The following is a 144,179-nucleotide window of genomic DNA, read 5'->3' on the forward strand; positions in this document are numbered from 1 at the left end:
ACAATGTATCATCACCACTATCCTTCTATCCTTCACCAAGTGCAAGGTGATTGCCAAGTGGTGAAGAGAGAGCTTGAGATTCAAAACCATGGATAGTCTCTCGACTATTTATCTATGACATCAGAAATTGGAATATCAAAGAATTAATATTATTAATTTTCAATATAATTTCATAAAACTCACAAATGTTGACAATCAGATCTGTTACAACATAATATTACATTGCATTAACAAATTGTACAAAGACAATCATAGAATCTAAGCTATTTACAATTACACAGATCTCAGACATCTTCAAAGATCGAAACAAAGCGCCAGGTGAATCCTTTCCCATAATGCACTTTATCAAGGTTAGAGGTCACGTTCGGCCATGTTGGATTGATGCGTGCCGCTGGTGGAGAACGTGTGTAAGATTTGGGATCAAAATTCGTCTGTAAGTCAATTGTTAAATGATAAATTATTACTTTCTTGAATGAGAACATACACTTTTCGATTAAAGTGACGCACAGACTTATAGTGAAATGTACGCTCCTGTATTCGCAAACGATGCGAACAGAAACATACTGGAGCCGATATCATTCATCGGCTTCCTATCCAGTACCAGTCCCATGCATATTGTAATTCAAGTTATTGTGTTATTGTATGACATTTTGCATAAATGTTACTGAATTCCTCCCACTCTGGACGTTATGTTATACTTTTCAATGGGCGTATCAGGTCAAGGTACGGTCGTTCAAATGTATCCATGCACCGGATTGTGTTATCACATGCCACTGTGACCCACAGTGTCAGAGAGCTGAATTACTTCAGGCATGTGTAACAAGGTCACAAATCTAATAGTACTATAGTAATAGTAATACCGGAGTAATGTTATCGTTACACTTGCAGATGATTCTTGCAATTGTACTTTTATCTCAGTCTTATCACCAGACTACATTCAGATGAAAACAAACATGCAGTGATCATTTGTATATCTTTTACCCACTACTTTCAAACTTCGAATCAAAGTAGTGTTCTTACTAGCTGCAATAATTGTAGCATTTGATGTGATTTTGAGGGTTTTTTCATTCCGAAGTTTAACCCGAATCAAACGCTACAATTCCTCTAACGCAAGCGCAAATAGACGAGACCTCATTGAAAACGTGAGCGAGGTGTCAGTGTACCGCCCGTTTCAAAATGCTGCATGCCTTGCTATATTTGCCGATTTTTCACGGAATTGGGGTACCTCTGAACACTTCTTGGGTCTTGAAGGCTCCGTAATTAATGTTGGCGTTAGGAAATGACCGATATTTTGCCAGGTAAGGCCTAATTTAGCAGAAAAATCCGCCCAACTTTGCGATTCAAATCTGAATCGGTTCTGTCTATTTGCGTTTGTGTAAGAGGAATTGTAGCATTTGATTTGGGTTAAACTTCGGAACGAAAAAAGGCACAAAAACAGACGAAAAAAACCCTCAAAATCACATCAAACGCTACAATTATTGCAGCTATGTTCTTACCAAACCACAATACTACTACTAGATGTGGGACAATATTGACCCGGTATGTAAATATTATATGTGGAACGACCATTCAGAGCTTTGAAGGTGGTATGCAACGTAAAAGAGTGTGAAATTGATCTTAGTGGGCAGGTTTATTTTATTTTTGTATTTTGAGCCCTGATTAATTGTCTTATTTCCTTTCTTTGTTACAGAGAATGTTGTCGTCTAAGTGTTTTTTAGTGTTGTTAGTGTGTGTCTGGAGCGTACACAGTTTAGAAAACCAACATGGAGCTGAAATTGAAGACAATGAATTTGCTGAATTTGAAGATTTAGGGGACGAAGATGAGGATGATGTTACTATAACAACAGAGGGTGATGATGATGAAGAAGAAGAAGAAGAGGATGATGAGATACTAGATGAAGCAGAGTTTGAAGAAACTGTTGAAGATGATGTCACTGTTGAAGTAAGACCTCTTCAGTCATGATTTTCTTTAGCCTGTTAAAACTAAAATGGTCATTAATATCTGAAATGATTTGTAACCCCTATCAGAATAAAATTATAGGTGTGACATTTAGCAGTGAAGGCCACAGCTTTTCGAATCATATGAATTTGCGAGATTTCATACCCTGTTGGGAAACTATGATAACAGGGGAAGTCTGGTAAAACTGACACCATTCCTCGCACATTATGCAGTGATTTTGTGTTTGAACCCCAGTGAAGTTAGTGGGGATCTTTGGTAGATTTTACCTCTTTATCACCCTAACAAAAACACTGGTGAGGAATCCTGGTGAAACGATTGGATAGCTCAGCTATATTTTACCTACATGTACATGTACACCACCTCTAACAAAGCCACTGTCAAAGCATATTTTTCACAAGTCTACATTTCCTGACACATGTAGAACAGTGGACGTATATCGCATTATTTATTCCATTGGCGAGAATTCTAATTGTTTGTCATTGTCTGGTACGTCAGGATGAAGAAGACGAATTTGATCATTTTGAAGATGAGGAAGAATTTGAAGGTTTTGATTTCAAAGATATAAAGACTAGCAAAGGCAAATCAGAAGTACCGGACCTAAAAATTGCCAAGGTACGTCTGGTTGCACAGTCATCTCAGCTCTATCTGTACCACAGGTTAAACTTTGTCATGGAAATGATACAGATTTTATGCAAAATGTAGCAATTACAGATATAGTAAAATAACATATTTTTATAAAAAGTATGCCCTCTAGTGGTGCTTTGAAGGAGGGTCAAGTTTTAATGGTGGTTGCACCAGAGGAATCTGTAAATCATTTTGGCCATTTGTATTATTTTGATAAACAGTTTCACGCCAACACAAAATTACACACTTTCAGTATATTTGAGGTGACATTTGACAGATTTTCCATAATTCAAAGAAGTCAAAAGAAATATATTTTAAAAGTTGTGTTTTTTCTGTAATTCTGCATATTAACACTGAATCCATGAGGTATGGCCCTCACTGGACTTCTTGGGAGACAAGTGTTTATATGCTTAAAGAACTATCCAGTATAAATAAAGATTGTTATTATTATTATTAGATACAACACTGGTAGTTGAGCCTTCGGTTTGACTAAGCTAGACGAAAACTAAAACTATTGTTGCAACATGTTGATACAAGAGTGATAAGCTATTGAATGGATGTTGGTTTAATTATAGTCTCAGTATAAGGAGGCATCACAGAGTTTTATTGACAGAGTTCCATGAACTTGCAGCGTACTCTTTTGGGACTTCCATTGTTTATACTATGTTGATCACAGGGTGATTAGAATTGCACAACAGATGAATCGATAATACCAACTTGTGTAATCTACCACATTGAAGAAGCTGAACAATAGATTTAGTTTGCACCTATCTTAGTAAACCGAAGGCTGAATTACTAGAGTAATATTCCCTTATACATATTACAGTTGTATTTTAGTACAGTGTCACTCTTCACTTTTTTTCATAAAGTTATAGTTTAACAATATTTGTGTTGATTCTGATGTTCCATTCAAATCCCTTTGTGTGATAATTTGATTTGCAGGTTCCAGTTCACTTCAGTACTAATTGGGATAGTTACTACTTAGAACTCCTTATGATTGGTGGTCTAGTGGCCTACTGTTTAAATTTCTTGGCTGGCAAGTCAAAAAACCATAAACTAGCAACTGCCTGGTAAGTGAATAAATTGTTCACTCGTAAACTTTTCTGGCTGGCAAATTTTTGGTAAATCATAAACTAGCAATTGCTTTGTAAGTGAATAGGTAAATTTACTAATTAAATTTCCCGGTTGGCAAGTTTTGAGAAAAAAACACACCATAAATTAGTGACTGCCTGGTAAGCTTGATTTTATAAATTGACATGATGAACCTTATATTTTTTATTAATTTAAACTGAGAATAGAATTGAGTTTTCTTGAACAAAATAACAGCAGAAGTTTTAGACTGGTGCAGACTCTAAAGTTGGCAAAGTGTTGAATGTAGACAGGTTAACAATTACTAATTTTCATTTTGTTGACAGGTTACAAGCAAACAAAGAATTATTAGACAACAATTTCTCCATTGTTGGAGACGATGGCCAAGCTAAGGAAGCACAGTCTGGTATTCTTATGAAAGAAAGTGAAAATTTATATGCTCTGTGGTGTTCAGGGAGACAGTGCTGTGAAGGCATGCTTGTAGAATTGAAGGTAGGACAGTGTGAGAAGTGTGTGTTGGAAGTGTGTAAGTGTGTGTGTGTGTGTGTGTGTGCGTGTACATGTGTGTACAAGTGTGTGTGTATGTATGTATGCCTGTCACAGTCTCAGACTCTGTGTGTGTACATTTATGTCACTGTGTGCCACTGTATGTGGTATGTGTGACAGTGTGTATCCCCAAGTGTGTGTATGTGTGTAAGTAAGCAAGAGAATGTAGTGTCTAGTAAGTGTCCATTTCTTTAGAAAAAAATTGCAAAATATTAACCATTGCACCTGTCATACCTACTTATCAAATTCACTGAATATTCTCCTTGCATCTACTTTTTTAAGTAATATATTAGTGCAATCATTGGCCAGTTAGTATTCATTATGTACTACAATCCTTAAGTTGTATGTGTCATATATTTCATGATAATCACTTGAGAATATTCATAGCCCTCCGATGATGTACCAAATACCATCTGAACGTCCGATAAAGCACCATCAATGAATTTAACCTCTTTCCCAAATGTTTTTCCTATATGATCGTAATCGTAATCTTCATATTCAAATTCTTTCTTTCTTACAGTTTTTAAAGAGGCAAGACTTAGTCAGCATCATCAGTTCATATATGAGACCAACTTCTGATCAAGTCGTAAGTCAAGATATTTTGTTCTAAAATAATAATAATAATAATTAGATAATATCCCCCAATATTTTCCTTGTTCAGACAAGGATACGAGTCAATAGACGAGTCTCTCGATGAGTAGTGAGTGAATGAAGATTGGGAAATACAACCAATTTCAAACCATGCAGAAAACGTTAAGAAACTGGACTCTCTTCACTTTTAGATAGCAAGATTGAATGAGTACAGTTTCTTGCTACATTTTGTCTAAGTGAAATGAACTACACATGCCACAATACAGACATCAAATGAACACCACAAAGGACATTTTACGCGCCCTTCATAAGGTGTTTGGTACCAAGAAAAGTATTGGCACCCAAATGTCTGCATGGAGTTGCAATACATTTAAATGGTTTATTTCATTTAGACGAAATGTAGCAAAAAATATGATCTTACTATTGAAGTGTGGCATACATGTATGCTATTTCTTGTTGGGTTTCTGCGTGGTTGTATCAAACTAAAGCTGCATAGTTTTTTGAAATTCACTGTAGTTAGGTATACCTTGAGTATAATTTGAGAAAGAATATTGGTGATTTGAAAAATTTTGACTCAATAACACTAGTCCTGGTTACATGGGTGACTTGATTCACAGTAAACCAGCAATTCATTGACTTCACTCAAACAACAAGTCTACTTTATGTGGCCCTTTGTAATACAAAGTCATGTATGCATGCATTCTTGGAAGCAGCCATGCTCTTATGGAACAATATACCACTTGAAATACGTTCATCACCCACTGTTGATAAATTCAATGACATCAAGACACATCTGTTTGCAAGAGTTGTCTAACTTTTTACATTGATCTACTATTGTTCCTGTTCAGCACCATATATTGTATTGAATTTTGGCGCTAGACAAATTCTGTGATTGATTGATGGATTGAATGATATTTTGAATCAGTCTCCATCAGGAACTGCAAAATAATATAATTAAAACTTCAAACAGTCTCCTCATCCATTTCAATATTAAGAGTACATGTATACTGTGGAAATCCCAAATTCATATAATAATAATAATAATAATGTTGGTTGGGACACAATGGTGGTTCAAATCTTGCCCAAGGACTTCATCCATTCAGAAAAAATTGGCAAGGGCGAGGCCCGAAGCCAGCCACTCTAACCATTTGACCATCATGGCATCAATAACTGGGGTGAAAAAATAAGGAACAAACATAAACAAAATGTATTTTATAATATGTTTTGCCAAATTATGACAACACCACATGGATTGAAACTAAAGTTGTGGTGAGAATTTGGACAAAAAAACTGAAAGGAAACTCCTGTGAAAATGTCTCTATTAAACACATCACTGTCAATTATTCAATTATCTTCAACTACCTCATTGAAAGGTGATAGAAGTGCCTTGTGTTCTGTACACATATTTACATATTTGCATATTTACATACTTATATATTTACATACTTATATATTTACATATTTGCATATTTACATTCTTACATATTTGCATATTTTGTATATTTTTGTGATAGAGAATAGTTGTCAACATGAATTTGGATGACATGGACTCTTTTATATTTGCTGTGGCAAACAAGAAAACTGCTCTCAAATTACAGAAAGAAATGCAAGACTTGGTAAGTTTGTAGTCTAGATCATTTGTACTGGTGGATTTCAACTCACTTCCCCTCCACAGCCATGTAGACTTATGTATGTAATCTAATTTATGAAAACTGTTAGTGTAAGTGTTAGTATAATTTTACTCAAAATATGCCAGTATGAAGGATTTTGACTAATTGAACCCATAGTTTGAATGTTATCTATCAGTCAACAGTTTCTTTATCATTATTCTCTGTACCTGAAATAAAAAGAACATGGACTGACTCTCTGTCTACTGCATCTGTGAATAGAGGAGGTACAGCATTTTATCAGGAAGTAAATACATATGATTGTATGAACCAGTTTTAACATAATTATGTACAATGGTATAATTAATGTGATCTCACCATGCTGTCATACCCTACATTGAAGTGCATTGCCTTGTACCTTTCTATTTTTGGAATATAATTTGTTTGTTTATCTATGATTTCTGTTTTATTATTTTCAGAGTTTATACTGTCCTGATAAACGTGGTGGAGAAAAATACAATTTACCATCCTCCTTGGCAGTTGTTAGTGAAATGGGTGAGGTAGTCAATGCTATGTTAGACAGTAAGGTATGTTGAACATTAAGTTTGCATTATGACATGAACACACCCACACCCACATGCAGAGAGAGACAGAGAGACAGAGAGACAGACAGACACACACACACACACACACACACACACACACACACACACACACATACATACATACATACATACATACATACATACATACATTGTACATATATACATACAAAAACAGTACTCGCATAAACACCATACTAGCATACATGATAGGTTAAGAGCATGCATAGTCACAATACATTACACTTTATGGGAGTATAAAACTCCCAGTCAAACAACACACTTGTAAATACATATGCAGCAGTATAATTATGTACACAAACATATGCACGTACTCTAAAACACGTGCACACATACACACCTGTCCTAAGCCCTTCAAATATTTACTCACAAGATGAATTATTGATGTGTTACCAGCCTACAAGGATGGAACCAGTTCCTTCACAACTGCACAGCATATGAACATGTGTCATTCCATTCCATACAGATATCCATTTTCTGCAATGTGTGTGTGGGTGTCATTGCCACTGTGTGTATTGTGTTTGTGTCACCCTATGTACGTATGTGTCACTGAATGTTTGCGTATGTCTTTGTATCACTCAAGTGTGTATTGTGTTTGTTTGTGTGTGTGTGTGTGTGTGTGTGTGTGTGTGTGAATCAGAGTGTTTTTGTGTATGTGTGTGTATCACTCTGTGTGTACTGTGTCACTCACTGTCAATGTATGTATTGTGTTTGTGTGTGTGTGTCTGAGTGCATGTTTTGACTTTGCGTTACGTGACTTGCCTGACTTAATAAACTACTGAAACAATTTGGTATGTCTTGTTGACTGATCACTTATCGCAAGCGTCTTTATTAGTCATTAACAATGTTTTAATCTCTGAATATTCTCCTTGATTATATAAACATACATGATTACATACATACATAAACTCACAAATATATTTTCTGTTTGTAAAATCAGTGAACAAATGAACAATATAAAGTCTGGCAAAACCACAAAATCTGTCAAAAGTTTCTGTTTAAAGAAATTCAACTCAAAGTTAAACACATCAGTGAAAAGTTTCAAAAGTACAATGTGAAAGTGATGACTTTTATTTTTAAATTTATAACTTTTTCAAAGAATGATTTACATTGATATGTTAATACTAGAATGTATATGAGCACTTTGCTTACAACTTCATTTCCCCCTCTCGTTTAAAAAGTATTAAAAAAAACACTTTCATAATTTCAAATATTTGCAACTCTGTTAACTCTGTTCTCTGATCTCAATGCAACTTTTAATTTCTCCCAGAAAAGTCTCTGACCAACTTCATTTTCAGTCCATTTGATATATTTCTGGGTTAGTAATATCTTTCGTAAAACTCTTGGCATGTCTTTATCTGGAATTTCATGTAACAACACAAGGAGGAGAAGATTTCTCTTCTGTCGAAATAAATGATCTTGAGCCATTCTCATCTCAAAATAACACCACTCACTTTGTGCAAAGCCAGGTGACACTATCAACATAGTTTTGTGACTAGTCTCTATACTTTCAAGAATGTTGTCAAAAATATCAATACCTGGCATAAAATCACGTTCATGTAAACAGAGTTTGAAATTGGGTGGATCAATATTTTCCAAATGAGGAACTAACTGCTGCATGATCCAATCTCTGTTATTTTCATTGTAACAAACAAATGCATCATATCTGATATTCAATGGCTGCTCCTCATCATTAACTTGAAGTTGATAACCACCACGATTTAGTTTGATGAGGAAACAACCATAGCGTATATACCAACGAAAATAAACACAAAGTCCAATACAAATTGCTGAAAAGGCAAAAATACAAGTAATGGGTACTGCAATCATAAATGCTAGATTACATTTCCATCCAAAGGTCAAAGTTATCACAGACTTTCCGTTCATATTGTACGGCTCTACACATTTGATAATGGATGGTTTCACATAGACTTTTCTGTCAGTTTTCATCCATTCTACAAAATCCTTCATTTTGCATTCTGAGCAGTCTAAACGATTATTCTCAAATCTAAAAGTTGTCAAATTATGTAGATTTTTCAGTGCATGTACATTAATTTGACTGATTTGTGTGTTCACAAGGGTCAATATTTCTAAATGAGATAATGTTGGCAGCAAATCCACCATGAATTTACTTGTTAGGTCTTGTGCACCAATTAAAGACAGTTCTTTCAGATTTGGAAATAATTCTATAAACCTAAAAGTATCCACTGGGTTTGTAAAATGCACATTCTTGAGTGCTAATGATTCCAAGGAAGGGAGTGAAGTGCTGTTAATGAGTGTATCAAAATTGTTCTCAACTGTTAGAGTTTGCAAACTTGACATATTGTGGAAAAGGCCTATGAAGTATTCACATTTTTCTATGCAATTTATATATAAATGTTTCAGTGACGGAATGTGAAAATTTGCTCGACTGTGAGAGAACGTTGTTGTCAATGTTTTGAGATTTGGAAGGTTTTTCAAGTCAATTTTCTGAAGACGACGCAGAGATTTGTCTTCATTGTGTTCAACATTCAGTGATTCTAGAGAAATTAGTGGAGAAAATTTCTCATAAGTTAGCTGCGCTAGAGCATTATAGGACAGATCTAATATTTTCAATTTTATCAATACTGAGAAGGCCTCGGGGTGAATGTAGGTAATACTGTTGTGAGACATATGTAACTCTATGAGAGAAGTCATTTGGGCCAAAGAATTGGAAAGAATCTCACCTTTTAACCCATTGTTATCCAGATACAGGAATTGTAAAGTTTTGAGATTCTGTAAATTTTCCAACAATTCTTGCATTGTGTAAGATCCTTGAAAGGTATTCTCCTGTATCTGTAATGTTGTCAGCGATGTCAAATCATTAAAAACGCCATATGGAATGTTATAGAAGTCATTCTTTTGTAATCTCAAAGTTTTCAAATTGGGTAATCCTTTGAACATTCTTCTTGTAAAATTAACTTGTGGATTTCCTGTTAATTCCAAAGTTATCAAATATGGCAGCCATTGGAAAACTCCAGCAGACAAGTTGGTTCCTCCCACATATGTATGATTTATAAATAGCGCTTCTAATTTTGTTGTTCTCAAACCTTTGAAAGTGCTACTTGTGATCCTTAATGCTGTTCTTCCATTCCCCAAATGCAGAGATTTGATGTCAGAATGTTCGAGATCGTAGAGTAACTTCTCCAGACATTCACCATTGATTGGATTATCAGTCAAGTCCAACTTTGTAGCTCTAACTGCATTAAATGTACCATTAACGGAACAGTTCAAATTATTGTCTGATAAACTCAGCTGCTTCAGTTGGACATCCCCAAATGTTATACTCTGTATATTGGAATCATTGATGTTACTGTTATTAAGAGAAACTACCTCTAGTTTTGGAAAGTCTCCCAAATCAACGTCTCCACAGTCACTGTTAAAACCAACACCTGAAAATTTAATAATTTCTAGATTTGTCAAAGGTTTCAATGACTGACATGGAAAACAGACAAAGTCGTTAAAACGCAAATCCAATTTTCGTAGTTTCTTCAGGTCTTTAAATGCATCATCTGCCACTTCAGTTATTGAATTTCCATCCAGATATAACTCTTGCAAATGTCCAAGCCCATGCAAAGATGAAGATGACAGCATTTGAATTTCTGTAAAACCTAGATCAAGTGTTATCAAATTTCTCAGGGGAGCGAAGACGTTAGCCATACTGCCTAACAATCTGTTTCCAAACAGGTCCAATATTTCTAGTTTAGAGACATCCCTGAAAGCATATGCTTCGATATAGGAAATCAGATTTGATGACATACGTAGTACTTTCAAGTGATGAAGTCCTTTCAGAGAGTTAGAATTGAGAGTTTCTATTTCATTGTTGGCGAGATCTAGATACTGCAGTTTCCCAACAGCTGCCAAACTGCCTGGTGGTATAGATGTGATCTCATTATCATTTAGATCAAGATGTTTTGCAAATGTTGGTAAATTCCCAGGAACTCTATCCAATTCTCTCCAACTGCAGTCAACATACGACTGATTGTACACCTTACATATTGCATCTGAGATGACCACAGGAATATCAACAATCAGAAGTAAGATTCCCAGCTGGAGAACTGTATAGTATGTCATCCACATCTTGTCAAGTTGGTTGTTTAGCATCAAATGACAACATCAGCTGTGTAAGAAGAAATCTCTCAGATCTTGTATTCTAACTCAGTTGATGTATTTCACAGTTGTAACTTGGTGATTGTGAACTGAACTGAACTGTATGTTCATCCAGCAACTTCATGTGTTGCAACTAGATGATAGTGAACTGAACTAAACTGTATATGTTAATCCAGCAACTCCTCATATGAAATGATGACATCATATGATTTAGTGTTGCTATAAAAGGCTTAGGAAACACTTTTATATCGCATAGAGGTGTATTCTGTTTGACCGTCATTTCCTGTGCTTCCTGCAGTATGGGAATACATGTAAGTTACCTGGAACTGTTGGTAACTTGTCATTCATGTTGAAATGTGAAGAATGTATGCCAAGTGTATAGATCTAATAAACAAACAGTTCTTTGTGTAGCTTATCATGTGACTTGTTGTAGCAATTAAAAGGCTCAGGAAACACTTTTATGCAGACCTTTTGGCATAGAGGTCAACTCTGTTTGACCTTCATTTCCTGTGCTTCCTGCAGTATGGGAATACATGTGTTTTAAGTTACCTGGAACTGTTGGTGACTTGTATGATTTACTTTTTCATTTCATTCATGTTGAGATATGGAGAATGTATGCCATATATGGAGAATGCATGCCAAATCTGGAGAATGTATGCCAAATATGGAGAATGTATGCCAAATATGGAGAATGTATGCCAAATATGGAGAATGTATCATTTTATGCCAGATATTGAGAATGTATGCCAAGTGTATAGATATAATGAACAAGCAGTTCATAGTTAATCATTTTATTTGGTAATTTTTGAGTTTGACATGAATCGGTTGATCGAAAGCTTATTTTACACTGAAAACGGACCAAGATTAGGTATTTGGGTGGCACCATGTATGAAAGTGAAAGATGACATCATTGAAATCCTTATTAGTAATTATCAATGGTATCAGTTGTGTATTACTGTGGTCTGACTCTTGGGTCATGTGGGTCTCAATCAGTTTTGTGTACATTGCTAATACAAATTGAACTTATGAGTTTCATCATTTGAATGAAGACAAGATTAAATTTAGATAATCAACATCTAAACAAGTTCATAGCAGTATTGTGAAATAAATACAGTGGACATAAACAACTTTTATTACTCTTAAGTTGTGATTTCTACTATTTTATACTAACAGACACATGCACAAATGAGTTCTTGCTTAATGGTGTGGGTTTGAAAAACTTAGCTTAAATATGATTTGTATTGATACAACTGAGAAAATTTGTGTGTGTGTGTGTGTGTGTGTTTATGTTTCAAATAATGTATTACAATACGGTGTCAAATATTTAGTGAACTGCTTGCCTAGTTTTATAAGGCCAATTATATTATATCATGCTACTATGCGCCATTCTGATTGGATAATAACTGTGGTAAAATCCCATTTTACCACGGCTGGCAGTGGTAAAATGGGCCCCTAAACTAGCATATGAATAGTACATACAAGCTGAATGTGTTCGTTCTTATACCAATAAGTTAACACTTCCCCAGAGTAAAGGTGTGTCAGGTATCCTGTACAATAGTTTGGGTTACAGTAGTCCAAATAATTCCACTGATGACCTTGCGATCGAAAGCAACAATCGATCAGTGGCTTCAACATCACTGATAAGGTACAAGTTCACCCCATGCAACGAGCCGTCTCAGCGTCCTACTCTCGTTACGCGTTGAATCGAGCAAAACCGATTTAACTTTTAACCATCAGTTAAGGTGCGTCAGGATTATTTCGAAACTGTACATTTTCAGGTTCGGTCAATGTTCAATTTGTTACCTATTAAATTAAAGTAGACTGTGTAACGTCGCGTCTCTGATTTACTGTCTCGCGCTTTCTCCGATTCAACGCCGAGACATCTATTTTTAGCAGTGTACAAGATTGTATTGTTCTTATGTAAATATCCAAACAAAATTGTTACTTTCTTTGACCCCTTGCCCCGTTTTCTTCGTTGCTAGTTTTCAACGCGTTTTCGTTATGCATTATATGATGTAAATAATGTAATTTATCAATGCAATGCAATGCATTGCAATGCAGTGTATGGTTGTGTTCATGCTGTGTGTGTGGGGGCTACATGAACGTATCCACTCATTAAAATATGCTCGTTCCCGACGATCTATTACCGACGATCTTTTTCTGTACGTGCGAATTCGCCTTTTCGGGCATATAAATAACCACAGAATCACATTTAGAAGAAATAGACACACATTTTGATATAATATAATAGCAATAACTCCCGCCGAAGGCGGGTATACACTCGAATTTGGTACAATTCGCTCCATATAGCACTCGCCATTCGGCTCGTGCTATATGTCGCGAATTGTACCAAAATCTCGTGTATACCCGCCTTCGGCGGGGGTTATTGCTTAATTATACCATGCACAAGCCAAATTATTGTCTTTGAACAGAAAATATGGATTATATACCCTGGTCGTTCTACATCACTGGTAGTGTGGTGCTCAAAATATGAGTCAAAACGTTCCAAATCACATTATTTATCCTGATTTTCATGAATTATGCTTGAGGAGGTAATAATTATATTATTCCCCAATGTTTTTCTTCATTCAGTTGGAAAATACTCAATTCATGTCCCAAGTGTGTGTAACTACTCGTCTAACGACTCGTAGTGACAAGGCCACTTAGATCACTCATATTTTCCTTGGCTGAACAAAGGAAAATATCGAGGAATAATATATAATTATCTTACTATCCATATTACTAAAATTAACATTATAGAAATGATATAATAGTCTACCGATACAGGTATATGTCACTGTTGACACGTGTTGGCTGAATTGGGTCCAAAAATTTTGTTCATTTCATATATAATTAATGATAAATAATGAAGAAAAAGAAAACTTCTATCACTTTCATGACTGAGCATATTAAGGGTTTTTGTTAAAAAGTAACAAGACAGACATATATGTATGATGTGCAGCACAGAAATAGTGTACAAGTGTCTTGTACTATGTAACAAACAAGTAAGTACATGTACAAGTGTCTAGTACTTTATTCGGTTTAATACAAATAATGTACAAGTGCCAAGTATTATGTTCAATGTAAAAAAAATATGTTGAAACAGAAACAATGTTCAAGGGTACAGCACACATTTTAATGCAACAGATGAAAGTGTTCAAGTGTCTAGTACAATGTTCAATGCAACAGATATAGTGTTCAAGTTTCTTGTACATCATTCTATGTAAGTGTGTTCATTGACAAGTGTCCAGTTCTATGTCACACAAATATGTTCAAATGTCTAGTACTATGTTCTCTGTAAGACAGAAGTGATGTACAAGTGCCAGTTACATTCAATGTAATATAAATATCATCGGTATCTAGTGCTATGTAACACACATATGTGTCTAATACTATGTTCTATGTCACACAAATGTTGTTCAAGTGTCTAGTACTATGCTGTGTAAGTCATTATCTGATAGCCATGATCTTCATCATATAACAATACTTGGTAAAACGTGGCACACAGCACTTAACTATATCAAATGTACATGAATCTGAATATTAATGTTTTTCTGTATAAACTTCATAAATCATAGATTTATTGAAAATTAAAATAATGTAGCTTTATGTCAAGTGGTCCGAAGTATTGCTAAATTTGTCTCAAATTGACCCACCACCCATGCTACGCCATTTCATAACAATAACAAACTTTAAAGAATTCATCTCTGAATATTGTCCTTGATTATACTGGTAGCTGGTAAATGATGTATAACACAAACACAGAAAGTAAATGTTCATCCTAACTTGTAACAATGAACAGGCAAAAAATAAACAAAGGTAGGCAAAAAACCATAAAATCTACCAAACCTTTGTTACAATGATGTGTACAACTCAAAGTTTAACACATCAGAGAAAGTAAATGGCCATACTAAAAATCAATTATATAGATTAGTATTAAAATCAACTACTGTTTTCAATATTTTGAGATGAAACTGATTTGACATTTTGCCGACAAATATTGTTGTCCGGGGGGGGGGGGGGGGGGGGGGGGGGGGGGGCGACTGTTACAATGGCTCCGTCAATCCGTAATACATCATTTCTCAGACATGATGCAATATTCGATTTCTTTCAAACATAGCACAAAGGTGAAATATCACATGGAACATATGCCTGTTACTTTGTTTTGTGATATGTGCAAATATGACCAAATTGCAGCCATATTTGTAGCTGAAAATCAATATTTACTGCATAACTCAAAAACTGTAATACATGTACATAGAGACTCCACTCAAGTGTCTACCCCATATTGTCATATGCAAGCTATCTTTTGAGACCTTGAACTTCAGGTCAATTATCATATTCAAGCCAATTCCTGCTTTCACAGACATATTGTAGTAGTTAGATATTGCTAATTCCTTTTAAATCATGTTTACAAGTAATTATTGAAGAAAGGAACTATACACAAGTTTTATTTTTGGTGCTGATATCACTTTCACTGAACGACATCCATATTTGTAGTAACTAAAAACTAATTATATTGCAGACTAAATTCATGTGTCTACCCCATATTGCCATGTTTAAATTTTCTTTTGAGAGTCATTGACCTTTGGCCTTGACCAGGATTTGAGGGGTCAAGTGTCTTCTATGAAGACTTGCTATTTGTATAATTATTTCTTTTGAAAATCCGAATCAGCTATAGACAGTAATTAACATTGCTAATATTGGTTTCACTTATGTATGGATTGTATTAACAACTGCTTAAAGTCTCAATTGTGATAAAAGTGTGAAAAAAGCACTTTCATAATATCAGATATTTGAAACTCTGTTAACTCTGTTCTCAGATCTTAATTCAACTTTCAGTTTCTCCCTGAAAAGTCTCTGACCAACTTCGTTTTCAGTCCATTTGATATATTTCTGGGTCAGTAACATCTTTCGTAAAACTCGTGGCATGTCATTATCTGGAATTTCACGCAACAAGACAAGGAGGAGAAGATTTCTCTTCTGTCGAAATAAATGATCTTGAGCCATTCTCATCTCAAAATAACACCACTCACTTTGTGCAAAGCCAGGTGACAGAATCAACATAGTTTTGTGACTAGTCTCTATACTTTCAAGAATGTTGTCAAAAATATCAATACCTGGCATAAAATCACGTTCATGTAAACAGAGTTTGAAATTTGGTGGGTCAATATTTTCCAAATGAGGAACTAATTGCTGCATGATCCAATCTCTGTCATTTTCATTGTAACAAACAAATGCATCATATCTGATATTCAATGGCTGCTCCTCATCATTAACTTGGAGTTGATAACCACCACGCTTTAATTTGATGAGGAAACAACCATAGCGTATATACCAACGAAAACGAACACAAAGTCCAATACAAATTGCTGAGAAGGCAAAAATACAAGTAACAGGTACTGAAATCATAAATGCTAGATTACATTCCCATCCAAAGGTCAAAGTTAACACAGACTTTCCATTCATGTTGTATGGATCTACACATCTGAGATCAGATAGTTGAACTTTAACTTTTCTGTCAGTTTTCATCCATTCTACGAAATCCTTCAGTTTACATTCTGAGCAGTCTAAATGATTTTGTCGCATTGTCAAAAGTGTCAAATGTTGAAATGTTATCAGAGCGTCTTTCTTAATTTCACTGATTTTTGTGTTCACAAGACTGAGTGCCGTCAAATGTTTAAATTTTGGCAGCAGGTCCACCATGAATTTATTAGTCAGGTCTTGTACATCAGTCAGAGACAGTTCTTTTACATTTGGGTATAGATTTATGAACTCAAAAATATGAGATGGATTTTCAAAACATACATTCTTAAGTGTTAATGATATCAGAGAAGGAAATGTATTGTTTGGAATGAGTGAAAGACATGTGTTCTCAATACTTAGAGCTTTCAGACTTGACATATCAAGAAAATATTCAAAATTGTCACAAAAAGCCGCCTCTCGTAAACCAGTTATGAACAAACGTTTGAGTGACTGTGTTTTGAAGTGATACCAAGCATAGGCAACAGTCATCCTTAGTGTCTCCAGATTTTTAAGTTTCTCCAAATAACTTAGTGGATATGCAATGTTCACACCACTGTTTTTAACATTAAGTGACTCCAGTGAAATCAGTTCAGAAAATAAAGTATAATTCAGGCTGTCTAGAATGTTATTAGACAAATCTAATGTTTTCAGTGTACTCAATGAAGAGAATGCTCTTGAGTGAATGTAAGTTATCCTGTTATAGGACATACTCAATTCTATCAGAGAAGTCATGTGTATAAAAGCATCAGAAGGAATTTCACCTTTTAAGTTATTGTTATCCAGATGCAAGTATTGTAAAGTGGTGAGATCTTGTAGATTTTTCAGCAATTCTTCCATTGTGTAGTATCTTCTAAAGGTATTCATAAGTATGTTCAATGTTGTCAGAGATGTCAAATCTTTGAAAACTCCACTTGGAATGTGACCGAAGTCATTGTTTTGTAGTCTCAAAGTCTTTAAATTTTGTAAGCCATTGAATATTGTCGGTAGAAGTAGGAACTGATGATTTTGAACTATTTCTAATGTTTTCAAGTGTGGCAGCCATTGGAATACTCCAGCAGACAAGTTGATTCCTCCAACATACATATTTTGTATCAACAGTTCTTCTAACTTGGACATTCTCAAACCTTTGAAAGTAGTACTTGTAATCCTTAATGCTGAAGTTCTTCTGTTTCTGTTCCCTAATGTCAGAGATTTGATGTCAGAATGTTCGAGATCATACAGTAACTTCTCCAGACATTCACCATTGATTGGATTATCAGTCAGGTCCAGCTTTGTAGCTCTGACTGCATTAAATGTACCATTAATTGGACAGTTCAAATCATTGTATGATAAACTCAGCTGCTGCAGTTGGACATCCTCAAATGTCATACTCTGTATATTTGAGTCAGTTATGTTACTATGTGCAAGAGAAAGCATGCTTAGTTTTGTAAACTCTCCAAAATCAATATCCTCACATTTACTGTCAAATGTGAAGTTCACATATGAAAAATCAATTATTTCAATATATCTCAAAGGTTTGAGGGCTTTAACTGGAAAACAGACAAAGTAGTTTGAACTCAAATCTAATATTCTCAGTTTCTTCAGGTCTTTAAACGTATCATCTGCTAATTCACTTATTGAATTTCCGATTAGATATAGTTCTTGCAGATTTACAAGTCCGCTAAAGGATGAAGGTGACAACATTTCAATTCTAGTATCACTCATGTCTAGAGTTATCAAGTTTTCAAGAGAACTAAACACATGATCTGGAATGCCTTGTAAAAGATTCCGAGACATGTCCAGTTTTTCTAGTTGAAAGATATCACTGAAAGCATCTGCTTCGATATAAGAAATTGCATTGTTTGACATACCCAGTACTTTCAGTTGATGAAGTCCTTGTAGAGACTTCGATTGTAGAGTTTCTATTTCATTGAGTTCAAGTACAAGATGTAGCATTTGTGTTAGACTTGCTAAATTTCCTGGTGGCAAAGATGTGATCTTGTTATTATTCAAATAAAGAGTTGTTGCAGATGTTGGTAAATTCTCAGGGATTCTATCCAGTTCTCTCCCACTACAGTCAACATATGACTGGTCGTATACCTTACATATTGCATCTGAGATGACCACAGGAATATCAACAATCAGAAGTAAGATTCCCAGCTGGAGAACTGTAGAGTATGTCATCCACATCTTGTCAAGTTGGTTGTTTGAAATCTAATGGTAATGCAAGTTATATGAGAAGATATCTCTCACTTGTGTCGTACAAATGTAGTCTTTGCGTGGCTACTAGGAGAATACCCCAACCTACTGTTCAAAATGAAAAATCTAGACCACAAACTCTGCTTATAAAGTGATGGCATACAGTGTACTTCCTCACTGTCAGACTTTAAGTGACCATAAATATGGGAAAGTGTCGTTAAAGTGTACCTAAAGTGTCAGAATTGTACTAAGGATGTTTAAAACTTGAGGATAAAGTGTTATTTTGGATTGGTTTGACTTGCACCTTTTCTAAAATAGAGAAGTGAATTTTGCGTAGATGTCGTTCAGTGGAGCCTTGACATGTCGTTCAGTGGAGCCCTGGCAGTTGGCACTTCAAACAAATGAGTTGGAAATTAATCATAAAAGAGCACAAGTTAAAAAGAATGTACGTATTTCAGCAAATGTAGAAGTGAAGTGCCAAGTGACAATATTCAGGATTCCACAAAATGTCGCCTGCCAAAGATAAGAAAATTCACTTCTCATTTTTCAAAAAAATTTCACTTCTCAAATATAGAAAGTATGTGTGACACAATTCCAAACAACATGTGCCAGATACTAGACAGGTTACATATGATAGAATGTACACTTGGTGACCGAAAGTGTAGATTTGTTGATAAGTCATGTGAATCTGAGTCAGTTCTTGAGTGTATAGTAATCACACCTACAGTTTTGTTATTTCCATATAGTTGCCAATATTACTTTCAGATCCCCCCATTTTACAGTTAACTGAAATAGCAAACTGGTTTAACTGAAATACAGCCAAATTTGTGACAGTGTATACATGTACTTGCTATAACTCTTAATAATTCATATTCTTTCCATTCATCTGCCCTGATCCAGAGAACCAGATACACTGTCATAACTAACTGAGGTCTCCATAAACTGTAATTTGAGTAGGTATCATCAGGGGAGTCAAGACATCAGATGATCCAAGAAAGGGCACCAGCTGTCAGGAAAATCACTATATTAAAACCACACACCATACATAAACACTACACCCACACATGCACCTGTTCATAGGAAACGATTAACCCAAATCTACCAGTTTTATTTGAGTCCAAAATGACTTTAAAATGTAAAAAGAAAGTCATATTATGAGGACATTACATACTACATGTATACTGAAGTGGTTTAAGTACAGAATGTTTTATAATATATCCAGAAGTATGGCTGATTTCTACATAACAGGTAAATGGTGTACAAAGTACAAGTGTCTAGTACTAGGTTCATCCGGAAATAATGTCCAAGTGTCTAGTACCATGTTCTATTGAAAGTATTGTACAAGTATGTAATACTAAATGTATGTTCAATGTAACACATATAATGTACCTAGTGCCTAGTACTTTGAAATACAAGTGAAGTGCACATTTCTAGTACCGTTGTCCATGTTGTATAGAAATCATGTACAGATATCTATTATGGTGCTATTTTCAGTGGGTAACTCTAGTAATCATGACCTTGATCATGAAGCAATACTTGATATAAAAATTGTTTGGATTGGTACGCTAAAAGTATATGAAATGTCCAAGAATCTAAAAAATATTTTTCTCTCTAAGTTGAAAAAAGCTTAATGAATATGAAGTGGTCTGAAGTATTGGTAGATTGCTTTTGCAAATTGATTCATTTATATCTATGGCAACCATCTTAACAAAGATTACTTGGCTCTCAATTATACATAAATTAATGTATAATACATATACACACCAGCTCAGACCACAAAATGTCTGAGACACAAGTAAATACTGAACACGGTGAATAACTTGAAGCAAGGCAAAACCACAAAATCTGTATTAAAAAAAAAATTATGTCTAGAATGAAATACATCAAAAACCATCTAATACAATTCAGGGTTAATACTTGTAATCAATAACATAAAAATTTACAGCAATTGTTTTTGAAGACCTGACGTTAAATTGATGTAACATATTTTGCTGAAATGTGTTTGTTTTCCATTATTTATACATGTTATATATGATCATTACCTAATACTAGAATTTGTATGCAATCAGCTGACAACTGAATAGGTCCCATTCCTGATATAAACAGTAGAAGAGCACATTCAAAATGAATAAGCCTCAAATATTTGCAACTCTGTTAACTCTGTTCTCTGATCTCAATGCAACTTTCAGTTTCTCCCAGAAAAGTCTCTGACCAACTTCGTTTTCAGTCCATTTGATATATTTCTGGGTCAGTAACATCTTTCGTAAAACTCGTGGCATGTCATTATCTGGAATTTCACGCAACAAGACAAGGAGGAGAAGATTTCTCTTCTGTCGAAATAAATGATCTTGAGCCATTCTCATCTCAAAATAACACCACTCACTTTGTGCAAAGCCAGGTGACAGAATCAACATAGTTTTGTGACTAGTCTCTATACTTTCAAGAATGTTGTCAAAAATATCAATACCTGGCATAAAATCACGTTCATGTAAACAGAGTTTGAAATTTGGTGGGTCAATATTTTCCAAATGAGGAACTAACTGCTGCATGATCCAATCTCTGTCATTTTCATTGTAACAAACAAATGCATCATATCTGATATTCAATGGCTGCTCCTCATCATTGACTTGGAGTTGATAACCACCTCGCTTTAGTTTGATGAGGAAACAACCATAACGTATATACCAACGAAAACGAACACAAAGTCCAATACAAATTGCTGAAAAGGCAAAAATACAAGTAACAGGTACTGAAATCATAAATGCTAGATTACATTTCCATCCAAAGGTCAAAGTTAACACAGACTTTCCATTCATGTTGTATGGATCTACACATCTGAGATCAGAGAGTTGAACTTTAACTTTTCTGTCAGTTTTCATCCATTCTACAAAATCCTTCAGTTTGCATTCTGAGCAGTCTAAATGATTTTGTCGCATTGTCAAAAGTGTCAAATGTCGAAATGTTATCAGAGCGTCTTTCTTAATTTCACTGATTTTTGTGTTCACAAGACTGAGTGCCGTCAAATGTTTAAATTTTGGCAGCAGGTCCACCATGAATTTATTAGTCAGGTCTTGTACATCAGTCAGAGACAGTTCTTTTACATTTGGGTATAGATTTATGAACTCAAAAATATGAGATGGATTTTCAAAACATACATTCTTAAGTGTTAATGATATCAGAGAAGGAAATGTATTGTTTGGAATGAGTGAAAGACATGTGTTCTCAATACTTAGAGCTTTCAGACTTGACATATCAAGAAAATATTCAAAATTGTCACAAAAAGCCGCCTCTCGTAAACCAGTTATGAACAAACTTTTGAGTGATGGTGTTTTGAAGTGATACCAAGCATAGGCAACAGTCATCCTAAGTGTCTCGAGATTTTTAAGTTTCTCCAAATAACTTAGTGGATATGCAATGTTCACACCACTGTTTTTAACATTAAGTGACTCCAATGAAATCAGTTCAGAAAATAAAGTATAATTCAGGCTGTCTAGAATGTTATTAGACAAATCTAATGTTTTCAGTGTACTCAGGGAAGAGAATGCTCTTGAGTGAATGTAAGTTATCCTGTTATAGGACATACTCAATTCTATCAGAGAAGTCATGTGTATAAAAGCATCAGAAGGAATTTCACCTTTTAAGTTATTGTTATCCAGATGCAAGTATTGTAAAGTGGTGAGATCTTGTAGATTTTTCACCAATTCTTCCATTGTGTAGTATCTTCTAAAGGTATTTCTAAGTATGTTCAATGTTGTCAGAGATGTCAAATCTTTGAAAACTCCACTTGGAATGTGACCGAAGTCATTGTTTTGTAGTCTCAAAGTCTTTAAATTTTGTAAGCCATTGAATATTGTCGGTAGAAGTAGGAACTGATGATTTTGAACTATTTCTAATGTTTTCAAGTGTGGCAGCCATTGGAATACTCCAGCAGACAAGTTGATTCCTCCAACATACATATTTTGTATCAACAGTTCTTCTAACTTGGACATTCTCAAACCTTTGAAAGTAGTACTTGTAATCCTTAATGCTGAAGTTCTTCTGTTTCTGTTCCCTAATGTCAGAGATTTGATGTCAGAATGTTCGAGATCATACAGTAACTTCTCCAGACATTCACCGTTGATTGGATTATCAGTCAAGTCCAGCTTTGTAGCTCTGACTGCATTAAATGTACAATTACTTGGACAGTTCAAATCATTGTATGATAAACTCAGCTGCTGAAGTGAGACATCCCCAAATGTCATTGCATGCATAACTGAGTCATTTATGTTACTATGTGCAAGAGAAAGCATGTTTAGTTTTGTAAACTCTCCAAAATCAATATCCTCACATTTACTGTCAAATGTGAAGTTCACATATGAAAAATCAATTATTTCAATATATCTCAAAGGTTTGAGGGCTTTAACTGGGAAACAGACAAAGTAGTTTGAACTCAAATCTAATATTCTCAGTTTCTTCAGGTCTTTAAACATATCATCTGCTAATTCACTTATTGAATTTCCGATTAGATATAGTTCTTGCAGATTTACAAGTCCGCTAAAGGATGAAGGTGACAACATTTCAATTCTAGTATCACTCATGTCTAGAGTTATCAAGTTTTCAAGAGAACTAAACACATGATCTGGAATGCCTTGTAAAAGATTCCGAGACATGTCCAGTTTTTCTAGTTGAAAGATATCACTGAAAGCATCTGCTTCGATATAAGAAATTGCATTGTTTGACATACCCAGTACTTTCAGTTGATGAAGTCCTTGTAGAGACTTAGAATGTAGAGTTTCTATTTCATTGAGTTCAAGTACAAGATGTAGCATTTGTTTTAGACTTGCTAAACTTCCTGGTGGCAAAGATGGGATCTTGTTATTATTCAAATAAAGAGTTGTTGCAAATGTTGGTAAATTCTCAGGGATTCTGTCCAGTTCTCTCCCACTACAGTCAACATATGACTGGTCGTATACCTTACATATTGCATCTGAGATGACCACAGGAATATCAACAATCAGAAGTAAGGTTCCCAGCTGGAGAACTGTAGAGTATGTCATCCACATCTTGTCAAGTTGGTTGTTTGAAATCTAATGGTAATGCAAGGTATATAAGAAGATATCAGATAATCTCTCAGACCGTGTACTCACTTGTGTTATACAAACGTAGTCTTTGCCTGGCTACTAGGAGAATACCACAACCTACTGTTCAAAATGAAAAATCTAGACCACAAACTCTGCTTATAAAGTGATGGCATACAGTGTACTTCCTCACTGTCAGACTTTAAGTGACCATAAATATGGGAAAGTGACGTTAAAGTGTACCTAAAGTGTCAGAATTGTACTAAGGATGTTTAAAACTTGAGGATAAAGTGTTATTTTTTATTGGTTTGACTTGCACCTTTTCTAAAATAGAGAAGTGAATTTTGCGTAGATGTCGTTCAGTGGAGCCCTGACAGTTGGCACTTCAAACAAATGAGTTGGAAATTAATCATAAAAGAGCACAAGTTAAAAAGAATGTACGTATTTCAGCAAATGTAGAAGTGAAGTGCCAAGTGACAATATTCAGGATTCCACAAAATGTCGCCTGCCAAAGATAAGAAAATTCACTTCTCATTTTTCAAAAAAATTTCACTTCTCAAATATAGAAAGTATGTGTGACACAATTCCAAACAACATGTGCCAGATACTAGACAGGTTACATATGATAGAATGTACACTTGGTGACCGAAAGTGTAGATTTGTTGATAAGTCATGTGAATCTGAGTCAGTTCTTGAGTGTATTGTAATCACACCTACAGTTTTGTTATTTCCATATAGTTGCCAATATTACTTTCAGATCCCCCCATTTTACAGATAACTGAAATAGCAAACTGGTTTAACTGAAATACAGCCAACTTTCTGACTGTATATACTTGCTAGAACTCTTAATTAATATTCTTTCCATTCATCTGCCCTGATCCAGAGAACCAGATACACTGTCATAACTCACTGAGGTCTCCATAAACTGTAATTTGAGTTGGTATCACCAGGGGAGTTAAGACATCAGATGATCCAAGAAAGGGGCACCAACTGTCAGGAAATCACTATATTAAAACCACACACCATACATAAACACTACACCAACACATGCACCTGTTCATAGGAAACGATTCAACCCAAATCTACCACTGTTTTATTTGAGTCCAAAATGACTTTAAAATGTAAAAAGAAAGTCATATTACGAGGACATTACATACTACATGTATACTGAAGTGGTTTAAGTACAGAATGTTTTATAATATATCTAGAAGTACGGCTGATTTCTACATAACAGATAAATGGTGTACACAGTACAAGTGTCTAGTACTAGGTTCATCCGGAAATAATGTCCAAGTGTCTAGTACCATGTTCTATTAAAAGTATTGTACAAGTATGTAATACTAAATGTATGTAACACAAATAATGTACCTAGTGCCTAGTACTTTGAAATACAAGTGAAGTGCACATTTCTAGTACTGTTGTCCATGTAGTATAGAAATAATAATGTACTTATATCTATTATGGTGCTATTTTCAGTGGGTAACTCTAGTAATCATGACCTTGATCATGAAGCAATACTTGCTATAAAAATAGTTTGGATTGGTTCGCTAAAAGTATATGAAATGTACAAGAATCTAACAAATATTTTTTCTCCCAAAGTTGAAAAAAGCTTAATGAATATGAAGTGGTCTGCAGTATTGGTAGATTGCTTTTGCAAATTGATTCATTTATATCTATGGCAACCATCTTAACAAAGATTACTTGGCTCTCAATTATACATAAATTAATGTATAATACATATACACACCAGCTCAGACCACAAAATGTCTGAGACACAAGTAAATACTGAACACGGTGAATAACTTGAAGCAAGGCAAAACCACAAAATCTGTAAAAAAAAAAATTATGTCTAGAATGAAATACATCAAAAACCATCTCAAAATATTAATACAATACAGGGTTAATACTTGTAATCAATAATATTAAAATTTACAGCAATCGTTTTCGAAGACCTGACGTTAAATTTATGTAACGTTTTTTGCTGAATGTGTTTGTTTTCCACTATTTATACATGTTATATATGATTATTACCTAATACTAGAATTTGTAGACAACTGAATAGGTCCCATTCCTGATATAAACAGAAGAAGAGCAAATTCAAAATGAATAAGCCTCAAATATTTGCTACTCTGTTAACTCTGTTCTCTGATCTCAGTGCAACTTTCAGTTTCTCCCAAAAAAGTCTCTGACCAACTTCATTTTCAGTCCATTTGATATATTTCTGGGTCAGTAACATCTTTCGTAAAACTCTCGGCATGTCATTATCAGGAATTTCATGTAACAACACAAGGAGAAGAAGATTTCTCTTCTGTTGAAATAAATGATCTTGAGCCATTCTCATCTCAAAATAACACCACTCACTTTGTGCAAAGCCAGGTGACAGTATCAACATAGTTTTGTGACTAGTCTCAATACTTTCAAGAATGTTGTCAAAAATATCAATACCTGGCATAAAATTACGTTCATGTAAACAGAGTTTGAAATTGGGTGGGTCAATATTTTCCAAATGAGGAATTAATTGCTGCATGATCCATTCTCTGTCATTTTCATTGTAACAAACAAATGCATCATATCTGATATTCAATGGTTGCCCCTCATCATTGACTTGGAGTTGATAACCACCACGCTTTAGTTTGATGAGGAAACAACAATAGCGTATATACCAACGAAAATAAACACAAAGTCCAATACAAATTGCTGAGAAGGCTAAAATACAAGTAACAGGTACTGAAATCATAAATGCTAGATTACATTTCCATCCAAAGGTCAAAGTTGAAATAGACTTTCCGTTCATATTGTACGGCTCTACACATTTGATAATGGATGGTTTCACATAGACTTTTCTGTCCGTTTTCATCCATTCTACAAAATCCTTCATCTTGCATTTTGAGCAGTCTAAACGATTATTCTCAAATATAAAAGCCGTCAAATTATGTAGATTTCTCAGTGCATGTGTATTAATTTGACTGATTTGTGTGCCCACAGTTATCAGTATTTCAAAATGAATAAATTTTGGCAGCATTTCAACCATGAATTTATTTGTTAGGTCATGTACACCTGACAGAGACAGTTCTTTGAGATTTGGGAATAAATATATGAACTCAAAAATATCAGTTGGTTTTTCAAAATGTACATTCTGAAGTGTTAAAAATACCAGAGAAGGAAGCGTATTGTTTGGAATTACTGCAAGACATATGTTCTCAATACGTAGAGTTTCCAAACTTGACATATTCTGTAATAAAGTTACAAAATTGTCACAAGAAGCAGCTTCTCTTAAACTATTTAAGGAGAACTGTTTAAGTGATGTAATTTCTAAATGAAATTTCCAGGTATATGTGACAGTCATCCATAGTGTCTTAAGGTTTGTAAGTTTATCCAGATAACTTCGCGGATATGCAATGTTCTCACCACTGTTTTTAACATTTAGTGACTCCAATGAAATCATTTCAGAGAATAATCCGTAATCCAGGATATCAAGAGTGTTATGAGACAAATCTAATATTTTTAGTTTAGTCAAGGAAGAGAAAGCATCAGAATGAATGGAAGTTATCTTGTTATAGGACATATCCAACTCTATCAGAGAAGTCATGTTTATAAAAGCATCAGAAGGAATGTAACCTTTAAAGTTATTGTTATCTAGATACAGGTATTGTAAAGTGGTAAGATTCTGTACATTTGCAAACAATTCTTCAATTCTGTATGGTTCATTGAAGGTATTCCACTGTATTTGCAATGTTGTCACAGATGTCAAATCATTGAAAACTCCACTTGGAATGTCATAAAAGTAATTGTCTTGTAATTTCAAATTTTTCAAGTTTTGTAAGCCATTGAATATTTGTATAGGAAATTGAAATTGAGAATTTCCTACTAATGCCAAAGTTTTCAAATATGGCATCCATTGGAAAACTCCAGCAGACAAGTTGGTGTCTTCAACATCATGCATGTTTTGTATCAACAGTTCTTGTAACTTTGATGTTTTTAGACCTTTAAACGTAGTAGTTGTGATCCCTAATGCTGTTATTTCATGTCCCACACTCAGAATTTTGATGTCAGAATGTTCAAGATCATACAGTAACTTCTCCAGACACTCACCGTTGATTGGATTATCCGTCAAGTCCAGCTCTGAAGCTCTAACTGCATTAAATGTACCATTAATTGGACATTTCAAATTATTGTCTGATAAACTCAGCTGCTTCAGTTGGACATCCCCAAATGTTATACTCTGTATATTGGAATCATTGATGTTACTGTTATTAAGAGATACTACCTCTAGTTTTGGAAAGTCTCCCAAATCAATGTCCCCACAATCACTGTTAAATTCCATGCCTGGAAAATGAATGATTTCAATATTTGTCAAAGGTTTCAGAAATTGCCTTGAAAGACAGACAAAGCTGTTCCAACCACCAAAATCCAAAATTCGTAGTTTCTTCAGGTCTTTAAATGTGTCATCAGCTAGTTGAGTTATTGAATTTCCATCCAGATATAACTCTTGCAAATTTACAAGTCCTTGAAATGGAGAAGTGTATAACATTTCAGTTCTAGTAAAACTTGGAACAAGTGTGACTTGGTTTCTCATAGATGTTAACAAGTTATCTGTAATGTTTGACAGTTTGTTTCCAGAGAGGTCTAATATTTCTAGTTGAGAGACATCCTTGAAAGCAAATGCTTCAATGTAGAAAATAAGGTTTGATGATAAATCCATTATTTTCAGGTGATGAAGTCCTTGTAGAGAGTTTGAGTTTAGAGTTTCTATTTGATTTAGTGAGAGCGCAAGATACTGCAGCTGTTGTAAACTTGCTAAACTGCCTGGTGGTAAGGACTTGATGTTGTTATCAGATAAGTCAAGATTTGTAGCAAATGTTGGTAAATTCCCAGGAATTCTGTCCAATTCTCTCTGACTGCAGTCCACGTAAGACTGGTTGTACACCTTGCATGGTACATCTGAGATGACCACACGAATATCAGCAATCAGGAGTAAGATTCCCGTCTGGAGAACTGTATAGTATGTCATAAACATCTTGTCAAAATGTTTTTTTTTTCAATGTAAGAAGAAATATCTCAGATCAGGTACTCACGTATGTCACAAAGTGTGTATTAAGCAACTTGGAGAATATCACAGCAGCCTGATCAGAGTGAAAATTTTATCTCTATATGTATGGTGATGGCACGTCTACTTATTGGCTGTCATGTGAATGATGTATTATTGAGATACATGTTGATCTTTTAATCAAATATTAACTTTTTGTCATTTGTGGTAGGGGTGTGTGTATGGTACTGTATGTAAACCTAAAAAGATTATGAATGAAAAAATGAACTTGAAATGGTGAATTTTAGACAATGTGTGTGTGTGTGTGTGTGTGTGTGTGTGTGTGTGTGTTTACTTGTAGAATGAGGCACACCAAAAGTGCAAGCATACATGTATAAATATTAAAAAGTTGTTAAAACTTGTCTAACAATATGCACTGAAATATCATGATGAATATTAGGCCTTGTAGTTCTATACTCAGACACTTTTTAGGATGTCAAAGTAAATGATGTCATTGTTGAAACCATCCTGTCCAGGTAGTTGGTATCAGTTCTACATTGCTTCCTTTGCAAGTCGTAGGACTCTGCATCAGTTTTGAGTGTAATGCAAACAGGTTGTCAAAGTTGGTTATTGGTATCAGTTCGACATTGCTTCCTTTGCTAGTCATAGGACTCTGTGTCAGTTTTGAGCGTAATGCAAACAGGTTGTCAAAGTTGGTTTCTGATCCCCTGTATTTCATTGATATGCAACAGTTTATTGAAATTATATCCAAATATGGGCTTCTTATATTATGTCAAGAATAACAAATATAGAATATTTATTGGCATATGACAAACAGAATGAAGTGAAGTCAGCTTAGCATGTGTGTATGTGTGTAAGAACCTGTCTGTTTTAAGCTATGCGCATGAGTGCTTGTGTGTGTGTCTCTGTGTGTCTGTGTCTCTGTGTGTAAGAACTTGTCTGTTTTAAGATATGCGCAAGAGTGTGCTTGTGTGTGTGTCTGTGTGTGTCTGTGTGTAAAAACCTGTCTGTTTTAAGCTATGCGCAAGAGTGTGCTTGTGTGTGTGTCTGTGTGTAAGAACCTGTCTGTTTTAAGCTATGCGCAAGAGTGTGCTTGTGTGTGTGTGTGTGTAAGAACCTGTGTGTTTTAAGATATGCGCAAGAGTGTACTTGTGTCTGTGTCTGTGTGTAAGAACCTCTGTTTTAAGGTGCAAGAGAATGTGCATGTGTGTGTGTTCATACATTTTGTATTACTAGTATGTGTGTGAAAACCTGTCTGTTTTAAGCTATGCATACTGTGGGTGCATGTACACATCTCTGTTTGTGTAAACTACTACAACTCAGACTTTAGGATTTATCAGTTCAAAAGTGGTAGCTTTGAACTGATATGTTCTAACAGACAGTCATGGAACAGAAAGTTAATAAATAAACACACATGATACAGTAATGAGTTACTCAAGTCAAACTGTGACTCACTGAAAGAAGTAATATCTGTGTCTAGAACTGAGTACGACTGTGTTCTTGTAGTTCACTTCCCTATTCAGTGATGAAATAGGGTGTGACCTAAATAGCAACATTGTATGATTATGTCCATTTGACTTAAACCTGCACTGGCTGCAACTGGGACATTTTTTGACATCTCAATTTTGTATACACTTAGCCTACCTGTAGACTTGAAGTACTATCGCTACTACACTATTCCGCTATCCCAACTGTAACCTACCTGTAGACTTGAAGTACTATCACTACTACACTATTCCGCTATCCCAACTGTAACCTACCTGTAGACTTGAAGTACTATCACTACTACACTATTCCGCTATCCCAACTGTAACCTACCTGTAGACTTGAAGGACTGTCACTACTACAGTATTCTGTTATCCTAACTATATAGCCTACCTCTGTAAACTTGCAAGACTATCGTTATCAGAACCACACAATTTATTTTTTATGCCTAACTGACATTTTTTATTTTTTTTTAAATTTTCGTCCTCCTTCAAAGTCTTTTCTGACTCCTATTTTGAGCTGGTATTAAGCTATGACTACACATAATGTGTGCAAAACATTAGGCTAAGCGTAAATCTGAATAGAATTTGATGTATGTGGGTAGACGGGTCACATTTATAAATGTTGATTGTGTGATTTAAATGTCTAATTATGTATTCGACCAATCACAGTCTATGGTGAAATGCCATTCAAAACCTCCTGGAAGTAGGAGTCAGAGTAGACTTGGAAGGACAGCAAAAATTCCAAAAATTAAAATGTCACTTAGGATAGCAGAATAGTGTAGTACTAGTAGCGATAATCCTTCAAGTCTACAGGTAGGCTACAGTTAGGATAGCAGAATAGTGTAGTACTAGTAGCGATAATCCTTCAAGTCTACAGGTAGGCTACAGTTAGGATAGCAGAATAGTGTAGTACTAGTAGCGATAATCCTTCAAGTCTACAGGTAGGCTACAGTTAGGATAGCAGAATAGTGTAGTACTAGTAGCGATAATCCTTCAAGTCTACAGGTAGGCTACAGTTAGGATAGCAGAATAGTGTAGTACTAGTAGCGATAATCCTTCAAGTCTACAGGTAGGCTACAGTTAGGATAGCAGAATAGTGTAGTACTAGTAGCGATAATCCTTCAAGTCTACAGGTAGGCTACAGTTAGGATAGCAGAATAGTGTAGTACTAGTAGCGATAATCCTTCAAGTCTACAGGTAGGCTACAGTTAGGATAGCAGAATAGTGTAGTACTAGTAGCGATAATCCTTCAAGTCTACAGGTAGGCTACAGTTAGGATAGCAGAATAGTGTAGTACTAGTAGCGATAATCCTTCAAGTCTACAGGTAGGCTACAGTTAGGATAGCAGAATAGTGTAGTACTAGTAGCGATAATCCTTCAAGTCTACAGGTAGGCTACAGTTAGGATAGCAGAATAGTGTAGTACTAGTAGCGATAATCCTTCAAGTCTACAGGTAGGCTACAGTTAGGATAGCAGAATAGTGTAGTACTAGTAGCGATAATCCTTCAAGTCTACAGGTAGGCTACAGTTAGGATAGCAGAATAGTGTAGTACTAGTAGCGATAATCCTTCAAGTCTACAGGTAGGCTACAGTTAGGATAGCAGAATAGTGTAGTACTAGTAGCGATAATCCTTCAAGTCTACAGGTAGGCTACAGTTAGGATAGCAGAATAGTGTAGTACTAGTAGCGATAATCCTTCAAGTCTACAGGTAGGCTACAGTTAGGATAGCAGAATAGTGTAGTACTAGTAGCGATAATCCTTCAAGTCTACAGGTAGGCTACAGTTAGGATAGCAGAATAGTGTAGTACTAGTAGCGATAATCCTTCAAGTCTACAGGTAGGCTACAGTTAGGATAGCAGAATAGTGTAGTACTAGTAGCGATAATCCTTCAAGTCTACAGGTAGGCTACAGTTAGGATAGCAGAATAGTGTAGTACTAGTAGCGATAATCCTTCAAGTCTACAGGTAGGCTACAGTTAGGATAGCAGAATAGTGTAGTACTAGTAGCGATAATCCTTCAAGTCTACAGGTAGGCTACAGTTAGGATAGCAGAATAGTGTAGTACTAGTAGCGATAATCCTTCAAGTCTACAGGTAGGCTACAGTTAGGATAGCAGAATAGTGTAGTACTAGTAGCGATAATCCTTCAAGTCTACAGGTAGGCTACAGTTAGGATAGCAGAATAGTGTAGTACTAGTAGCGATAATCCTTCAAGTCTACAGGTAGGCTACAGTTAGGATAGCAGAATAGTGTAGTACTAGTAGCGATAATCCTTCAAGTCTACAGGTAGGCTACAGTTAGGATAGCAGAATAGTGTAGTACTAGTAGCGATAGTCCTTCAAGTCTACAGGTAGGCTACAGTTAGGATAGCAGAATAGTGTAGTACTAGTAGCGATAATCCTTCAAGTCTACAGGTAGGCTACAGTTAGGATAGCAGAATAGTGTAGTACTAGTAGCGATAGTCCTTCAAGTCTACAGGTAGGCTACAGTTAGGATAGCAGAATAGTGTAGTACTAGTAGTGATAGTCCTTCAAGTCTACAGGTAGGCTACAGTTAGGATAGCAGAATAGTGTACATATAGTAGTGATAATCCTTCAAGTCTACAGGTAGGCTACAGTTAGGATAGCAGAATAGTGTAGTACTAGTAGTGATAGTCCTTCAAGTCTACAGGTAGGCTACAGTTAGGATAGCAGAATAGTGTAGTACTAGTAGTGATAATCCTTCAAGTCTACAGGTAGGCTACAGTTAGGATAGCAGAATAGTGTAGTAGTATTAGTCCTTCAAGTCTACAGGTAGGCTACAGTTAGGATAGCAGAATAGTGTACATATAGTAGCACAGACAAGTAAGAAGATGATACTTGTCTGTGGTAGTAGTGACAGTCCTTCAAGTCTACAGATAGGCTACAGTTAGGATAGCAGAATGTAAGAAAACGTAAAGAATTTGTGTATCTTTGTACAAATCTCAAAATTAGTGTCTCCATCGACCAAAAAACATCAAATTTGCTTGTAGAAAACGTTATCATTCACACTACATGCTGTGAAAGCATGTGCAAAGATAGATGCTACTGATAGTGCACAACCTAGCTTATGTTTCTATATTGAGTAATTGAATGACCACTACTATATGATGTATACATATTGAGGCAAATCAAATCTATCATGGTGTCAAATGCAACACCAGGCTTCACTCAACATTTCAACCTCACTACACAACCTACGGATAATCAAGTACTATTTACAATGTTTTTTTTATAAGTACTTTCAGAGCAATAATGCAATATACATACACTGATGAATTTTCATTTGAAGTAATTCAGCAATTTTTAGAAAATCTATCCTTTTTTACTTGATGAAAAGAAATTGTCTCAAATGCAGCCAGTGCAGTTTTAGAAATAATTATATGATCAAGGTACATATTCTTTATTTCCTGATCATTTACAAATGATTTTAACCTCTGTTTTACAGATTTTGAATTGTTTGAATAGCTACACGGATATGTTTGATTATTTACATTTCTCGGATCAATATTCTGGTGTTAAAATCAACACAGAGTAAGTATTGAATGTTTCCATATCTGGTGTGTATTCTATGTATGTGCTAATGGATTGGTTCAGAACTAGAAAAGTAAAATTCATTAGTTTATAAAAAAAATAAAGGGGAGTGCTCATCCTTCAGTTTTAGAATATAAATGATGTCAAATATCACAATAGTCTTGTAACAAGAGCTTGGATCTGCACTCGGAAGATCACCAAACAAAAATTGAGGATGACTGTACCACTGATGGCACACCTTTAGTTTTTAAAGTTAGCAGAATTGCCCAAGGGTCTAACAGCTACATTAAATATACCGGACTGGTAGATGTGTGTTAGTTGTGCACAATTCTCTCGCCGAGATTTCTGTTGATATAAATTTATGCATTTACTATCACTGATGTACACATTGTGATTTGAACTTACAGTGAAGGTCAACCCAACAAAATGCCACCCACCCAGAAAGTACTCATTTTTGGATTCAATGGTGAGTATGGTGTGAGTTTTTGTAATAAAAAAACGCCACTGCAATTGCAAATTGGATCATTTCTATGTTTGTTGCAATGTGTGTGTGTGTGTGTGTGTGTGTGTGTGTGTGTGTGTGTGTGTGTGTGTGTGTGTGTGTGTGTGTGCACGCGCGCACATGCACGCACAGGGTTAGTTTTGCTGGTGAACATTATATTCTCTTGAAAATGATACAGAGAAACCTAAATGTCATAAATTGTAGTCCCAGTTTAGTGTTATTTTTATACTTATGAATATCAAGTTGGTAAGCCCCTTTGTATGATTTTATAATTTGGAACACTCCAAATGGCATTTTCAAACTTATCACTCTTTTTTGCCGGACAAAATCACTGAACAATATAATACATTGCCAATAATGGATGCTGTATGCATTTTAATTGACTTAATAGTAGAACAGTGAATATTGTAACATCGTACAACATTTACACCCAATCTTCCATTGCTTGAATGTAAAACTACACATTTTGAGGTGTGTGTGAAATGGAGTTGGTTTTTACTTTTTCCCCCCACCTTATGGGGACTGCTAGAAGGTTTGGAAGGAAGGGGGTGCTACATTAGGTTCTTTGTTTGTTTGTCTGTCTGTCGGTCGGTCCAGCTATCGGTCCATGCACAGCCATATCTCCTACATGCAATGACTGATGCGTCTTCTACGTAGATTTGCTACCCTCTGTGTCTACCCATTTCAATTCCTAATTATTATAATTTTATGTTTTTCTTCCATTTGTAACACAGTTCCAGGTAAAGGTAACCCTTCAGTACGTGACATGCAGCAATTGGAACCCATGATGAAACTAGTAATGCATTGTATTGACAAAGTTAAACGCTTCAGACTATCCAAGGAGGTCAGTTACTTGTAGCAAAGTTGATTATTTTGTAATTTTCATTATCTAGAATTAAACTTTCAGTGAAGTTTTGATTAACTTTTTCAGTGAAAGTGAAAGTGTGTATGCCTGTTCACATGTGAAAAACAAGCAATTTTACCTTTGCCTGACTATGTTGAGTAACCAAAAATGTTCATCATCTTGGTAGATCAAATTATTTACAAAGTTTATAACGCACATTCTAGCAGCTCAAAGTTTTTAGCACTGAGCTTTTAAGCTGTCTTGGTCAACAATCGTCATCAGAATAACAAATTCCATAGTTACAGCTGACCACTAGGTGGCGGTATGATTAGCCAATTGTAGATGTTAGATAGTTTGATACCTCATCTCTGTTGATCTTGGGATTGTAGCTTCTGATGTTTATAACCTCTCGTATCTTCCTTGGGAAATCATGTTTGGATGTATCAATAATGGAAACAGAGTCCCAGTCGATGTTATGATTGTAGCTATGAGTGTTCATGAGTAATTAAGAAATTGGTGAACAAAGCAATTAGTATAATTACTCAATAGCAGTTCATTCTCAGTAATCTGCCTACCACAAGAGGGCACGGTAAATTTTAATCAATATAACAGTACAGATTCAACAGTATCTGGTATGAGTTTACTAAATGAGTCTGTGAACAATATTTGTCTAGGATCATTTTTACATATAGTTGGTTTGTTTACTTATCAACGATTTGTACTGTTATTGGAATTTGTCTTTTCAGGGCAAAACGAAAGCCGAGAGAGTACGTGCTAAAGTCGCCGAGACTTTCCTAAAAGCTTCACATAGTCAGCGTCAAGAAGCAGCGCAGGCACGCCGTGAAGAGAAACGACGAGCGGAAAAAGAAAGAATGATGAACGAAGATGACCCAGATAAACAAAGGAAGTGGGAGGTAAGACAGTGTGATATTATTATTATTATTGTATGTTTGTTATTCAGTTCTCATACCTTGGAGATAAGTTGTCATTTTTAGTTCTGAAGACAAGTTTACATAAGGTGTGTAATGAAATGTACTTCTTATAATTGAATTGATGCGGTGTTACATTTATATCATTTGTTTTTTCTCACTATTGCGCCAGTAGAGCAGACTTCTATAATTTAACTCACCAGTGTTAACTTAAACTTTACTAACTTTACCATCATATTTGCTGATTCCTGATCTTTGACCCCTGTTTGACATCTGACGTTAAGGGCGCTGTCTGAACACTTAATTTTCATACATGGCTTGGCAGTGACCCAGGTTGCAATCATAAATTTTCTGTTACTTTTCCTTTTCTTAATCACTTTATGATTGTTGTGTCTTTACAATTTCTTTATGTATTTGCATTTTGATGACCCAATTTTGTTCAACAGGAACGTGAACATCGTCGTGAAATGAAGAGAAAAGCTCCCAAAGTGAAACAGATGAAGGTAAGATTGAATATCGAATAGTGGCACACACACACAGTCTCTCATTGTTAGTGAAGCCATGAGCACATACCTTTCATTCTTACGTTTAATTTTGTAGACAGAATCTTTTCAAAAACAAAGCTTGTTAAAACAAAAGCACTAGACCCTTACCCACATGAGGGCGCTAACACAGCTTCGTAAAGTAATCGCATCTCTGTTCATCTTATCCAGACAATCTGTCCTTAGTTTCTGCAATTTTCACAGAACAGTAACAGAATTCAAAATGAAGTCAACTGTGCAATCAATTTGTTTATTTCCATACTGTAAACATACTTATTTTGGATTTTTAAAACTTTTCATAAAAGGACAACTTCTCATACTTTGGTTCCACTTATTTCAGCAGCAGAAAGACTTTGACTACAGTGTATTACATCACTTTTATAACTTAAGTTCATGTATTAATTAACACCCAATCCAATAAATCCTCCTTTATTACCTATGGTAATACTCACATTGACCAATGAAAGTCACTGCATTTTCATCCATGTCCTCCTTCGTCACAAACATTGTTTCAGTTAAAACTATATTAAGTTAAACAGCTGTGTATTTAAGTTAAAACAAGTCTATTAGAGTCAAAGCAAATACACTTACATATCATATATGTATCAAAATATTTATGAAAGGAATCCTAGACTTTATGTCTTGTCATTATTAGTCCATTCATATAGTCAACATATTTAACTTTTCAATCTTTTTTTTCGTCTATGTACAGTTGAAGTGAGATGCACAGAGTAGAGTTCCTATGCAGTAAGAAGCAGTACCGGTCAACAAATTTGATATTGCTTTCTTTGAATAATTAAATTAAACCAACAAATCACACACAGGTAGTCTCTCCTATGGTATTTTGAATGGTCAGATGTTGTATTTTTAGTGGGTGTCATGATTGAAATAAGAGAATGTAAGGGTCAGTGGTAATTGTTAGTGTTGGTGGTAGGTAGGGTATAGTGAGGGATGCACCATATAGTGATGACTTCTGAATCTTTCTGTAACTGTTGTACTACAAAGTCAAATAAACTGCCAAACTTACAGGAATCATACTTTAGTCATACATTGTGTACATTTCCTACTGAGGTCCAGTAAACACTAAATTGTGGACTCCAGTAATCACAGTGAAATGAACAATATTGTGTTCACTGGAACACTGTCATCACAGTGAAATGTACACAATCAGTACACAATATTGTGTTCACTGGAACCCTGTACTGACAGTGAAATGTACACAGTACAGTGTTCTCTGGATCACAGTGAAATGTACACAATATTGTGTTCACTGGAACCCTGTAATCAAAGTGAAATGTAGACAATCAGTACACAATATTGTGTTCGATGGAACCCTGTAATCACAGTGAAATGTACACAGTACAGTGTTCTCTGGACCCCAGTACAAACGTTGCTTCTTGAAAACTCTGTAGCAATACAGATACAGATTCAATAACCAGTGTTCTCCCTCGACAAATAATTTGTAATTTCTTAGCACGCTTGATAAAATGAAATCATACTTCAAATCGTCCTTTGAACTTTGCACTGGTGGGAAACATACCTGCTCTTGTTTATCACACACCTTTGAATGACGCATACATCTTTCTGCATGGTTTCCAATTTTCTCCAAACCATTTGTGTTGATATCAAATGCAAACTTTATGGGGAACTGATCTCCGTTTCAGCTTTCTTCATTTTTGGGCATTGTTATCCCAAAGGTATCCTTTTTGAAGTACTGTAGCTCAAAATGGTCACTAATAGACATGCGAAAGTGTGTTGACGACTGTTTTGTTCAGCCTCATGGCAGAAAGCCATTTACTAAGTAAAGATTTGTTCTGACGAGGTAAATGATGGAAACTTACTTCCTCTGGCCCTTTAAAAGCTTGATGCTTCCTGTTGGTGCGATTAGCTCAGTCAAACACCATACAAAATCCCATCGTTTATGCCTCCTGACGTTAGAGAAGACACAGAGAAGATGGATTTAACATGCGAAGTGCCTGGATGTAGGGAAACTTCCTGCCCACCAAACTTTCCAACTTCAGGTTGTAACAGCCAAGATGTCGCCAACCAAAATCAAGGAATGTAAAACCAGCATTGTATTCATACATACACATACAAAATTGAATGAAAAGGTGTATGGTATGTTTGTTCTAACAACACTAGTAACTCGTATATAAAATATTGTTTATAAATTCAGCATTCCTGTACAGCTACAAATCATCCCGTGTTTAGCAACATGGTGCATCCCTCCTGGCTGTAGAATTTGTTTTCTCTGTGAATGGTATGGCACTGTGCAATGTGGCTGTTATTCAAACATCATGAAATACCCACAGTGCAATGTGGCTGTTATTCAAACATCATGAAATACCCACACTTCTATACGGCTTGACCATCCTATCATCAACTCACTGCAGCTATATGGGGATGGGGCATCAGATATGAGGAGATGGGGTGGTGGTATCAGCTAGATATGAGAGTATTGCTTATATGATGGGTTGGGGGTGTGTGACATGGGGTGGCGGGGTTAATGATATTTCATGATGTAAAGTTGCATATAGATGGGGATGCCAGCTACAAGAAGGGTTACAGGTGTTTGAGTTTCAGCTGTATATGGTAATAGGGGTGTTTGTAAAACCATACAATTCACAGAGGAAATATTTATTTGAAGTTATTACAAGTATTAAGCAGGGCAGTAAGATTGTATTGAAACCTTGTCATATTTGGCTAAAAACCTATTTGTAGGTTTTTGTACTATAACTTTCCAAATAAATTAATTTTTAATAAATTCCAAGTCCGAAATGAAAAATAACTTTGTAGGCATTTTGCAGAAAAATTACTAATAGTAAATACAATTATAATGTTCAAACTCTGTACATAAATTGTCTTTTCATGTCAGCTGTCATTGCACTATTTCAGCATGTATGTAGATTTCTTTCCACCTTCATTTATAGACCTGTTCACTTCTGACCAGCAGTTTAAAACCTCCACTCAAATTTGTCAAAACACAAAATGTCACATTTTAGCAAAATGCTTCCAGCCCAGTAAGTTGCCTAAATCATCAACCTGCAAGCTGTCTATAGTTAGCATCTTGAATATTTAAGTTATGAATTGTAATTACCGACCAGTAGTGTGCAGATTAGGGAGAACTCTGATGATGCAATTTTATGTATTTCAGGATTACAAATTACTTTACTGTGCTGTCAATATGTCAAGGAAAATTCTCGTCCTTGTGTCATTTATGTCTGTGTTTTCTTACATCAAATGTAGCATTTCAGAATGTGACTGTATTTATAATGTACCTTAAAGCCCTGGTAGTTGTAACTTGAATGATGTTTTTCATCTTCTCATTGTTTTGTACTTCTTTATGGTTTTTGTGTACTCACTGAGACAAGTATGATCACCAAGTGGTCCAACATTTAACAAATTTGTAACAACAAAAGTAAACATGTCTATACTTTTTCATGACTCTTTACATATGGACATCAAGTCAGTGTACACCAGACTATTAAAGATTAGCAACGCGATGATTCGATTGAACTGTTTCTAGAAACCATTTTTTTTTGTATTTTTCAATCACCAATAGTGAAAAGAAAAATAGCAAAAACTTGCAGCTACCAAGATTTTAACTTTTTTAAAAATTGTTGTCATCATTTATTGCTACCATACCCATGTGTCTTCAGATTACAGCTGTTAATTCATTTTTTTCCTGTTCTTATGTCATGCAGATTTTTTTCCAGAAATGTAATAAAAGGACTTCTTACCCTTCAGTTAGTGTGTCTGTACTTTTTTGATTAGTCCCCTGAACAGGGGAACGTTACAATCAGTTCCATGCATGTGTACCTCCTGTCTGTCCATTTTCAATCAAATCTAGCACAAAGGTAATAAAAGGACTTCTTACCATTCAGTTACTGTGTGTACTATTTTGACTAGTCCCCTGCATGGGGGAACAGTACAATAAGTTCCATGCATTTGTACCCCCGTCTGTCTGTAAGACATCATTTCTCAGACCTGCAGTATTCCATTTTCAATCAAACCTAACACAAAGGTGACATATTATAAAGGACATATGCACCTCACTTTTCTTTGCCTTGTTTACAAATTTGACCAAAGTGCAACCATATTTGTGGTCATTAATATTCCCTGCTAACTCAAAAACAGCAAAACCTATAGATGTGAACTGTTCTGATTTAAATAAGCCTGTGTCCCCAACAAAGATGGACCTTCCTTTTATAGCATGTCTCTAGAGGCCAAATTTGATGTGTAATTCTACACCCTGTACAAAAACTAAAGCGAATAGTTGTGGAATCTATATAGAGCAAAGCTGCATTGATTTTCATTATCTTGGTATGCATGTTTCAGAGAGACTGAAAACTGAGAAGAGCAAGTGAGTGGGGAGTGTGAGGCCATGTCATGCTATGAAAGTTGTATACGACTGTCTTGACTAGATTTGCAATGTATCTAGTTCTTTACAGCCAGCTATAAAGATAGATACATCAATTGTAATGAAACATGAAATCTAAACAGTGATTGCTTACACACACAGGTTCATGAACACAAAAGCAGTAGTTCAGTTCATTTCACACGTTTCAGACGTTTTTCAAACAAGACAACTACAATTCACTTTTCATGTCATGTGCTTTTAATGCCTGATTACATTCATTGTGTTAATGTGGCCACCACAGATTGTTAAACTCTCAAATAGTGATGCTGTAACATTTCAATGTTCACTTGACGTTGGCTTTGCAGGTTGTTTGTTGATACACACACAAGTAATTATTTCTAGATGCACTTAAAGTTTAAGGAAATTGGAATTTACACGAACATCAACACTATTTTTGTCTAAGTTGAAAAAAAAAACATAATTAAAAATAAAGAAGTTAATGTCAACTGATCGTCTGCTTCAAACGTTTGATGGTTTTGGTCAGACTGCCTTCGACTGGCGGTGACGAGTTGTTTGTACTTACATTGTACATCGTCATCCAAAACCAAGTATAGTCCCCAGAAATGAGTAAAGTGGTACTGGCGGCGTAGCAGCAGAGGGAAGTTAAAATATATACAGTTCTAAAAAAACAAAGGATTCTGCGTTAACTCGCGCAGTGTTATTGACTGAACCTTTTGAATGTGTCCGAGTCTATACTCTCCGTGCTATGGTTAGGCAGATGTTCCATTACCTGATGGTGTCTGGAAAGAAAGACTTCTGTTGACACGCTAGTCTAGAATGAGGTACCATGTAGCTGTGACTGTTTGCTCCCCTGGATTTTATAATAATAATTTATTTATAAAGCGTCAGTATCCACACACAAAAAAATGTGATCAAAGACGCTGTAAGCAATTCATACAATACAAATATCACTTAAAAAGCAGTTTTAAAAAGTAAAGTTTTAACTTTTAATTTTGACCTTGTTGGTTGGAGTAGCTGACTTGATACTTCGATGACATTGTTGACTGTGCGATACATCATCGTGACCTTGGCTTGAGCACGACATTTCGTATCGGAATATTTTCCCTTGATTATACACATATGTAAATGATGTATTTATAGTAAAAACAGTGGACAACACGAATAAAAATAAGTTTTGCTAGAATAAAAATAAGTTTTGCTAGAATGAAATACATCAAAAACACTTTATATTGAACGATAATATAATACAATGTAAGTACTTGTAATCAATCAATCAATCAATCAATCAATCAATCAATTAATCGATCATTTATAAATTAACTTAAGATTATTTACAATTGCTATTCAATTTCTTGAAGTGAAAATGATTTGACATTTTTGTTGCATATCGTTCTTCATTATATCATTATTTTGTTATTATTATTATTATGTTAAAATCATAATCATTTCTTCACAACAGAAAACATTGTTAATACTTGAATTCAAATGAAAATTTTGCTGACAACTTAATTTGTCCCACGTTATAAAAAGTAATATTTGCTTTGTAAATTTCAAATATTTGCAACTCTGTTAACTCTGTTGTCAGATCTCAAAGCAACTTTTAATTTCTCCCAGAAAAGTCTCTGACCGACCCGATTTTCAGTCCATTTGATATATTTCTGGGTTAGTAACATCTTTCGTAAAACTCTCGGCATGTCATTATCAGGAATTTCACGTAACAACACAAGGAGGAGAAGATTTCTCTTCTCTCGAAATAAATGATCTTGAGCCATTCTCATCTCAAAATAACACCACTCACTTTGTGCAAAGCCAGGTGACAGAATCAACATAGTTTTGTGACTAGTCTCTATACTTTCAAGAATGTTGTCAAAAATATCAATACCCGGCATAAAATCACGTTCATGTAAACAGAGATTGAAATTGGGTGGGTCAATATTTTCCAAATGAGGAACTAATTGCTGCATGATCCAATCTCTGTCATTTTCATTGTAACAAACAAATGCATCATATCTGATATTCAATGGCAGTTCCTCATCATTAACTTGAAGTTGATAACCACCACGCTTAAGTTTGATGAGGAAACAACCATAGCGTATATACCAACGAAAATGTACACAAAGTCCAATACAAATTGCTGAAAAGGCAAAAATACAAGTAACAGGTACTGCAATCATAAATGATAGGTTACATTTCCATCCAAAGGTCAAAGTTAACACATTCTTTCCATTCAAATTACTTGCATCTACACATTTGATATAGGATGGTTGAACTTTAACCTTTCTGTCCGTTTTCATCCATCCTACAAAGTCCTTCATTTTACACTCTGAGCAATCAAAATTATTGTTGTCAACAATTAAAGTCGTCAAATTGCGTAATGATTTGATAACGTTTGTATTTACTCCAGTGATATCAGTGTCCACAATAGTCAGATTTTCTAAATGTGAAAATGTTGGCAGCAAGTCATCCATGAATTTAACCGCCAGATCTTGTACAGCCGTGAAAGACAGCTCTTTTGCATTTGGGAATAATTTCAAGAAGTCAAAAAGATCAGATGGATTTGTAAAATAGACATCCTTAAGAGTTACTGATACTAAAGAAGGGAGGAGTGGCTTGCCTTGAATTGGGAAAAGACATTTGTTCTCAATACTTAGAGTTTGTAATCTTGAGATGTTAGGAAAAACTATTTCAAAATCTATACAAGTGTCTCTCAATAGACTGTCAATAGACAAGTGTTGAAGTGATGGAACATTAAAAGCTCGTCCCACAACATTGGCAGTCATTATTAATGTCGTCAGATTTTGAAGTCTTTTCAAGTTAACTCCTAGAGGACCCATTACATAAATATTATCAAAGTTTTTGATATTCAGCACTTCCAAAGAAATTAATTCAGAGAATATTTCATAATCAAGTTTTATAAGATCATTGTGTGACAAATTTAATATTTTCAGTTTTCTCAGTGAAAAGAAAGCCTCAGAATGAATCGAAGTTATCCTGTTTTGAGACATATCCATCTCTATTAGAGAGGTCATGTTTATAAAAGCATTAGATGGAACCTTGCCTATTAACCCATTGTGATAAAGGGACAAGTATTGTAAAGTGGTGAGATTTTGTAAGTTGTTCAACAGTTTTTCCATTCGATATGATTGCTTGAATGTATTCAGGCGTATTCGCAATGTTGTCAGAGATGTCAAATCACTGAACACTCCATGTGATACATCATCAAACTGGTTTCCGTATAACATCAAGGTTTCTAAATTTTGTAAGCCATTTAACATTCCCATTGGAAGTTTGAATTCATCATTTCCTCTTAATTTCAAAGTTTTCAAGTATGGCATCCATTGGAAAACCCCAGCAGACAAGTCTGTTTCTTCAACGGAGATATTTTCTATCAACATTTCTTCTACCTGTGATGTTCTCAAACCTTTAAAAATGGTAGGTGTTATCTTCAATTCCGGTATTACTTGTCCCAGTCTCAGAGTTTTGACACCAGAATGTTCAAGATCATACATTAACTTCTCCATACATTCACTGTTGATGTAATTACCAATCAGGTCTAATGTTACAGCTCTGACACCACCAAATGTACCATTAATTGGGCATTTCAATTCGTTTACTGATAAACTCAGCTCTTGCAGTGGGAAGTCCCTAAACATAATATTCTTTACAAAGTCATATGAATCACTTATTCTATTTCCAGCAAGAGAAAGTATTTTGAGTTTCGGAAAATCACTCAATTCAATTTTGCCACAATAACTGTTAAAGTATGCTTGCTTTAAAGATATTATTTCAATATTTCTCAAAGGTTTCAGGGGTTGACTTGGAAAACATACCAGTTTACTGACATCCATATTTAATTTTTGTAGTTTGTTCAGATCTTGAAATGTGTCGTCTGCTACTTCAGCTATCCTGTTCGCGTAAAGACGTAAATCTTGCAAGTTCTCAAGTCCTTGGAGGGATGAGGATGACAGCATCACAATTTTATTGAGACTTAAATCCAATATCAGTAATTTCTTCAGGGGAGTGAACAAGTGGTCCGTAATGCTCGTGAGATTGTTTATGTGCATGTCCAGTATTTCTAGTTGAGTGACATCCTTGAAAGTGTAGTCCTCAATTAAGGAAATACTATTATGGGTGAGATTCAGTACTTTAAGTTGATGAAGACCTCGCAGAGAGTCAGACTGTAGAGTTTGTATCTCGTTCAGGTAAAGATTAAGTCGATGTAATTTTGTAAGACTTGTCAAACTGCCTGGTGATACAGAGGTGATTTTGTTCATAGCAATGTCAAGATCTGTTGCAAAGGATGGTAAATTCCCAGGGATTCTATCCAATTTTCTCTGACTGCAGTCCACGTAAGACTGGTTGTACACCTTGCATGGTACATCTGAGATGACCACGCGAATATCAGCAATCAGGAGTAAGATTCCCAGCTGGAGAACGGTATAGTATGTCATAAACATCTTGTCAAAATGTTTTTTTTTCAATGTAAGAAGAAATATCTCAGATCAGGTAGTCACGGTGTCTAGTCAGCAACTAGGAGAACATGACACCAACCTGACGCTATATATGTATATATGGTGATTGCAGATTTATTAACGTAAGTGTTGTAATAATCTTTTGATCATGCATCGTTTGATCACACACTTCCTGTTTGTTCTTGTCGGTTGGTGTGATGTATGGTAATGTATGTAAATCTTAAATTAAATATTCATTAGCTTCAAACGGTGAACGTTACACGATATGTATATGTGTATGTGAATATGTATGGACACCTATAACTAGTCTAGAGGCTAAGTGTGGCTTCAAATCTCACGATCTCTCTTCATTCACCCCGTCTAGTTCAGTAAAGAAATCATAAACCAAAATTTGCTCATTTAAATAAGTAAATATCCAATTGTTAGAATAATGTAAACAATGTATAAGTGGAATCCTGAGCTGACAAATACACCACATTTCAACCCTCATTTGGAAGTTGAAATTTTATCTCATTATCTCAACACCTGTTTGAGCTACTGTGAGAAGTGATTTGAAGCCATTGATAGCCTCTGGACTAATGAAGTGTATGGATATACCAAAACAGAAAAGTTAGAGGAGCCCTTCTTGTAACAGATTTGCAAATAAAGAAGAACCCCAAAGCAGCAGTTGGAAGCAAAATGTATGAAGCTATTTATGCAAATAAAGTACTCAAATGTAGAAGTCGGAGACTAAATATATGACACCAAATATGTAGATAAAGCAGAAACTAAATTTATGATATATATGCAACTGAAGTTTCAATAGAAAGAATTCAGGAATTAAATTTAATCGTTTGTAAGTCATGTAAGTCGGAGTCGGCAATTGAATGTATCGCAAATACACGTAATATTAAGTTTCATTGATACTGTCAAAGTTACTTTCAGATCCCGATTTTATAGAGAAGCCAAAATAGGCAGCTAATTTAACAAAAATACAGTCAACTTTGTGATTGTGTACTTTCTAGAACGCTTATTAATTATGATCATTGCATTCACCTGTCCCGATCCAGAGAACCAGATGCTCTGTGATAACTGAGGTCTTGGTAAACTCTAGTTTCACTAGGTATCACAGTGGAGTCAAGACTTCAGAATATCAAATTTAAGAAAACGTAATTCCCTCGAGTTCTCACGAAGTCACAATCTATGCAACTATAAACCATCTATAAATACTACAACAATACATACACGTGTTTATATGTTCCTTGTATCTGTTTCATCGAACATAAATGCGACATAAAGACTGAATGACGCAATGTACTGTACAAACTGTACAGGAGTATACTTAGTAGGCATAAAGCAATTGATAAATACTGACATAAACCTCGTGTGGCGGACACTTGTGACTTTGACAAACTTTTATAACTTTTTAATTACCAATCTGAGTAAAGTCTGAAGTAGGAAAACGGTTTGATTCCATTTATCTTTTTTATTTATTTCCTTCCTATATTATTGTCCATTATATTTTATTTTATTGTTCTGGGTGTAATCATCTCTATGAAATAAAATACAACTGACAGCATAAGGGGAAAATAAAGATTTAGATCAAGGAACCAAGCAGTATTCCTGTTTTAGTTCCGTATTAGACTGTAAGACATACGACTTGTTTGTTCAGTTTGAATTGTTTGCTCAGCTTGACAGGTCGTAAGTAGTTACATGCTAGCATGCTAGGCATTCTCGCAAACCAGAGTTATTATTTCTTCCACTACATTTCGAACCTGTGGGAGGCTCGTTAAGAACGTTGCCGTAAAACAGGCTGTGGTTTGCGACGATGCGTGCTAGGCAGAACTTAAATCAATTTGGGTATACACCAGGCAGTCGAGGGAGAATAATATATACTGCTTCAAAGTTTTGAAATTTGAATTTCCTGACACTTTTCTTACATACCAGCAGACGAGAACATGATTGCGTGAAACCAGCAACACTGTTTACATAAGTGACGTCATAAAGTCCCCCTTTCCTCTCGATTTATGTAATCATGAAAAAATTAAGCGATTAATTCTGATTACTCTTTTCCCGTTGTTCTTCCAGGTAGGTGGAGGCATATTGTACTGTCCGTAACCTCAAATTAAAAATTATTTAAAATCAATTGTTGAATTGTATATTGTCAGTAATATGCATATTTAAATATATATAATATATCTAAAGAATATAGATATTTTTAACACAATGTAATTGCTAAAACTTTAATAATAAGACCTTAAAATTTGACTATAATATACATTTTTGTACTTTGAAAAAGCCCTTAGGGCCGATATTAAAGACCTTAAAATTACATGTATGCAGGGACAGAACACGTTTTTGCTAATTTGGTGCGGAGTATATATTTGCATAAACTAATCTAGTATTGGTTTTACTGGTGATACATGCCCTAAACCTTATTGAATATATGTCTTACGGTATGCCTTCCACATGACAAAGGTTGGGTTGACCTCTGAGCTAAACATATGACATGTCATGATATGAATGAAGAGCATTTCAAAAGTTAAATATTTATCCAAAGACATCGTCATAAACCACATCCTTTTTTACGGCACCGTCAGCGCAAAACAATATGCTCTGGTTTGCAAGAATGATCCAAAGGTGGATTGATTCAAAAAGGAATGTCTGAGATGTGTATTGGTAGAGACGCAGACGGTGATAAAAGTAAGTTCTTCAAATGAATGTTTGCACATATACTTGTACCATTGGAGTCAAGCTCTATGAATAAAATGACGTATGAGGGGAAAAATGCACATAATTCTACATACAGTATTATATCAACCTATATAAATGTAAGAGTTCTGACAGTGATTACTGACTCTTTGTCATGGCTGAGTGGGAAGTCAACGTCGTAAACCACACACCTCTTTACGGCACCGTCCAGAACGTACCCGCAAGAGGCATATTTTGTTGCTTCAGCAGAAATATTTGCTGAGATGAATTGTGACATTGTGAGAAGTGCGTACAGCATAAATATAAGGAACACTTGTACTTAGATATAAGAAAAAAGACTAAAAATACACACAAATTCCAATACTCTGAAACCATGAGATGTTAAAATATTTGAAAAAATTATTTTATTGTTGAAACCATCATACCCGCGTTTGCGTTGTGGGTTTTCAGTTAATGTTCGATATCATATCACTACTTCAATCTGATTAAAATCCGATGTAGATGTCGGCTAATCGTGCATTGCTATCTTACCATCGTTATTTAGCTTGAATTGACCTTCGTAGTACATGTTTACATTTATTAGCCTGATCGCCTCCTCTACGATCAGGCTAAAAAATGTAAACATGTACTACGAAGGTCAATTCAAGCTAAATAACGATGGTAAGATAGCAATGCACGATTAGCCGACATCTACATCGGATTTTAATCAGACTGATCACTACTTGTAAGTCATGAGACTTGATTAGTTTTGCATACAATGCAAACTGAGTATCAAGACTAGTTTCAGATCCACCATAATTCACTGATATGCTCATGTGGTCAAACAAAATGCAATGGGTTTGTTTATACACGCAATGATTTTGTGTGTGGAGAGAGATAATAATGTAGACATCACATATTTATTTGAGTCCGAAATATGTTGAAAGTAAACAAGGCAGACATACGACAAGTGCCCCCTCATACATCAATAAAGTGCTTTGAATACATTATTTGATACAGATAAAAGTATGGCTGAATAGAATATAATACAGAAATAATATAGAAGTGTTGAATACTACGTTCTATGTTCGATCATTATATTGGCCCTTTTTGTGTAGCGTCTATGATTCAATACTAACAAGAATGACGTATATTAAGTGCATGTTCTATCTCAGACCATTCTGGTTCACTGGAGTATATGAAACGTTCAACAATCTCAAAAATATTTTTAATTTAAGTTGCAAAAAGCCACAATTTAATATAATGTAGCTAAATGTAAATTGGTCCCAAGTATTTTTAGATTCATTATTTCCTATATATTGAGTCATCATCCATGGCAATTATCTGAATAAAGATTTCATCTCTGAATATTTACCATTGATAATAAATGATATATAACTCATATAACACACATAAAGACTAACTTGTAAAAATCAGCACACGTACATGAGAACAACATGAAGTCTGGTAAAGCCGAGAACATCTGTCAATACGGTTCTGTTAAAATGAAATACATTTACAAGATTTAGAAATGTCTTTACAATACACTGTTTATACTTCAATTTGCCTTTGTAATATTAAACATTATGCAGTTCAGATTTTCAACTGTCTTTCAATTTCTCAACGTGAAAACTTCAAATTTAATTAACATTTTTGCTGAAATACGTTTGTTCTCCGTCATTACATTTGTACGTATGATCTATCACATTAAAATCAGAATCAAGTGTAGTTAATAATAATATACATTGATAACACTAGAATATATATGGAAATCTGCTGACAACTTAATTGGTCACATCCCTGCTTGAAAGTGTGAAAACGCACTTTTAAAATCTCAAATATTTGCAACTCTGTTAACTCTGTTCTCTGATCTCAATGCAAGTTTCAGTTTCTCCCAGAAAAGTCTCTGACCAACTTCATTTTCAGTCCATTTAATATATTTCTGGGTTAGCAACATCTTTCGTAAAACTCGTGGCATGACATTATCAGGAATTTCATGTAACGACGCAAGGAGGAGGAGATTTCTCTTCTGTCGAAATAAATGATCTTGAGCCATACTCATCTCAAAATAACACCACTCACTTTCTGCAAAGCCAGGTGACAGTATCAACATAGTTTTGTGACTAGTCTCTATACTTTCAAGAATGTTGTCAAAAATATCAATACCTGGCATGAAATCACGTTCATAAAGACAGAGTTTGAAATTAGGTGGATCAATATTTTCCAAATGAGGAACTAATTGCTGCATGATCCAATCTCTGTCATTTTCATTGTAACAAACAAATGCATCATATCTGATATTCAATGGCTGTTCCTCATCATTGACCTGGAGTTGATAACCACCTCGCTTTAGTTTGATGAGGAAACAACCATAGCGTATATACCAACGAAAATGAACACAAAGTCCAATACAAATTGCTGAAAAGGCAAAAATACAAGTAACAGGTACTGAAATCATAAATGCTAGATTACATTTCCATCCAAAGGTCAAAGTTGAAATAGACTTTCCATTCATGTTGTATGGATCTGCACATTTTATATCAGGTGGTTGAACTTTAACTTTTCTGTCAGTTTTCATCCATTCCACAAAATCTTTCATCTTGCATTTTGAGCAGTCTAAATGATTATTCTTAAATGTAAAAGTTGTCAAATTATGCAACTTTTTCAGAGCTTGTGTGTTGATTTCACTGATTTTTGTGTTCACAAGACTGAGTGCCGTTAAATGTTTGAAATTTGGCAGCAGGTCCACCATGAATTTATTAGTCAGGTCTTGTGCATCAGTCAGAGACAGTTCTTTTACATTTGGGAATAACTTGATGAACTTAAAAATATCAGATGGGTTTTCAAAGTAGACTTCCTGAAGTGTTAAAGCCTCCAAAGAAGGCACTGGTCTCTCTTGAATGAGTTCAAAACATTTGTTCTTAATGGTTACAGTTTTCAAATTTGACGCATTGACAGAAGAATTGTCGAAAATTGCACAATATTGGTTCTCTCCAAAAGCATCGAAGAATAAGTGTTGAAGTGATGTGATATTGACACCTATGAGATGGATAGAATATCTAAAATTAGGATAATCTTTCATTCTGTCAAAGTTTTCATCTCCAGTATCCAACTGTGGAAATAAAATTGAGTCCTTATCAATGGTTTTGATGTTAAGAGATTCCAAAGAAATCAGTTTAGAAGATATTGCCTTGAATGCCACCACCCTTAGTAGTACATTATATGACAGATCTAATTTATATAACCTCCACTCAAATTTTCAAAACATAAAATGTCACATTTTAGCAAAACACTTCCAGCCCAGTAAGTTGCGTAAATCATCAACCTGCAAGGTGTCTATAGTTAGCATCTTGAATATTTAAGTTATGAATTGTAATTACCGACCAGTAGTGTGCAGATTACTGATTAGGGAGAACTGTGATGATGCAATGTTATGTATTTGAGGATGATCAAATTACTTTACTGTGCTGTCAGTATGTCAAGGAAGATTCTCGTCCTTGCGTCACTTATGTCTGTGTTTTCTTACATCAAATGTAGCATTTCAGAATGTGACTGTATTTATAATGTCCCTTAAAGACCTGGTAGTTGTAACTTGAATAATGTTTTTCATCATCTCATTGTTTTGTACTTCTTTATGTTTTAATGTACTCGCTTAGACATGTATGATCACCAAGTGGTCCAACATTTAACAAATTTATAACAACAAAAGTAAACATGTCTATACTTATTCATGACTCTTTACATATGGACATCAAGTCAGTGTACACCAGACTATTAAAGATTAGCAACGCGATGATTCGATTGAACTGTTTCTAGAAACCGTTCTTTTTTGTATTTTTCAATCAGCAATAGTGAAAAGAAAAATAGCAAAAACTTGCAGCTACCAAGATTTTAACTTTTTAAAAAATTGTTGTCATCATTTATTGCTACCATACCCATGTGTCTTCAGATTACAGCTGTTAATTCATTTTTTTCCTGTTCTATGTCATGCAGATTTTTTTCAGAAATGTAATAAAAGGACTTCTTACCCTTCAGTTAGTGTGTCAGTACTTTTTTATTAGTCCCCTGAATAGGGGAACATTACAGTCAGTTCCATGCATGTGTACCCCCTGTCTGTCCATAAGACATCATTCCTCAGACATGCAATATTCCATTTGCAATCAAACCTTGCAGAAAGGTAATAAAAGGACTTCTTACCATTCAGTTACTGTGTGTACTATTTTGACTAGTCCCCTGCATGGGGGAACATTACAATAAGTTCCATGCATTTGTACCCCCGTCTGTCTGTAAGACATCATTTCTCAGACCTGCAGTATTCCATTTTCAATCAAACCTAACACAAAGGTGACAAATTATAAAGGACATATGCACCTCACTTTTCTTTGCCTTGTTTACAAATTTGACCAAAGTGCAACCATATTTGTGGTCATTAATATTCCCTGCTAACTAAAAAACAGCAAAACCTATAGATGTGAACTGTTCTGATTTAAATAAGCCTGTGTCCCCAACAAAGATGGACCTTCCTTTTATAGCATGTCTCTAGCGGCCAAATTTGATGTGTAATTCTACACCCTGTACAAAAACTAAAGCGAATAGTTGTGGAATCTATATAGAGCAAAGCTGCATTGATTTTCATTATCTTGGTATGTATGTTTCAGAGAGACTGAAAACTGAGAAGAGCAAGTGAGTGGGGAGTGTGAGGCCATGTCATGCTATGAAAGTTGTATACGACTGTCTTGACTAGATTTGCAATGCATCTAGTTCTTTACAGCCAGCTATAAAGATAGATACATCAATTGTAATGAAACATGAAATCTAAACAGTGATTGCTTACACACACAGGTTCATGAACACAAAAGCAGTAGTTCAGTTCATTTCACACGTTTCAGACGTTTTTCAAACAAGACAACTACAATTCACTTTTCATGTCATGTGCTTTTAATGCCTGATTACATTCATTCTAATACACTTTAAACTCTGAGATATATATATTTGCATCTCATGAATAATTCATAGAAATAATAACAGAAATAATACATAGAATTTACAACTCATGAGGACGTCGACGGTCATCTCAAGTTCATCAAATGCATATTATCAGTGTAGGGACATACCAAGTTCTAAAAGTACCATGTTTTAATTTTGTTTCATCCACTAATTAAGTGACACATTCCGGCGAGGGTAACATCACAATTTACTGCCTGGCCTAGAGTTGCGGCCACTCTACCAAAATATTGATGATGCCCAAGCCGAAGGCGAAGGCATCATCAGAATTTTGGTAAAGGGTGCCAGCCCGAGGGCCGGCAATAAATTGTGACATTACCTGAGTGCATGTGTTATTAATTTTATTACACCATCCACCCAATGATAATTTATTTAAACATTTTAAAGAGGTTTGTACTTTTTAAAGATGTTTGTACTTCAGCTTTGTCCAATTCTGAAAACAACATAGAACATCCTCTTATCTCATCTCTTTTTTTCCCCCAATCATTACTTCTGTCAAAGAAAAATGTTAATGTGGCCACCACAGATCGTTAAACTCTCAAATAGTGATGCTGTAGCATTTCAATGTTCACTTGACGTTGGCTTTGCAGGTTGTTTGTTGATACACACACAAGTAATTATTTCTAGATGCACTTAAAGTTTAAGGAAATTGGAATTTACTCGAACATCAACACTATTTTTGTCTAAGTTGAAAAAAACATAATTAAAAATAAAGAAGTTAATGTCAACTGATCGTCTGCTTCAAACGTTTGATGGTTTTGGTCAGACTGCCTTCGACTGGCGGTGACGAGTTGTTTGTACTTACATTGTACATCGTCATCCAAAACCAAGTATAGTCCCCAGAAATGAGTAAAGTGGTACTGGCGGCGTAGCAGCAGAGGGAAGTTAAAATATATACAGTTCTAAAAAAACAAAGGATTCTGCGTTAACTCGCGCAGTGTTATTGACTGAACCTTTTGAATGTGTCCGAGTCTATACTCTCCGTGCTATGGTTAGGCAGATGTTCCATTACCTGATGGTGTCTGGAAAGAAAGACTTCTGTTGACACGCTAGTCTAGAATGAGGTACCATGTAGCTGTGACTGTTTGCTCCCCTGGATTTTATAATAATAATTTATTTATAAAGCGTCAGTATCCACAAAAAGAAAAATGTGATCAAAGACGCTTTAAGCAATTCATACAATACAAATATCACTTAAAAAGCAGTTTTAAAAAGTAAAGTTTTAACTTTTAATTTTGACCTTGTTGGTTGGAGTAGCTGACTTGATACTTCGATGACATTGTTGACTGTGCGATACATCATCGTGACCTTGGCTTGAGCACGACATTTCGTATCGGAATATTTTCCCTTGATTATACACATATGTAAATGATGTATTTAAATTAAAAACAGTGGACAACACGAATAAAAATAAGTTTTGCTAGAATGAAAATAGCTAAATCAAAAACACTTTATATTGAACGATAATATAATACAATGTAAGTACTTGTAATCAATCAATCAATCAATCAATCAATCAATTAATCGATCATTTATAAATTAACTTAAGATTTACAACTGCTATTCAATTTCTTGAAGTGAAAATGATTTGACATTTTTGTTGCATATCGTTCTTCATTATGTCATTATTTTGTTATTATTATTATTATGTTAAAATCATAATCATTTCTTCACAACAGAAAACATTGTTAATACTTGAATTCAAATGAAAATTTTGCTGACAACTTAATTTGCCCCACGTTATAAAAAGTAATATTTGCTTTGTAAATTTCAAATATTTGCCACTCTATTAACCCTGTTGTCAGATCTTAATGCAACTTTCAGTTTCTCCCAGAAAAGTCTCTGACCGACCCGATTTTCAGTCCATTTGATATATTTCTGGGTTAGTAACATCTTTCGTAAAATTCTCGTCATGTCATTATCAGGAATTTCACGTAACAACACAAGGAGGAGAAGATTTCTCTTCTGTCGAAATAAATGATCTTGAGCCTTTCTCATCTCAAAATAACACCACTCACTTTGTGCAAAGCCAGGTGACAGAATCAACATAGTTTTGTGACTAGTCTCTATACTTTCAAGAATGTTGTCAAAAATATCAATCCCTGGCATAAAATTACGTTCATGTAAACAGAGATTGAAATTGGGTGGGTCAATATTTTCCAAATGAGGAACTAATTGCTGCATGATCCAATCTCTGTCATTTTCATTGTAACAAACAAATGCATCATATCTGATATTCAATGGCAGTTCCTCATCATTAACTTGAAGTTGATAACCACCACGCTTAAGTTTGATGAGGAAACAACCATAGCGTATATACCAACGAAAATGAACACAAAGTCCAATACAAATTGCTGAAAAGGCAAAAATACAAGTAACAGGTACTGCAATCATAAATGATAGGTTACATTTCCATCCAAAGGTCAAAGTTAACACATTCTTTCCATTCAAATTACTTGCATCTACACATTTGATATAGGATGGTTGAACTTTAACCTTTCTGTCCGTTTTCATCCATCCTACAAAGTCCTTCATTTTACACTCTGAGCAATCAAAATTATTGTTCTCAACGATTAAAGTCGTCAAATTGCGTAATGATTTGATAACGTTTGTATTTACTCCAGTTATATCGGTGTCCACAATAGTCAGATTTTCTAAATGTGAAAATGTTGGCAGCAGGTCATCCATGAATTTAACCGCCAGATCTTGTACAGCCGTGAAAGACAGCTCTTTTGCATTTGGGAATAATTTCAAGAAGTCAAAAAGATCAGATGGATTTGTAAAATAGACATCCTTAAGAGTTACTGATACTAAAGAAGGGAGGAGTGGCTTGCCTTGAATTGGGAAAAGACATTTGTTCTCAATACTTAGAGTTTGTAATCTTGAGATGTTAGGAAAAACTATTTCAAAATCTATACAAGTGTCTCTCAATAGACTGTCAATAGACAAGTGTTGAAGTGATGGAACATTAAAAGCTCGTCCCACAACATTGGCAGTCATTATTAATGTCGTCAGATTTTGAAGTCTTTTCAAGTTAACTCCTAGAGGACCCATTACATAAATATTATCAAAGTTTTTGATATTCAGCACTTCCAAAGAAATTAATTCAGAGAATATTTCATAATCAAGTTTTATAAGATCATTGTGTGACAAATTTAATATTTTCAGTTTTCTCAGTGAAAAGAAAGCCTCAGAATGAATCGAAGTTATCCTGTTTTGAGACATATCCATCTCTATTAGAGAGGTCATGTTTATAAAAGCATTAGATGGAACCTTACCTATTAACCCATTGTGATAAAGGGACAAGTATTGTAAAGTGGTGAGATTTTGTAAGTTGTTCAACAGTTTTTCCATTCGATATGATTGCTTGAATGTATTCAGGCGTATTCGCAATGTTGTCAGAGATGTCAAATCACTGAACACTCCATGTGATACATCATCAAACTGGTTTCCGTATAACATCAAGGTTTCTAAAGTTTGTAAGCCATTTAGCATTCCCATTGGAAGTTTGAATTCATAATTTCCTCTTAATTTCAAAGTTTTCAAGTATGGCATCCATTGGAAAACCCCAGCAGACAAGTCTGTTTCTTCAACGGAGATATTTTCTATCAACATTTCTTCTACCTGTGATGTTCTCAAACCTTTAAAAATGGTAGGTGTTATCTTCAATTCCGGTATTACTTGTCCCAGTCTCAGAGTTTTGACACCAGAATGTTCAAGATCATACATTAACTTTTCCATACATTCACTGTTGATGTAATTACCAATCAGGTCTAATGTTACAGCTCTGACACCACCAAATGTACCATTAATTGGGCATTTCAATTCGTTTACTGATAAACTCAGCTCTTGCAGTGGGAAGTCCCTAAACATAATATTCTTTACAAAGTCATATGAATCACTTATTCTATTTCCAGCAAGAGAAAGTATTTTGAGTTTCGGAAAATCACTCAATTCAATTTTGCCACAATAACTGTTAAAGTATGCTTGCTTTAAAGAGATCATTTCAATATTTCTCAAAGGTTTCAGGGGTTGACTTGGAAAACATACCAGTTTACTGACATCCATATTTAATTTTTGTAGTTTGTTCAGATCTTCAAATGTGTCGTCTGCTACTTCAGCTATCCTGTTCGCGTTAAGACGTAAATCTTGCAAGTTCTCAAGTCCTTGGAGGGATGAGGATGACAGCATCACAATTTTATTGAGACTTAGATCCAATATCAGTAATTTCTTCAGGGGAGTGAACAAGTGATCCGTAATGCTCGTGAGATTGTTTATGCGCATGTCCAGTATTTCTAGTTGAGTGACATCCTTGAAAGTGTAGTCCTGAATTAAGGAAATACTATTATGGGTGAGATTCAGTACTTTAAGTTGATGAAGACCTCGCAGAGAGTCAGACTGTAGAGTTTGTATCTCGTTCAGGTAAAGATTAAGTCGATGTAATTTTGTAAGACTTGTCAAACTGCCTGGTGATACAGAGGTGATTTTGTTCATAGCAATGTCAAGATCTGTTGCAAAGGATGGTAAATTCCCAGGGATTCTATCCAATTTTCTCTGACTGCAGTCCACGTAAGACTGGTTGTACACCTTGCATGGTACATCTGAGATGACCACATGAATATCAGCAATCAGGAGTAAGATTCCCAGCTGGAGAACTGTATAGTATGTCATAAACATCTTGTCAAAATGTTTTTTTTTCAATGTAAGAAGAACTATCTCAGATCAGGTACTCACAGTGTCTAGTCAGCAACTAGGAGAACATGACACCAACCTGACGCTATATATGTATATATGGTGATTGCAGATTTATTAACGTAAGTGTTGTAATAATCTTTTAATCATGCATCGTTTGATCACACACTTCCTGTTTGTTCTTGTCGGTTGGTGTGATGTATGGTAATGTATGTAAATCTTAAATTAAATATTCATTAGCTTCAAACGGTGAACGTTACACGATATGTATATGTGTATGTGAATATGTATGATCTATGGACACATATAACTAGTCTAGAGGCTATGTGTGGCTTCAAATCTCAAGATCTCTCTTCATTCACCCCGTCTAGTTCATTAAAGAAATGATAAACCAAAAGTTGCTCATTTAAATAAGTAAATATCCAATTGTTAGAATAGTGTAAACAATGTATAAGTGGAATCCTGAGCTGACAAATACACCACATTTCAACCCTCATTTGGAAATTGAAATTTTATCTCATTATCTCAAAACCTGTTTGAGCTACTGTGAGAAGTGATTCGAAGCCATTGATAGCCTCTGGACTAATGAAGTGTATGGATATACCAAAACAGAAAAGATAGAGGAGCCCTTCTTGTAACAGATTTGCAAATAAAGAAGAACCCCAAAGCAGCAGTTGGAAGCAAAATGTATGAAGCTATGTATGCAAATAAAGTATACTCAAATGTAGAAGTCGGAGACTAAATATATGACACCAAATATGTAGATAAAGCAGAAACAAAATTTATGATATATATGCAACTGAAGTTTCAATAGAAAGAATTCAGGAATTAAATTTAATCGTTTGTAAGTCATGTAAGTCGGAGTCGGAAATTGAATGTATCGCAAATACGCGTAATATTAAGTTTCATTGATACTATCAAAGTTACTTTCAGATCCCGATTTTATAGAGAAGCCAAAATAGGCAGCTAATTTAACAAAAATACAGTCAACTTTGTGATTGTGTACTTTCTAGAACGCTTATTAATTATGATCATTGCATTCACCTGTCCCGATCCAGAGAACCAGATGCTCTGTGATAACTGAGGTCTTGGTAAACTCTAGTTTCACTAGGTATCACAGTGGAGTCGAGACTTCAGAATATCAAATTTAAGAAAACGTAATTCCCTCGAGTTCTCAGGAAGTCACAATCTATGCAACCATAAACCATCTATAAATACTACAACAATACATATACGTGTTTATATGTTCCTTGCATTTGTTTAATCGAACATAAATGCGACATAAAGACTGAATGACGCAATGTACTGTACAAACTGTACAGGAGTATACTTAGTAGGCATAAAGCAATTGATAAATACTGACATAAACCTCGTGTGGCGGACACTTGTGACTTTGACAAACTTTTATAACTTTTTAATTACCAATCTGAGTAAAGTCTGAAGTAGGAAAACGGTTTGATTCCATTTATCTTTTTTATTTATTTCCTTCCTATATTATTGTCCAATATATTTTATTTTATTGTTCTGGGTGTAATCATCTCTATGAAATAAAATACAACTGACAGCATAAGGGGAAAATAAAGATTTAGATCAAGGAACCAAGCAGTATTCCTGTTTTAGTTCCGTATTAGACTGTAAGACATACGACTTGTTTGTTCAGTTTGAATTGTTTGCTCAGCTTGACAGGTCGTAAGTAGTTACATGCTAGCATGCTAGGCATTCTCGCAAACCAGAGTTATTATTTCTACCACTACATTTCGAACCTGTGGGAGGCTCGTTAAGAACGTTGCCGTAAAACAGGCTGTGGTTTGCGACGATGCGTGCTAGGCAGAACTTAAATCAATTTGGGTACACACCAGGCAGTCGAGGGAGAATAATATATACTGCTTCAAAGTTTTGAAATTTGAATTTCCTGACACTTTTCTCACATACCAGCAGACGAGAACATGATTGCGTGAAACCAGCAACACTGTTTACATAAGTGACATCATAAAGTCCCCCTTTCCTCTCGATTTATGTAATCATGAAAAAATTAAGCGATTAATTCTGATTACTCTTTTCCCGTTGTTCTTCCAGGTAGGTGGAGGCATATTGTACTGTCCGTAACCTCAAATTAAAAATTATTTAAAATCAATTGTTGAATTGTATATTGTCGGTAATATGCATATTTAAATATATATAATATATCTAAAGAATATAGATATTTTTAACACAATGTAATTGCTAAAACTTTAATAATAAGACCTTAAAATTTGACTATAATATACATTTTTGTACTTTGAAAAAGCCCTTAGGGCCGATATTAAAGACCTTAAAATTACATGTATGCAGGGACAGAACACGTTTTTGCTAATTTGGTGCGGAGTATATATTTGCATAAACTAATCTAGTATTGGTTTTACTGGTGATACATGCCCTAAACCTTATTGAATATATGTCTTACGGTATGCCTTCCACATGACAAAGGTTGGGTTGACCTCTGAGCTAAACATATGACATGTCATGGTATGAATGAAGAGCATTTCAAAAGTTAAATATTTATCCAAAGACATCGTCATAAACCACATCCTTTTTACGGCACCGTCAGCGCAAAACAATATGCTCTGGTTTGCAAGAATGATCCAAAGGTGGATTGATTCAAAAAGGAATGTCTGAGATGTGTATTGTAGAGACGCAGACGGTGATAAAAGTAAGTTCTTCAAATGAATGTTTGCACATATACTTGTACCATTGGAGTTGGGGTCAAGCTCTATGAATAAAATGACGTATGAGGGAAAAAAATGCACATAATTCTACATACAGTATTATATCAACCTATATAAATGTAAGAGTTCTGGCAGTGATTACTGACCCTTTGTCATGGCTGAGTGGGAAGTCAACGTCGTAAACCACACACCTCTTTACGGCACCGTCCAGAACGTACCCGCAAGCAAGAGGCATATTTTGTTGCTTCAGCAGAAATATTTGCTGAGATGAATTGTGACATTGTGAGAAGTGCGTACAGCATAAATATAAGGAACACTTGTACTTAGATATAAGAAAAAAAGACTAAAAATACACACAAATTCCAATACTCTGAAACCATGGGATGTTAAAATATTTGAAAAAATTATTTTATTGTTGAAACCATCATACCCGCGTTTGCGTTGTGGGTTTTCAGTTAATGTTCGATATCATATCACTACTTCAATCTGATTAAAATCCGATGTAGATGTCCGCTAATCGTGCATTGCTATCTTACCATCGTTATTTAGCTTGAATTGACCTTCGTAGTACATGTCTACGATCAGGCTAAAAAATGTAAACATGTACTACGAAGGTCAATTCAAGCTAAATAACGATGGTAAGATAGCAATGCACGATTAGCCGACATCTACGTCGGATTTTAATCAGATTGATCACTACTTGTAAGTCATGAGACTTGATTAGTTTTGCATACAATGCAAACTGAGTATCAAGACTAGTTTCAGATCCACTATAATTCACTGATATGCTCATGTGGTCAAACAAAATGCAATGGGTTTGTTTATACACGCAATGATTTTGTGTGTGGAGAGAGATAATAATGTAGACATCACATATTTATTTGAGTCCGAAATATGTTGAAAGTAAACAAGGCAGACATACGACAAGTGCCCCCTCATACATCAATAAAGTGCTTTGAATACATTATTTGATACAGATAAAAGTATGGCTGAATAGAATATAATACAGAAATAATATAGAAGTGTTGAATACTACGTTCTATGTTCGATCATTATATTGGCCCCTTTTGTGTAGCGTCTATGATTCAATACTAACAAGAATGACGAATATTACGTGCATAGTACTATGTTCTATCTCAGACCACCAAACGTGTCTGAGTTTCTGTGGATAACGTTTTCATAATCATGACCTTGATCATGTAACAACACTTATTTGATCAACCTATATTCTGGTTCACTGGAGTATATGAAACGTTCAACAATCTCAAAAATATTTTTAATTTAAGTTGCAAAAAGCCACAATTTAATATAATGTAGCTAAATGTAAATTGGTCCCAAGTATTTTTAGATTCATTATTTCATATTGAGTCATCATCCATGGCAATTATCTGAATAAAGATTTCATCTCTGAATATTTACCACTGATAATATATGATATATAACTCATATAACACGCATAAAGACTAACTTGTAAAAAACAGCACACGTACATGAGAACAACATGAAGTCTGGTAAAGCCAAGAACATCTGTCAATATGGTTCTGTTAAAATGAAATACATTTACAAGATTTAGAAATGTCTTTACAATACACTGTTTATACTTCAATTTGCCTTTGTAATATTAAACATCATGCAGTTCAGATTTTCAACTGTCTTTCAATTTCTCAACGTGAAAACTTCAAATTTAATTAACATTTTTGCTGAAATACGTTTGTTCTCCGTCATTATATTTGTACGTATGATCTATCACATTAAAATCAGAATCAAGTGTAGTTAATAATAATATACATTGATAACACTAGAATATATATGGAAATCTGCTGACAACTTAATTGGTCACATCCCTGCTCGAAAGTGTGAAAACGCACTGTTAAAATCTCAAATATTTGCAACTCTGTTAACTCTGTTCTCTGATCTCAATGCAACTTTCAATTTCTCCCAGAAAAGTCTCTGACCAACTTCATTTTCAGTCCATTTAATATATTTCTGGGTTAGCAACATCTTTCGTAAAATTCGTGGCATGACATTATCAGGAATTTCATGTAACAACGCAAGGAGGAGAAGATTTCTCTTCTGTCGAAATAAATGATCTTGAGCCATTCTCATCTCAAAATAACACCACTCACTTTGTGCAAAGCCAGGTGACAGTATCAACATAGTTTTGTGACTTGTCTCTATACTTTCAAGAATGTTGTCAAAGATATCAATACCTGGCATGAAATCACGTTCATGAAGACAGAGTTTGAAATTAGGTGGATCAATATTTTCCAAATGAGGAAGTAATTGCTGCATGACCCAATCTCTGTCATTTTCATTGTAACAAACAAATGCATCATATCTGATATTCAATGGCTGCTCCTCATCATTGACTTGGAGTTGATAACCACCTCGCTTTAGTTTGATGAGGAAACAACCATAGCGTATATACCAACGAAAATGAACACAAAGTCCAATACAAATTGCTGAAAAGGCAAAACTACAATTAACAGGTACTGAAATCATAAATGCTAGATTACATTTCCATCCAAAGGTCAAAGTTGAAATAGACTTTCCATTCATGTTGTATGGATCTGCACATTTTATATCAGATGGTTGAACTTTAACTTTTCTGTCAGTTTTCATCCATTCCACAAAATCTTTCATCTTGCATTTTGAGCAGTCTAAATGATTATTCTTAAATGTAAAAGTTGTCAAATTATGCTACTTTTTCAGAGCTTGTGTGTTGATTTCACTGATTTTTGTGTTCACAAGACTGAGTGCCGTTAAATGTTTGAAATTTGGCAGCAGGTCCACCATGAATTTATTAGTCAGGTCTTGTACATCAGTCAGAGACAGTTCTTTTACATTTGGGAATAACTTGATGAACTTAAAAATATCAGATGGGTTTTCAAAGTAGACTTCCTGATGTGTTAAAGCCTCCAAAGAAGGTACTGGTCTCTCTTGAATGAGTTCAAAACATTTGTTCTTAATGGTTAGAGTTTTCAAATTTGACACATTGACAGAAGAATTGTCGAAAATTGCACAATATTGGTTCTCTCCAAAAGCATCGAAGAATAAGTGTTGAAGTGATGTGATATTGACACCTATGAGATGGATAGAATATCTAAAATTAGGATAATCTTTCATTCTGTCAAAGTTTTCATCTCCAGTATCCAACTGTGGAAATAGTCCTTATCAATGGTTTTGATGTTAAGAGATTGCAAAGAAATCAGTTTAGAAGATATTGCCTTGAATGCCACCACCCTTAGTAGTACATTATATGACAGATCTAATTTATATAACCTCCACTCAAATTTTCAAAACATAAAATGGCACATTTTAGCAAAACACTTCCAGCCCAGTAAGTTGCGTAAATCATCAACCTGCAAGGTGTCTATAGTTAGCATCTTGAATATTTAAGTTTTGAATTGTAATTACCGACCAGTAGTGTGCAGATTACTGATTAGGGAGAACTGTGATGATGCAATTTCATGTATTTGAGGATGATCAAATTACTTTACTGTGCTGTCAGTATGTCAAGGAAGATTCTCGTCCTTGTGTCACTTATGTCTGTGTTTTCTTACATCAAATGTAACATTTCAGAATGTGACTGTATTTATAGTGTCCCTTAAAGCCCTGGTAGTTGTAACTTGAATGTTTTTCATCTTCTCATTGTTTTGTACTTCTTTATGTTTTTTTGTACTCGCTTAGACATGTATGATCACCAAGTGGTCCAACATTTAACAAATTTATAACAACAAAAGTAAACATGTCTATACTTTTTCATGACTCTTTACATATGGACATCAAGTCAGTGTACACCAGACTATTAAAGATTAGCAACGAGATGATTCGATTGAACTGTTTCTAGAAACCGTGCTTTTTTGTATTTTTCAATCAGCAATAGTGAAAAGAAAAATAGCAAAAACTTGCAGCTACCAAGATTTTAACTTTTTAAAAAATTGTTGTCATCATTTATTGCTACCATACCCATGTGTCTTCAGATTACAGCTGTTCATTCATTTTTTCCTGTTCTATGTCATGCAGATTTTTTTCAGAAATGTAATAAAAGGACTTCTTACCCTTCAGTTAGTGTGTCTGTACTTTTTTGATTAGTCCCCTGAACAGGGGAACGTTACAATCAGTTCCATGCATGTGTACCCCCTGTCTGTCCATAAGACATCATTTCTCAGACATGCAATATTCCATTTGCAATCAAACCTAGCACAAAGGTAATAAAAGGACTTCTTACCATTCAGTTACTGTGTGTACTGTTTTGACTAGTCCCCTGCATGGGGGAACATTACAATAAGTTCCATGCATTTGTACCCCCGTCTGTCTGTAAGACATCATTTCTCGGACCTGCAGTATTCCATTTTCAATCAAACCTAACACAAAGGTGACAAATTATAAAGGACATATGCACCTCACTTTTCTTTGCCTTGTTTACAAATTTGACCAAAGTGCAACCATATTTGTGGTCATTAATATTCCCTGCTAACTCAAAAACAGCAAAACCTAGAGATGTGAACTGTTCTGATTTAAATAAGCCTGTGTCCCCAACAAAGATGGACCTTCCTTTTATAGCATGTCTCTAGAGGCCAAATTTGATGTGTAATTCTACACCCTGTACAAAAACTAAAGCGAATAGTTGTGGAATCTATATAAAGCAAAGCTGCGTTGATTTTCATTATCTTGGTATGCATGTTTCAGAGAGACTGAAAACTGAGAAGAGCAAGTGAGTGGGGAGTGTGAGGCCATGTCATGCTATGAAAGTTGTATACGACTGTCTTGACTAGATTTGCAATGTATCTAGTTCTTTACAGCCAGCTATAAAGATAGATACATCAATTGTAATGAAACATGAAATCTAAACAGTGATTGCTTACACACACACAGGTTCATGAACACAAAAGCAGTAGTTCAGTTCATTTCACACGTTTCAGACAAGACAACTACGATTCACTTTTCATGTCATGTGCTTTTAATGCCTGATTACATTCATTCTAATACACTTTAAACTCTGAGATATATATTTGCATCTCATGAATAATTCATAGAAATAATAACAGAAATAATACATAGAATTACAACTCATGAGGACGTCGACGGTCATCTCGAGTTCATCAAATGCATATTATCAGTGTAGGGACATACCAAGTTCTAAAAGTACCATGTTTGAATTTTGTTTCATCCACTAATTAAGTGACACATTCCGGCGAGGGTAACATCACAATTTACTGCCTGGCCTAGAGTTGCGGCCACTCTACCAAAATATTGATGATGCCCAAGCCGAAGGCGAAGGCATCATCAAAATTTTGGTAAAGGGTGCCAGCCCGAGGGCCGGCAATAAATTGTGACATTACCTGAGTGCATGTGTTATTAATTTTATTACACCATCCACCCAATGATAATTTATTTAAACATTTTAAAGAGGTTTGTACTTTTTAAAGATGTTTGTACTTCAGCTTTGTCCAATTCTGAAAACAACATAGAACATCCTCTTATCTCATCTCTTATTTTTTTCCCCAATCATTACTTCTGTCAAAGAAAAATGTTAATGTGGCCACCACAGACCGTTAAACTCTCAAATAGTGATGCTGTAACATTTCAATGTTCACTTGACGTTGGCTTTGCAGGTTGTTTGTTGATACACACACAAGTAATTATTTTTAGATGCACTTAAAGTTTAAGGAAATTGGAATTTACACGAAAATCAACACTATTTTTGTCTAAGTTGAAAAAAAAATATAATTCAAAATCAAGAAGTTAATGTCAACTGGTCGTCTGCTTCAAACGTTCGATGGTTTTGGTCAGACTGCCTTCGACTGGCTGTGGCGAGTTGTTTGTACTTACATTGTACATCGTCATCCAAAACCAAGTATAGTCCCCAGAAATGAGTAAGGTCGTACTGGCGGCGTAGCAGCAGAGGGAAGTTAAAATATATACAGTTCTAAGAAACAAAGTATTCTGCATTAACTCACGCAGTGCTATTGACTGAACCTTTTGAATGTGTCCGAGTCTATACTCTCCGTGCTATGGTTAGACAGATGTTCCATTACCTGATGGTGTCTGGAAAGAAAGACTTCTGTTGACACGCTAGTCTAGAATGAGGTACCATGTAGCTGTGACTGTTTGCTCCCCTGGATTTTGACCTTGTTGGTTGGAGTAGCTGACTTGATACTTTGATGACATTGTTGATTGTGCGATACATCATCGTGACCTTGGCTTGAGCACGACATTTCATATCGGAATATTTTCCCTTGATTATACATATATGTAAATGATGTATTTATAGTAAAAACAGTGGACAACACGAATAAAAATAAGTTTTGCTAGAATGAAAATAGCTACATCAAAAACACTTTATATTCAACGATAATATAATACAATGTAAGTACTTGTAATCAATCAATTAATCGATCATTTATAAATTAACTTAAGATTTACAACTGCTATTCAATTTCTTGAAGTGAAGATGATTTGACATTTTTGTTGCATATCGCCCTTCATTATATCATAATTATTTTGTTGTTATTATTATGTTAAAATCATAATCATTTCTTCACAACAGAAAACATTGTTAATACTTGAATTCAAATGAAAATTTAATTTGTCCCACGTTATAAAAAGTAATATTTGCTTTGTAAATTTCAAATATTTGCAACTCTATTAACCCTGTTGTCAGATCTTAATTCAACTTTCAGTTTCTCCCAGAAAAGTCTCTGACCAACTTCATTTTCTGTCCATTTGATATATTTCTGGGTCAGTAACATCTTTCGTAAAATTCTCGTCATGTCATTATCAGGAATTTCATGTAACAACACAAGGAGGAGAAGATTTCTCTTCTGTCGAAATAAATGATCTTGAGCTATTCTCATCTCAAAATAACACCACTCACTTTGTGCAAAGCCAGGTGACAGAATCAACATAGTTTTGTGACTAGTCTTTATACTTTCAATAATGTTGTCAAAAATATCACTACCCGGCATAAAATCACGTTCATGCAAACAGAGTTTGAAATTGGGTGGGTCAATATTTTCCAAATGAGGAACTAATTGCTGCATGATCCAATCTCTGTCATTTTCATTGTAACAAACAAATGCATCATATCTGATATTCAATGGCAGTTCCTCATCATTAACTTGAAGTTGATAACCACCACGCTTAAGTTTGATGAGGAAACAACCATAGCGTATATACCAACGAAAATGAACACAAAGTCCAATACAAATTGCTGAAAAGGCAAAAATACAAGTAACAGGTACTGCAATCATAAATGATAGGTTACATTTCCATCCAAAGGTCAAAGTTAACACATTCTTTCCATTCAAATTACTTGCATCTACACATTTGATATAGGATGTGTAGACGCCAGATTTGCTATTATAGTATTTGTTTGGTCAAAGTCAACAAACCTCAGATTATTGAGTCATATGAATTGATTTACAAGTTCAGCCCATGAGGGCATTGTTCCAAATTCCACACATTCCATGTTTGGTGCACGTGTGTTTGAACTTAAACTTCATTCGAAGGCTAGAGAGCAGTGTGACAACACAATAGTTTTACGGCTACGTTAGGCTTCGTTAGGCTCCGTGAGGCTCCGCTGGATCTATATATAAGGCTTCGTGAGGCTTCGTGAAGCTCCGCTAGACCAGTTATAACAAAAGGCTTTGTGACATCATTACCTAGAAGACTGTGAATAACTCGTTGGACTATTACTTAAGACACTATGGAAACAGGTATTACATTCAGTGAACGACCTATATATTGACTGTGAATTGACATCGGACTAATCTGGACTTACCAATAATTATAGGACATTAGAATAGTTTCTAGAAGTTGTTATATTTGATTTCATCGATTAAACTTACGGATTTCTCATTTGATACCGTATTTGGATTGTGGACATTGTGGCTTTGAAATCGGTGTGGCAACAGACGGATGATTCTAGTGTATATGGTGAGTAACCTGCTGTAGGATATTGGAACTAAACGGGCTTGTAGAACTATAAACACGTGACTCTCTAGATATAAGGCGTTGCAGAGAACATTAGGCATTATAAGGCTGCGACATCTACAGTAAAACTATTGTGGAATACTATAGTGAGAACTATAGTAAAACTATTGTGGACTATTATTGTGAAAATAATAGTAGAACTATTGAAAACTGTTTGGGAAAGTCTACATGTGGAAGGGCTATAGTGAGGACTATAGTGAAGTATATTGTTGGACAAAGTTGTGTTTGTAAAGGCTGTGTTACAAAAGACACTTCTCCAGGAGAGACAAGTTAACGTGCCGAAGGACTTAGGAAAGGCTTACACACCATAGTAAAAGTACTACAAGTGTAAGAAGGAATTCTCAGGACGTCAGCGAGTTTCTATTCCAGAAAGGCTTTGTTACACAGAATTGGACAGAACTTTGGCGGGAAAACTCACCAACGTGGCATCAATTTCCTGTACATGTGGACTTGGCAAATAGACTCAAAGGTAAACAAACATTGGAATTCTGAAGGTCAGTACTGGACTTGTGTGTGTTACATAACATCCGTACTGGAAAAGAGGCACTCCCTTTGTAATCTTATAACACAAGGGGTGAAAGGTCACACATAAATAACTTATTTATTTGTGAAAATTGAAGGACAGTAAACTACTGTATATCATCATGGACGGTGAAGAAACAGAACAGTATGCTGAGCTTGGTGCTGTAGGGGGAGAAATTGAAGATTCCAAAAGGCCACACAAACCAACGCCGGCATTCTTGGAGGAAGAAAGGAAAAGATTAAAAGGTCAAAGGTCAGGTGCCTGTGGACAGGTAACTGGAAGAACAAATGAAATTCAGGTTCTGCTGAAGAATGCAGAAAGTGTAGAGGCAGTCAGTGAAAAATTGGCTGAATGGGAACAGGCGTATGTTAACTTACAGGAGGCAGATAAGGCATATCACAGTAAGCTGGATGTAGATGAACAGAAAATGGACTATGCAAAATGGGTAGTTCCTAAGTTTCAGGAATTCGACGAATTTAGAAGTAAGGTTAGTCATTGGTTGCAAAGCAAGGCAAAGGAAAGTGCTACACCAGATACCGCGCGTGCAGAAGATCAACATGTTATAGAAGATCAAGGTAACGCTGCTACAAAGGCACAACAGCAGTTTCAACAAGAACAAGTTAAGGAGCCAGAGCTGGTTGTGAACTCACTCCCAGTTATGAAATCAGAACAAGTTGTGAGCAAAGAACAAGTTAAGGAGCCAGAGCAGGTTGTGAACTCACTCCCAGTTGTGAAATCAGAACAAGTTGTGAGGCGAAAGACAGTTGTGAAATCAGAGCCTGTTGAGACAGTTGTGAAATCAAGTAGAAGTGTTAAAACAGAAGTTGATGTGGAACCAGATGATAGCATTTCAAATATAGGAAGAAAGGGGCACACGAAATCAAGAAAGCATGGTTCTGGCGGTAGTGGAACATCAAGTCGACTTAGTGAACGAAGTAATACATCTTTAGCTAGTGCTGTGGCCAAGAGGGCTGCACTGAAAGCCAGGGTTGCAGCACTGAAGGAAAGACAAGCTTTGGAAGAATGTGAAGCCAAGCTGCGCAGGCAACAAGAAGAAATTCAAAGGAAAAAGGATATGTTAGCAGTCAATGCTGAGATTGCTGAAGAAGAAGCTAAAATTAAGGCATATGAACAATATGAAGATGAAGAACAGGACATAGAACAATCTGATATATGTTCATCTACGCAAGGGAGAGATGTACACCAGGACAATGACCAAAACATGCATATACAAATGCCTGTTTACAACAATGGCAATGGCAGCAATCATGGCAGTAACTATAACAACATGCAAACAGACCTTGCAGCAGTTTTGCAGCATCAGAACTATATGACTAAAGTATTTATGGATCGCAACGACCAGGCTACATTACCACCACAGACACTACCAGTATTCAGAGGAGATCCATTGAAATACAGGGACTTTGTGATGGCATTTAAAAGTAGAATTGAAGCAAAGACATCGAGTGATGAAGACAGGCTCTACTATCTGCAGCAGTACACCGCAGATGAACCAGGAGAATTAGTTGCCAGTTGCATCCACATGGATCCAAATAAAGGATATAAAAGAGCCAGAGACTTGCTGGAGAAAAGGTATGGGAACTCCTATGTTATAGGTATGGCATACACCAAAGAGGCAGAACAATGGCCAGATATCAAAGCTGAAGACAAGACAGCAATGTGCAAGTTCGCTGTCTTCCTGGCGAAGTGTGAGAATATGATGAATGGAGAAGTGCATCTGAAAGAACTTGATTATCATAAGAACTTACAAATGCTGGTTGACAAATTGCCATACAAAATGAGAGAACAATGGCGAAGGAAGACGTATGACCTGCTGCAACATAGGCCAGTAGAGTTCAGAGACCTTGTGCGGTTTGTACAGAAAGAGGCTGATGTAATGTCGAATGCTGTATTTGGCAATTTGAATCATGCAACCCAACGAAGGGAAGATAAGTCAAATGTGAAGTCAGGAAGAAGGTCAAGTACAAGACCAAAGGGTTCCAGCTTTGCTATCAGCACCGACGGAAATGATAATAATGGCTGTGACTATTGTGCAGACAGTACACACAGACTACAAGAATGTAAGAAGTTGGCTAGCAAACCATACAAGGAGAGAATGCAATTTCTGAAATCAAAAGGACTTTGTTATGGATGTCTGACAAAGACAAATCATCTCGTCAAAGGCTGTGGCAGTAAGATGACATGTGGAAAATGTAAACGACAACATCCCACATTGCTGCACCAGGATAGAGCTGAAACCAGCGACACAACAAACAAGGCTGTTGAACCAGTAGCAGAGAACAGTTCGACAGATAACAAGACTAGTGATGCCAAAGTTGGGTACGTGGATGTTACATGTCAGTATGCAGGGACTAAAGATCTGTCGGGGATACCGGTTATACTACCAGTGGTGCTGAGATGTAAATCAAGTGGTGCATCCGTGCAGACATATGCATTTCTTGACAATGGAAGTGATGCAGTATTCTGTACAGAGGCAATAAGGCAGCAACTAAATACCGGAGGTCAGAAGACAAAGCTGAACGTACACACAATGACAGAGACTAAAGTAGTAAATAGTTACATACTGAAGGGGCTGGAAGTCACCGACTTGGATGGAAATAATGTTATACAACTTCCAGCAACTTATACACATAGTGAAATACCTGTGTCGAAGAAGGACATTGTTAAACAAGAAGACATAACAAGATGGCCATATTTGCGCAATATACATTTGCCAAGTATTAATGCAGATATTGGCTTGCTGATAGGAAACAATGTACCCAAAGCATTAGAGCCATGGGAAGTCATCAACAGTCAAGATGACGGACCATATGCAGTCAAAACTTTACTAGGATGGGCTGTAAATGGACCCCTTAAGGGGGCCGGAGAAGTTGCAGAGCGGGTATCAGTGAATAGGATCAAAGTTGACATACAGATAGAGCAACAACTTGCAAGCTACTTCAACCAAGAATTCAGCGAAAAGGCCATAGATGACAAACCGGAGAGATCCGTTGAAGATACCAAGTTCATGCACATTATGATGAATAATACTAACTGTGAAGATGGTCATTATCAGGTGCCTTTACCATTTAGACATCCTGATGTGAAAATGCCGAACAACAGATCAGTAGCTGAACAAAGGATAAAACATCTGAAACGAAGATTTGCAAGGGATCACCAATATCATGAAGATTACAAGGTATTTATGGAAACTATCATAAATAAAGGCTATGCTGAAAAGATACCAGATCAAGAACTTGAAGGTGAAGATGGAAAGAAATGGTACATACCACATCATGGGGTGTACCACCCGCAGAAAAGGAAGATACGGGTAGTGTTTGATTGTGCAGCAGAATTTCAAGGGACATCTTTAAATAAAGAGCTGATGCAAGGACCCGATCTGACCAATTCATTAGTGGGAACACTTATACGATTTCGTCAAGAACCAGTAGCACTGATGGCTGATATAGAAGCCATGTTTTCACAGGTTGCAGTACCAAAGGAGTACCACAATTTTCAACGTTTCCTATGGTGGCCAGAGGGTGACAGTGACCAACCATTACAGGAGTATCGTATGAAAGTACACATCTTTGGGGCCACATCATCACCAAGTTGTGCCAACTATGCGTTGAAAAGGACAGCTGAAGACAGCAAGAAGTGTTACCGGCCAGAGGTCACCAATACAATACAAAATAACTTCTATGTTGATGACATGTTGAAATCCGTGTCAACAAATGAGCAAGGAGTATCACTATTTAGAGACTTAACTAAAATATGCAAACAAGGAGGCTTCAGACTGACTAAATGGATAAGTAACCATCGGCCTGTATTGGAGTCCATTCCTGAAGAAGAAAGAGCAAAAGAAGTGAAGAATTTAGACTTGGACCAAGATAACCTGCCTATGGAGAGAGCACTTGGTATGTGCTGGGATGTCGAAACAGATAAGTTTGGCTTCCTTATACAAATAAAGGACAAACCAGTTACAAGGCGGGGTATCCTATCAGTGGTCAGCTCAGTCTATGATCCATTAGGAATAGTGGCACCAGCAGTATTGCCACCAAAAATGATTCTACAGGACTTATGTAAACAAAAGCTTGGTTGGGATGAACAAATACCAGCTAAGCAACAGAAGAAATGGGAGAAATGGCTAGTAGATTTGCCCAAGTTAGAGGACGGTTTCTCAGTGAACCGATGTATGAAACCAAAAGGATATGGAGAAGCTGTATCAACACAGCTACATCACTTTTCTGATGCAAGCGAGTCCGGCTATGGTACTGTGTCATACATACGCATGGTAAACAATGAGGACAAGGTACACTGTGCTTTCATGCTAGGAAAGTCACGTGTAGCTCCACTAAAACAAGTCACCATCCCACGAATGGAACTGTCTGCAGCAACATTAGCAGTGCGAGTAGACAAAAGTATAAAGAAAGAGTTGGACATGAAAGTTGATGAAACATTCTTCTGGACTGATAGCATGACTGTATTACGATACATCAACAATGAAACAGCAAGATTTCATACATTTGTAGCAAACAGAGTTACAGTAATCAGGGAGGGTTCTACACCAGCACAATGGCGCTATGTGGAAACAAGCCAGAATCCTGCAGATGAGGCATCACGAGGGCAACCAGTTGACAAATTTCTCCAGAATAAACGTTGGCTGAATGGACCAGAGTTTCTATGGAAACCAGAGGCTGAGTGGGCAAGAGATGAAGTAAGCAGTAATTCAGCTGACATGACACAACTACAAGGTGATGACTTAGAGGTCAAGAGAGAAGTGACTGTCAATACTGTATCAGTAGACGAATCCAAGGAGACTGTCAACAAACTGATAAACCATTATTCAAATTGGTATGCCTTGAAGAAAGCAGTGGCATGGATTCTCAGAATAAAACAGAATTTGATGGGAAAATGCAAGAACACTCAGACTACAAACAAGAAGAGACAGACATCTGTGTTTCTCAGTGTGAAAGAGCTTCAGGATGCTGAACGTGCAATTATTAGTATTGTACAACAAGAGGCTTTCAAGGAAGAAATATCTGTCTTGAAGAAACACAAAGAATCAGAGAAAAGAGCGGTAAAACGTGCAAGCCCAGTGTACAAGTTAGATCCAATGCTGGGAGAAGATGGACTGCTGAGGGTAGGAGGGAGGTTAGGCCAATCAGCATTGCCTGAGGAAGCAAAACACCCATTAATTCTACCAAAGGAAGCGCACATATCCAAACTTATTCTACGAGACATTCACGAGACTATAGGACATCTCGGAAGAAACTGTATGATCTCCAAACTGCGTGAAAAGTATTGGATACTGAGAGCAAACACAGCAGCAAGGGGGCTAATCAACGAATGTGTTACATGTCGTACACTACACCCAAAGACAGGAGGGCAGAAAATGTCAGACCTACCAATCGATCGTGTAACATCAGATGAACCACCATTCACCAAAGTGGGTGTAGACTACTTTGGCCCAATAGAGGTCAAACGAGGACGCAGCATTGTTAAGAGATATGGGGTAATATTTACCTGTCTGGCAATGCGAGCAGTTCACATCGAGAAAGCTGACTCATTAGACACCGACTCATGTATTAATGCATTGAGAAGATTTATAGCCAGAAGAGGAGTAGTGAAAGTAGTAAGATCAGACAATGGTACCAATCTGGTTGGTACTCAGAGAGAATTGAAGAAAGAAATTAGTAATTGGAATCAAGCGAAGATAAAGGGATTTCTGCTGAGAAAGGAAATTGACTGGATATTCAACCCACCATCCGGATCACATTTCGGCGGTGTATGGGAGAGGCAGATACGCACCATCAGGCAGATACTCAGCGCAATCACAAAGGAACAGCAGTTGGATGATGAAGGTTTACAAACCCTTCTATGTGAAGTAGAACACATCATCAATAGCAGACCAATAACTGCAGTGTCTGATGATGCAAGAGACCCAGAGGCACTGACACCAAATATGATAATAACAATGAAAGGTGCCAGTCTTCCACCAAGCTTAACAGAGAAGAACGACTTATATGCACGTCGAAGATGGAGACAAGTACAGTATATGGCAGATATATTTTGGAAACGTTGGACACATGAATACCTACCATCACTACAACAACGTCAAAAATGGTTGGAGACCAAACCCAATGTGGCTGTTGGAGATATTGTACTTATTGCTGATGAGAACACACCAAGATGTGCCTGGCCTATGGCTAAGGTGATTGAAGTAATGCCAGATAATAAAGGGCTAGTACGGCGTGTGAAAGTGAAGACAAGATCTAATGTCTTGGAGAGACCAATCCACAAATTATGTATATTGTTGGAAGCAGATCAAGACAGACATTATATCGGACAGAAAGATAATTAAACGGACATAGAGTATTATTAGTACTTATGTAGTTACATGCTATAGAAACTTTAGGTTGAAATTTAGAAGAAAGATTACTAATAGGCGTCTTGAAAATTGAAAGAAAAATTGTCTCATTTGAATATAACCGACAATTGGGGGCCGGGATGTAGACGCCAGATTTGCTATTATAGTATTTGTTTGGTCAAAGTCAACAAACCTCAGATTATTGAGTCATATGAATTGATTTACAAGTTCAGCCCATGAGGGCATTGTTCCAAATTCCACACATTCCATGTTTGGTGCACGTGTGTTTGAACTTAAACTTCATTCGAAGGCTAGAGAGCAGTGTGACAACACAATAGTTTTACGGCTACGTTAGGCTTCGTTAGGCTCCGTGAGGCTCCGCTGGATCTATATATAAGGCTTCGTGAGGCTTCGTGAAGCTCCGCTAGACCAGTTATAACAAAAGGCTTTGTGACATCATTACCTAGAAGACTGTGAATAACTCGTTGGACTATTACTTAAGACACTATGGAAACAGGTATTACATTCAGTGAACGACCTATATATTGACTGTGAATTGACATCGGACTAATCTGGACTTACCAATAATTATAGGACATTAGAATAGTTTCTAGAAGTTGTTATATTTGATTTCATCGATTAAACTTACGGATTTCTCATTTGATACCGTATTTGGATTGTGGACATTGTGGCTTTGAAATCGGTGTGGCAACAGACGGATGATTCTAGTGTATATGGTGAGTAACCTGCTGTAGGATATTGGAACTAAACGGGCTTGTAGAACTATAAACACGTGACTCTCTAGATATAAGGCGTTGCAGAGAACATTAGGCATTATAAGGCTGCGACATCTACAGGATGGTTGAACTTTAACCTTTCTGTCCGTTTTCATCCATCCTACAAAGTCCTTCATTTTACACTCTGAGCAATCAAAATTATTGTTGTCAACAATTAAAGTCGTCAAATTGCGTAATGATTTGATAACGTTTGTATTTACTCCAGTGATATCAGTGTCCACAATAGTCAGATTTTCTAAATGTGAAAATGTTGGCAGCAAGTCATCCATGAATTTAACCGCCAGATCTTGTACAGCCGTGAAAGACAGCTCTTTTGCATTTGGGAATAATTTCAAGAAGTCAAAAAGATCAGGTGGATTTGTAAAATAGACATCCTGAAGAGTTACTGATACTAAAGAAGGGAGGAGTGGCTTGCCTTGAATTGGGAAAAGACATTTGTTCTCAATACTTAGAGTTTGTAATCTTGAGATGTTAGGAAAAACTATTTCAAAATCTATACAAGTGTCTCTCAATAGACTGTCAATAGACAAGTGTTGAAGTGATGGAACATTAAAAGCTCGTCCCACAACATTGGCAGTCATTATTAATATCGTCAGATTTTGAAGTCTTTTCAAGTTAACTCCTAGAGGACCCATTACATAAATATTATCAAAGTTTTTGATATTCAGCACTTCCAAAGAAATTAATTCAGAGAATATTTCATAATCAAGTTTTATAAGATCATTGTGTGACAAATTTAATATTTTCAGTTTTCTCAGTGAAAAGAAAGCCTCAGAATGAATCGAAGTTATCCTGTTTTGAGACATATCCATCTCTATTAGAGAGGTCATGTTTATAAAAGCATTAGATGGAACCTTACCTATTAACCCATTGTGATAAAGGGACAAGTATTGTAAAGTGGTGAGATTTTGTAAGTTGTTCAACAGTTTTTCCATTCGATATGATTGCTTGAATGTATTCAGGCGTATTCGCAATGTTGTCAGAGATGTCAAATCACTGAACACTCCATGTGATACATCATCAAACTGGTTTCCGTATAACATCAAGGTTTCTAAATTTTGTAAGCCATTTAGCATTCCCATTGGAAGTTTGAATTCATAATTTCCTCTTAATTTCAAAGTTTTCAAGTATGGCATCCATTGGAAAACCCCAGCAGACAAGTCTGTTTCTTCAACGGAGATATTTTCTATCAACATTTCTTCTACCTGTGATGTTCTCAAACCTTTAAAAATGGTAGGTGTTATCTTCAATTCCGGTATTACTTGTCCCAGTCTCAGAGTTTTGACACCAGAATGTTCAAGATCATACATTAACTTTTCCATACATTCACTGTTGATGTAATTACCAATCAGGTCTAATGTTACAGCTCTGACACCACCAAATGTACCATTAATTGGGCATTTCAATTCGTTTACTGATAAACTCAGCTCTTGCAGTGGGGAGTCCCTAAACATAATATTCTTTACAAAGTCATATGAATCACTTATTCTATTTCCAGCAAGAGAAAGTATTTTGAGTTTCGGAAAATCACTCAATTCAATTTTGCCACAATAATTGTTAAAGTATGCCTGATTTAAAGAGATCATTTCAATATTTCTCAAAGGTTTCAGGGGTTGACTTGGAAAACATACCAGTTTACTGACATCCATATTTAATTTTTGTAGTTTGTTCAGATCTTCAAATGTGTCGTCTGCTACTTCAGCTATCCTGTTCGCGTAAAGACGTAAATCTTGCAAGTTCTCAAGTCCTTCGAGGGATGAGGATGACAGCATCACAATTTTATTGAGACTTAAATCCAATATCAGTAATTTCTTCAGGGGAGTGAACAAGTGGTCCGTAATGCTCGTGAGATTGTTTATGTGCATGTCCAGTATTTCTAGTTGAGTGACATCCTTGAAAGTGTAGTCCTCAATTAAGGACATACTATTATGGGTGAGATTCAGTACTTTAAGTTGATGAAGACCTCGCAGAGAGTCAGACTGTAGAGTTTGTATCTCGTTCAGGTAAAGATTAAGTCGATGTAATTTTGTAAGACTTGTCAAACTGCCTGGTGATACAGAGGTGATTTTGTTCATAGCAATGTCAAGATCTGTTGCAAAGGATGGTAAATTCCCAGGGATTCTATCCAATTTTCTCTGACTGCAGTCCACGTAAGACTGGTTGTACACCTTGCATGGTACATCTGAGATGACCACATGAATATCAGCAATCAGGAGTAAGATTCCCAGCTGGAGAACTGTATAGTATGTCATAAACATCTTGTCAAAATGTTGTGTTTTTTTCAATGTAAGAAGAAATATCTCAGATCAGGTACTCACGGTGTCTAGTCAGCAACTAGGAGAACATGACACCAACCTGACGCTATATATGTATATATGGTGATTGCACACCTTCACTTCGTGACTGTCAGATTTATTAACGTAAATATTGTAATAATCTTTTGATCATCGTTTGATCACACACTTCCCGTTTGTTCTTGTTGGTTGGTGTGATGTATGGTAATGTATGTAAATCTTACATTAATATTCATTAGCTTCAAACGGTGAACGTTACACGATATGTATATGTGTATGTAAATATGTATGATCTATGGACACCTATAACTAGTCTAGAGGCTAAGTGTGGCTTCAAATCTCACGATCTCTCTTCATTCACCCCGTCTAGTTCAGTAAAGAAATCATAAACCAAAATTTGCTCATTTAAATAAGTAAATATCCAATTGTTAGAATAATGTAAACAATGTATAAGTGGAATCCTGAGCTGACAAATACACCACATTTCAACCCTCATTTGGAAGTTGAAATTTTATCTCAAAATCTCAACACCTGTTTGAGCTACTGTGAGAAGTGATTCGAAGCCATTGATAGCCTCTGGACTAATGAAGTGTATGGATATACCAAAACAGAAAAGATAGAGGAGCCCTTCTTGTAACAGATTTGCAAATAAAGAAGAACCCCAAAGCAGCAGTTGGAAGCAAAATGTATGAAGCTATGTATGCAAATAAAGTATACTCAAATGTAGAAGTCGGAGACTAAATATATGACACCAAATATGTAGATAAAGCAGAAACAAAATTTATGATATATATGCAACTGAAGTTTCAATAGAAAGAATTCAGGAATTAAATTTAATCGTTTGTAAGTCATGTAAGTCTGAGTCGGAAATTGAATGTATCGCAAAAACACGTAATATTAAGTTTCATTGATACTGTCAAAGTTACTTTCAGATCCCGATTTTATAGAGAAGCCAAAATAGGCAGCTGATTTAACAAAAATACAGTCAACTTTGTGATTGTGTACTTTCTAGAACGCTTATTAATTATGATCATTGCATTCACCTGTCCCGATCCAGAGAACCAGATGCTCTGTGATAACTGAGGTCTTGGTAAACTCTAGTTTCACTAGGTATCACAGTGGAGTCGAGACTTCAGAATATCAAATTTAAGAAAACGTAATTCCCTCGAGTTCTCACGAAGTCACAATCTATGCAACTATAAACCATCTATAAATACTACAACAATACATACACGTGTTTATATGTTCCTTGTATTTGTTTCATCGAACATAAATGCGACATAAAGACAGAATGACGCAATGTACTGTACAAACTGTACAGGAATATACTTAGTAGGCATAAAGCAATTGATAAATACTGACATAAACCTCGTGTGGCGGACACTTGTGACTTTGACAAACTTTTATAACTTTTTAATTACCAATCTGAGTAAAGTCTGAAGTAGGAAAACGGTTTGATTCCATTTATCTTTTTTATTTATTTCCTTCCTATATTATTGTCCATTATATTTTATTTTATTGTTCTGGGTGTAATCATCTCTATGAAATAAATACGACTTACAGCATAAGGGGAAAATAAAGATTTAGATAAAGGAACCAAGCAGTATTCCTACATCAGACTGTTTTAGTTCCGTATTAGACTGTAAGACATACGACTTGTTTGTTCAGTTTGAATTGTTTGCTCAGCTTGACAGGTCGTAAGTAGTTACATGCTAGCATGCTAGGCATTCTCGCAAACCAGAGTTATTATTTCTACCACTACATTTCGAACCTGTGGTAGGCTCGTTAAGAACGTTGCCGTAAAACAGGCTGTGGTTTGCGACGATGCGTGCTAGGCAGAACTTAAATCAACCAGGCAGTCGAGGGAGAATAATATATACTGCTTCAAAATTTTTGAAATGTGAATTTCCTGACACTTTTCTTACATACCAGCAGACGAGAACATGATTGCGTGAAACCAGCAACACTGTTTACATAAGTGACATCATAAAGTCTCCCTTTCCTCTCGATTTATGTAATCATGAAAAAATTAAGTGATTAATTCTGATCACTCTTTTCCCGTTGTTCTTCCATGTAGGTGGAGGCATATTGTACTGTCCGTAACCTCAAATTAAAAATTATTTAAAATCAATTGTTGAATTGTATATTGTCGGTAATATGCATATTTAAATATATATAATATATCTAAAGAATATAGATATTTTTAACACAATGTAATTGCTAAAACTTTAATAATAAGACCTTCAAATTTGACTGCAATATACATTTTTTGTACTTTGAAATAGCCCTTGAGGTCGATAAGACCTTAAAATTACATGTATGCAGGGACTGAACACGTTTTTGCTAATTTGGTGCGGAGTATATATTTGCATAAACTAATCTAGTATTGGTTTTACTGGTGATACATGCCCTAAACCTTATTGAATATATGTCTTACGGTATGTCTTCCACATGACAAAGGTTGGGTTGACCTCTGAGCTAAACATATGACATGTCATGATGTTAATGAAGAGCATGCAAAAGTTAAATATTTATCCAAAGACATCGTCATAAACCACATCCTTTTTTACGGCACCGTCAGCGCAAAACAATATGCTCTGGCTTGCGAGAATGATCCAAAGGTGGATTGATTCAAAAAGGAATGTCTGAGATGTGTATTGGTAGAGACGCAGACGGTGATAAAAGTAAGTTCTTCAAATGAATGTTTGCACATATACTTGTACCATTGAAGTCAAGCTCTATGAATAAAATGACGTATGAGGGAAAAAAGTGCACATAATTCTACATACAGTATTATATCAACCTATATAAATGTAAGAGTTCTGACAGTGATTACTGACCCTTTGTCATGGCTGAGTGGGAAGTCAACGTCGTAAACCACACACCTCTTTACGGCACCGTCCACAACGTACCCGCAAGAGGCATATTTTGTTGCTTCAGCAGAAATATTTGCTGAGATGAATTGTGACATTGTGAGAAGTGCGTACAGCATAAATATAAGGAACACTTGTACTTAGATACAAGAAAAAAAGACTAAAAATACACACAAATTCCAATACTCTGAAACCATGGGATGTTAAAATATTTGAAAAATTTTTTTATTGTTGAAACCATCATAGCCGCGTTTGCGTTGTGGGTTTTCAGTTAATGTTCGATATCATATCACTACTTCAATCTGATTAAAATCCGATGTAGATGTCGGCTAATCGTGCATTGCTATCTTACCATCGTTTATATATTTAGCTTGAATTGACCTTCGTAGTACATGTTTACATTAATATTTTATTAGCCTGATCGTACTATGAAGGTCAATTCAAGCTAAATAACGATGGTAAGATAGCAATGTACGATTAGCCGACATCTACATCGGATTTTAATCAGATTGATCACTACTTGTAAGTCATGAGACTTGATTAGTTTTGCATACAATGCAAACTGAGTATCAAGACTAGTTTCAGATCCACCATAATTCACTGATATGCTCATGTGGTCAAACAAAATGCAATGGGTTTGTTTATACACGCAATGATTTTGTGTGTGGAGAGAGATAATAATGTAGACATCACATATTTATTTGAGTCCGAAATATGTTGAAAGTAAACAAGGCAGACATACGACAAGTGCCCCCTCATACATCAATAAAGTGCTTTGAATACATTATTTGATACAGATAAAAGTATGGCTGAATAGAATATAATACAGAAATAATATAGAAGTGTTGAATACTACGTTCTATGTTCGATCATTATATTGGCCCCTTTTGTGTAGCGTCTATGATTCAATACTAACAAGAATGACGAATATTACGTGCATAGTACTATGTTCTATCTCAGACCACCAAACGTTTTCTGAGTTTCTGTGGATAACGTTTTCATAATCATGACCTTGATCATGTAACAACACTTATTTGATCAACAATTATTCTGGTTCACTGGAGTATATGAAACGTTCAACAATCTCAAAAATATTTTTAATTTAAGTTGCAAAAAGCCACAATTTAATATAATGTAGCTAAATGTAAATTGGTCCCAAGTATTTTTAGATTCATTATTTCATATTGAGTCATCATCCATTGCAATTATCTGAATAAAGATTTCATCTCTGAATATTTACCACTGATAATATATGATATATAACTCATATAACACGCATAAAGACTAACTTGTAAAAAACAGCACACGTACATGAGAACAACATGAAGTCTGGTAAAGCCGAGAACATCTGTCACTATGGTTCTGTTAAAATGAAATACATTTACAAGATTTAGAAATGTCTTTACAATACACTGTTTATACTTCAATTTGCCTTTGTAATATTAAACATCATGCAGTTCAGATTTTCAACTGTCTTTCAATTTCTCAACGTGAAAACTTCAAATTTAATTAACATTTTTGCTGAAATACGTTTGTTCTCCGTCATTATATTTGTACGTATGATCTATCACATTAAAATCAGAATCAAGTGTAATTAATACTAATATACATTGATAACACTAGAATATATATGGAAATCTGCTGACAACTTCCTTGGTCACATCCCTGCTTGAAAGTGTGAAAACGCACTGTTAAAATCTCAAATATTTGCAACTCTGTTAACTCTGTTCTCTGATCTCAATGCAAGTTTCAGTTTCTCCCAGAAAAGTCTCTGACCAACTTCATTTTCAGTCCATTTAATATATTTCTGGGTTAGCAACATCTTTCGTAAAACTCGTGGCATGACGTTATCAGGAATTTCATGTAACAACGCAAGGAGGAGGAGATTTCTCTTCTCTCGAAATAAATGATCTTGAGCCATTCTCATCTCAAAATAACACCACTCACTTTCTGCAAAGCCAGGTGACAGTATCAACATAGTTTTATGACTAGTCTCTATACTTTCAAGAATGTTGTCAAAAATATCAATACCTGGCATGAAATCACGTTCATGAAGACAGAGTTTGAAATTAGGTGGATCAATATTTTCCAAATGAGGAACTAATTGCTGCATGATCCAATCTCTGTCATTTTCATTGTAACAAACAAATGCATCATATCTGATATTCAATGGTTGCTCCTCATCATTGACTTGGAGTTGATAACCACCACGCTTAAGTTTGATGAGGAAACAACCATAGCGTATATACCAACGAAAATGAACACAAAGTCCAATACAAATTGCTGACAAGGCAAAAATACAAGTAATGGGTACTGAAATCATAAATGCTAGATTACATTTCCATCCAAAGGTCAAAGTTGAAATAGACTTTCCATTCATGTTGTATGGATCTGCACATTTTATATCAGATGGTTGAACTTTAACTTTTCTGTCAGTTTTCATCCATTCCACAAAATCTTTCATCTTGCATTTTGAGCAGTCTAAATGATTATTCTTAAATGTAAAAGTTGTCAAATTATGCAACTTTTTCAGCGCTTGTGTGTTGATTTCACTGATTTTTGTGTTCACAAGACTGAGTGCCGTTAAATGTTTGAAATTTGGCAGCAGGTCCACCATGAATTTATTAGTCAGGTCTTGTACATCAGTCAGAGACAGTTCTTTTACATTTGGGAATAACTTGATGAACTCAAAAATATCAGATGGGTTTTCAAAGTAGACTTCCTGAAGTGTTAAAGCCTCCAAAGAAGGCACTGGTCTCTCTTGAATGAGTTCAAAACATTTGTTCTTAATGGTTAGAGTTTTCAAATTTGACACATTGACAAAAGAATTGTCGAAAATTGCACAATATTGGTTCTCTCCAAAAGCATCGAAGAATAAGTGTTGAAGTGATGTGATATTGACACCTATGAGATGGATAGAATATCTAAAATTAGGATAATCTTTTATCATTCTGTCAAAGTTTTCATCTCCAGTATCCAACTGTGGAAATAAGATTGAGTCCTTATCAATGGTTTTGATGTTGAGAGATTCCAAAGAAATCAGTTTAGAAGATATTGTCTTGAATGCCACCACCCTCAGTAGTACATTATATGACAGATCTAATTTTTTCAGCTTACGCAATGAAGAGAATGCTTCTGATTGAATGTTAGTTATCCTATTGTAGGACAAATCCAACTCTATCAGAGAAGTCATGTGCATAAAAACATAAAAAGGAATGTCACCATATAACTTATTTTCATCAAGGTACAGGTACTCTAAAGTTGTGATATTTTGTAGATTATGTAATAGGTCTTCCATTCCATACGATCTGCCAAAATTACACTTCTGTATTTGCAATGTCGTCAAAGATGTCAAGTCATTAAAAACTCCAAGTGAAATGTCATAGAAGTCATTGTTTTGTAGTCTCAAAGACGTTAATTTTTTTAAGCCATTGAAGATTTGTTTTGGAAGTTTCAATCGAAAGCTGCTGATCAATTCCAAGGTTTTCAAATCTGGCAGCCATTGGAAAAGTCCAGAAGGCAAGTTCAATTCTTTGACGTACATACTTTGTATAAACAGTTCTTCTAACTTGGACATTCTCAAACCTTTGAAGGTAGTACTTTTGATCCTTATATCTGTATCTCTGTTCCCCAACCTCAGAATTTTGATGTCAGAATGTTCAAGATCATAGAGTAACCTCTCCAGACATTCACCATTGACTGGATTATCAGTCAAGTCCAACTTTGTAGCTCTGACTGCATTAAATGTACCATTAACTGAACAGTTCAAATCATTGTATGATAAACTCAGCTGCTGCAGTTGGACATCCCCAAATGTCATACTCTGTATATTTGAGTCAGTTATGTTGTTATCACTAAGAGATATTGTCTCTAGTTTTTGTAAGTATCCCAAATCAATTTCCCCACAATAACTGTCATATTTAAAGTGCATGCCTGAAAAATCGATTATTTCAATATTTCTCAAAGGTTTTAGTAATTGACCTGGAAAACACACAAATTTGTTAAACCGTAAATCTAATATTCTCAGCCGCTTCAAGTCTTTAAATGTGTCATCAGCTAGTCGAGTTATTGAATTTCCCCAAAGATATAACTCTTGTAAATGTACAAGTCCTTGCAACGCTGATGATGACAGGCTTTCAATTTTAGTTTTACACAGGTCAAGTGTTAACAAGTTTCTCTGGAAAGTGAACAAGCTATCTGTAATGTTTGGCAGATTATTTCGAGAGAGGTTTAATATTTCTAGTTTCCAGACATCACTGAAAGCATGTGCTGCAATACTGGAAATCAAGTTTGATGACATGTTCAGTATTTTCATTTGATGGAGTCCTTGTAGAGAATTAGAATGGAGAGTTTCTATTTTATTGTTAGCAAGGTGTAGATGCTGTAGTTTCCCGAGAGTTGCCAAACTGCCAGGTGGTAGGGATGTGATCTCATTACTATGTAAATCAAGAATTGTTGCAAATGTTGGTAAATTCCCAGGAATTCCGTCCAATTCTTTCTGACTGCAGTCAACATATGACTGGTTGTACACCTTACATATTGCATCTGAGATGACCACAGGAATATCAACAATCAGAAGTAAGGTTCCCAGCTGGAGAACTGTGTAGTATGTCATCCACATCTTGTCAAGTTTGTTTATATTTAGTATCAAATGATAATGCAAGAAGTGTGAGAAGAAGTATCTCAGATCATGTACTCACATATGTCACAGCAAACAGCCGAATACCACAGCGACCTGATCTGAATGAAGACCTTAGACTAGCAATGCTCTTTATATATGGTGATGGCACATATCTACTTCCTGGTTGTCATGAGAGTGATTAGTGTTGTGATACCTGTTTATGTTTAAATCATATCTTTTTCTGTTTGTTATTTCAAGTAGGTGTAGGGTAATGTAATACATGTAGTAAACCTCTTAAAAATAGTTATTAGCTTCAAAGGGTGAATTTTACACAGTAAGTGCATGTAAATGTGAATAATGATCAATGGACACCTGGGTATACATTGCTAGTCTAGAGGCTATTTGTGGGTTTAAATCTCTAGATCTCTCTTCACCCCGTCTAACTCAATGAGAAATCATGAACCAAAAGTTGTTCATGCAAATGAGTAAACCTCTAACTGTTAGAATAATGTATAAGCTTACTCAGTATCCCAATATGACAAATGTAACATATTTGGCCATTATGTAACTGCAACCAATAAATACTAAATTACATATATTGTTGGGCTGAATTCTGTGACTGTCGATTAACGAAGACAATGATCTAAATGGTGTGCATGGCATGAATTTGAAATTTTATCTCAGCACTTCAATGAGCTGGCTGTAAGAAGAGATTCCAAGCCAATGATAACCTCTAAACTAATGAAGTGTATCTATATACAAATATACTGAAACAGTTGTGAAAACCAGCTAATGATTCATTGTCTTAACTTGGATAATTTACTTAGCTAGCGTTTTCACACTGACCTCATATGCTGTTAAGCAGTAGATTCTCTCTCTGTTTTACTGTTCTGTTATAGAGAATGTTTTAAGTTATTGTATCGTCTGAATCATATAGAAGGCAAGGGCAGTGATCGGTGGGTGTCAGCGGTCTTTGGACTTAGTCTACAATGACCGACTCGAGAACAAACTGACACTCATCTTAAATGACACTACACATCTACTAAGACAAGAACTTGATGACGGATGAATCGACAGAAGTGGTAGACTGAAGCTACCGGCTGCTGGCACGTGTCGTTATGCGAATCCTTTTACACCAGCAGCAATTAGGCTTTTTAATGTCAATTTTAAGCGTGCTACTTTTTATCAGAACTTGTATGACCTTGTATGAGTATGTTTGCTTACAGCAGGCATTATAATTACCCTCTTTAGGGATTTAATAAATCACTGAACATATCATGAATAAGATTTAAAGCCTTGGAGTTCTATAGTCAGACACTTTTTAGGATGTGAAAATAAATGATGTCATTGTTGAAACCATCCTGTCCAGATAGTCGGTATCAGTTCTTCATCAATCACTTCCTTTGCATGTCATGGGACTCTGCATTAGTTTTGAGTGTAAAGCAAACAGGTTGTCAAAGTTGGTTTCTCATCCCCCGCATTTCAGATGGAACATCATCAGATTCACAAATGTGTGTCTGTGTGTATTAATACTATATGTATATACGTACATATATCCAGAGACAAGAAGAATCAGAGTCTATCTAAATCAAGCCATTTTTCTTGCATATCAAAGACCCCTTGCAGGTGATTCCAGGACATCACTGGTTGTATTTACTTATATTTATTCTTTCCATTATCTTAGTATGCATGTTTCAGAGAGACAGAAAACATTCAAAGAGAACATGAGGGGGAAGGGTAGGGGGCTCGCTGTGAAAGTTACATACGACCACTAGATTTCTGGCTTGTGATTAGATTTGTAATGCTAATACTTCCTTACAGCCAGCTATAAAGATAGATACATTGTAGTGAAGTCTTTATGAAATCTACACAGAGTGATTTCTTACAATCACACAGGTACACTTAATTCACTGAAAACAAAAATATGACTTTTCAATTCATTTCACTGTATTCTGACGGTGGAAAAAATCAGCATGATAATTATTCAACAAAAACAACATACAAATTACAAAACATTTTTCTTTTCATGTACGTGCACTTTATTGGTCTGATTACATTCTTTCTATACACTTTAAACTCTGAGATATATAAATGTACATCCCTTTGAAACATTATGCACAAAAAACTTTCAAAACAGTTCAACATCATTGTAAGACCGTCAAGCGTTTAGCTTCTGTATCATGTGGACATCACATGACCATCATGTGATCATACAAGACGTGAATATATAACGTAACTGTACAAGTGGTTACATAGTTTACGTACACGTGGTAAACAGGTCTTACATGTTTGGTTCCTGTACCATATGACTGTCACGTGACAATCATGTGATCACACAATATGAACATGAATATATTATGTGACAATATACATATGGCCACATACGAACTAGAGGTAAATAATTCATAAAAGTTCAGTTCATGTATCATGTGCATGTTAGATGACAATCATGTGATTAGTCTTTGAAACAAGATATGAACATGAATATATTATGTAACTAATTATGTACACATGGTGACTGACTAAACCATAGAAAATGTGCAGATAACCCTATCTCACCTTATGAAAATACTCTCAGACATGTTTATAATATATACAATATGTAACACATTTCATGTTCTGAATGTTAACACTCACTCCTCTAAAGCATTAAGCATTTAAAACAGAAAACTGGCATAGGACATGTACAATAAACATTAACATAGCTATGCAAGGAAAGCAGCCTCTATCCTGTGAGAAAAGCTCACAATGTTCAGTGTAATTGCCAAATAAGAAACTAGTTTTCATGATAATGTAATTATTCCTGCTATCAAAAAAATGCACTGTGTTCACAGGAATGAGTGACCCTGAAGAAAATGGAAGAAGTTAATTGTCATCTGTAATAGTGTTGTCTGTCACAGTGATGCCTGCTGCAGTCATCTGCTGTAATGTCATCTGCTGTGGTGTTGTCCATTACAGCATTGCCTGCTACAGTGTTCACTGTTGCAGTGTCATCTGCCAGTGTCGTCTATGTACTACAATGTTGTTTGTTGCAGTGTCATTTGCAAGTGTCGCCTGCTATAGTGTTGTCTTTTGCAGTGATAGCAGCAGTAGTGTCACCTGCTGTTGTATCATCTACTAGTGCTGTCAGCCATAATGTCATCTGCTGTAGAGTAGCCTGCTACATGTACAGTGATATATGTTGTACTGTCGTCTGCTACAGTGTCATATGCTCTACTGTCATCTGCTATGGTGTCATCTCCTGTACTATCATCTGTTACAGTGTTGTCTACTCTACTGTCATTTACTAGAGTGAGGTCTGCTAGTGTTGTCTGCTACGGTTTCATCTGCTGTACTGTCGTCTGCTACAATGCCGTATGCTCTACTGTTGTCTTCTCTACTGTCATCTACTAGAGTGAGGTCTGGTAGTGTCGTCTGCTACAGTGTCATCTACTGTACTATCGTCTGCTACAGTGTTGTTTGCTCCACTGTCGTCTACTCCACTGTCATCTACTAGAGTGAGGTCTGCTAGTGTCATCTGTACAGTCGTCTGCTACATTGTCGTATGCTCTAATGTCGTCTACTCTCATCTGCTACAGTGAGGTCTGCTGGTGTTGTCTGCTACAGTGTCGTCTGCTCTACTGTCATCTGCTACAGTGAGGTCTGCTACTGTCGTCTGCTACAGTGTCATCTGCTCTACTGTCATCTACTATAGTATCATCTGCTGTACTATCGTCTGCTACTTTGTACTCTACTGCAGTGTCATCAGCAGCAGTGTGTATTTCATAAAATTGAAATAAAAATAACATTTAGTGCATTGCTTTGATAATTTCAGGCTCATTGGAAAATATGACATTTTTAGATGACAAAAGTTGGTGGTATGAAACTTGGTACGAAAAAAATCTGATGATATAATAGTTATTGAGGTGGTTTATCTTGTAGAAATACACTGTACATGAAAAATAGACTGAAAGCTTCGTCATCACTGATGCTAGTAGCGAGTGATTGAAGGCATTTCCATAACAACAAACCTTTCAGTCAACATGAAAAGCAGTCACTTACAGTCAGTTTTAGCAAACACTGAAAAAGCTGCATATGGAGTCAAAATCAAGAATCAGTTTACATTTACTCAGTTTCTAGTAGCAACTCTACAATCATGTCCTGGATTTCTACATATCAAAACACTTTTTATCTACTATCCGATCTTTCCTTCAATAAACTTGATAGACGGCTGAACATATGAGCAAAAGAACATACAATCCAAAGTCTCAAAGACTATAGAAAAGTTGGCACAGGACAGTTCATATTGGACACACAGTATATTATCTTAAACTTCAGTAACCTGTAGAAGCACACATTCCAGACCCCAAAACATTTACAAAGTACAAATTGCAAAAAACAATACATTATATTTCTTACATTTTCACAGATATATCTTAGATTTATATAAAGATTTTCATTTTCAAAAGGTTACATCAAACAGTATGGCATTGCTCACGTATAGAAGGGGGCAGTAATTCTCTTTCAAAGGGGTAACAGACTGGATTATGTAGAGGTATGTACTAGATATTTGGTTGGTAGATATAAAACTATTCAAGGAACATGCAAAAAAGTCTATGATTCAAACACACGTTGTCACATTAGTGTTATCTTATCAGTGGAGTCGTAAGAATTACTTAGGATCATTCTTTTACTCTGAACCATAGACCCTCCCCACCAATGGGTCTGTGTCTGAACCAACTTTTTTTCTATAGTTCAGCCAGACAAATATTTTCTCACTTAATTTGAACCCTAATCACACACATGCATTAAAAGCAGTACAATAATCCTCCTTCGATTTCCATGTCTCCACAAAATCATGTTGTTCTCAGAGTTCATGTATTTCCCCTTTCACAATGGAATGTTAGAACCCAAGTGGTATCTAGCTATTTCAGGGTGTGGTCTAAATTCATTAATTTAGTCATTACTTCTGTAAACACTAGATTTACCTATTTTGGGGTGTGGTCTAAATTCATTATGCATGTCAATCATTAATTTATTTGTTTCTTCTGTAAAGACTAGATTTACCTATTGGGGTGTGGTTTAAATTCATTATACACGTCAATCATGTTAATTTATTTGTTTCTTCTGTAAAGACTAGATTTACCTATTTGGGGTGTGGTTTAAACTCATGATGCATGTCAATCATTGCTTAATTTATTCATTCCTTCTATAGAAACTAGATTTTCCTATTTGGGAATGTGGTTTAAATTCATTATGCATGTCAATCATTAATTAATTTATTCATTCCTTCTATAGAAACTCGATTTATTCTATGCACACCAAGTTGTTTGGCAACTGGGTTGGAATTAAACCAAAGGGCCATCACCTAAAACTTGAATGTTTTATTTACATTTTACAAAAGTTTTAGATGAACTGATTATCTCTTTCATAATTTTTTTGCCGCATATGGCTATACCTGCCACGTCATGTCTATAAGAATTCACATTATGCATGTCAAACTGACTTTTTCTACACACACCTAGCACTGAAGTTACTGATAGACTCCCTAATTATGCATCAGAAAGCAAAAATAGATGACTGAATAGGGAGTCCTAGTTTGCTGACTTCTACATTGACATAAAGCACTTCAACAATCTACTACGAACACTGATTTTCATTTGCAGAACGTATGTTCATTACAAGACTTTAAAAAAAAAATGTCCCTCACTCATCAAATATATATTGTTTCATGTACATTTGATGAAATAAATTTGTGCAAAATTATATACATGTACGCATTCTGAGTATTGTAAAGTATGGGTCTAAAATTTGAAATGTACGAAACATTCATCATCACCCAAATGTACAACACAAGCTGGGCAAGGGGTAACTAATAGACTTGAATTTGTTCTTACAACTTTTGAAGCAGTTAATTCATACTATTTAATATTCAAATTGTAGCCTCCATAGCAAGTTGGATGGTTGCCTGGAGAGGGCGCTTGCCCTTAATTAATTCATCAAGTTCTTAAACACAGCAATTTCTTGTCAAAAGGCAATTTGAATTCTTGAGTTCATGTTTAATATTTGTTGGTTTCTTCACCACTGAAATGTTTGATGAAAGAATAGTTTAAAAGACAATGTGAGACATGAAATAGACAAATATAAATTTCAAGAAGTAAAAATAAATATATATTACTATGGCTGGAAAGGAGAAAACTGAAAACTTTTTTTATAGCAAGCAGAAGTTAAAGGTAGAAAATTAATGTTTTGTGTTGTTGGTCTATTTACATGATTTTCATTACTAGTAATTATATTGAACATTTCCTGTGCGCTAAGAGCCTTGCTTGCTGAGATTAGGTGCATTGTGAAATTTTGTGGTTTTTTGTTCAGTACTGTAGTTGATGATAGTACAAACAAAAACATCTCTAGTGTGGACCATTTGTATTTTGTGTCAGCCTTCATGAAAATGTACTAAAACTAGACTGTCAATATGGATATCCAAATACAAGGGATAAGGCAAAATAAAAAAATTGTGTGTTTCTGATACCCCGGCCAACCCAGAACATTTTTAAAAACATTTAAAACAAAATGATAATTCTTTGTCTTCTTGACCTTCATGTATGTCTGGTTTATTTTTTTTGCCCAGCGATGTTTGTACCATATTTTATCAAAGTATCACAGAAGGGGTATTCTGATCAACATTTCATTTGGTTTTGGGTCGAAGCAGTAGTTTTCAAAAATAAAAACAAGAAGATAAAATAAAATAAAATCCCAACCTACCTACCCTATTTTCTGAGGCCACGCTAATTGTTTTGTTTTTTTGCCTAAGAAGTGTACAAAATTATGAATGTTTAAAGCTATGGTAAATCAGATCTCATTCTTTACATTACAACTATAAAGACATCATTATAATGACATGCATATTGGGTGTTTGATGATGAACTTCTACCTAACTCCAGAAGTTTATCAATTCTCAGTACTTGCAATAGCTTTTTTACCTAATGCTAGGGGCTCAAACTAGAATAAGCAGGTCGATATATGCTCACATGCATTTATCATGCGTATAATAATGCATGTGAAGCACGTAGAGTGGAAGTTATGGTGTCGACCAAGAAATCAAATGTTTTGTTATTTCTATGACAAGCCAAGGCAAGTAATATTCTATTTCAGGTACTGAGAATTGAATGTAGTATCATTGTGCGAAAATATGCCAATGTATTCACATGGCTGGCTATGTGCTCTTTCAACATTACTTGCATTGCGGATAATGCTGCTATAAATACTGCATGTAAATAAACGAAGCCTTTTTCAGCAGTTGTAATTCAAACTAAATTGGAAACGACAACAAAACAGAGTCACTTGTACACTCTTTACAATGCTGGACATCCTAAAATATGAACTTTACTTGTTACAACACATATAAGATTTGTAACAATAGTACCTAGCTGTGGTCATTGTCAAACAGATCAAGCTGTAACGCTTAATGGTAGTGAAACAAAATGAAATGGTCATAACGTGGAGAAACAAAACACTAATGACATATACATTACGAGGTGAAATGAAATGAAACATACATGAAGTGAAATGTACATTACGAAGTGAAGTGAAATGTACATTACGAGGTGAAGTGAAATGTACATTACGAGGTGAAGTGAAATGTACATTACGAGGTGAAGGGAAATGTACATTACGAGGTGAAGGGAAATGTACATTACGAGGTGAAGTGAAATGTACATTACGAGGTGAAGGGAAATGTACATTACGAGGTGAAGGGAAATGTACATTACGAGGTGAAGTGAAATGTACATTACGAGGTGAAGTGAAATGTACATTACGAGGTGAAGGGAAATGTACATTACGAGGTGAAGGGAAATGTACATTACATGATGATATACAATAAAATGTACATTATGTAATAGCTATGATTTTGACCTTTCATAACAACATCTGAATATTACAGAATATGTGTTTATTCTATGTGCAATATACCTAACTTTGTACTGTAAATAGTTTGACATTAGTAAGACGCTGATAATTTATTGCTTTCATGTTGGATCAGTGGATCAGTGTTATAAAGTGTTATCACAGCCTTAGGAATTAGTCCATAGATTTCTGCACTGGACAGGCCATACATAACAATACTGAATCAGTGCTATAAAGTCTCCAGAAATGATAAGGTTCTTTCTTTATGAGAGGCCACTCCGAGTGATATAGGCATTGTCTCTGATATCCGATTGTTATTAAAGTGACACAATCTGTAACTTAGGTCCCAGTTTAGGTTAGAGTCCGAGTACAAAATAAACATACACAATACAAACTAAAAGCTATATTGGAACCAACTATTGCCACCATAACATGATAGGAGTGGTTGTGTACGCAAAAAAGGGTTTGGTGACAGTGACTGTGGTCTTTATTTGAATATTTTGGTAACCAAAAAATTATGTCATCACGTTATTTTTTTCATATTCAATACCTGGTGAGAGATCACATTACAGACTATACCCCTTTAAATGTCATATCTTTCTATGTTCTGTACTACTAAAATATAAGTACCTAAACCTATTTCTTATGTGTTTCCTTTTCTAAAGTTCTATTGTGTGCTTGGATGTATATTTTTATTATATGAGTGCAATGTCCATGTAATGGAATAGACTTATGGTAGTTATCCAAACAGGTTCTTCTTATCCCCCCCCCCCCCCCCCCCCTCAAAATATCATTTCATGATGTTTGAAGCAACACCAGAACCTGTTTGGCCTCAACAACCCATTGCCCTGCAAGTTTTGGTTTGGTCCTGTGCTTTAGTATCAGGAGATAGGAAGACAGGGATGAAGTGATTCAGTGTAGTTGATAGTGGTTACAGCTGGTTGTCCCACATTTGTTTCATATACTTAGTTGGGATGCATAGAGGTGGGAATGGTATCGTTCACACAGTCACTCACTCCAGCACATAGATACATGGATAATTTGATTATAAATGAACACACTGTGAATACAGAAATGAACAAAATGTGAGTGTTTAAATGAACACGCTGTGAATACAGAAATGAACACACTGTGAGTGTTTAAATGAACATGCTGTGAATACAGAAATGAACACACACACTGTTATCTTGGATATGACAAGTACTTGGAAATATTAACCCATTGTGAGTCTACAAATGAACATAATGTGAGCATGAAAATCAACATACTGTGAGTATGCAAATCAACATACTGTGAGTATGCAAATCAACATACTGTGAGTATGCAAATGGACATGTGAGTATGCAAATCAACATACTGTATGAAAATCAACATACTGTGAACATGAAAATCAACATACTGTGAGTATGCAAATGGACATGTGAGTATGCAAATCAACATACTGTGAGTATGCAAATCAACATACTGTGAACATGAAAATCAACATACTGTGAGTATGCAAATGGACACGTGAGTATGCAATCAACATACTGTGAGCATGAAAATCAACATACTGTGAGTATGCAAATCAACATACTGTAAGTATGCAAATCAACATACTGTGAGTATGCAAATCAACATACTGTAAGTACGCAAATCAACATACTGTGAATATGCAAATCAACATACTGTGTGTATGCAGATCAACATACTGTAAGTATGCAAATCAACATACTGTGAGTATGTAAATCAACATACTGTAAGTATGCAAATCAACATACTGTAAGTATGTAAATCAACATACTGTAAGTATGCAAATCAACATACTGTAAGTATGCAAATCAACATACTGTGAGTATGCAATGGGCATGTGAGTATGCAAATCAACATACTGTGAGTATGCAAATGGACATGTGAGTATGCAATCAACATACTGTGAGTATGCAAATCAACATACTGTGAGTATGCAATGGGCATACTGTAAGTATGCAAATCAACATACTGTGAGTATGCAAATGACATGTGAGTATGCAAATCAACATACTGTGAGTATGCAAATGGGCATGTGAGTATGCAATCAACATACTGTGAGTATGCAATGGGCATACTGTGAGTATGCAAATCAACATACTGTGAGTATGCAAATGGGCATGTGAGTATGCAATCAACATACTGTGAGTATGCAAATCAACATACTGTAAGTATGCAAATCAACATACTGTGAGTATGTAAATCAACATACTGTAAGTATGCAAATCAACATACTGTAAGTATGTAAATCAACATACTGTAAGTATGCAAATCAACATACTGTAAGTATGCAAATCAACATACTGTGAGTATGCAATGGGCATGTGAGTATGCAAATCAACATACTGTGAGTATGCAAATGGACATGTGAGTATGCAATCAACATACTGTGAGTATGCAAATCAACATACTGTGAGTATGCAATGGGCATACTGTAAGTATGCAAATCAACATACTGTGAGTATGCAAATGACATGTGAGTATGCAAATCAACATACTGTGAGTATGCAAATGGGCATGTGAGTATGCAATCAACATACTGTGAGTATGCAATGGGCATACTGTGAGTATGCAAATCAACATACTGTGAGTATGCAAATGGGCATGTGAGTATGCAATCAACATACTGTGCGTATGAAAATCAACATATTGTGAATTTAGTAATTTGAATGACAAACTATGAATGTAGAAATGAAGATATCGCTAATCTACAAATGAACATACTCTGAACCTCCGAATGATGAACTACAAATCTAGAAATGTACAGTACTTTGAAATGAACATACGACGATAATGCCAGATCAACTAATCAACAAGTTAAAACTCACACACTGAAACTATTTTTGCAACGTGTTGATATAAGCTATCAACAGACACTGATATTACACTCACGGTAGAGTGACATCCCTGATGGCAAGTTTTCCTCAGGCACATTTTAGTGTTTACAGTATCTTGACTACAGGATGATTATGCTTATATAAGGTATTGTTATCGTGCACTTGTATAAAACTACCACATGCATCATCAATAGTTTTAGTTTGTGTCTATCATAAAGTTTGTTGACAGCTTGGTTTCCATAGTAATACAGTCGATCTGGATATATACTGTACTAAAGAAATTGACATACAACTGAATGTCAAGCATTTGTGTTGAATTTTGTACACACTAAATGAAATGGAAGTGAACAAATACATGAATACTTTGCAAATCCAAAAACTGTTAGTGTGCAAATTATAATAACAAATTATATACAAACAACTGGTGTGCACTGTCACACTGTAAAACATTCTCCTTTTCAGTAAAAATTATCCTGAACAGATACATCCAGATATAAAGTACTTCATGTGCATTACTCATGAATATGCATGAATACTGATGAACCTGTTGGACAAATGTGGTGATCTGGGTCAAAGGTTAAATGAGTGTGCCATTAATTTGAACTGTAAAATGAACATTACTTTGTTTCTGTGTAAATCCTATCTTTATCTGTGTGATATACTGGGTGTTGGTTGTACAGTTACTACTATGGAACTTATCGTTTATGTTGTTTTGGGAGACACATTTTCTCTGTAGTGGGGTTTTCTACTCAGGTTCAAGTTCATCTCAAATCATTTTGGATTCACAGGAAGGATGTATTCTACCATCGATGTGTTCTGAAATGCCAAAACTCCACTGTGGGGGTTACAAAATACCATTTTGTTTATGACAAATACGTCACACACACTAAAACATACTGTGTCTTTCACTTTCGTAAGTGAGTGCTCGCTCTCATTTCTATTGCACTTTAGTGCTCCTCACATCTAGCTCTTTGAATTGACTTTCACCTCATTGGTGCATATAGTAGTGATGTGCACCTGGTTTCCAGGTGTATTTTAAGACTCATTCTCATCTGGTCAATGATTCATTCTGGAATGAGTTCCACCTATCAAGTTTGTTGTTTGAGTTTCCCCTCTCAAGTTGGTTGTTTGAGTTTCTCCTCTCCACTTGGTTGTTTGTTGATTCACTTCTCTTAAGTCTAGTCGTATTCTTAGAATCAGTTCTTTGTAAATTCTTCCGATGAGAATTGCTTCTTTCTATTGATCCTCGCTGGTGTGAATCTGCCTTCTGAAATCTTGCCCGCCTAGTAGCTGCTGAGACTGGCTTGTTTCGTAACCTTTCTGACCGAGAATGCAATTTGGTAAAGATTTCTGGAAAGGTATTCTCTGGGAAGAGTGTTTCTAGCATCCCTTCAAAGCACACATACATAAGTCTTTTGTTTAGTGTCTGATGTTGCAACATCTCAAATACTCGTAGAACTCCTTTTCTGGTGGTCTCTGCTCCGATAAAATTCTTCAACTCATCTATAGAAAGAAAGTTTGACAATTTCATGTGTTAATGGTGGTTGGTGTGACTGTCTTGACGTTCAGTGGGGTGCTGGCGGATGGGGGAAAAAGGTTGGAGGAACATTTCTAGATTACTTGCTGCTGGGAGTGCTAGTACACATTTACAACCATTACTAACCTTACGAAGAGTGATTTCATTCATAGTTTACCATTTTCAAAAAATAGTAATACAGAGACAATCTGGTCAAATTATTTCTTTCTTACAAATTACACCATGTTTTATGAAAGAATGTCTGGTCAACTCAGTAATGTTACTCATATTGTCTATAAAAAGTAAACAAAACAGAAAATTGGCAGAGGTGTATGTACGACTGTAATACATTTATTGAAACAGAACAATTCAAGATAATTTTACTCAAAATATCCGCAAGAAAAGAACATAAATTTAAAGTGAAATTGCAATATGATTTTTAAGGATTGAACAAATTCCTTGAGAGGGTAACATTTTTTTCTGACAACAGAAAACCAATGTTATTTATTACCTGGCATACTGGCTATAAGTTTGGTCTTGGCTGTCACTCTAGTTCTCATCTTAGTCATGTGGTCTCTCTCTGGAGACGATTCTGCCTCTACACCACCTGGCCAAAATGCATCCCTGAAAATATGCAAATCAGTGGCTGATTACTCATATATTACTCCGTTCCATTTATAGTCAGAGGATATACAAATGACAAGTGCCATACTCTTAGGAGACCTTGTCATTAAATACAAGTGCCATAGAGGGCCTTGTCAGTACATTATGCAAGTGTCATAAGGAGCCTTGTCATGCATGTGTATCACATGGAGTGGAAGTTATATGGTGTCGACCAAGAAATCAAATGTTCATTATTTTTATGATGTACCTATAGGCAGTAATATTCTATTTCAGATACCAAGAATTATTGACTAATACAAGTGTCATAGGTACCTGCCATTAAATTATTTTATTAATTAATTTTGATTAATACAAACTTTAGGGGTTTGGGGCAATCAATAATATATGTCCATCACAAAATTAATTTTTTTTCTTCAGAAAATGTACCCCACATTAAATTCAATCTTTGTACATACCTGAATAATTTGACATATTCAGCCACTTGTTCTGCTGATGTAGTGTACGCTACATAATCAACAATTTTTCTGTGAATACAAAATAAATTAGATATTAACCTGTCTACATAAGTATTAGAATCAGGAACATACAAGATCAAAGAGAGATAACAAGACCAAAGACAGAGTCCCTGACTATGGTTATAGATGAATATAAATCATGCTGTCTTCTAAATAACCATTTATCTGATGACTGACTGACTTACGCATTAATCATATTGCCAAAAGCTGCCTTGATAAGTTGGCGTAGTAGGGCTATGACTCGTCTCCTTAGCCATTGATCACGATTTTTTAAATCAAACACTTCATCCAGTAGTAACAGCATGATTCTCAGTGGAATGTTATCTTCATCCTACAGAAATGAAACGTGTTAATTGTACATTTCTTATAACAGTTAACAGTTAAAACAGCTACCTTGTGAAAAGCATATAATTATATATATATGGTATTATTATATACACCAAAATGTGACTAAGAAATGGTAAATGCTTTAACAATGCAATTCAGTGATTGGTACCAAACAAACACCCCCCCCCCCCCCCATCTTACCAATTCAAACCAAATCGTGGGCAAAATATGACTCATAACTCACTTGAATATAACAATAAGGTAACCAATGTCTACTATTTAAATTAGTGCTTTTTATGACTGATGAACACTGTGCCAATGTATTATGTACAATAACATGTTTTGTTATATTATAAACCCAAGCAAAAGAATGAGGACAGGAAACAGTATGGTCAGGGGTGTTCAAGGGTAGACTACATTGATACAATCACTTCAATAGAGATATCTATACACTATCATATGATGCACAATTAGTATCACATGGGATGCTGGAGAGAGTGTCAGTCATGTGTACCATGTTTAAGCATTCAGTATTGTTTCAATTAGACATTTAGATATATTGTATCACAAGAAGGGTATACCTGTGTGTGAAAGCATCCCACCATGGTATATCACAGACTATATTCCAATATGACTTGGCACCTCTGTACTATGTGTGTTTTATACAATGTGCTAATATTTCATACTTACATCAGCTCCAATATTTGCTGACACTTTCTCTGTCTCCAGGAACTGCTCCCTAGGACTACCCTGTAGAAGTCAAATAATCAAATATTTGAGAGTCTAGAGACTTCAAAATCAGTTCCCTGCATCATGTTCACACACTTTTAATGAACACACCCATTGTTGAAATGGTGGGAAGTTATATCGCCCTCTGTGTCAGATTTTGGACAAGTTCTAAATTTGATAATATAAGCCCACTTCATGCTACAAATATATTTACAAATACAAGCTGGGTAATGGGAAATGTAATGTGCAGGGTTACTAGCATATAGTTACTATGCACACAGCAAACATCACTTCATCTACATGTACACCAGACACTGTTATTACTACTTGTCAGTGTTTTTGTTATTTGATAAACACTGTGACATGATCCAAAAGAAACCTGTATTTCCTCCTACCTTGAACATCTTGGTAAAATTATCAGTCATTTTGTCTGACATTTTGTTGAATCCATCCGACATCAGAGACATACCGTCCACAATGTTACCTGGTACTGATTTCACTGTGTGTGCTACATTGCGTACAGAGTTCTTCAATGGATTCACCAGGGTATCCATCTAGTCAAACAGACAAAGACATGGTTGATCTTATTGTCTGCGCTATTATGGTTATTGGAAAGACAAAAGATTTTATAGTTTGGCCATCAGGAGTGCTATTCAGAAGAAAAAATAAAAACAATAGTAGTACCAACAGTATGCCCAATTTTGGTTATTGAAAAGACAAAAGATTTTACACTTCAGCCACAAGGAGTGCTTTTCAGAGAAAATGACCAAGTTTGACTTATTACCGACAGTATGCCAATCATTAGAAAGACAAAAGATTTTGTACTTTGGCCACTAGGAGTGCTGTTCAAACGAACTCATAAAACTAGCACTGATAGTATGCAAATTATGGTACTTTTAATATTCAATACAAATCAGACATCTGATGAAGCCCAACTTTCCACTACAGAAAGTTATTAACAGAGGCCCAGAAAGATTGAATGATTTCATGCTATCACTTTAACATTCAGTAGTTCCACACACACCATAATATAAGTTACTAAAAAAAAAATGGAAAGCTTACTTTTCTAGCAAACTGTCCTTTGCCTTTGTTATATACACCTGGTTCCAGAAAGTGTACAAGTACTCCCAGCATGCCTGGATTGTTACTTAAAACATCATTACATAGCAAGGTCTGTGGTAAAAACAACACATCATTATATCTTAGCAAGGTCTGTGGTAAACACACATAATGCAACATCACAGAATATTACAATAAATTTGAAAATCAAACAAGTCATCAATTTTTTTTTGAGTGGACTTTGACAAAGAAATAATAATGTGTGCGTGCGTCTGCGTGCATGTGTATGTGTGTGTGTGTGTGTGTCTAACATTAATTATGTAACAGTAATAAGTATCACAGCTTTGTTATGGTTTGTGTATGTATGTATGTATGTATGTATGTATGTATGTATGTATGTATGTATGTATGTATGTATGTATGTATGTATGTATGTATGTGTGGTCAGCACTAACAGTCTGGATTTTTTTTGACACTTCTTCTTTAAATATTCCTGACCAATAGATGCACAATGTTGTTCATCAAATTGTTCCAGTCATGTACAGTGCATGGATAGAAAGAGTACTTGTAAGTATTTATTTTGGCTGGTATAGTATGGAGAATCTATATTGTCTGGTTACTTTACCTGTAAGTAGGTATTCAGTTGTTTTGTTCTCCTCTCGAGAAACACTTTACTCATATTATTAAAAGCTTTCTTGCCAGGTAGACTAAGTCCAAACAGAGAATCAAACTTCTCTTTTAGAACCATATGTAAATCATGGAAGTCACTATAGCGACGATAGACGTCCCACACTTCCTCAGTACCATCGGTATTGGTTCGTTCTACATGGATACTGTACACAGCATACGACTTACCACTCTCTTTCACAATGGCTGAATATAATAGAAATAGATGAAGAAACAATTGTAATCTATTAGACAATTGATGGAATTGATGTATGTTACTCGTCCCCTCTGAGGCACATAGGCTTACACTAAAATCATATTCGTGAAATGGTACAACTGACGGAAACACTCCAAACTCAAGGTGCAGTGGTGGTGAAAACAATTCTTTTCAATACAATATGATCTTTAATTTCTTACACTGAAATAATCTGTAATGTAAGATGAGCAAATGAAACTACATGTAGATATTAACCACTGAGGGGACTTTTGGGTAAATTCTCGCATCCTATGATGTAACTTCGCTAACTGAAATCACATTGTAAGATGATGAACTCTACGTTCATTCCATAAATTTAATTTCATTGTCTGAAGTCAATGCATGCATCATGACTTCAGAAAATACTGACAAAGCCATGGTGGATACCTGGCAAAAGCATTGGTGAATTGATAAAAAGTTTTACACAAGTACCCTCTCCCCATCCTCTATACTTTATAAGCTAGATATACTAGCCAAAATCAGATCATGAGTTTGTAAAATTTTGGTCAAAAGAAAGCCTGCCGGAAACAGATTTTGTCTGAGGAAAATCTCCTGGACCAGCATTAATAATTATCAATAGTAATCAGTAGTAATCTCATAATTCTTACCTGTGTTTGTTATTTGTGCTGATAATGAATGGGAGGTTTTAACTATTTCTGGTGCAGCACCTTCTTCTAATGAGGACGACAACAGATCTTCAGTTGACTAACAGAAAAAAAAAATCCACAATGATTAATGATTAAATTAGAGGTCATAAAAGGATGTAAAGGTTTGCCATTATAATAAGATTGCATGTATATTGATACAGTATCTTACCCCTTGTAAACTAGTGGCAGGAGAAGAGTCAGCTGTAACTTACCCCTTGTAAACTAGTGGCAGGAGAAGAGTCAGCTGAGTGAAGTGACATTTGTCTTTCATCTATCTTGGGACTTGAATCTTCTTTCAATAAATCTAACTCAGCTAGACATTTCACATATAATGGACTCTGTTTAAATGCAGGAAAATACTCTTCTCCTTGTAAAATATCATAAACCTACCGATTAAACAAAATCATAAACACCAAAATATTACTTTCAATCGAGAATATATTGTTCATGGTTCCAAGAAAAAATATGACAGTAAAATATAGTTTACTCTGGAATAGTAAGTGAGAAACGATTGTATCGGGAGAAAGACATTAATGCTGAATAATTCTATCATTGCATGATCAAGTTCTGTAGTAGACAATTGAAATGATGCATTCATTTGTAACTTACTGTTCCAAGGTAACTATATTTTACTGTCGTGATTTCAGTTGACAGCCGTTAACAAGCAGTTGACATTATCCACATCACTGTAGTGCTTCATATGGTGTTTTGATGGGTTGAGCACTTTTACACTTACTTTGTCGATTTTGGGATCCTTACTTACCTGCAGGTAGTCCATACTGCATAAATCACAGATCAATTCTGATAGCACAACCAAAAGTCTGGTGATCTAAACAGGCAACATTGTACCCATAGGTAATGAAAGCACTGGTCATACTACCAGACTGAGACATGTCTTTGCAATTATGCAAATACAGCCATATCTGCTCCTTTATTTCAAATGCTAAGGCCTCAGCACACTGCACAAAAATTTTACATTAAAGTAGAGAGGAAAATATGTCTTACCAACCCAATGAACATACTCAGGGATTAACATAAATGCCTGTAAGATATTCATATACTGTCTTACATTCATTATATAGCATGTAAGGATCATGTCTACCTTTCTTTGTACTTCATCAAATAATCCTTCTGATGGGTCTTCTTGTCTGATCTTCTGGTAAGTTCTTCTAACTACATGATCATCGATACTAACACTGTGTGATGCCTGTAATACAAGGAAACATACAAACAAGATCTTAATATCCAGTATTGTGTAGTAAAGTATGAACACTGCAAACCTTCATGGATGCTGGCAGAGTGGCAGTGTATGAATTAATGTAGAAGTTTTAGAAAAACTGGTTGATATATGTGATATATGTTAATGATGACATTTATTCATGAAAATTGTTGAATGGTTGCCACAAGTGCCTTAGTGTTGAAGCAGAGGTGGAAACCTGCATTGTTCAGATGGGTCAAACTGGGTACTGAAGAGGTGGAAACCTGCATGCCATTGTTCAGTTGGGTTAAACTGAGTATCACCCTTTCTTATATACAAATCTGGGAAATTTATAATCAAGTCCATCCAGTATTAGGTGGCCAGCCTATAGATAGAAGAGATGTACAAGATAACAGCTCACACATCAACAACCCACTTACCAGTAACCACCGACATACCTGTCAACCTGTATGTTTCTGTTACACTCATAGACATTCATATGTATGGTGGTGCGTCTATGAACACTACAAGAGAACCCCATGACATGTGAATGAAAAGTGTGGCACCCCCTGGCTATTGGCTTGGGTGCTGGCAGTGCTTTCTATGGCTGTACTTTCATTAAAGCGTAGTGGATTACTAGTAAAATTTCCAATCCCTCTTACTTACGTCGTCAGATAAGTACTGTTCAAAAATGTTGTGAGCTGCAGCCCGTAACATTTCAGGGTCAGGTGCCCCATACATGTCAGATGCTCCTGGTAGGTTTTGTGATTTCTGTAAATGATATGCTGACAGTTGTTGTTCTGCCGTCACTTTGTAGCTCTCTATAGTCAGCCAGAAGAACAAGTAGCCTTGGCCTCCAACTTGACCCATAAAATCTACCAAATATGAACCAACGTTATGTCAATAAACTTTACTACCAAATATACGGTAAACTAAGGGGTTCTAAAATGTGAACAACTACCTCCTACATGAAATAGCCAATCAAGTTTGCTATAGTCTAGTATCAAACATCAGGTTAGGGATAGGATAGGTGTAGACTTGCCCCTTCAAATACACCTGTTGCTACATACTGCCCTTCAAATACACCTGTTGCTACATACTGCCCTTCAAATACACCTGTTGCTACATACTGCCCTTCAAATACACTGTTGCTACATACTGCCCTTCAAAAGATACCTGTTGCTACATACTATTAGTGGTGTACTAGTGTGGATGTGAAATGAAATGTTTTTTCTGCTGTAAATTCACTTTCTTTGTAAGACAGTTTAAGTACTTACCTATGAAATAAGACAGTGCTACATTATTGACTAGTACAACGTCTAAAGGGAGGGAATACAAACTTTGATTTGAGATTGGTGTCATCATTTCAGGCTCCTACAACAACAAAAACAACAAAATAATAGCAGATTTATTTACATGGGTTGAATCCATACAATAATTTACAATGGTGATGGGGTACACTTTTGTCAAAATATTTTATCCGTCAAGATATTGTGGAGTTAAGTGTGAAAATTTGTCTTTCAATTGAAATATTTCTGCATCACAGAAAATATATTTACAGTATATTGTTGTGTCAATAAATGCAACATTCATGAAATTTGAAGAAAAAATATGAATGAAACAAATGATGGCAAACACAAGACGATCAATCCTGTATTTTTAGGTTTGAATGGTATAACTTTGCATACACATGGTATGATATAGTCTAGATGCTATCCGTGGCTTCAAATCTCATCTCATGTCTAGCTCAACGAGGTCCCGAGATGAAATTTTAACATTCAAATGAAGCCATCCATACAGTCATTAACATCATGTCTTTGTTAATCGATCACAGAATTCTACCCAATAATAAGTTAGTGTTTATTGGGGGCAGCTACATAATGTCCAAATGTGGTACATTTGTCATATTGGGACACTACTCATGTACTGTTTACATTATTCTAAACAGTTGGACATTTACTCATTGGCATGAATAACTTTTTGTTCATGATTTCTCATTGAGTTAGACAGGGTGAAGAGAGATCTAGAGATTCAAAGTCATGGATAGCCTCTCCACTATGTAATATAAAAGCTGGATACTCCAGGAATACGGCGTATTCCGGTTATCGAACTTCCGGTTGTTTCGCAGGAAAGTATCGCGAGAGGGCGCACCATATCTGACAAAGTGAGGGCCAGAATTTTCGTCATGGCATCTAATAGTATGGCGATGTATGAAGCTGTCAACAAAATGGGCGTAAAAGAACTCCGTGCATTCATAAAAGAGTGGAAAATTACTACTTCTAAATCTACTAGATATCGCCAGAAATGCTGTCAACCTTGGTCTTGAAACACTAGAAAATGATAATTTTCTGAGAGAACGGAAGAGGAGACGAATACTGAGTGGATGTCAAGCATCAAAAGATAGAACTAATCGACAGCGGAAACATTGAAAGTTGGACGGAGGACCTTCGAAATATACCTGATGTAGACATGATAAACATATTTCTTTACCTTACTGGTGTCTGTTGCTGGACAAAAGAACGATTAGAAAATTACAAATCTGACAACAGCTTCCAATCTGATTAAAATCCGATGTAGATGTTGGCTGATCGTTCATTGCTATTTTACCTTCGTTATTTTGCCTGAATTGACCTTCTTGGTACATGTTTACATTTTTTAGCCTGCCTGATCGCCTCCTCTACGATCAGGCTAAAAAATGTAAACATGTACCAAGAAAAATAATATCAGGCAAAATAACGAAGGTAAAATAGCAATGAACGATTAGCCGACATCTACATCGGATTTTAATCAGATTGAACAGCTTCCAGCTTGCAATATTGAGAGTTCGGTCGACAATTACCAAGCCACATGTTTATATTGTAACTGATGTCGCCGCATACTTAGGCCTTTCTTGTTTATTAGAACAGTGGTGTAGCACCACGGGTGAAATCATAAAACTTTGTCCGGAAAAAACCATTTCATGTACTGGTTATAAGTTGGCATAAACATATGTGTATTGATATACTCAACTTTACTATCACACTTTGGTTAGCTTGCTATTCTTCATTCAGGACCATCAGTGTATAAAAAAAACCATTGAAGTCGGCAACGAATCATAAATATTGTTATTGTGATTGATGTACCACACCGCCCACCCCTTCAATGAATCGGCCTTCCATGTAACGTTTACGTGGTTCACTCATCATACCATGTCTTATACCGATCTGATTAAAATCCGATGTAGATGTCGGCTAATCGTTCATTGCTATTTTACCTTCGTTATTTTGCCTGAATTGACCTTCGTGGTACATGTTTACGTTTTTGTCCTGATCGGTAGAGGAGGCGATCAAACATGTACCACGCAGGTCAATTCAGGCACAATAACGAAAGTAAAATAGCAATGAACGATTAGCCGACATCTACATCGGATTTTAATCAGATTGGTTTTATACCGTGCAAGCTGCAATAACTGTAGCGTATATTGTGATTTTGAAGGTTCTTTCCTCTGTTTTTGTACCTTTTTCCGTTCCGATGTTTGACTGGAAGCAATCACTACAATTTCTCCAACGGTAACACAAATGGACGAGGTCACACTGAAAACGTGAGTGAGATGTCAGTGTACTACCCGCTTCAAAATGTTGCTACTTTTGGGTTTTCCTCACGTTCGAATTGCAGAGCCAAACTTACGCGAAATATTAGGAGAACGAGAGGTTAATTTGCTATTTCGTTATTTGATAGGCGATAATGCAATATTATAGCGTAAAGTTACGGGGAATGACAGACAATCTTTAGTCAGTGGTTACGATGCCTATAGACTCTATGCTTTGCAACAATGCTCTACAATTCTGGCCCTCACTTCCGGTTCTAAAACAGCGCCCCTAGTGGCCAAACAATCATATCTTTTATCTTTTCGGGGCTTTTTCGATAACCGGAATACGGCGTATTGATTCATATGAAATGCTGAGTTAACAGTGACTTACTGCTTCTGTCGCCGTGTCTAGTTCTCCATCAAGAAGTCTTTGTAGAGTTTCTAAACACACTCGTCTAACATGCTGTAAACTGTTTAGCTGCATCTTGATATCAATGTCTGAAAATATACAGTAATTTATATATTCATTAAACAATATATTTTATCAACACATAAAATAACACATGTCAGTTCAGTTCAATATTTCTTTGTTCTGATGTCAAACTTTTACAGACAACAAACCAGGAAATGAAAATGTTCAATCACTTAGTTTTTGATTACACCTAATGACTAGTCTCTAGGCTAACTGACTGCTGTCACTGCCAGTGAAGTGTTTCCTTCTGATCAAATATAATGAGAGGCGTAGGGACAACAACCCCCCCCCCCCCCCCCCCCCCCCCATCCAAGGTTAAGCATGATCTTTGTTTAGTACAAATACTGCATTTGTAACTTGAGGCCATCTGTTGTGGTGTAGATGAGGAGACAAGCATTTCCAGATTCATATTGATTTGTTGCCAATCTCAAAAATATACAGTTACAGTTGACCATCTATCCAAAATAGGCTAAAATGTCGTTAACAAACAAAAGTTATGATAGTTGAAGGATTGAGGGCGCTATTCAGCCTGATGGCATTTGATAGTTTTCAGTATAATTATGGAGGTGTGCAATGTTCTGTGAAATCAATCAAATCAAATATGACGTACTCATAATAATGTTCATGTGTGACATGGTACTTTGTCACATCATTTTTAAATAGCATGTAATATACCACTTATCATGTGCACTTAAATCCTTGGTTCTGTGTCAACAGATTTCAGTACATCACTTACCATTTGCACTTGAATCCCTGGATCTCTGTACACCGATTTCAATACATCACTTACCATTTGCACTTGAATCCCTGGATCTCTGTACACTGATTTCATGATCCAACTTCTCTATGATAGCCTCTAGTTCTCCAATGTTATCGGACAGTTTGATGACAGTGAGGAAGGCTTCACTGATAACAGCTGCATGGTCTTTGCACTGCAAAGTTAGAACAGAAACAATGAATGTGGTTCACATAGAAACAATTGCATACGGGCAACACAGACACATTATATGGTGTTGCCATGGTAACCATATACATATCATATTGGATTAATATGGAAAAAGGCAAGTAAAATTCAAGTAGCTCAAATCAAAGCTCACAAATTTTGAATTTGATAGATTTATACCTCGACAATGAGTTTTAATATATTTTCACAGGATCCTTCTAACAATCACAATTAGAATGAACCGTTTTCAGTATAAAAGACATGATGTATTGACACGCCTATACTACATCCACTTACTTACCAACCAAATCAGGGTCTGATTGATGTAGTCTGGGTCTGTTATCAAATCAACCATTGGCTGCAGCATGCCATGAACTATGACCTCTCGGAGTAAATAACGAAATGGCTTGTTATGAAAGTCTTGCGGCGGTAGTAACAGGAACAGCAACATCTCTGTCACATCTCTTAGGTATTCTGAGAAGAATATAGAAAGTACTTTTACATTATCTCCTTTGCATTTCTGTATGTTGTAGATATACCTAGTTACATACCAATACGCCATGTTTCGGTTACTGATCTTTGGCCATTTTCGCATATACCGGTTCCAAGACGGCACCCCAGATTTGGCAAAGTGAGGACTAAAATTTGGTCATGGCAGCTGACTATACAACAAAGCACTAAAGCCATGAACAGGATGTGTGTAAAAGTCTCTGTGTGTTCTTTAAGAGAACATTACATACAATAGTGGTTAGGTATGATTTGATTACAGGTAGTCGCTAATAAAATGGTACCACAAGAATGAGTGGTAACTTCATGTCTGCTGCATCTACGCCTCAATACTCAACTACCCTGGCCCTCACTTCTGGCTCAAAAATGGTTTGTGAACAGCACACCTTATGGCAAAAACCACAATATCTATTACCTCTCTGATAATCGGAATATGGTATAATATAATTTGTGTGTGAAAAACATACTTGGTCTACTAGCCTGGTTAGCTATTTACTAATTATCCTGCATCCTCTAGTACACAATGTGAGGCTACTTAACATTCATTTATGCTAATTAAATGCAGAATATTCATCACCACCTTGTGCACTACATTTCTATATATCCAAGAACAATATAACTGAATAAAACATCGCCTTCAATGAAGTATACCATTGTATTGATATTGTATACAACAGTAGAAGACACACTAAATGTACACATTGCTGACATCACTAGAGGGCGCACTTCCTTATCAAAACCTTGCAAATTGTCTGTAATCATTGGCCCTCCATTTTTAAGTTTTTGCAGTGATACCTTTAGGCCAATATTATCAAATCAAACTGTATACAAGCGGTTGTCATTATAAGCTATCTCAATCAATCAGGCTGTACCAAAAAGGTAGGCTAAAATTTTCAGACATACATGTAGAATTTATAAATAACTTTCACAGTAATGAGAAGCTAATATGCAATTTGATCACTTTGCATTGTGGGTAAAATAATCATAACATGGCACAACGAAACATTATCAAAGACAATTGTACTGTACGATTAAAAGGGACATTTTACAGTATTAACCTTAATGTATATTGCCTTTGTAGCATTCTTCTTAACTTACTAAACTTACATGACATTTTACAACAGTGTAGCTCAAAACCCTCTTATCAGTGCTATTACAGATCTAATGAAACGGAAAACTTCACTTTCTGTAAATGTCACATCACTACTTCCATAACAGATATTGCTCCTCTAATGAATATATGTTGAAGTTCTGGTACGGTGGTCGGCTTGTTGATATCTCAATGACTGACATCAATTTAAATGATAAAATCACACACCTACACAATCCAATGTTTTCTAATTTCATTTCACCTTATCTTTAACAAGATCAGCTATTTTTAGAAATTCAAAGGTTGTTTTCAGACTCATGAGTATTCTATGTCCTCTGACTGAGCACTCAACATGACACTTCTTTTGAAATGGCAGAAAAAAATGGGTACCTAGTATAGGCAGTGAAGCGCTAAATCTATACAATGTGTGGTTGATTTCAATACCGTTATGTAAACTTTTCACAAACAGCTGACTTTTATTTTGTGATCTGTTTGTTGTTTCCTGTGTAGGAAACTTACCAGCCTCGCTGTCAGATTGAAGACATACTAAATCTCGGCATTTGTCTCCTTCCATTTCAACCTCCATATCAAAGAAAAGGGATTCCAAGTTTGGTGCAGCTTCTTCGGAATCTGTGGGATTGAGAGGAAAGTTATTGCTACAGTTTGGGTTTTAAAGAACTTAGTTAGGACAACTTAGCTGTTAAAACAGACCTTGATGACACAGTTACACCAAGTTATGAAAATGTATATATTATGTATATTATATATTGTATACTTTGCAATGTAACACAATAATGACTTCTTACAGCATGCTGTATATCAATTCTGATTGACTGATTGATTTATTGTGAGTGAGCGAGTTAGTGAGCAAATGAGTGAATGAGTGAGAGTGAGTGAGTGAAGGAGTGGGTAAGTTAGTGAGTGTGAGTGAGTGAGTAATTGACAATTAATTAATTGCTTATATGATTGAGAATTTGATTATTGAGAGATCGATTATTGAGTATTGATTTGATTGATATATTGATTATTATTTTGTTTTTTTGATTGATCAATTGATTGATTGATTGATTGATTGATTGATTGATTGATTGATTGATTGATTACCGAATCTCTGTCATATACATACACTATATCTGACTCTAAATCACCTAAAAATGTCTATTCAAGTCTTTTTTCATCATCTTTCATCAGTCTTACCTTCAGCTGGGCGGATTTTACCGAGTTTTTCTTGAGCATTTCTGAAAAGTCTGACATGGGATGCAAAATCATCAACAAGTCTCCTTGTGAAATATGGCACCCAGTGAACTTCTTTGGATCTGAAATCAAGTCATAAACATAATACTTGAATTAGAGAAATATCATCTAAAGAGTGAAACAGTCTGTAACTGAGACCTTATTTTCAGTCAAAATCAAATGGCATGTATATCATACACCTATCGATAGAACTTGGTAAGTCTTCTCCTGAGAAGCTAATCAGTATTGCATCATAGAGATGGTTGAGTTTACACAATAAGGCTTGTACAGCAAGTCCAAGACAGCAGTGTGCTCTCTAATGGTAGCTAAATTTTGCTGTTGTGAGTCAAAAATGAGAAAAATGGGGATTTCTTGTGAGTCCAACACATAGTAAGAGATAGGAGAACACCAAATTTTGGTGCGTCACTAGAAACTGTGTGCGTCAATGGTGTGTCAAATTGGCTTAGAGGGTACACTGCAAGACAGTGACATTTATTCCAAAGACCAAACAATACTCAATATTGCCCTAGAGTGTACACAGGCCTCTTCTAAATCATAGTTGCCAATATTTACCACTCTATTTCAATGAGATCGCACAATGCAGGGTTGGTGAAAATAACTTTACTGGGTTCCCCCTAATGAAACGAAATACAGTAGTTATTAAAGATAAAACCAGCCTTTGCCTTTGTTCACCTGTACATGATCAATGGTATGCTATCATTCATATACTGGACTATTGCCTACCTGTTTGAGAATGATACAATCACACTCTGTGTACTCTGTCTAAGGTAATGTAAAAATTCATCATGGTCACTAACTCGGCCGTTATACCAGTTCCTCACGTAATCTCGAAAGGCATACTGTAAAACCTGTTGATGCAAAAAAAGAAAGAAGAAGAAAAGAAAACCACATTAACATACTGAATCAAATTAATGAATACTTGAGATATCTCAACAACCGTTTATTATCAAACAATATCCATTAGTCATCAATAGCACAGGTACACAAAACTGTTAAGTGTATTCATAAATGTTGTGATAACTTGAACTCTGACCTCTGCACTACATTGACCTTTGACCTCTACAATGATGAAGTGTTTTATAAATAACTACTATATATTATATATTACTGAATATGCTGGTCATATTGTGTCCATGACTACCGTTGTACCAGCATTATTTATTACCAAGCACATCATTATTGATGCCATACAGTATCTTTGAAAATCAAATTATAACTTATTTTTAGACAAAACTATAATGATGATGGCAAGTGTTCTCTCAGGACAGTTTGAAGTTGATCAAGCATTGCAACATGTCACATATGAATGATGTGTCGCCAGCAATATTGATATTATATCTATATCATACTGCACACTAACACCGGTGTTGCCCTGGCTGGTGTCAATTATCAGCATTGCCATGGCAACGGGAGTATGGTCTACCCCATATCTTTCTAATAGATCAAAAAATGTTCTCTTTCCAAGCTTCCTGATAAACATAGAACTAATTAAAACATTTCTTGGGATCTCAGTACTTATCTCAACATGATTCAAGGGTATCTACTATCCGTCAATCTGACTACCTGTCGTACTATGGAAACACCTCTGCTTTCAAACAGCAATTCAACATTTATGCAGCCTTCAGAGGGGACAGGATGGGCGACTTGCCAAGTGTTTTCGCCACTCCAGTCAATCACCATTCATGATGAAAACATATGTTCTGATTTTTTTATAAAAAATAATACCAACATTATAACCTTCATTTCAGATATTCCAAGTCGATAACTTCCCAGGTACATAATAATGTCTACTTTTGAGAAATCTATAGCCTACATGTGTAGAGACTTGGTTATCCGGCTTGGAAACATCATTTGGTAGAACAAACTAGTAGGTACATGTACGTTGAGTCAGATATTGAGATGGCAAAGTCTGGAGGCTAACAAGTCTATCTCTATGTGTACCCTACACACACTACTTCTGATATCTGAGTACTGTTTAAATTAAATTTACACAGCTAGAGTGTCTCTCTGGACCATACCTCTACTACTTCTACATCAATGGCAACCATTCATCTGTACACTACTAATACATCATATCAATCAATCCACTGTACATACAAGTACATTTTGTGTATTAGTATTAGCTTGATTAGGGTGGGTGTCTATATTTTCAATATTACACTGCTCCTAATTTCCTGTAATTTCATTTCTTTTGATGTTCATGTTTAGATATGAGAAGTCAATAAAATGAATGCACAATGTATTGGTTTTTTTTACACCAAAATAAGCTCCTGTATTTCACTTTGCTGGTTTTCCATAACAAATGTCTGATGATGAGAAGCAAATATCTCAGAGTCTGCCAGTTTTAATGAGGTTTGGCTCAAAACAAAGAGGTTCTTGTCGTTGCCATTGCCTTTGTCACCACGTTCTCATAAGCTTTGCTCATCTCTCTAATACTATGTCCAAATTTTACCAATTATATGAATCTGGACTTTATCATAATCCCCAATCCATAATAAAATAGATATTAATTGGGAATTTATACATGTACAATTTAAGACAATGCAAGACAATTTGCCATGCATACATGTAAGATTAGTTGAGCTTTGTCTACTATCACAGTATCAGCACAAATGATAAATTCATTTTTATCACCATCTGATCAAGAACTGAGATGAATAACAATATTGAAATGTTACCAACATAATAAAATACCATAAAGTAATTAAGAAATTGGCACAAGCTGCAGTTAGATTGTAAAAAAGAAAGAGTTGCCATGGTAACTGATATCACATAAATCATGTTATGAAAGCAATAGCATTGGCTTAGTTTCACGAGTTTAAATTCCTTTTTTTTCAAATGCCATTACTGTCGGTAAATAGTGACTATATATGCTTGAACTTCAATCACGTATTAAGTCCCATGGGTATAAGTCAACAAGAAACTATGCGTCTGTTGGTCACAGTCTGTCATAATCACTGTGTTCAGGGCATAGTAAATCAACCATGTTTTTTTGGGGTTCATTTTATGTCCCACCAATAACGGCAAACAGTTTAGAGTAAAATGACTAAATGCACTATTTGTTGCATTTCCGTGAGGTTTGCATTTTACCAATCTAGTAGTTGGCAAATATCTAAATAACAACAGTTTGCTGGGATTTGTGATCCCAGAAATGAGGGAAAGCTGGTAAAACTTTGCAGATATTTCACTTCAATTATCTTAAACCATAATTTTCAATTTGGAATCCCAGTAAAATTCATGTACACATTGTCTACTTTTATACTACTCTCACCATGAAATACTGAATTAAAGCTGAATGCTATTCTGTGAAAATAAAGGTATTTTCTTAAATAAACTTTAGGTTCTGGAGTCATTTCATTTCATTTGCATCACATAAATGTAAAATAAAACACATCATATTTATCAGATGAGCAATGTATATTCATGAGTTTGACTATTTACCTGACCCAAATAAGCACTCACAAGTCATAAAATATTCAATGTTCATCTAATCCATATTCATTTATGTCTGTGACTGTCTGTCTGTGTGTATGTATGTATGTATGTATGTATGTATGTATATTTGTGTGAGTGTGTACATGTATGTATCTGTGTGTATGTATCTGTCTGTATTTATCCATGTGTATGTGTGTATCTGTGTGTATATATCCATGTGTGTGTGTGTGTGTGTGTGTGTGTGTGTGTGTGTGTGTGTGTGTGTGTGTGTGTGTGTTCTGTGTGGTTAGACTTGGAAAGCAACAGCTTTATGTCTTTGCTTCCTCCGTTTTTGAATCGAAATCTTTTTGTATACAGATATTTGGATTTGTAGAAGGATATGTAAGAAATTCAAAGAATGGTGAAATGCCAAGATTATGTACCTTGATTACTATCACATGTATTGGCGGGGGGTGGCGGTGGGGGGGGGGGGGGGGGGGGGGGGGGTGGCGGTGGGGGTCAGACTAGATTAGTTGGCAGACAACTATGTTTCAATCCCTTTCCCATTTATGTATAAATAAGTAATTAATCATTCCCTCGTAACTGACTTGTATTATTATTTGTATCTGGGAATAGAGTCATATTATTATTTCTACTAATACCCATAATGCAACAGTGCATGATCAAAAGAACACTTGAGGTGAAACAGTTTCAATTTGGTGTTTCTTGACTCCAATTGAGCTAAATTTCCGTTACGTGAAATCATAAAATGATTCTCCAGAACCTAAAGTTTATGAGAATACCTTTTATTTCCTGGCATGGTATTCCCTTTTAGTTCTAAACCCTAGTAGTGAATGACTTATTATGATACTACTTGTACAGTGAAATACATCACCTACATTAATTGTTGGAAAAGGTCTCCAGTTGGGTACTTAATCTATCAAGTAGTGTGTCTAGCTCATTAGTAATACTACTATCATTGATAGTTTCTTATCTAGAGTGTTTCAGTTCGATAGCTATCGTTATGCATGCTATTTGCATTTCGTGTATACCCACACACAGACTGACTGCTGGCTATGTTTTGACTAGTCAGACTAAGGTACATATATCTGCCTTCATTATACTGCTATGATTTTGAGTGACAAAATAACATCTCGGTAACTTACTCAACTTTGAAACATTGTCAAGAGAAGCCCTTCTGCACTTGACATGTGTTTTGGCATTGCTTTGGATTTCCTGCATAGGTTTTGGGGAAAATCTCTGGTGATGACATCACAATCACCACTGATAATATCTATGTCTTGACTCTCTTTGTATTTGTTCTTAGCCAGACTGCCAAAATGTACAAGTTACAACATATATTTCTTTGAAGCAATTTCCAAATTACCATGAATAAGCAGTGTATACCAAATATGCTCGACATATGCTCATTACATGCAATAGCTTTTTACCTCGTGTTAGAGGGTCAAAATAGAACAAGAATGTCGACTTATTCTCACATGCGCCTATATAGTAATGCATGTGAAACGTGTGGACATGAAGTTATGGTGTTGGCCATGAAATTGAATTATTTTTATGATGCGCCTTGGCAGTAATATTCTATTTCAGGTTCCGATAATTAACAGCACACATCAGTTTTGGGGAGTTTGTATTTGAACATAGAAAGCTTGTTAATTCTGATTCTGTGTATGTTAGGAACCATGCATTTGAATGTAGAAGACTTGCTAATTCTAATTCAGTATCTTTGATACAGCACAGATCATCAACACCGAATCATAAAACTGCAAACTGTCATAAACACATCATCAACACTGAAATCAGTCACAAATGCAATGTCTCCTCTACTGTACTGTATACGAATCACAAACACATCATTAATCATAGTCTGCTGACATCAGACAACCAAAACATGATGTCTCCAGTGATGACATGACATATGGAGAGATACAGTGTATAATGACTTGTGGGATATATTTGATATTATAAAAATAGCATAATTTATACCAAGTACAGATAGATTTGATGATTGCATCCCTTGGGGGTCATTGCATGTAATTCTTACATTAATATAACATCCATCAACTTCACAAATAATCGATGTTTATTGATAGATGCACTACTATCGACTGCATGATATGTAAAAGTTTATTTCTACAACTGTGTCTGCCTTAATATTTGAGTATTGATATTTTGATATCAAATGTGCAATATGCTGATAATTTTTAATGAATTAAAACCATGGATAACAAATTCTCATTATTACATAAGAAATGTTGACATTTGATCATTGAAGTCTTTGGTTGTCATTGCAGAGTCAAGTTCAAGTTCATTATGTGTAGGTATGTCAATTTCATGACGCCAACTATGTTTTTATACATGTGTTTGTATCGTAGCTAGAGAACGGCAACTTTACTAATTTACGCACGAACACATCTAAGAAATATACATGTACTTTGAAAATCTTAGCAGATTAGCAGATTTATTGAAAATTGAATTTTATATCTAAGAAGTATACTTCAACTGTAAATCACTGGGTATAAAAAAAAGCCCCTTTGTCTTGAAACATACTTCTATTTCTAAGCCAAAATCTTTTCTGCAAAACTCAATGCAAGTGAAATTACTCACGAGTTCCATCTCCCCTTGACATTTTAGATATTGCCTTGTTGCCATGGTTACATTTGGGATGAGAGAGATGGAACGACAATCTAACTTGAATGACAAAAGATTCACATTGAAGGACGGTTTTGCGTAATTTTGAAGTGATAAGCACTCCAAACAGTGTTAGCAGCCAAAGCTGTCATGCATCTCTCTTGTGGTTTCAGATCATCTTTTTTACAGCAGTAATAACTAGCTAAAACCAAACTGATCAGTTTACTACTAAAATTGAAATGTGCAACATAGTAATCAAAACTGAAAAAATATGACAAAGGTCCAAATTTCATTAACATAAAAACGCAGCGGAATATTTTACAGTCATGTAGTTTCACTCTGAATTTTATTGTCTCCATATCTTCTCTTCACTACCATAAAAATCCCAATAAAAACATATCTTTTGAATTTTATGTGTGTCTTTAATCAAATTACTGAAACCTATGAAAATACATCATGAAAAGCAGACAACTTGTTGTTACCTAAAATAGAATTTTACTACCTAGACTTGTAATAAAATATAACAATTATTCCATTTCTTGGTAGACATCATGATTTCCACTCCATGTATATAATACTAAAGGCGCCCATACAATAAGTCAACCTTCTCGTTCCATTTTGACCCTTTATCCTGGGGTAAAATACTACTGCAGATACAGAACTGATACTTACTCAACTATTTCAACTATTTATGGGGTTGTGAGTGGGGTGGAGGTGACTGGTCCCCTTTGGTCACAGTACCAACTTAGGTAAGAAATCAAAATAATTGTACTTGCAAAGTGTTAACTAATTTCTACACGAAAATGTCTTGACTAAGAGTAAAAGAGATTGCGCTAAACAAGCAATCACGACACACTAACCAGAGAAACCATAAAACTATATGATCACCTTTTTAGTCCTTCTTTACTTAGCATGTGTATGTTTATGATTGTGAAGTACATAAAACTGGTCAATGTAATATCAACCATGCCTATTTATGTAAGCATGACTCACTTTATGAATTAGTCATATGGAACTTTTTTATTCATCATATCAATGTACTTATTTTTATGATCAAAATTTAAATCAACTTCAAGCATGCATAAAATAATTTCTCAATATCGGTATTGCTATAAATGCTTTTGATGTTGCCACATTTCATGATTACATGACATTTGTATTTCCAAGGTTTGAGAATCTACGTAATAGCTATAAGACATGTGTAATACTACACACATGTACTTTGTCAGATGTATGTAACAAGTGCTCACAAAAGAACAAACGACAGTAAACGTAACAGCCAAAAAGAAATCGTGAAGTGTACAATACATCGTATTTTAATCAGATTGATACCAAGCATTTTGCATACTAAAATGTGATCATGTGATCATGTGATATCGCTGAACGAATTGTATAATTTTACCTTGTAAGTTATATATTCATGTTTTGGGCCTACATTACTTTATTCAAATTAAGTGTTTACTGGCATGCTGCCAAAAGTTGCATGTGACATCTATGAACCAATAGAATAGGTCTCTTATTGATATATTCATGTTCAGGGGCTTAACACTACATTATCATTATTATACATGATAAATCAAATCATCAATGAATTGTATTGATTGATATAATGATATTCTACCTATAACTTTAAAACATTACTTTAAGATTAAGATAATATTTGCTCAATATTGAGAACATATGTTTCTCTATTGATTAAATGGAATGTAACCAAAATGTAATTATTCGTACTGCAAATACTAATTTCCGCTTACATCTCTACTACTATCATGGTGTTCAAGAAATTACAAAAGGGCTACAAGTCTCTGTTGCCTTGTTGAGTGACAATACAGAAATTACAAGAGGCTTCAGAATCCCTGTTACCTTGTTCTGGAAGAACACAAAAAATTACAAAAGTGCTCAGGGCCCCTGTTATCTTATTCACTAGAAATACAGAAAATTACAAGAGGGATCAGTGAAAATAAAAAAAAAATTACAAAAAGGCTCAGGACCTGTTACAATATACCTTGTTCCTGGAGGAGAACACAGAGATTACAATACACTGCCTCTTTTTCCCATGTTAACAGAGAACACAAAAATGTGAGGGGGGGGGGGGGGGGGGGGGGGGCTCAGTGCTCCCGTTACCTTAATAAAGTGTACAAAAGTATAAAAGAGCTCGGCTGCCATGAAAGTTATTCAGGGAAACCACAGATGAGCAAATTATCAACAAATTCCCATACTTCACTTCTTGTATCATTACAAATTCTGTTTTCAAATTTTACTGTCTGTTGAATATCACTGGCAATAAAATCAAACTGTGGCAGCTATAAATAACTGAATTTAATAGTTCATTGCATAATTATAATGAATTTGTTGATCTACCCCCCAAGGCCATCTAACCTTGTAGAAATGTCATTCTCTGCTTTATTGGATTAATTGAATGAGTTTATGGTGATTAATGTGGCCTATTAACTGTTACTTTATTAAAACACAGACATATTGCATGTCTTGTCATATTAATAAACTACCCATTAACTGGAAGACAGAAAAACCATCAAGAAATTTGACATCAATATCATGTTGCTGTATATTTCATATTTCATAATTCTGTTACAATATTTTATTGATATATTATTCCATATTTCATATTCTATAATTGTGTAGGTGGGCTGAAAATTTTAAAAAAATTATGCAAATATAGCCATGATGTACAATGTATATTTCAGATTTTTTACATCATAATCGTGTTGGAAGGTAGAAAATCACACCAAAGATGACACCGATATAATGTAACGATATTTCATATCTTTTAATCATCATAATTATATTCGAAAGTAAAGAAAATCAATTTTTGTCTAAATTGATTTTCATGTCATAACAAATTGTTGAAGGCAGGAAACCAGTCTGAAAAAATAAATATCTTTCAATAATCATCTTGCTAAAATTACTTTTCATATTTGCATTGTAGGACAGAAAACCACCACAGATTAAAATTAATATAATTGATAAATTTCATATTTCATATATTGAAAGGCAAAAAAACACACAAAAAACAAACATAAATTATCATAAATATATATTTCATATTTGTGTGGAAAGGCAAAAAACCACAAACAATTAACATAAATTATCATAAATATATATATCATATTTCATATTTGTGTTGGAAAGCAGAAAACCACAAAAAATAACATAAATTATCATAAATATATTATATATATATCATATTTCATATTTGTGTGGAAAGGCAAAAAAACCACAAACAATTAACATAAATTATCATAAATGCATATCTCATATTACATATTTGTGTTGGAAAGCAGAAAACCACAAAAAATAACAAATTATCATAAAAGCATATCTCATATTTCATATTTGTGTTGGAAGGCAGAAACCAAATTTGTTATCTTGATATTTCATATCATCATCATCATCATCATCATCATCATCATCATCATCATCATCATCATCATAATTCTTGTGTACTAAACATAATTCATGTATTAAACTTTTGACATGTTTTTAATATTTCAGTTCTGTGTTCCTACTATGGCTTACTTCTTGCTATTTTATCTTCTATTAAAAATGTATGTATTATCACCCCATGACTGAATTCTTACAGCAACAGCCCATAATTTTTGGCATCGTTCTGTTTACATTCATGGCTTCACATATAAACCACACCATTGCCAAGCTATTTACTTTTTGGGGGGTCATGCTGCCATCACACTTTGAAACCATACATATGTTAACAATGTTACAATGTTACAATGTATGGCTTACTTCTTGATATTTTACAGCTAGTAAAATGTGTGTTGTCACCAAATGTCAGAATTCTTACCAAAATCAACAGCCCCCAAGCTCCAACATCACCAAATGGCAGAATTTTTACAGAAATCAACAGCCCCAAGCTCAGACATCACACTTGTGTATCATTTTACGTATATATAAATACAGTGTGACATTTTCCTTTGCATACCCAGAGATAGAATTCTCATTAAATGTGCAAAGTCTGTGCATTTTAAGACAACTGAATGGTGACCCTTTGAGAAATGTGGCTAGGGGAAATTGATCATATACGAAACACTGACTGGTATCAAATGTTCATTATTTCTATAGACTGGGTGATCAGTTGGAATACAGGACATATTGTGTTGTCATGTTTATATTCCACATTATTTCAGTTTTGTCATTGTACCACTAGAAGCACTTCAAGTTAGCAACATGCTTTACAACACAACCAAACATTTCTTATACTCTAAAAGTGTTACTATGTATTAGATAATGGTACATTTCAAACTTGATGATTATAAATTTCATTTTTTTTAGATTTTGCATAAAATGAGACTTGGGTATAAATACAACTGTATACATGTACATATGTCAGAAATGTGCAATAGGTAACATGTTATCATGCCATCTTGAATGGTGCATTATGGGAAGTATGGCATCCATTGGATAGTCTTGTAGCAGATCCCAAAGCGGTGAGAGTCTGGTTAACCTAGACCATTGATTACAAAACTTTCAAACCTGCCATCTTGAATGGTGCATTATGGGAAGTACAGTATATTTTTATTGGCTAAACAAATCACCGTTGTAAACCTATTTATCACATTATTATAACCATGAATAATCTAGTCTTGGTCACCCAGACCCCAAAAAGAATGGAGCTATCCTTCCAATCACCCCCGATTTAATTACCGTAATTACAAATAAATCCACTATTCTTTAAATCTGGGCATGTTCACTTTGGATTGCAATTAGTGGGTGACTTAAATATCATCACATCAGAATTGATACATTTACATGGAACGATAGTGTATTTCAAACAAAACTACTAAAATCTCGACATCCTTATTAGTACATTGCCCTTATAGGCTAATATCTGTTAATCTATTACTAATATTTTTGTCTTTATACATTTCAAACTAACAAATGTGGTGTTTTCAAAAAAAAACAAAAAACGTAGACCTCCCTCAACATGCATTCGGTTAAATTGCATCAATCTATTAGTCTAAGAGTAGATGCCTTACGTTTTATAGACACAATCAAATATACTGTAAACCATTTGTTGTAATCATGATTCACTTTGTGTTATTGAGGTTTTAGCCATTCCATTAGCGATCCTCTCATTTATTTAAATAAACTGCATAGATCTTCTTGAGGTTCATTCAGAGTATCCTGACACACGCAACAAATCCCTCTGATTTACTTATCACCGACTATACATACAGGATTCGCTACAAAATCTACCGTAATTTTGAAAGTGTCATTTTCATTCTAACTCCTTCGAGCTACATGTATTGTAGATTACTGCTAATCAGTAATCTATTAGCATGCTAGACCTGTGCTAATGTTTTGATCAGATTTTGTTAGCCTAGATTTGGGCAAATATTTCAGCGGCCTGCAGGTAAAACATGCTATGTCTAATTGTATCAAAGTAAATTCATGAAGGCGCCTTTGGTTGACTATCTCACTACATTAACATCCAATTGACAATTTCGTAATAGATTCTCCCACTCAGCATCAATTACTACATTCATACTGGAGCAGGATATTATCTGAGTCAACCAAAATGTGTTCACATTAATTTTACCATTTTGCACCAAACTAAATATTTTCTGGCCTGGACCAATACTGCCTCTTGCACTGGGATAAAACATGTCCTATTATTATGCTACCCTATTTTTTTAGGACAAGAAAATACCAATCTGATTTTTAAAAAGAAGGCAATCACTCCCGGAACAAAAACAAATGACAATATAAAACAAATGAAATAGAGATAAACAAAGAAATAGTGCCGTATTCACCACATCAGATTTTAATCAGATTGGGCAAAGACCAGTGTTGGCTCTCTTTGATAAATTTTAAAACCCAAAATGTTTCCATGTACAGTGTATCATATATTTTATGTGCAGCACTTTCAAATATAGGCATATAGAAAAAAGGTGCATTAGAAACCAAATAAACTTTAAATTTTAAATCTAGGTACAAAATATTCTTTCAAAATGGCTATAAACCTGTTTCCCCCATTTTGGAACAAAACATTAAAACATACTGAATGTCTTACTCTTATACAGAAAACAGAATAACAGTGATAGTCCATTTAATTATAACAAACTTCGTCTAACATCAGATTTATATAATAGTAGTCAGTGATGCAATTCAATAAAACTACAACATGCCTGTCTACGTATTATGCTTGCATGTATTCAAACTAATCCGCTTTTAGGCTTATCTTTTTTTCAAAAACAATTTACAGTGTCTTGTCCTGTGGAGCCGTAAAGTGCACAGATGGTTGTCAACTACCGGAAGGCAACGGCTTGTGAAAGCAGACAGACATATATACTATACAGTTACATGTAGCACACGGATTAGCCACTGAGATAGCGATATCACACTGTAATTTTCTATTCCACTGGTTTCTTTTCCCCTTAGGATGTCACACTACTGTATATACATATACAGGTAAACTATTATACCAGTGGGGGATCAACCCTTTAATGGCGCCATGCTAGATTTTTCACTATCATAGCACAGTACCTGTACCTATTAACAATTTCTGTGATATTCCTGCCACTGTTTTATAGAAGTTTGATGTCTTTAATACATACTTTACTATGTGATAGTGAGCAAATTAACAGGATTTGGAAAGCAGTTTTTAGTTTGACATCGTTCCCAAACACACGTGTACACACACTCACACACGCACTATTACACACACACTATTACACACACACACACACACACACACACACACACACACACACACACACACACACACACACACACACACACACACACACACATACATACATACATACATACATACATACATACAAACATATACACACACACATATTTCACCATGCCTACAGCACTACTGAACCTCAGTTCAGTCATGATTATTATATAATAATTAACATGACAGGCAATAGCCACTTCGGGGCTTTGACAGTATTAAACTAAGGTGATGTATAAAGGTCTGCACATGGTCAGTATTCATTTTTAGCTCCGCTGTCAGCGAAAGCTGAAAGCGTAGCTTTAGGTATAGGTGGGTATTGAGGTATAGAGAGTAGAGTGAATCATAGGTGTCCGTCAAACTTTTATATTTTTACTATTTACTCCGAAAGTGACAGTCGGAATTCTTCGATATTTGGTGTGCATGTTCCCTGGGGGGAGGCTATTCAGATTTGTTCATGCCAAGTTGATCTGTGCCATTTTCAATTTTTTATGATTTTTTTTCATAAAATGTCATTTTCATCAACTCCTTGAAAACCTCTTATTAGATTGCTTTGATATCTGGCGTGTTGATGCGCAGGGGGTAGCTTACTCAGATTTGTTAATTTCAAGTCAGCACATCCTCATTTTTATTTTTTATGATTTTTTTTTTGTAATTTGAAAAAAAAATGAATATGTTAATGAGCATAATGACCGACGCCATATTGGAAATCAGTCGACGAGACTTATGTAAACTGCCACTTTTCAAAAGACACTATTGACGTCAAACAAGCAATGTAATATGTGCTATAGTCATAATTCTACGCAATTGGCGCCCAAATGACAAGCGTTTGTTCGAAACAGGGTTGTAAACTTCAAATCCAATTCTGCACCCTTCTACATAATCAGCCAGTCCGCAACATCCTCATTTGCATACTCTATCCTGATTCGACCAGAAGCTGAAGGTGACCTCATTTGACCGAGCGATTTTCCACAGCAAGTATCTTGAGTATCAACACAGGACGTTCTTGGTACTCACTAAAATCACACTTCAGACCCACTATAAAAGTGTGATGTTTTCAGATAACATGTAACTTGTGGTTAATTCTATATTGTCGTGCAATTTGGAATGACAGTGAACCAGAATTCAGACAACTTGCGTAAGGAAGGGCATGCCAGGCATGCGGTTGAAGTTATGGCCGACAGTTCACATGTAAAGTTAAACGACATGAACGTGTCTTGCCTTTCCAAAATGCAAATATTTGGCAAGTAAAAATAATTAAAATAATTACAACTTTAATTTGGCTTCAGACTTTGCATTATGTTTTGCGTATCTTTCCCCGTTTTACATGTAAATCCGAAAAGGTTCTCTCTCATCACGTCATCAGTGTCAGTGATCATACCGCGCGGGGCTGCTTTGAGTACGAGCGAAGTGAGGCATGTTGAGGTATTTTGTTGAGAATTATAAATATTGTGAAATGTCAAGTACAAGGTTTAAATACAATGGAATGATGAAAAAAATGGCAGAGTCTGCTGACAGGCGCCGGTCACAAGAAACACTGTGAATTAAAATATCAGACGATGTATGTATTATACTATTAATCGCTGACAATCCACCCGTATGCATGAGGGACTAACCCGGAAGCAAGTCGTTGTCAGCCATACGTTACAGTGGTAACATCGTCCGAGAAAACGCTGCGTTCAGAGTGTCATTATTCACAGAATTGTTGTTTTCAAGTGAAAACCCGTCTTGAATTGTATAACTCTAACAAATGAAGACATGTCAAGTTATATTTTGAAAGTTGTATCGCTAGTTTGAGACGATTTTCTCACGTACTATAGTATAGTACTATCGAGGCTTACTTGGAAGTAGTAGGACATTACTCCAGTTCATCGGGAAGTTTAGCCAGTCCGATAATTCTTTCTGGTTTAGTTTACAACACTTTTGATCACGCAGATTTTGTTGTTGTGATGAAAAGAAATAAAAAAAAAGATCATTTCAACCATTTCGTTGTGTTTTCTTTGTGAAAGGTAACCGAACATGAACGAGTGTTACCACTGTAACGTATGGCTGAGAATGACTCTCTTCCGGGTACTTGAGATTGTCGCCGTACGGAAACTAAGAATGGCGATTAATACATTTCTTCCCTATATATATCTACCACAACTAGTACAAGTTGAATGTTCTTGACTTTGTAAATTTGTTAGAAAATTGAAATTCAAATTGCCTCAAAATTATTTTAGATCCCTAGTTTATTTCATTCATCATTAAAATTTTCCAGGGTTACAGCTGTAAGACACTGGAATTATTTTATAGCCAACCTCAAAATCCTCTTTTTTTCTTTTTCTTGTGTGCATTTCCCAGTCATTTTTTTCTGAGATTTTGTGCAATTTTTCATAACAGTAGATTTTTGTTATAAAATGGTGACTATGGTATAAAAGTACAATACATTACCAACTTCTGTGTAAAATGTGTTTTATAGTGAGACATCATATGAAACCACTAACCACTTTATTGCATCGCTAAAACAAAACTGCATAGTGAAGAGATGAAGACCTGAACCACTTCTACATGTCACCAAAATAAAAATTAAATTAAAAAAAAAAACAGCGGAGCTATTCTGACCGATAGGTCGCTTGTTTGTAAATATCAGTAGATTATGTATTGCTGTTCATCCAGTGATAAGATTTGACAGTATACAACATTTATCATGTTACTCAAGTCTATACAGGGCATGTAGGGTGAAGAAAGACAAAACCACAACCAGTACTTTACATACAAATCCCCATGCTGGCAAGAAGATTATCTTTGGTGAGTGATTCTTTACTTGAGATAACATCTTTTCACACAGGGACTACCTTAGTCTGTAATGTACGCCGTGACTGGGCACCCTCACACATCGGCCAACCCCTACCCCTGTGAGAGAAATCTGGCAAAAATTTGCAAAGCTTTCCATACCATGTACAAATAATTTTGGTGCTGGACCCTGGTAAAATGCATGGAGAACTCTGGTAGATTTTACTTGCTTTAAAACACCGAACATCTTGTGTGGAAAAGAAAACAAGTCTTTGACATTTTCCCTGACTGGATTCATTATCTTTAATTTGAGATACATGTAGTAGGCGTCTTTTACACAGCAACCACCAAAATTCAAAAGTAGGTTAAACCATAGATACCTGTTACTGTTACACATTTTCTCTAGAAATCTACGCTCTTTTAGTTCCTATCGCTTACAAGATCTTCATTTTTAATATTTTTCTCAAGTTACATGGCAACATGGAATTAGCAGATCAAAAGTACTTTAAACCATAGATATATAGGAAAAGAACATTAATATGTTATATATTCTATGAAGGGATTAGTACATTGTATCTCAACTTGCAGGTTAAATCATATTTCATGAATATGCTACATTTTCGTTTGAGGTTTTTTTACATGGCAACCCCCAAAAATGTATTGAAACAATGAAATGTACTTTAAACATTATAGAACTCATGTTTGGTTTCATTTTAATTGTGTGATTCTGAATACGTAGTTAACACCTTGCTAAGTGGTCGATGTATCATTGGACCTCATACACGAGGAGTAACATAGCAAAGGTAATACCCCCAGGGGACACACAGACAGGAAGAACAGCACCCTCACAGTCAATTGTACAAAGGGCTATTCAGAGCACGCAAAGGTCCACTTGCAAAAGGAATTCAAATGACTGGTAGACAACAACAGGACATGTGGTAAGGGGTGAAAAAACATGCCCATTCTATGATGGAATATCTGAGTTACCTTTCAATCAGTCAGCAGTGTTAATGGTCTGTTTTTGGCTAACCTACTGTAGTGGCAATGTGGACACAGATTAAAAGTTAATCCGAGACTAGGACTTGGCCAAGGCTCAAATTTTGTAAATGTGAATTTATACATAATATTGATATCTTAATCTTTAATCCCCTGACGACAAGATCACCTACGTATAATCCCTTTTTGTTTGAGACTATATAGCAAGCTACAGAGGAACAGGAAGATTCAAAGTACTTTTTATAAACCATAAGGATATGAACCTGTCAGGCTGTCGCACTTTCTCTGAGGTACCCTAGTAGTATATTTTAATGTTTTATTTGGAATGCCTTAGCTGAAGGTAATCTTCTCGCGTCTTGGTTCTTATTTGAAGTAATCCTGTACTGTTTTGAAACTTTTGAACAGAAAAGTACATGAAATATAATCCACACAAAGAAGATTAACGACAATGTGAGACTTAAAGCTGGTATTTTACTGTGTTGATAACCTTAATGGTATACATATATTCATTTGAGTATCAACGGCATAAACAGAATAGCATCAAATTCTCTAACTGCGGTCGTCTTAGGCTGCATTTACACAATGACGTTTTTTTTTCAAATAAACACTGTCAAAACTTATCATATTGTTTCCATTTTAATAGTAATAATAACTTTATTACACAATTGTATCGTCATTGAATACAGTATAGTAAACAACAACAACAACTACAACATTAATAGCAACAACAAAACAATTTTTTTTTCTCTCTCTCTCTCTTTAGTGCATTTTCATGTGTTCACATGATAGAAAGAATATCGGTTTTGACCGTCTACATGGAAACACTGAATACAGAACAATTCGCAAGCAATAATGTTGCATGTGCGCAAACATACTGACATAGTTTAAGTGCGTGCATTCATTAATAAGTCATCAATAAGGTCATTTCTGAGGTCAAATAGGTACTAGTACATGGTTTGGAGCTTAAAAGTGGTTACGCAAGTTGAAACACCAATGGATCTGTTAGTCTAATTCCTATACAGTATTGTTACGATTTATACCACAGTTAGCAGCAAGACTATGGAGCTGTCAGTCTAAGTTCTCCCTAGAATGTTTTCCTGAGGGTGCTCAGAGACTAGTCACTTTTGAAGCTGAAAGTTCAGGGGGAAAAAGAGAATATTTTACATCTAATGACTGTTTTGATTCCATACATTATATGTGTATGAATGTTCTCAGTCATCCAGGTATGAAGTTAATAACAAAGTACATGTATTTACTATCTATCCTACTGGAATTGCTGTTGTTTTTGAATGGCAACAGTTTCACATCCTTTTCTGGATGCTTAAGTTCAGGCTGACTGGTGATCTAATGACAAAGGGTTGGTGTTTTGATACCAGAAGGCCAATTTGCTCTTGTTACCTTGTTAAAGAGGATACTGGGTAAAGATAAAAAATGTGTGGTATATGGTGACACTTGACTCCAATAGTTGGACAAGGACTCCTTTATACAGAAAAACTTAATACATATCAAAAATATTTATTTTTTCTGTTATTCAAATCCTATCATTTTTTTCTCAGACACTGTAAATTCACTATTAAACCAGATCTGAAACGATTGCTATATATTATGATAATGGTCTGTAGGTAGATGCTAAGTCATCAGTGAAAAATTGAGGCAATTTCCTGAAAGTGTGTAGACAGTTTCTACCTAGTGAGACTACTTTAGTGAACAATACTAACACTGACAAAGCGGGTAGCCATGGCAACACACCCTATAAATCAAAGATGAACATTGTGGCCATTTTAAATTGAACAGTGTATCTGTCTGAGACCATTTTGATCAGTATGAAGATAAATGAATGTAAGACTGGGGGACCAAAACCCTGCAGTATTGGTAGAAAAAACAGGTATAAGTTAGGGAGTCAAACCCAAACATTACATATTTGTTTCATAAACAAAAGCTTATCCATGCTCCTTAGATGAGTACAAATGTGTTGGCATTGAATACTTAATTACACTAATGCTTTTTTTTTTCATTCTGATCCTTGGTTTTTCAACTTGATTTCAAATATGATTATGAGTATGTATTTTTTTATCACTATTATCATTTAATACTTATATGTGTGTCTCTGTCTGTCTGTCTCTGTCTGTATGTATGTATGTATGTATGTATGTATGTATGTATGTATGTATGTATGTATGTATGTATGTATGTATTATAATTTATGTATGTATGTATGTATGTATGTATGTATGTATGTATGTATGTATGTACGTACGTACGTACGTACGTACGTACGTACGTATGTATGTACGTACGTACGTACATACGTATAAATGTAGAACAGAAAGAACTTGAGCAATCAGGTGTAATTTGCCTAGTAGTTACAAATAATATTGACAGACAGAGGAACTTTGATAAATGACTGTGAAAATCAGACATATTTCACCTACTTTATACTGTCCTTCACAAAAACACTAACAATCATGCACAAAATGTGACATGACCCCTTTTTATTCATTCACGTTGATGAATAAATGTATCGAAATGAAGCAATTAGTACGTACTGTACAACTCCACGATGTGCTCTGGATTTCAACCAATGTATCTTAATTCCATTAAAGTGAACAATCAAATCAATTCACTCTCATGATTACTCTCTGTTTATATGTGTTTCTGTCAAAGTGCCATAACCTTGCAGCAGGACTAATCAAATACAACACACACTTTGTAGTATGTCAGGTCTCTGATTAGAAACATTTCACAGGTAAACTAGAAATGTTTGATTTTGACATTTAGTATGCATAGTCACATTTATGTGAACGGCTGCCATGAAACAGAATATGTATCCGACTATTGGAATTGTTTATTTTCAATATTTAGAAACAGAAAATCTAATTATTTGAAAGTACTGAAATTACAAGGCGAGCAAAATTGACACATTGAATTCATGGTATTATTTGTCATAGTCTAGTATTATCCTTCATCAAATCTTTCACTGATCTCTCCTTGAGACCACAGAGACCATGTAAGCATCCAAACCAATACTTGTCAATACTTGTCAAGATGCTCTCCAGGTATATTATGGATTGGAAGTTAATCAGAAGTGGATACTGGGAACAAGCAGTGAGCAAAATATTTGAGTCCCCCACATATCTTACAGAGGTTTCCTAACAAATTTACGTTACAAAGTGTGAAAATTTGCTAGTTTCACAACATTTGTTTCACAACATTTCACCTTTGGTATAAACAAGAATTTCCCAGCAAAAATTAAGATAAACGATATACACATCTATGCTTATTTTGCCAGATTCCCCTTCCTTTCCCCTTCTTACCAGGGTCCCTCACCAAAACACATAAAAATAATCAAGGCTAGCTTTATATACTTCTCCTCTCTCTCTTCCCAAAACCTTTAACAGTAAAACATGCTCGCAAGCTTGAATATATTTTTGTGTAGGCACAATCGAAAAATAATGATATAAAAATAAAATTGGACAATGTTGTAAGGCGTGTGGTTTTACAACAACGTAGTAAAACTACTGTCACAATATTTCCTATAAATATAGGAGAAGCTGTGTGCATACAGGGTATCTGAGTTATCATTCTACCTACAGGTATGATTTACAGACAGGCTTATTTCCTGTTTTAGAAAGTTCATTTCCGGATATCTTTACAGCAGTCTATTTTAAATAGTCATTTCCTAGTAGTAAAAGGAAACAAGGGATGTATTTAAACACCTTAACTATTAAAAGCTTGTAAAGTGGTCATTTCAAATGTACAAATACAGGCAGTTAGGTGGTCCTACCAGCAGTACCCCTCATCCAAGTGTGGAATAACAAGATGGGAATGTTATTATTATGAGCCTCGAGATATGACTTGTACATGTATGTAATACATGTATGACAAAGAGTCGCACAGTCTGAAAGTGGAAGTAATAAACTTCATGCTTGAAAGTTTAAAAAGCTCCAGAAATTTGCAGGGAACATATTTGACTGAAAAAAGTAACTTCAATACAAAAACATGAGTCCTGTCATTACATGCAAATGTAAACTGTCATACCATTTTGGCTGCAACATTCAAATTTCATTCAACCAATGGTTTAAGCCATGAAAACAGAAGAAAACTTAATAACATCTACCTCAGCATGTTATGTCATATTCATGAGACACAAACAATATCACATCCTTACTCTTCCCACCCTCCACCCCCACTCACATCCCGGCCTTCCTCCATAAAAATATAATTTTTCATTTGAGTGAGCACATTCAGTTCACACTATGAATTCTACACTTTCCAGATGACAACTGTCCTGACACAGATATCTAACATACAGACATATTTCCTGCGGGCAAAATCCAGCAACCACTTTTACGCACAGTTGCAAGGTCAGAGGTCAGACAGACAGAGGAAACTCCTACTGGTTGATCCAGTACATACTCTGTAGAAATCTGAACTTTATACCATGAATATCAAATAGTTTAACATTTTACTTACATTCTTTTGAGAAAATATCCCAAATTTGTTTCCAAAGAATTTTGACTCAGTGCATAAAAATTTTAATTTGTAATTATGAGCTAAAACTCTATGACCATTCAATCTTGCATGAGTATCAATTAAACTTTCTAGGTGGCAACTATCTTGAAACCAAACATATCGACATAGAGTCTATCCTGTAAACAATATCAAGCAACCACAGTTGAGAGGTCAGAGGTCAGAGGTCAGAGGGTGAGAAGAAACTGCTGATGAGATACTACTTACTTCTTGTAAAGGTTCATCTATGATATTTGCTCCTGTTAATCTTTTATCAATTCTGTATTTGGGATCTCCCCTTCGTACTTGGTCTGCCAACTGTAACAATAAAAACATATACACAATATCAGTACAGTTTTCATTTTATTCCAGGGTACATCTCCCCTTCTCACTTGGTCTATCAACTGTAACAAAGTACATGAAAAGTATACATCAAAATTTTAGAATCCAATATGGTCGCCAAATATTGTGAAAACTCTATCAGGAAATATAAGTATTTTAATTTCCTTGCATACAAGGTTATTTTTTTATTTCAAATGGACCAGCAACTAGCTTTCATACGGCAAAGTTTTGGAGAGCATTGAATACCAATCTTTGATTTTCAGAAAATTGGTGTAAACTGTATAAATGATCAGAAAACGATACTAATAGTTTACACATCGATTTTTATAAAATTCTGAAAGAATGTATAGAAATTACGACTACAATTTTCCATTTTTGTTCACAGATTCTTGGCAAGCAATACAGTAGTGTTTATTTTTACTTGAAATCATGTGTTATTCATATTACATATGTAGAAATTTGTACAGTGCAGATTTTGTCATATTTTATTCAAGATCATTGATGCATGGTTTCTTTTCATTTTGAATTCTGAGAATTGGCTGGGTGTAATTTTGATTTCGTTCTAGATCACTGCACAACAAATGTTTTCATTTCATTTGAAACTGAATGAAATGTACTGAAAACATCAGGTACGTATCATACATTATAGTTTATGTTGCAATCTAGCTTATTGGAAAAACAGCCATTTTTACTTCAATTTATATCAGTTCTCATTTTATTTTCTATTATCCTTGTCAAAACAGTCATTTTATTTCACAACAAGCCTTTTTTTTCTTTCTCTATCAATTGGCAAAACAGTCATTTTTATTTCAGTATTAATTCAGTTCATACTTCGTACTAGATCATTGCTGAAACAGAAATTCTGACTTCACTCCAAATCAATGACTCCATTGATACACCAAGGGAAATTTGAATATGAATGTTACGCATTGACTTTTGAAGTAGTCTAATATGTACATTTGACTGTATTTAATACAGCTATACATGTACATAGCTCTCAATACATGTATAAAACCACTATCCATACATTCTAAATTGGACACAAATTTATTCTTTCAGTTTAACTACAGTGTGTACATAATGAAAATGTAGAATTCCCAGACTATTCTAGTGCTGTAACACTAACAGCATACATGTATATGCATGAACGGTTGCACAGAATGCATTACAATAGCCAAAAACTGATTAAAGGGGATAAGCCAGGCATTTTCATAAACTTCATTTTTGGAGAATAATTTCATGATTTTACACACACAACTGCACAAACACAGAGTTGAAGCTTGCTCTCCATTCATTGTTCAGTGTAGGTCCTTGCCATGGATATACAGTGTCTCGTGAGAATCAGCAGACATGTATATGTAATAGCAGAACATGAATATTCATGAGTCGTATCACTTTCACATACAACAATCACATGCAATATAAGTGATGTCAAATCAGGACTTGACTCCTTGACTTTCCAGAACCCAAAGTTTATGAAATTGCCTGCTGTAAGATTCCCCTTTACTCTATTTTGTAATACCCCTATAGCTGTAATATTAAACTATTTTCATTACTCATTGAAATGCAAGCATGACCAAAAGTACACATAAATTATGTTTAATTAATTAATTTATGATTTTAAGTAACAGAATTGCTTTTCTACCATCCCTTGATGGTAATGTGTACACTGGCTTGACGCCCATTTGTAAAATACACGTAGAGCTAGACGATTTATTAGTTTGCAAGCAAACCATAAATTTCAGGTATACTGACAAGGTTTGGTCTACAGGCAATCACAAGTACATGTACAGCATCATAAACATGATCGAAATCAAAATGAGAACAAAACCCATGAAAATACTACAGTTGCAGTTACAGTTATAGCTACTGTGACCTTATATAAAATAGCACTATTTCAAAGGTAGTCTCAGTTACCCAGACTCTTGCTGCTGGGGGTTCTGCCTATGAGACCTTCCCAAGTGAGAGTCTGTGGAAACCAAATTTCAACTCGCCTGCGCAGGAACTAACTCATAGAGCAGTGCATGCTGGGGAATACTTCATGTCCAACATTGCAGACTGAACAATTTACATACCTTCGAATCAGGTTATCCCTTTTCAAGCGACTGGTACATATTAATTATAATGAAAGGCCTCCTAAGTCCATTTTTATGACTTGAAAGAAATGTACTGTGTGACTTCCGGCTGAAATGGGTGCCCCACACTCTCATCTGGGCGTTCTCATAGAAAAGCCCCCAACAGTGAGAGATTGAATAACCGAGACTATTTTAACAGGAGATATCTCCATAACACAGTTATTAATGGAACCAAAATGAAAGGTTCCAATAAAATCATGAAACACTTGCCTTCTGTAATCCAGACTTTGGATATGGTAGGTGGAGTAATTCCGTTAAAGTTTCCAATATTTTCTCAGACTGTGATACACCATATTGGTAGGCTATGATTAAGAACCTGTAGAAAGTGAATCACATGATTAGAATTTGTTTATTATTTGGAATGAAAATATTTTTTTAATATCAACAATTACTGAATTTTTATAAAGGAATGGAATCAATGTTTTTATTAATGTTCATACGCACATATAGTAAAGTCTAACTGAGATCACAGAGTAGGTAGAATGCACCTACATGTAGGCCAATTTTCCTGAAAATCAAAGTTACTTAAATCTCAACAAACCTTGCCATATTATGGCTTGTTCATGATCCTTTGAATGATTAAAAATTTTTTGGGTTCACCATCTTGTTTCCAACGAAATCAACAATCTTGTATTTTCTCCATAGTGTTTATGAAAATATTTGCCAGCCATATTGGATTTGGCAGCCATATTGGTTTCTAAAATGGATCGATTTTACTATCATTTGACCTTTATTTCAAAAAAATTTGCACTATGACCCTATGACCCTGATATTTTCCATCATTTTAATTAAGAATGAATTCAAATTTTCATAATAATCAAAAAAGTTTCAAACTTTCTATTTCAATACAAGGCACATACAACATTAACTTCAACCAAAATAATGGTACAAAGTACAGAATCTGTACAACTACAAGATAAGTTTTCACTCCTCAGATACAAAATGAAACAAATTATTTATTGAAAATCAACCCTTAAGATGCCATAGACTTTTCATGCAAAAGACTCCCTAGGCCAAGGACTGTTTCCACTATAGAGGAGTATCATACCTACTCTTACAATTATCAACTTTAACTTGAAAGGAATAATGAAAGTTAAACATACAATCGATCCTATTTTTGGCTTTATCCACCCATTACATACGTATATATTTCAAACGAATATTAATTTACCCAGATAAGAGGTGAAGGGTGAAAATTGGGCTTATGCAAATGAGTAACCTTGTCAGCATATATTATGCAGGTGTGGCCTGGGAACTTGGAAGGGACTATCTGCATATATGTAGATGTGGCCTGGGAATCTGGAAGGGACTGTCTGCATATACACAGACATGGCGTTGTAAGGGTTTTACATTAATACATATAGAAATTCCCAATACAATAAATACAATTATTATTATTACTACACAGTATTAATATTTAAACCACTTTCAATTTCTATGTCTTCCTTCCTGTAATATTGTTAGGAATGAAACTACTGACATTTCAATGTAATAAATTACTGACAACTGTTCAATAAATCTTTCTTCTTCGCTTCAGAAGCGGTGTTTGCATAAATAACGGCTACTAGCTTTGGGGTAGATAACGTGATAAGGGCATGTATGCAAAGTGTATTATTTGCACTATATCAAATATTAATAATCTCAAATAATGTGGGTTTTTTATAGATATATCAATGTTCAAATATCAGCTGAGCCTACCTGTAGACTTGAAGGACTAATACTACTACACTATTTCCACTATCCTAACTGTAGCCTACCTGTAGACTTGAAGGACTAACACTACTACACTATTTCAGCTATCCCAACTGTAGTCTACCTGTAGACCTGAAGGACTAACACTACTACACTATTCTACTATCCTAACTATAGCCTACCTGTAGACTTGAAGGACTATCACTACTACACTATTCTACTATCCTAACTGTAGCCTACCTGTAGACTTGAAGGACTATCACTACTACACTATTTCAACTATCCTAACTGTAGCCTACCTGTAGACTTGAAGGACTATATACTACTACACTATTTCCACTATCCTAACTGTAGCCTACCTGTAGACTTGAAGGACTATCACTACTACACTATTTCAGCTATCCTAACTGTAGCCTACCTGTAGACTTGAAGTACTATCACTACTACACTATTTCAACTATCCTAACTGTAGCCTACCTGTAGACTTGAAGGACTATATACTACTACACTATTTCCACTATCCTAACTGTAGCCTACCTGTAGACTTGAAGGACTATCACTACTACACTATTTCAACTATCCTAACTGTAGCCTACCTGTAGACTTGAAGGTCTATCACTACTACACTATTCTGCTATCCTAACTGTAGCCTACATGTAGTCTTGAAGGACTAATACTACTACACTATTTCTGCTATCCTAACTGTAGCCTACCTGTAGACTTGAAGGACTAACACTACTACACTATTTCTGCTATCCTAACTGTAGCCTACCTGTAGACTTGAAGGACTAACACTACTACACTATTTCAGCTATCCTAACTGTAGCCTACCTGTAGACTTGAAGGACTAACACTACTACACTATTTCTGCTATCCTAACTATAGCCTACCTGTAGACTTGAAGGACTAATACTACTACACTATTTCAGCTATCCTAACTGTAGCCTACCTGTAGACTTGAAGGACTAACACTACTACACTATTTCAGCTATCCTAACTGTAGCCTACCTGTAGACTTGAAGGACTATCACTACTACACTATTCTGCTATCCTAACTATAGCCTACCTGTAGACTTGAAGGACTAATACTACTACACTATTTCAACTATCCTAACTGTAGCTTACATGTAGTCTTGAAGGACTAATACTACTACACTATTTCCACTATCCCAACTGTAGCCTACCTGTAGACTTGAAGTACTATCACTACTACACTATTTCAACTATCCTAACTGTAGCCTACCTGTAGACTTGAAGTACTATCACTACTACACTATTTCAACTATCCTAACTGACATTTTGATATTTCAAATTTTTGTTGGAAGGACAAGGGAAAAAACAAACATCAAACTGGCAGTTAGGATAATGGAAATTTAACAGAAGTTTCAGTAATTTTATCTTCTTTTTTTTTTAAATTTTATTTCTAGTTTTACTAGTTTTGTAAATATTGAATGCGTTTTAGTCTTTCAGATTTCAGAGTGTCTGTAAAAATAAATAAATAAATAAATAAATAAATAGTGTAGTAGTATTAGTTCATCATGTCTACATGTAGGCTGGTACATGTATATCAACAATACACACAACAACAAACCATATGGTAATACAGCAAACCAAAAATCTGCTGGAATTTCCCCAAAACCCTCAACTTCTAGACATGAAATATAAGTACATGTAACCTGTATGGTGGTGATGGTAAACATTTGTACAAATCATGGAGGTATACTGTGATGTCATAATACTTGAAAAACATGGCTGGGTATCATATAAACAAAGGCCAATGACCCCCATATGTCATAAATATTTTTTTAATAAATATTGGAAATAAAATAATAAAAATAATTAATCCAAACAACTAAATTACTGTTGTCATAGCCAATGTTTACCCAATTTATTTTATTTTGCCAAATGTATGAAAACCATCATAATAAAAGAAGAGCATATGGTTTGTATTCTATTTACTATATATATATGCGTCATAAATACATACATACAATTTTTGTATTTCAGCCAGACAAAATCCCTACATGTATATTACAAGCACTTGTTCAATTACATTTCAGTTTCATACCAATTTAAATACACTTTAAAATAGATGATTGATTGCTTTAATTATTATCTGAGTTTAATTTTTTTTTTAATTTTGAGCAATAATGAGGCATTTTTACTAAAATATGAAACTAATTAGAATTCATAATATCAACTGTTTTACACTATGTAAATGGTGATCAATGTTGAAGTGCTGTCAAAATGTTTGCATTGTGTCTTTGATAAGAGATCTTTGATAAGAGAGAGAAATAATTGGAAACTGAATATACATTTTGTACCGGGAAATGAAGTCAAATGGCCTATGAATATTTATCACACAATACACAAATATAAACATAACTACTTTTGTGATGCTACATTATTTTTCCCTACATTGGTGAACCAACATAGAATAGATTATACTCATCTCTGAGATGATATTGATAGAAAAGATTACAGATTATGCAGGATTACAGATTATACTCTCTGACATGACATACAGAGTGGATTACAGATTAGGCTAATCTCTGACATGACATACAGAGTGGATTACAGATTAGACTAATCTCTGACATGACATACAGAGTGGATTACAGATTAGGCTAATCTCTGAGATGACATACAGAGTGGATTACAGATTAGGCTAATCTCTGACATGACATACAGAGTGGATTACAGATTAGGCTAATCTGTGACATGACATACAGAGTGGATTACAGATTAGGCTAATCTCTGACATGACATACAGAGTGGATTACAGATTAGGCTAATCTGTGACATGACATACAGAGTGGATTACAGATTAGGCTAATCTCTGACATGACATACAGAGTGGATTACAGATTAGGCTAATCTCTGACATGACAAATGTAGAGTGAATTACAGATTACACTAATCTCTGACATGACATACAGAATGGATTACAGATTTGGCTAATCTTTGAAATGACATATATAGAGAGGATTACAGATTACACTAATCTCTGATATGACTTACAGAGTGGATTACAGATTTGGCTAATCTCTGAGATGACATAATGAAAGATGATAATATATATATATAATTTATATATATATATATATATATATATATATATATATATATATATATATATATATATATATATATATATATATATATATATATATACACACACACACACAAACAATCAATATGTTACTCTGTATCATTTTTCACATAGGTTCCCTAATAATCGACATACTTGTAGAATGGATAAGATATTAGTCACTAATCTCTGAAATGACATATGGATGACTATATCATACCACTAGAGGCAATTAAATATCTCACATGACAGCAGGGTTCAAAGGTTAGGGTAATAGCAGACAAAAACTCTCTCTCAATTTTCAGTCAACATGTTTTTGTATTGTGCCATCTGTTGTGTTATCTAGTACAAGTCATAATTCTGTTTTGTGTTGTGTGTACAATCCTAGTTACAACAGGTGGATTCTTACCAATACAACATAACCTTGTATGACTTGTCATCAATGAATTATGCATCTCACCATCTCAAATAGTTAAACACAGAGCCCCCCTCCCCCTGTCCCAGTACAGCGTCATTTATGATTACTTCATCTCACCCTCTCAAATATTTAAGCACACAGCTCCCATCTGTCCAAGTACAGCATCATTTAATTCGTCTCACTCTCTCAAATATTTAAACACATACATAGCCCCCCACCATCCCAGTACAGCATCAATATGACCTCCCAAATTAGTCAAAAAGGAAATGTTTATACATTTTCTCCTATTCATCACCACAATGTAACACACGCAACTCATGGAGTGGTAATTCATGAACATAAATAAACATGTTTTCAATATTATTTTTTTTTCTGAACGAAAAATATTCAAGCTACAGTACTGTATAGCTTAAACTGTACACAGCATACCAAAATACACTGTGGTATATCGTGATAATGACTCCAATATTTCACTGAGAAATTATCTCATTTTGAATTTTGAATTATCAGTACTGTTAATATCCTTATCACTGACTGAAGTTATAGTTATGAATCTGATTAATTTTTATTTCTGCACAATATCAGCCATTGTCTTCATATTCATAATATTATATCATTTTAATGAATTTTAATAACACACAGTACCTAAATACATTCACAGCACACAAACAAAAACATTTAAAATTCACACAAAGATTAATGATTGGCCTTTGATTTGAAAAAAAATGAAAGCCATGAAGCTATATTTACCATCTAAAAATAAAGTTATTGAAAATAGGACCTAAAAAATTTAAATATATAATGCATGATCCTAGGCCAATGAATATTCTTCATTGATAATAAATCATTACCATAAATTTGCATGCAACAACTTATGAATAAATTTGCATAAATAAGACTAATATTATAAATATTATACTGTCCTAGAACCAATATAGTTACTTGGAACGATAAATTGAAAAGGAATGTGACGTTTTGATCTGTATCAGTCTACTACGGACCTTGATCACGCAATGATTTAATTATTGACGGTTGATAACTCTCTCTGGACTGGCGGAATAATATGTCCGTAAATTGATGGTAGTTGGTATCCAATATCCTGAATTTAAATTTATTCCACCAGAGAAGATAAATATGTGCACAATCTTTGAAAGTAACAGAAAGAAACATTTCTGGCGAGAGTCATGGAAATAGTGCCCTAGGAACCAATCAAAGTCCATGCACCAGACATGCAAATAATTATGACAAATTTGGGACGGTACGAGTTTCATAATAACAACAGCAAATACAATCTAATGTAAATAAAGAGATTAAAGATATATTGTGGCAAAAATAAATAAATACATGGAAGCTATTGGATCTACCAATAACAAAACATAGTACAATAAGAAGGTAACAAACATAAGCTCTTACATGATACAGAAATAAAATTACAGTGGCAAATTGAAAAGAGCCAAAAGAGACAAAAACTCATTGAGTGATCAAGGTCTGTAGTAGACAGATCAAAACATTGCATTCATTTCCAATTTATCATTCCATAGTAACTACGGTCCTGTGGAGTCATGATGGGTGAATGGTTAGCGTGACTGGCTTGGAATCTACAGGTTGCAGGTTCGAGCCCTGTCGCTGCTTGCTGTTTGTTTCTGAGTGGCTAAAGTCCTTGGGCAAGATTTGAACCACGACTGTGCTTCAGTCAACCCAGCTGTATAATTGGGGACCTGGTAGGATGTAGGTTGCAATGTGAAGGCTTTAATCCTATGCGCTTAAATGGCTGCAATGGATTGTATGCTCCCCGGGGAGTTGAGGAAGACTAAAGGGCCGTTGTGCCGTTCTGATCCGAGCCAGGGGTAATAAATTGTAAAGCGCTTTGAGCACGGTGTGGGAAAGCGCTATATAAGAACCGAACATTATTATTATTATTGTTTCTTGGAACCAATGAACAATATATTCTTAATTGGTTCTGGATCATGCCCCACACACAATCCAAAAGGTTTGTTAGAAAAATATTGAAAATTGTGACAACTAAAATTGAAAACATTAGGAAAAATATTTCACTTACCCAGCAAGACACGTGATTACATATAAAACTAAATAAATTGGTGCACACAATCCAAAGGTGGTAAAGAATAAGACCAGGGTCAGTATACCCCAGCCATATGTCTTTACCTCATCCTGTAAAATAAACAAACAAAAAATCATCACTGTGGCATCAATGTTGTGATTGAAAATGTGACTCATTCATATTAATATTTTACTTTGTATACCAGTAGTTCATTTACAATGTCCTCCCTGAATATACATACATGTAGGCTGTAAGATATGACATTCATGCCACGTTCATCATGTGGTTTTAGAAGCCCCATAGGACAGAACAACACATTTTTTACTGTCTAACCTACATGTAAGCAAAGAATGTATACATGTAATTACAGGTAAACAATGGCAAGATGAGTTCAAATTATAGCACATGTTTATTGTAATACTTTGTTGGAAAGACAAATAAACATAGAAAGTAACTAAAACAGACACTCAGGTATTAACATCAAAGACCAGTAAGCATTGTTCATTAGACATAAAAGTTCTGAACTCCTTAGGTATTTTATGTTCAATATGAACCCTAGTGCACAGTCCAATGAGTCCATAAACATTCACTCTCATACATGTAGACATGTACATTATGTTGTATATGCACTTCTTGTTTATATAAATTTCATGACTCTGCCATTGTGGCAAACTAGCCACTTTACGGCCTGGAGCTTTACAGATGCTACCTTGCAGGGGGACTGCTTCAGCTGGAATCATATACTCCAGTTTGCAAGAATACACTATGCAGTCCAAAAATATTCATTCCAGCCTTTTATGGCTTCACTATAAAAACTCTTGCTGTGTATCAAATTGCAACCTGACTCACAGCAAAGATATTAACAATAAACTGTGCAACAGATTGATTTATGGTACTAAAGGATTTAAAACTTGCCAAAGAGAAGAAAACCCCACGATTCATCTATCACCCTATCAACATATGTATGTTAAGTACAGGAGATTTTATATGATTTCAATGTAACTGTCACATACGTGGAATGGTGGCCTATATTACGTTTACCAT

General features: G+C 35.2%; 5 protein-coding genes across 5 annotated transcripts in view; 2 read left to right on the forward strand and 3 right to left on the reverse strand.

The window, feature by feature from the left end:
* The first annotated feature begins 371 nt into the window (after positions 1–371).
* Positions 372–40,653, forward strand: LOC144433599 (PAT complex subunit CCDC47-like). The gene is made up of 14 exons (XM_078121929.1): positions 372–433; positions 1,691–1,942; positions 2,456–2,572; positions 3,527–3,654; positions 4,000–4,165; positions 4,740–4,805; positions 6,325–6,426; positions 6,897–7,004; positions 33,928–34,013; positions 34,421–34,479; positions 35,250–35,359; positions 36,106–36,273; positions 36,735–36,791; positions 37,543–40,653. The coding sequence occupies exons 2-14, from the start codon at positions 1,694–1,696 to the stop codon at positions 37,549–37,551; spliced, it is 1,425 nt and encodes a 474-aa protein (XP_077978055.1). The 5' UTR covers positions 372–433; positions 1,691–1,693; the 3' UTR covers positions 37,552–40,653.
* Positions 40,654–62,632: 21,979 nt separating this feature from the next.
* Positions 62,633–63,397, reverse strand: LOC144434183 (toll-like receptor 2 type-2). Its single transcript, XM_078122638.1, has one exon. It carries the CDS (start codon positions 63,395–63,397, stop codon positions 62,633–62,635), a length of 765 nt encoding a protein of 254 aa, XP_077978764.1.
* Positions 63,398–67,386: 3,989 nt separating this feature from the next.
* Positions 67,387–68,010, reverse strand: LOC144434184 (toll-like receptor 2 type-2). Its single transcript, XM_078122639.1, has one exon. The coding sequence runs from the start codon at positions 68,008–68,010 to the stop codon at positions 67,387–67,389; it is 624 nt and encodes a 207-aa protein (XP_077978765.1).
* Positions 68,011–69,396: 1,386 nt separating this feature from the next.
* On the forward strand, positions 69,397–75,639 carry LOC144434185 (uncharacterized). Its single transcript, XM_078122640.1, has one exon. It carries the CDS (start codon positions 69,397–69,399, stop codon positions 75,637–75,639), a length of 6,243 nt encoding a protein of 2,080 aa, XP_077978766.1.
* A 22,289-nt stretch (positions 75,640–97,928) lies between these two features.
* The window catches only part of LOC144434006 (sorting nexin-13-like), a 51,181-nt gene continuing 4,930 nt past the window's right edge, over positions 97,929–144,179 (reverse strand). Inside the window, exons 2-23 of the mRNA XM_078122443.1 lie at positions 143,133–143,245; positions 136,083–136,188; positions 133,624–133,713; positions 113,055–113,179; positions 112,275–112,393; positions 111,597–111,707; positions 109,782–109,954; positions 109,328–109,469; positions 108,457–108,563; positions 105,775–105,871; positions 105,164–105,372; positions 104,402–104,506; positions 103,512–103,685; positions 103,261–103,357; positions 102,356–102,603; positions 101,734–101,844; positions 101,067–101,225; positions 100,633–100,692; positions 99,801–99,946; positions 99,556–99,624; positions 98,988–99,100; positions 97,929–98,463 (exon numbers count right to left, since the gene is read on the reverse strand). Of these exons, the coding sequence (XP_077978569.1) occupies positions 98,009–98,463; positions 98,988–99,100; positions 99,556–99,624; positions 99,801–99,946; positions 100,633–100,692; positions 101,067–101,225; positions 101,734–101,844; positions 102,356–102,603; positions 103,261–103,357; positions 103,512–103,685; positions 104,402–104,506; positions 105,164–105,372; positions 105,775–105,871; positions 108,457–108,563; positions 109,328–109,469; positions 109,782–109,954; positions 111,597–111,707; positions 112,275–112,393; positions 113,055–113,179; positions 133,624–133,713; positions 136,083–136,188; positions 143,133–143,245 (3,129 nt within the window). The 3' untranslated portion in view covers positions 97,929–98,008. The remainder of the gene's footprint in view (positions 98,464–98,987; positions 99,101–99,555; positions 99,625–99,800; positions 99,947–100,632; positions 100,693–101,066; positions 101,226–101,733; positions 101,845–102,355; positions 102,604–103,260; positions 103,358–103,511; positions 103,686–104,401; positions 104,507–105,163; positions 105,373–105,774; positions 105,872–108,456; positions 108,564–109,327; positions 109,470–109,781; positions 109,955–111,596; positions 111,708–112,274; positions 112,394–113,054; positions 113,180–133,623; positions 133,714–136,082; positions 136,189–143,132; positions 143,246–144,179) is intronic.

Source organism: Glandiceps talaboti, chromosome 4 (genome assembly GCF_964340395.1).
Source record: "Glandiceps talaboti chromosome 4, keGlaTala1.1, whole genome shotgun sequence".
Taxonomy (NCBI): domain Eukaryota; kingdom Metazoa; phylum Hemichordata; class Enteropneusta; family Spengelidae; genus Glandiceps; species Glandiceps talaboti.

Coding starts and splice junctions, on each gene's coding strand:
- LOC144433599 (XM_078121929.1), top strand. CDS start 1,694: ATGTTGTCGTCTAAGTGTTTTTTAGTGTTGTTAGTGTGTGTCTGGAGC. Junction 34,480..35,249: donor ACTCATTTTTGGATTCAATG/GTGAGTATGGTG, acceptor TTTGTAACACAG/TTCCAGGTAAAGGTAACCCT. Junction 35,360..36,105: donor GCTTCAGACTATCCAAGGAG/GTCAGTTACTTG, acceptor TTGTCTTTTCAG/GGCAAAACGAAAGCCGAGAG.
- LOC144434183 (XM_078122638.1), bottom strand. CDS start 63,397: ATGAAAGATTTTGTGGAATGGATGAAAACTGACAGAAAAGTTAAAGTT.
- LOC144434184 (XM_078122639.1), bottom strand. CDS start 68,010: ATGATTGCAGTACCTGTTACTTGTATTTTTGCCTTTTCAGCAATTTGT.
- LOC144434185 (XM_078122640.1), top strand. CDS start 69,397: ATGGACGGTGAAGAAACAGAACAGTATGCTGAGCTTGGTGCTGTAGGG.